The sequence below is a fragment of the Neolamprologus multifasciatus genome, chromosome 5, assembly GCF_963576455.1.
Source record: "Neolamprologus multifasciatus chromosome 5, fNeoMul1.2, whole genome shotgun sequence".
NCBI lineage: Eukaryota > Metazoa > Chordata > Actinopteri > Cichliformes > Cichlidae > Neolamprologus > Neolamprologus multifasciatus.
In genome coordinates, this window is record NC_140443.1 from 5,090,823 (window position 1) to 5,235,001 (window position 144,179).

At 40.8% G+C, this 144,179-nt stretch overlaps 4 protein-coding genes and 1 long non-coding RNA gene across 9 annotated transcripts in view; 2 read left to right on the top strand and 3 right to left on the bottom strand.

Annotated features, from left to right (window-relative positions):
- Positions 1–2,417: 2,417 nt before the first annotated feature.
- On the top strand, positions 2,418–77,924 carry LOC146517889 (serine hydroxymethyltransferase, mitochondrial-like). Of its 3 annotated transcripts, none has more exons than XM_085159521.1 (14): positions 2,418–2,436; positions 2,832–2,929; positions 10,133–10,324; positions 12,579–12,652; positions 15,925–16,128; positions 16,573–16,654; positions 21,020–21,142; positions 27,401–27,540; positions 27,663–27,825; positions 28,033–28,132; positions 30,103–30,258; positions 30,883–30,990; positions 31,248–31,592; positions 31,749–32,736. In XM_085159521.1, exons 2-13 carry the CDS (start codon positions 2,897–2,899, stop codon positions 31,373–31,375), a joined length of 1,503 nt encoding a protein of 500 aa, XP_085015647.1. In that variant the 5' UTR covers positions 2,418–2,436; positions 2,832–2,896; the 3' UTR covers positions 31,376–31,592; positions 31,749–32,736. The 3 variants fall into 3 exon arrangements, with proteins under 3 accessions (XP_085015647.1, XP_085015649.1, XP_085015648.1); XM_085159522.1 differs by lacking the exon at positions 2,418–2,436 and adding an exon at positions 35,444–46,450 and having other exon boundaries at positions 2,675–2,929; positions 31,749–35,150; XM_085159523.1 differs by lacking the exons at positions 2,418–2,436; positions 30,103–30,258; positions 30,883–30,990; positions 31,248–31,592; positions 31,749–32,736 and adding exons at positions 35,444–35,525; positions 66,729–77,924 and having other exon boundaries at positions 2,633–2,929.
- On the bottom strand, positions 46,862–57,841 carry LOC146517890 (cytochrome c oxidase subunit FA4). The gene is made up of 4 exons (XM_085159530.1): positions 57,655–57,841; positions 51,967–52,052; positions 49,492–49,555; positions 46,862–47,052 (listed from the first exon to the last, which is right to left on the bottom strand). The coding sequence occupies exons 1-4, from the start codon at positions 57,694–57,696 to the stop codon at positions 46,996–46,998; spliced, it is 249 nt and encodes an 82-aa protein (XP_085015656.1). The 5' UTR covers positions 57,697–57,841; the 3' UTR covers positions 46,862–46,995.
- Positions 77,925–95,022: 17,098 nt separating the features above from the next.
- mims2 (mitochondrial inner membrane scaffold 2) lies at positions 95,023–109,103 on the bottom strand. The gene is made up of 3 exons (XM_085159528.1): positions 108,421–109,103; positions 98,511–98,704; positions 95,023–95,863 (listed from the first exon to the last, which is right to left on the bottom strand). Exons 1-3 carry the CDS (start codon positions 108,922–108,924, stop codon positions 95,647–95,649), a joined length of 915 nt encoding a protein of 304 aa, XP_085015654.1. The 5' UTR covers positions 108,925–109,103; the 3' UTR covers positions 95,023–95,646.
- Positions 109,104–119,893: 10,790 nt separating this feature from the next.
- The window catches only part of ppp1r16b (protein phosphatase 1, regulatory subunit 16B), a 108,092-nt gene continuing 83,806 nt past the window's right edge, over positions 119,894–144,179 (bottom strand). For all 3 annotated transcript variants that reach the window (XM_085159517.1, XM_085159518.1, XM_085159519.1), the window contains exons 4-11: positions 143,290–143,435; positions 141,115–141,218; positions 131,360–131,484; positions 122,524–122,649; positions 122,342–122,417; positions 122,056–122,185; positions 121,608–121,755; positions 119,894–121,013 (exon numbers count right to left, since the gene is read on the bottom strand). In XM_085159517.1, the coding sequence (XP_085015643.1) occupies positions 120,540–121,013; positions 121,608–121,755; positions 122,056–122,185; positions 122,342–122,417; positions 122,524–122,649; positions 131,360–131,484; positions 141,115–141,218; positions 143,290–143,435 (1,329 nt within the window). In that variant the 3' untranslated portion in view covers positions 119,894–120,539. The remainder of the gene's footprint in view (positions 121,014–121,607; positions 121,756–122,055; positions 122,186–122,341; positions 122,418–122,523; positions 122,650–131,359; positions 131,485–141,114; positions 141,219–143,289; positions 143,436–144,179) is intronic.
- Positions 120,943–127,663, top strand: LOC146517893 (uncharacterized). The gene is made up of 2 exons (XR_014874094.1): positions 120,943–121,048; positions 122,145–127,663. It is a non-coding gene; the product is annotated as an uncharacterized LOC146517893 (long non-coding RNA).

Here is a 144,179-nt window from a genome sequence, read left to right on the forward strand (position 1 = left end):
TTTTTCATATTATGTTTTGCATTTTACTATATTAAATTATATGCTTATTGTGCTTGTTTATATTCATAGTAGGGCTGCATGATTTCGCATAAAATGAGAATCACGATTTTTTTGCTTAGAATTGAGATCACGATTCTCTCACGATTTTCTTTTCCAATATAAATATTTCTTGCATTTATTAACTGCACATCAACTTCAATATGCATTGAAATAACTGCAATATGAAAAGGGGGAGAAACACTGCATTGCACACTGCTAGCACGGGGCAGCCACAGAAACGCAAAGCAGGAGATGAAGCATCGCTGAATATGTTTCCAAACCAACTTCATTCTAAGCCAAAGACTAGAAAATATGGTGAAGCATATCTGCCCTTTGGTTTCACCTGCACAAGTGCCGAGGTAGGTCTCCCTGCAGAATTGGTTTTCTCTTGGTCGGGAGCAGCACTGGGCTCTTCAAATCACGGACAAACAGTATCCCACATTCTTGATTTTTAGTTCAAACACTTGTTGTAATGACTAACTACTCCTGACATTTTAGAGAAGTTAGCTCTTTATACAGTAAAGTTACAGCGGGATACAAATAATATCAGGCTGGTCCTGCCACGATTTGTTCCCCCTGTCTAAATCACGGACTAACAGTATCCCACAGTTGTTTATGTTTTTGAACCCATTTTGCACAGAGAGACATTTTTTGAAAATGCATTGGGGCGATCGTGGCTCAAGAGGTGGGAGTTCACCTTGTAATCGGAAGGTTGCCGGTTTGAGCCCCGGCTTGGACAGTCTCGGTCGTTGTGTCCTTGGGCAAGACACTTCACCCGTTGCCTACTGGTGGTGGTGGTCAGAGGGCCCGGTGGCGCCAGTGTCCGGCACCCTCGGTGCGCCTGCTTGCTGCTGAATTCAAAGTAAACTTTATTGTCATCTCCGCTACATAAGTCCAGTACATAGAGAGACGAGACGACGAGGCTCCAGTTACAGCAGTGCAAGTAAACCAACAATAAATATAAGAAGAGTAAGAAAATAAATATACACTTTAGGACCAGGAGTAAAGGGATCAATAACAATTTAAAATTTACAGTTTGATGATTTAAAGTCTCACACACGACCTGTCGAAAGGGGAGGGGCTTCCAAATAGAGCACATTTCATTCATAATGTTGTAAATCCAAGCCCATTATGGATTCATGATTTGAATCCTGGGTTGTGTGAAATCCCAGAAATGCACCTTAGACAAAGTGAATCTGTGAACTAAGGTGTAGGTGTGTTAGGTTATTTTGTGGTGATCCTCGGGTTGGGGGATTTGTGTTCATACTGGAGTGCAAAATTAAAACCAATGGAAGATGGACAAGAAAAGTTCAAAGCCATCAGGTCCTCAGTTTAGAAAAAAGAGAAAAGAAGAGGAGGAGAAACGAGCAAAAGATACAGGTAAGCAGATGTGTGATTGGATAATGGCAGGTCATCCTGAAACAATCAGAATCAGAATCAGAAAACTTTATTAATCCCTAAGGAAATTATGTGCGTTACAGTTGCTCCAAGAAGAAATGGTAAAAAAAAAGCAACAGTAACAGACTAAACTCCAAACAATACATTATGTTACAGATTTTAATATTAATTAGTCATTGTCAGTTGTTGATTTGTCCTGTTCTCATTGTATGACGAATTATGATGGCTGTTTGGTAGCTGTTTGCATAGTATGCAAACAGCTACCAAACAGCCATCTTTTCTTTGCAAGCTCCTTTGACCATACTATGCATACTCTCTCTCTCTTCATATGTGTGTGTGTACAACAGCTTTATGTTAATGTACAATCCTTAATATGTTTTGTCTGTGTGTGTGTGGGGGGGGGGGGGGGGGCGCCAGAGGGAGTGTTCGCCCAGGGCGCCAAACAGGCTAGGACCGGCACTGGGTGTGAAATAAACCGAAATGGAGCAAAATAAGGGTGTGTGTGGTTGGAGGATGTGTTTGTGCGTGTGCGCGTGCACGCGCAGGAGGGGGGGGGGGGGGGTGCGAACATTTTTCATGTAAAACAAAGGGGGCCCAGCAAAAAAAGTTTGGGAACCACTGGTCTAGGGTGTTAATCATTTTCCTAAATCCCTCGTTTTGAACAGTGTTGATGGGAGCCTTCGGTCAGGTGATAAGTAACAGCCTCCGTAATTTCTTTGTGCCTGCGGAAGTTCGACGGGTATGGAGAAGCGCTGTATAAGGTTCCCGTTATTGATGTTTGGGTGGTTGACCGGGACGGATTTTCTCCTGATGTCACTCCTGTCACTTTCTTGGCCTTTACAGCTGTCATCTCTCTCGTGCTCTCCTTTGTTTTTTCCCTGCCAGCTGCCTTCTGTATCACGTGGTATAAGCCTCCGCCCTTGTCATTTGTTGAGTCATTTGTTGTTTGAAGAGTGAGCGCTTGTTTTTCATGCAGCTTATGTCCCGGAACAAAATGCGGTACATACGTCATCTTTTTTCTTTTTTTTTTTAATCGTTGTCATTTCGAAATGAGTATGAATTGAGATTGCAATTTTCTAACGATTAATTGTGCAGCCCTAATTCATAGGTTGTGTTCAATGTTTTTTCTGTTGTAATTTGACATTAATTAAGGCATCTTATCTTATCTTATCTTATCTTATCTTATCTTATCTTATCTGATTATTAAATAATTACTTCATGCTTTAGGAGCTGCACTGTAATGCGACCGCGCACTCTGGGCACTTCTGTATATGAGCACTGTAGACACACAGTTAGTTTTTGTGTTTTCTTCACAACAGTGCGCCTACATTTCCCATCGAACCCTTCGATAGGATGAAAGTGACTACCCTTTTTGTTTTGTTTTTTTCAACCAGCCCTTCGTTTCTGTCAGGGCTGTGTGCGCTGCTGTGCTGCTTCCTCGTCTGGTCTACCTGGAAATATGCGGCTATTCGCTCTGAGACAGCTCACACGGGTAACTGTAATATATTTCTGTGCTATTTTGCCCTGGGGTAATGTTTCTTACTGCTGCTTAAGTAAAGTGTACTGTTTATATTTAATAAATAGAAATGCTCAGCAATAAACCGCTAGCTGTTTTCTTTCTGCCCTTTATGCACTGCATTCATGGAAACTTGAGGCTGCCAGTGGTTAAGTTAGGTGAATGCAGCTGGGACCACGTGATGATGCCACAGCGACTGCCACAGCTTACAAGCATATAAAGTGAATTCATTATTATTATTTTAGTCTAAATTAATAATGGTTGCACAAGAACCTTCATTAAAGATAACATGATATTCAGTGCAAATACTTGGAACCGGGATGTGTTATCATGCTGCGTGTTATACTTGTATTTGTATGTTTTTGTGCTAGCGCGCTAGCTTGACAGATGATCACTTTGTAAAAAAAAAAAAAAGGACTGGATGAAATCATACTGAACTGTGTACTGTGTACCTTTGGATTAATACATACTCTTATAAAGTAAGTATATAAAGTAAGTATATAAAACAAGTGAGGTTTTAAAAATGAAAAAAGAAGGACAACAACTCATTAGGAAGTCAAACTTTGTTGCAAACCAGATTTGGCTTTGTTTTTATTTATTCTGGAGTATTAGATTCATATCAGCATGCTTTAAAAATGAAAAAACAAAAAAACCCCAACCAAAACACATAAAGTTTGTGTGGGAAGTCGGAACTGTTGGGACCTAACAATTATATCTATGCATGAAAAACGATCTCTCATATAAGTTACGCTCTAATGACCGAGCTTTGTAAACTTTTGTTCGCATGGTATCTTGGCCTGCTGGAAAAAGTGGAGAAGAAGTGGCATGGTTAGGTTGGAGTCAGGTACAGTTTAATGCAAATGCAGTTAATGTAAGTACAGTCTTAGATTATTTAGTCTGATAATAAATAACTGTAAATATTTTAGATGTTTATTGATTGCCATTCCTGCTGACAAAGGGTTTATGAAGTCAAGTAAAGCCCTGATTCTGAAGTATTAGGATGCCAAAAAATACCAAAGAGTGTCTGATTGTGTGATAGGAGTTGCATGACATGTGAGGAGTTGCCTGTGGATTGTTTAACAACATTCTTCACCAGTTAATTTACAAGGAAACAAAGCTACAGCTGCTGTTGGCTGTAAATGTTCGTTCCGATTAGAAAACTCGTGATCTAAAGTACAGTTGGATTATTGAAGAATGTGTTTAACAATTTCAAATGGCTCTTAAATGCATGCAGTAATTTTGCAGGCAAACATCTTCCATTAGATTGTGCTAAATCCTAATATTTAGTTACTTTTGGATTAGTCGGTTATTCTAATTTCTTCTCCCCTGCCTCCTAGGCACCAGGACCACTCCTATTACTTCCTATCACGTCTCCCCCAGACATAAAAGAGGATGTTACCCGGGTTCGCACATTGGCATCAAACCTTGTTTCTGGGTATAATAAGGAGAGGCACACTCCAGGTTGAGCTTTTAAAAAAACACACACAACATTTTCCCAAATTTAAATGATCGCATCTTTGAAAGAGCAACCTGTGAATGACAGATATGGAATTTCAATTTTGTAATTAACATTATTTTCAGATTTGATTTTCATCAGTTCAGGTTTTGCAAAGTGAGACGTGAGGTGTAGAGACAATAATAAGATTGTTTGTAAAAACATTGGAGAGTGCTGCTGTTCGCACAGACTGTAGAGTGGATCGTGTACATCAAACCTTTTTTTATAACCAATGGTTTTTGTGAGAGCTAGAGGTCATGTTGAGCTAAACGTAGCTCAAACATCTAAACTTTTTGGGTTTGCTTTTCTGAACACTTGAAAATCTTTAGTTGTCAGTAAGGAATGTGGCCTCCTACAGATTTACTGATATGGCCGAAGGCCTTTAACATCTCGACCAGTAGGAAGGTCATCCTATCAGTGATGTAACCAAGAAACTGACATCAATTTACCAAAAGAAACTTTAAGAAAAAACATTCTTTGTAAACTCTAGAGATATTTGTGTGGGAAAATCCCATTGGATCAGCAGTTTCTGAAACACTCAGACCAGCCCATCTGGCACCAACAACCAAGCCAAGCTCAAAGTCATTTAAATCATCTTTCTGCCTCGTTCTGATGCTCAGTTTGAACTTCAGCATGTTGTGTTGATTGTAAATGGTAAATGGCCTGTATTTGTATAGCGCTTTACTTAGTCCCTAAGGACCCCAAAGCGCTTTACACTACATTCACACACACATTCACACACTGGTGATGGCAAGCTACATTGTAGCCACAGCTGCCCTGGGGCGCACTGACTCCCATTCACTAAACATATATGTTTAGTCAGGTCTACTACAATTGCAAGACAATTTATTGTTTTTATTGTGAATTAAATGAAGAAAACATTTTAAAGTCGACATTCTCTCCTTGTAATTTCGGTAGGATCACAACTAGTGCATAGCTTTTCATTTTGATAGATTTACATTAATCAGATTACGTTGTTGGACAGGATTAGCTGCATTGATAAGGTCCAAAGTAGCTTTTAGCTGTCCAAAAATGATTCAAAAGATTTAAAAGCTAGGATGACTTGAACAAAAACATATTTCACACTGTAGCCCTGATAGAGTTTATGAGCGGGATTTCAGAGGACGAAAGGTTTTGAGCCAGCCTTGAACCCAAAAGTGTTAGCATCCACAGCATGTGTCTGAAGCACTAGGAAACCATCTTTATGAAGTGCAGTGCAAAGATTACAGCATAAATGTGCCGTTCCACTGCCTACGCCTCCTGAAGATAGCCTTTGTTGCCAGCATCGCTTAAGTCTCTGATTGTCACCCTGACAATCCTTTGATCCGAATGGAGTGTAGTCGTCTTGACTGTGCCTCCGTCCCTTTACGCCTCCTCACCCCGTCCAGATTTTAGTCTAGATTTCCAGTCTAGTGTCATCCAGAGTGTATCACAGGGCAATTTGTAATGGGCAGCCCTGCTATTAGTCAGTGACAGAGGAAGAGGCAACGCTGTGTCAAACTGACGGATGCTGCTGCGCTGTTGACACTTTCTTCTCTGCAACCTTAAATATCTGTTGTGTTCTTCTGTAGGCTCTCCCAGGACTGCAGCCATCGATTAGTTTAGTGATCGAGGATCGATTATTCTCTGAGTTAATTACATGATCGAATAAGAAATACTTCTGTTTTGTTAATGAGCTATAGTAAATATTAAGAAAAGGGAAAAAAAAGACAGCTCTTTTGGAAATGAACTGCATACAGCATGTGGCCTAAAAAAGCTAAACACTGTCACTGAAGTTATATATTTTAAATAAAATATTTCCTAAATGCATAAATAACTTATCATAAGTACAGTAATGTCCTAAAATGTACTAAAAATGTACTAAAATGAGGCTTACATACAACCTGAACTAAGAGGTCAAATAAAATAACTTTATCCTGTCTTTTTGGAAGACTTCCTTACAGTAGTCAGAGGCAAAGCAAAGAGTTCTGACAGTGCTGTATTTCTTTGATGATGTACATAGATTTTTTTTTTTTTAATTTTTTGGGGGGGGGGGGGTTGTGCGTGTGTCCGATTTATTAAATGTTGTGATGAATAAAGGCGTAGGTGTGGTTTTAAGCCTTTAGAGGAACAAGCTGTAGCTTGAATGAAGTGAGGAAAAGCATTGTCTGAGGTTGGCACGATGCTTCGATGCAACGTTTCCTGCTGCGGACAGGAGACACTCTGATGGTGTCGATTTTACTAATTCATGTTTATAATTATTCAGCGTCAAACAGCACTGGGTCAGTGACTTCTGCTAGCTTATGTATATTTTTACTGGCCTGCGGGTTGAAAAAAGGTTTTATTTTTATATTTTGAAATATTAATATAATTCAATCAATATAAAAGCAAAATAATGTTACTAAAGCTTTGAAATAAATATGATCTAGGACATCCCATGCCCCCCTTTAGACTCACCCCTGCTCGCTGCATGTATCACTGCAATAGAAAAATGGGATGGATAGATAGTTATTCCAACACCAACACAAGGATATCAGATCGTGCGCACAGTGATCAGTTCTTATTTAGTGTTTGGTTTGTGCAAAAACTACTGCTTAGTTGTCCCCGCCGCCTTTGTCCTCCTGTTTCCCCTCCGCCTTCCCTCCAGCGAGGAGTTAAACAGTTTGATGGCGTGTGGGACAAAGGTTTTTAAGTCTGTTGGTCCCAGACTTGGGGAGAAGCAACCTGTCGCTGAGCAGACTTCTCTGGTTATTAGTAACCAACATTGTCCATAATGGTTTGCAGTTTTTTGCTGAGGTGGATAGGAGCAGCTACAAAAACTTTTTTTCAACATATTGGATCTTGTAAAACAGGTTGTTCGATGCAGGACTCCTCCCTGGGTTTTTAATAGAAATGCTTTTAACGGAAATTACAGTATCGGGTTCTGCTACTCAGTACAGCTCCGCCTCTTTGTTCTTCAACGTGTGTGTGTGTGTGTGGACAGACTCTACATTAAACTACAACAGCGTCATCTTCACTGTTGTGTTATCAGTTTTTTGTTGGAAAACCCAGGGCAAAAAATTTGCGTTGAGGATTTTTTTTTTTTAATAATCGAGTTATTTGAGTTACTCGAATCGTTGCAACCTACTTTCACCACTCTAATCCCATGTGTGTGTGTGTTTGTGTGTTAGTGTGTGTTTTTCTGGGTTGATTGTTGTTTGGTATAGCTGCTGATGGACAGCAGTCATCTGTAAAATTGACTCTCCTCGGGAGCTGCTTCAGGAAACGGGCAAAAACAATACAGAAGTAGGATTAATGAAAGGATTTTCTTCCCTCCCTTTTCTTCTGTTTCGCAATTGTACTTTGAGCACAGATGTTTGACAGGGAAGGCAGAATGCCAACAATTACCTTATCATTGTCACGCAGATGTAGTGCATCTGTGACTCTGCCATTATTTTGTGCTCAGCGCCCAGGTTGACGCGGCCTATCCCGCCCCTTTTCTCACAGCAGAGTTTTCATCAAGTTCACCTTCAAACGACAGCGTAATCTGTCGCCTAAAAATAGTCCCGCTGTGACATATTTGGTGCTTGTATCTTGGCTCTCGCTTCTCTTGGATCAGTTTGTTTTGTGTTTATTAATTAATCTCCCGTAATGATCAAGGCTGAGAAATGAAGCAGGGGAAAGAGAGAGAAACACAACAGGGAGTAACCTGTCTTTTGGCTGTTTAAGCTCAGAGCTTTCCCATTTGGACACTGAAATTCACGATGACGAGAGGAACTAACAAAAATGCCACACAAATGTTACTTGGTTGAGAGTGCTTAGCGGCGCAGGGTGACAGGATAGTGCGAGGAAAGGATGAAGGTGAAGAGGAGAAAGGAGAGGCAGCCTTGTCTGTTTTTCAGTCTCCAGTAACCCTGTAGCCACTCAGTTTGGGTTTTTTCTGCCACTGCGTTTCCTGGCGTTGGTGTGCCACAGTCGAAAAAGAGACAGCAAAGGACATTTCCCGTCAAGGTTTAATGACCCGTGTGATTTTTTTTGGCGAGAAATGTGTCCTCAGAGGCAGCTCGACCTGTCTCCCAGGCCCCGTCTTTTCCAGGATCCTGGGGAGGGAAATCTTCACCATCATAAATGCTACTGGTGACAGAAGGCCAGGGTAGAGACTATTAGAAATCAGTCATTAGTGTGCCAGTTGGCTCCCCTGGCGTGTCACCGTTGTCTCTTTTGTCACACTGGGGAGCAGAGGAAGAAGTAGACAACCACAATAAAGGTGATAAACTATCTTTAGGGTATTTTATTTAATGTTTTTAAAGAGTGTATTGAATTATACTATAGCTAGACCTTTTTATGTTGTAGAGATTATTTAGAATGAGAATATATATATACATATCTATCTTAAAGCCTGTGAAAAACAACACTGGTAAATGTTATAAAGCCATTTCAAATGATTAAAAAGCCAAACTTAATTCACACTGCATGGAATAAGCATAATTACACGTTTTTCATATGGGTGTCCTTAAAGAGTCCTAAGTATTGTGTTAATTGCTTTTTAATGGTGCTATTAAAGGGAGGCTGTCCCTCACGCCCCAGCACACCTGTACAGATGATAACTATAGGTTTGCAGTGGGGCGATTGATCTCAGCACACAGTCATCATCATCATATTGCTGATTAAATGAAGAGAATGAGCCAATTGGTTTTGAGTGCAATCAACCTGTCAACATTTTATTTAACCTTACAACTCTCCCACACAGTGCTTCTTTTTTGATTGAGAGTTATAATGTCAATCCACTTAAATAGAACACAAACCTTTTTTTGTGTGTATTCAGAGGTTTTCTGATGGTCCGTGTCGTTGGTGCGTCATACTAACAAAGAAAAGTGGGATCAGGATTCACTTTAGAAAAGAGCCAGTGAAAATTGTATGGAGTCTGCACTCTCACACGATCAAGCATTGCAGCAGAGGAAGAACTCGCCAGCCCCAGTCCAGATTAGATAAGCAGGAAGTGCTGAATCTGTTCTCTATATGCCTCCTTCTGGTACACTGAGGCTGTAAAAGTCGGTCCCAGTTTATAGAAGTGCTGATAGAGGCATAATTGAACAACCATGCTGATTATTGATATCACGAAAACACGCCAGCTTCTAATTATACCAGGCTGCATTAGAGTGTAAGGGAAGCGCAGTAGTTGAAAGGAGGCAAATGTCTCCTTTTTGTACAGGAAAAATTAGGATGACACTTTAAATATATGAAATGATCAAATAAAGACTTTAGAGAATTGATGTTCTTTGTAATAGGACAGCTAGCAGCAACGTGGTGACCAAAACCTGACAAATGTCCATGAAAATTCAGCAACTTTAGGAGATGACAGCGACTTTAACTGCACCATGATCTGTGGCTACCAAGTCAAACTAATTTGATTTCTCAACTTTGAGATGATAAGCTTTCAGCAGACTACAAAAAGAACGACATGATTAGGTGGGAAATATACAAAAGTTTTACCTGGAAATCCAATAAAACCATCTGTTAGCTGCAGGATGATGGACACACATGCACACTCTCACACTCTGGTAACTCATGTTAGTCCTTATGACCCAGTTTGGTGCAATGACACAGTTTTAGAAAACATTTCTACTGTAACTGCGATATCTGTGTAAAGCTGACAAACTCTACATCAAACCTTTTCCTTTCTGTATTTTCTTTCCTCATATTCCCAACTCGTCTTCCACCCACAGCCGCTGTGCCAGCGAGTCCCTGCTTGTCTCAGTGCACGTGCCCACCAGTCTCACGCTGCCACCCGTGCAGTGGATGAAGATCGTCCTTGGACGGGTCAGGAGAGTCTGGCTCAGGATGACCCCGAGATGTGGAATCTGTTGCAGAATGAGAAGGACAGGCAGTGCCGTGGTTTGGAGCTCATTGCAGCTGAGGTACTAGGAGCCAGATTAAGTGGCGCAAAATAGCATGTGAGCGCAATCTCCAAATTTCGCTTGTGGTTGCAGTTAGTTTTCCAATCATAGACATGAGTTGAGCATTCAACATCAGCGCAACTGGCAGTAAATTGCATGTGGCAAACATTAGTAAATCAGTTTGTTCTCTGAGAAAGGAACTCTCAGAAATGTAAATGCAGCAGGGTCAGTCGCAAAAATCTCTGAGTTCCCATCTCGTACACACTGTACTCTCTTTGTAAATATGAAAGAATTTTTGTATACTAAAACCCAGTTTGAACTGGTGCAACTTGCTAGTAAACCTATATAGAAACCTACATTGAAAGTCAGAATACGTCAGCGCACACCTTTTATGTTAATGGTTTTGTTTCCTCTCGTCATTTTGATCGAAGCGGATGGTTATTTGAAATATATAAGCCATGATTACCACCTTAAAACACTCAGTTGAGAACAGGCGCTTGAATTTTTCCCAGTCCTTTAAAACTGTTGTCATGGAGTTGTAAGGCGACAGACTCACTTGTTTAAAAACAAAAACTATTTTTAAAAGGGTTTAGTCAGTCAGACACTCGTTCCACTTTTTTGTATTGATTCTTCCTTTTTTTAAGCAAAGGTGGTCAATGTAAGCAGTTATTCAGTGTCTCAGAGAGCTGATCGCCTCTCTCTGACATGTTAGCAGTGCAACTGTCTGAGAATAACTAATCCCCTCTCATTAATGAATGAATGCGCCGACCTTGGGATATTTATTCTAGTTATTGTACATGTTACTGCTGGCTGGAAAAGTGAGGGAAAAGCCTTTGAGGTCTTGTGATAGATGTGCACACCAAATCCAACACATGATCGTGGGTATAGCATTTGAAATTCACACTCTGCCAAATTATTTATTCTTGAATCCTCTTGCTGTCTGCATTAATGTTGTATACCTCTAAATGTTCTGTTTTAAATATTTCCATTGGCCTTTGAGGCTTCTAAAACTGAACTTTTGTCTCACACATACAGCTCATAAACTGATGTCATGATCTCTGACAGGAATAAATTCATATCAAGCTTCCTGTTAATTCATTATTCACTCACTGAGGAACTGCCCACAGTAGACTGGAAGTCATTCAAACTCAACTTCTTTAATAGTATAAACACTTATAAGAAACTCTGCATGTTGTAAGCGAGACTAGCTCAGTTATCAGAAAGATTCGGGCAGCTCTTTGTTTTCATTCCAAGGCTGGATGGTGTGAAACGAAACATTTTACTATTCAGAAGAGCAGACGAGGTTTTATCTTCTGCTGTTCCTTCTCTCTCCTCCTGTTTCTTCTTCGCCACAGTAGTTGTTCAGTGGAGTATGTCAGCCCCCTCTCAACACAAAGCCTGACCACTCTAGTGTGAGATAAAGCTGATGTCTTCATTCTGCCTCCTCCCCAGCTCACTCTGCAAGTCACATCACAGTACAGCTCAGACAGACATTCCTCCGATGAGGACACGTACAGTTTTGCACACACACACACACTGACAGTAAGAAGCAAATGCGTTTCCTCTCTAATATATGCACAGTAGTTGGCATGACAGACGGATGCAGTAGAAAGCTGTTACTGGAGCTGTTATCTGCCTTGATCTCCTCTTGGCTCACAGGTGAAGCATTTGCATAACAACACACCCCGACCACCACCCCACTCAGAGAGGCAGCATTCAGACTATATTTGTCTGTGTTCATTTTATGTCAGATGCTGTTACTGACCAGTGTGACGATATACAAAAGAGTTATGCTACACAGCCGGGGCTGCATCGCTCAGATTTTAAGATTTTGGTTAAGCTCTACTGTATTTCAGTAATTGCATATTTTTAAAAAAAGGCAAAGGAATGCATCTACTGACATCATCAGTCAATGAGTCCAGCCAATAAATTTCATCTTGAGCAAACTGAAAAGATACAAAGGAAACAGCTTTTTTTCCTCTAACAATAATGACTAAAATTTGTTTCTCAGTGCGTCTCAACGATCTCGATGTAATTCAGCATGTGCAGAAACATTTACTGCATTATCTTGTATCCTCCAGCTGCAAGGGGATAATCATTGGAAAGTGCAGAGTGTTAGTCTATGGAAGTCCAGAGGTTCAATACTGTAATGATTGCCTCTTGCCGGAGGGGGATTTCTCACTATCACTTAACAGACTTTAATTTGCTGTCCTTGTCCCTTCTGTCTACTCGTGCCATTGATCTGAGTGTGTCCGCCTGTGTGTTCTCATTGCAGAATTTCTGCAGCCGAGCAGCTCAGGAAGTTCTCGGCTCCTGTCTTACCAACAAATATTCCCGCAACCGTGTCAAGTAAGTTTTTATTCAGCCACGCCTCTGTTTGTTTTCACTATTAATATTATGTGCTTGAGGATATTTGTTACAGACATGCACAAATACACACCGATCTATACCGTGTAGTCTTGTTTGCCCGTGATAGTAATTTCTTACCAGGTACATAATCCACAGCTTCTGCCTTTCCAAAGAAAATTCCTGAGGGGTTACATTTGACGAATTTAGTGCCGGGCTGATAGTTGCATGTCTTCTATTTTCAGTTGAGTTCTGTTATTTCCTTCAGATAAGTCGCATTTATCAGCAGCAACCAGAAAGATGACGTGTTTAGAAATTCATCTCATTTGATGCCTTTGATTCCTGGAATACAATCCTACCACAAATCTCTCTCCCACTGCCTGTGTTTTTAATTTTTGTCCCCCCCCCCTCCCGACATCCCACTCATCTGTTGTTTTTTTTCTCCCACTTTTAATGTAATGTAACAAAAGGATGATCTCATTGAATGAGTGGTTTGTAAAGTAGCCATCTGTTGCACCTTCATCTGTAATTCCACTGAAAAGGTTTGATTTTCACCGGAGATGCCTCAGATCTGCTGTGGCAGTTTTGGGTCTAGGTTGGTGTAGATCTTTCTTGACTAAAATTACTGTTCGTGGAAAATGTGTGAAAATATGTTAAAGGGGCCGTAGTCTAAACAGTTTTACAGCGATGTACCAAATGACTAGGGATGGGTATCGTTTAGGTTTTATCCGATACAGGTACCAAACCGGTACTTTTGAAACGGTGCCGGTGCTTAAACGGTGCTCAAACCGGTGCTTAAAGAATGGAGAACACAAAATTGGTCCAAAAACCTCTCATGTTCAGCTGTTTTTTTGTAAAAAGACAACAATGTTAGCCTTTTCTGCAGCTAGAGGGCATATATGGTATCACTCTTGGCTGGAAGCAGTGCTTAAACAATGGAAAAAACACAAACTTTGTCCAAAAACCTCTCGTGTTTAACTGTTTTCCACTTTTTCTTTGGTCGTTTTAGCCTTTTTGGCCAGGGTGAAGGGAGTATCTGCCATCAAACAAGAAGACAGCCGCATGTAACTGCAACGGTGTTTGCTAGTTCACCTTACATGCATTAATGTAATAACGTGGTTAGCCTACTCAATGTAAATTACACACGAACAACATTAAGCTACTCACGCAGAGAAGAACGGCTGCTGCTGCATCATCATCCTCATCATTTCTGCTACACTGGCAGGGCTAGGGGCCAGGACTCTAATCTTCGGGTTTTTGGGGGATGTTGCAAACTCCGGGTCCGATAACAGGCACCACACCCACAGTAGATGCGCTCGGTGTGAGGTCTTGCAGCAAGCTATCAAATACGGCGCATTTTTCGGCTTTAAAAAAAACGCTATGCGTCGCCAGGTGTTTCATCAGATTTGAGGTGTTACTTCATTTGACAGTATCACAGTATCACCTTAAAGCACTTGTTGCAGGCTGCTGAGTTTGCATCTTTTGCTATGAAGTACAGCCAGACTTTTGACCGCTTCGCCTTGGGCATTTTAATCTGTAGCTCTGCTCTAAAAGAACGTACGTACCTGGACCCGCCTACTATCCTAGGAAACGTAAAATGATTGGCTAGAATTCAAAGTGTATGACATCTCAGGGAAAAAAAAGCACAGAAAAAAAGCACCGAAATGTGCGCTGCTTTTCGGTCTGGTTACTACCGTTTATGTCAGAACTGGTGCCATCATGGCACCGGATACCGGTACCCATCCCTACAAATGACAATGCAAAATTAGTGCTTTACTTAGAGGGTTTGCTTGTACTGATGACTCTAGACTATGGAGAACATTTGTGTCCATAATGTACACCTGTCATAGTGTTGGTTTTTACCAATATGTTCTACCTGCTCAATCCCAAGCAACAGACAAATAGATAGCAAGTAGCTGATTGCTGTTGGCTATATAGGCAGTTCCCATCAGGGGCTGGCTGTAACAAAAATAGATTTAATAGACTGAACAGACTGGTATAGCTAATCTGATGAATGATAATTTCAGTTTGTATTTGCATGGAATGCAGTTAACGTTCACCACACTGGCTTGTCCGTTGTGTTCACGGCATTGTTCTGCTGGCCAAAATGAAGCATCTCTGGTTTAAGGGACCAACCAGATAGTGAATACAGATGAAGCATGTCATGCATGTGAACACAGCTTGCACTTAGTTCTTTTCCAGAGATAGGCAGTAACGCGTTACTGTAATCCGATTACTTTTTTCAAGTAACGAGTAAAGTAAGGGATTACTATTGCAAAAACGGTAATTAGATTACAGTTACTTTCCCATAGGAACGCTGCGTTACTAAAACCGTGATTTTTTGACGTAAGCAAGTGCGACGTTCGTGACAACAGCTGTGTGCAGATCAACAATGGATCATATATCGAGTGCGGGAGAGAGTATGAGCGTGCAGCGTTTAAAGCGTGGAAGTACTGACCTTATTGAGTTTGAGTCCATAAAAAGTGACAAAAACATTAGTGTCCGTTGTGCGTGGGAAGAAAACTTCTTTTTACAGCGAAAAAAAACCCTAAACTTCTAAGCAAGCACCGAGTAGCTACGACGTAATGGGAAACTCACAGAGAAACTCGCGGATTCTTCCACTGACCGCTGCAGCACACCTGCACCAGGGTAAACCTCCGCCTACCCCACTCCTGCTTTACAGGTGAAAATAGAGCAACAGGACCGCTAGTCTTTGATTTTTATTTATTTTCTGCTGTGTTTTACTTGCATCTATTTGAAAGAGTGAGTGTAAACACACACACAAAAAAAATTTATGTGCTGGAATGTGCAGAAAATAGGTTTAAATATTAAACAAATTTCTTCCAGTCAGAGAATGTTGCATATAATTAAATTTTTGCTTGATGCATAAAGTTAAAAGATTAAAACTGATAAAACAAGTTTTAAAAAGAGACTTTTCCATTTGATTACATTTTGTATGATGATTATGCAGAAAAAGTAGAATTGAGCTGAAAGATCTATCACTTTATCACCTATTCAGGTTGTAAATCGTGTTTTTAAAAAGTAACTAAGTAACTAAGTAATTAATTACTTTTGAAAATAAGTAATCAGTAAAGTAACGGGATTACTTTTTGGGGGAAGTAATCAGTAATTAGTTACTGATTACTTTTTTCAAGTAACTTGACCAACACTGTTCTTTTCCCATCCTCAAGCACTCGTCTTTGTACCAGGAAGTCACAATGACATACCAATAGTACACGGACATTAGATGAATTGAAACAAATTTTCCATCACAGGTCTCATGGTGGTGGAGGAGGAGTGGTTGAGCAAGTTGAGCTGCTCTGTCAGAAGCGAGCTCTGGAGGCCTTTGACCTGGATCCAGCTCTGTGGGGCGTCAACGTCGAACCGTACTCTGGCTCTCCTGCCAACTTTGCCACTTTCACCGCTGTACTCAATCCCCACGATCGTATCATGGGCCTGGACGTATCTGATGGTGGACAGTTAGTATTCACTGTTGCTGTACTTGTTTTTTCTTCATCCACACACTTTTAAAGCCACCCAAGTTGTTGGTCAACTGTAGTGTGTTACTGCCCTTTTTTAGTTTGCTAAAAATCTGATATTCACATTGAATAAAATTTTGTGAAAAGGTTTACAAACAGAGTCTTTGAGCTTCCATTCCATATGGAAAAGATATATAAATCTTATAAAGTTTTTATCTGTCTTGTATGAAACTTGTATGAAAAGCATACAAGAGTGAAAACACATATAAGATCCCTTGAAAAATTATATAATGAAACTTGTATGTTTTGTATACTTACTAAAAATATATATGAAAGTAATGAGAAAGTGGCCACTTTCATGAGTAAATCATATATGTTTTTACTATTTCTTTTCCATATGGGATGTTTTATTGTTTATGTATATATTGTTTTTTCTCTCTCCAGTCTGTCTCACGGCTACATGTCTGATGTGAAAAGAGTCTCTGCAACCTCAATCTATTTTGAGACAATGCCTTACAAGCTAAATGTAAGTAGAAAAGCTTTCTACTAATATCTACTGACACCTGTTGATTAGGGCTGTTTATAGGATGATACATATTGGATATGAAAACATCGTTTCATATTATGCTATCGTTTGTTTTGTGGTGTCGCAAAATAAGCTGTTTACGGCAATATTTTTTCATCGTTTTGATGGTCACTGTATTGGCGATTTAAAATAACCACTATGGACGGACAAGCGACTGTTTTTATGCGTACTTTCGTTAGCAACGGTAAAATCATCGTGTGGTTCCGCCATCTGCTTGTTTATTTTCTACATAAACCTTTCACAATAAAGCTCAAGATCCCGTTGAGACTTTTCAAAATACACGGAAATGATATACATTATTCTCAAACATCAAATTTCAGAATATGCGTCAAACAAATGACCTGAAATAAAAACATAAGGTAACTATAAATGGTGCTTACAGTCACCACGTGGATGCGGGCACAGAGAATGCCAGCATGGCCAGTGAAGATGAGGCAGAACCAGGTAGCTCCAAACAGAAGGACCAGTCAAAACAAATCGAGGACCTTATTCCTAAACGAGGGGCTCTGTAGCGTGGACAGGGTTTGGTTATGAAAAGTCTGACACGGACCAGAAAACACAGAGCAGGCAAACCTCTTCAACCACCTACGCAAGAATCACGTGAAAGTATGGAGAGAGTTAATAGATGAGAAGCCATCAGGTGTTCAAAATACACCTTAGACTCAAACATTAGAACAGGCTTTTCCCCACAGCACACCGTGTAATAAATACAAAGAAAATGACAGCCAGTACAAGTTATGTCTAAAAATGTATAGTTTAATGCAGTGGTTCCCAAACTTTTTTTGCTGGGCCCCCCTTGTTTTACAAGAAAAATGTTCTTAAATGAAAAATGTTCGCTCCATTGCGGTTTATTTCACACCTCAAACATTTAGTAAACAATTAAGCAAATACATGTAATCTGCAATAAATTAAGGTAGTAATAAAATAAACGTATAATTCTTTCACGCTACGTCCACACCTACACGGGTATTTTTGAAAACGCAGCTGTTTCGTCCACACGTAAACGGCGTTTCGAATCACCGAAAACTGCGATTTTTTTAAAACTCCTTTTTTGCGTTTACGTGTGGACAAGGAATACAGAGTTCGTCACGCAACGTCAAAGGTATGTGCCTTTTTCATGTCACGCTGTGCGCACGTTATTGTTTACATGAGATGAATTGCAGAATGGCAGATAGAGGCAAAATACTGTTAATCTGACTATCTGCAGGTTTACACGCTTACATACACGCAGTTACTGTCCCTCCATTTAGAAAGACAGAGGCGTCACCGTGTGATTATTTTACGTGTAGTTTTTTTTTTCATGTGTAATAATATTCAACATTGCTATCAATACATTTTTCAAAAAATGCCTCTCTGTGCAAAATGGGTTCAAAAACATAAACAACTGTGGGATACTGTTTGTCCGGGATTTGAACAGCCCAGAACTGCTCCCGACACAGGGAAAAACAAGTCTGCAGGGGAGACCTACCTCGGCACTTGTGCAGGTGAAGCCAAAGGGCAGATATGCTTCACCATATTTTCTAGTCTTTGGCTTAGAATGAAGTTGGTTTGGAAACATATTCAGCGATGCTTCACCTCCTGCTTTGCGTTTCTGTGGGCGCCCCGTGCTAGCAGTATCCAAGCGTTTTGTTTCCCCCCCTCCCCCCTTTTTATTCTGCCCCCCCCCCCCTGCAATGGCCTCACACTTTGGGAAGGTCTGGTTTAACGCATCAGTCAAAACACTCGACTCCAGGTACACGACGTCCAGCTGAGAACACTTCTCACAAGTCGAGTTCCCCGAGATTCACAGAAAATGCACTATTTTGTGATATATATCGTTATTGGGATAAGAAATATCATATCGGGATATGAGATTTTGGTCATATCGCACAGCCCTACTATTTATACCAGTGTAGAACGATTCGCTTTTTGGGGGTAGAGTATGAAAACTGGGAGATATACTGATGTATTTTTGATGTCTTACGAATGTCAGTGTGAGAAGTCTTCCAAAAGCCAATAAGCCAGCAAATGTTAAGACAGTCAAGCTTTCAGTATGTTAGAGTAAGATGTAAACACATTGCACAAGGCCGACACACGCAGCTTTTTTGCTAGGAGTTCTTATAATAGAATTTAAACTTAAAATAATAATGTAATAAGTAGGGATGCACCGATACCGATACTGGTATCGGGTATCGGGGCCGATACTGTAAAATGTGTGTGTACTCATACTCGTAAAAGTTAACCGATACCATGAACCGATACCAACTTATTTCATTAATCAGAGGGTGGCTTGTCATTTCTGTTGTAGTTTTTTAGATTGACCACTAGGGGGCCAATTATTATTTTATTTATTATTTATTTTATAATTTTTTATATTTTATTATTTATTTAATAATAATTATTTTTGTTTGTTTGTTTACAATATGGACACGCAATGCAATAATTTAAAAGTTGAATTTATTCGCAAACCTAATTTGTATTTATTTTATTCCAAACAGAAGTGTTTATTTATTATTCTGAAAGCTCGAGACAGTGCCAATAGTTCAGTGATATTTTGTAAAATTACAATGTGGACACTCTGCAATAATTTAACAGAAGTGCTTATTTTTCACTTGAAATTTTTTTGTGGTCATTTTTATTAAGATTTTATTTTTTATCGGCAGGGAATATGATAAAACCTGTTGTCCAGTTCATTCTATTTGTGTGTGTGTGTGTGTGTGGTAGAAGTATCGTTTTTTGTACTCTGTATTGGCAAGAACTCAGATCCAAGTATCGGTATCGTATCGGTTTGAAAAAATTGGTATCGTTGCATCCCTAGTAATAATGACTACTGCCACATTACAGTAAATGTACACAGAGCAATAAGCCATGTCTTATGTTGCTGTCATAATATTGGCAGTTATGCTGACACTGTTGGTCAGCTTGTGTTCATCAAATGTGAACACCTGGAATAACTAAACTATATTTGAATCTTTTTACAGTGTTACTCTTTTTGTTTAAAATTAGTAACTTATTCATTGAAAGAAACACAAAACAAGAGCAAGAAATGTAAAGACAATAATAGCCTTTTGGAAAATCCTGTTTGTTTCCCTGCCCCAGAGAGAAGAAGGCAGTGTGGCTGGGGATTTAGTGTCTAACTTCACAAAACTTAAACGTAACAGTCACTTGCTGGCAGCTGTTTGCTGACACAGGGCAGTTCGCAAGTTTATAGTCAATATTCGGCGACCATGTAGTCTCACTGCTATACTTGTAACACATTCAAAGTATTTTCCACCTGCACCAGCATCTGTTAAGTTAGGTTGCATCAGATTTAACAAGTGATTTTTTTAAAATTAACATAAAATTATGATGACTCGACTATATTTAGTGTAGAACATTTTATTTCTGGGGTCATAGTTGCAGTATTGGTAGCAGCTGATGGATGGTCATGAGAGTCTGTGTGTCCAGACCTGCTGATGTATGGGCAAGCAGGACCCCTCTGTGAGAAAGATAATGGGAAATCGACAAGCTGGCCAGCACTACTGGCTCTGTCTTCACAATGAGCAGGTTGATGGAGTGAGGAGGCATCCATAGATGTGCTCTGGAGATGGGAGATTATCAGGCTGTCTAAATAAAGCTTTCCTTCCTCCTTTTCTCTCTTCTTTTTCTTGTCTCTGTCTGCCTTATTCACCATTGTTTTTGTCCCTCACTTTGTTTTTTGGCTGCATTTTGGTGTCTTTCACTGCTTCTCTTTTCTGACGCTTAAAGGTGGACTAGAGGGGCAAAACTTCACTATGAGGCATCAGACATATCGGTAACTGGACAGGGTGAGCCTGGCTCCATTTCATGTGACTTCAAATTGCATTTACTGGAAAAAATGGATTGTCTAATGTGTTTCTTACATTGTTCATTTTAATAAAAGGGGGCAGAGAGAGTCTCGAAACCAACCTGAATCTGTTCAGGTTCATTGCACCAGCATAGCAGGTCCCTGAAAGGTTAAATTAGGATAAGTAGTGGTGCATTACTGCAATTGCTCCATCTTCTTCCATGATATGATAGGTGTAAATGCCTCCTTTAGATAAATTCCTTCCCCTTTTAAGGTAGCCAAAGTACTTCAAATACAGCAGCTTCGAATGAGCTTCAAATGGAAAAAATCTCTCTTCCGCGTAGATATGTTTGCTCTTGATACTCAGATATCTGACAGTTTTTTGATCTTTACATACTCCTTTTTTCTCCTGACCCTTACATTCCCTCTAATATTCTCACATTCTTCTTCCACTTTCTCTTTATTCTTTCACGCTCTTCCTTTATCTTCTCCGTTTCCTCAATCTGTCTCCCTTTCTGCAGATTGCAACAGGACTTATAGACTACGACCAGATGGAGATGACGGCCAAGCTGTTCCGGCCCAAGCTCATCGTCGCTGGCACCAGTGCCTATGCCCGGCTCATTGACTATGCCCGCATCAAGAAGGTGCACGGAGAACTCTCTGCATTCACAGCTCACCCCGTGTTCACCCCGTCTTTTTCCGTTCTTTGCCTTGTAAAGCCAAACACACCAGCTTCCCATACCGACAGGTCACATCTCGCCAGTTACTTCAAACCGCGTCTTTGCTAATTTCGTCCGACAGAAATGGAGACTCGTCTGCTCTAAATAAAGAGCATTCACTTTGAAGCGTCAACATTTTCCAAACTCGAACTAATTTCAGGGTCATTACACACTTTACACACAGCTGCTTTCTTCTTCTGTTGACTACTCAACTCACACTGAGTCACGAGTACTCAGTAGCAACTTTTAACCACACACTTCACTGTTCTCTTTGACGGTGCACAAGAGGCCCCTTTATCTGTTTTGTCATACCCACCCGCTGATTCACTTCATTCACTCCATGACTGTTTCCCTTTGTTGCAGAGCTCCACTTTAGCTAGTACCATCAGATGGAGTGTCCCACCATTACAGAGCTGTGTTTTTATTAAGCACCATAACTACTTTGCCACTAGGCCTGAAGAGGGGCCATATTTTCCCCCTGGCATGTCTCTGTGCAACTGTTCTCTGTTTTATGGCCGAATCTGTTAGGCAGACTTCACATTTTTAGGCGGGGGTGAGCTACCTAGATTGTAGAGTTGTTCATTTTTTGTGTGTGTGTGTTTTTATTTTTCTTTTACTATCGGTATTCATCAACTGCCGCGCTTCACCCTCTTGTGTTCTTTACCCTCTTTCCTTTTAATCTAATAAACGTGCAGATCCAGTTCAGATATGAGAGGAAGAGAGATTGTCACGATAATGCATATTAATTGGAGCACTAAAAAGATTGTTTACTGCTCTGATCATTCGCCAGCGAGTCATTTGCATGTTAGCGAGCTATTTATTGTTTGTGCCTTTTTCAATAAATGCTGGCAAGAGACAGCAAGGATTTATTGAATTGCGTTATAATATTTCAGGCCTCTGAAGACTGCTGAAGGATGTAATTACACCAGCTCTCATTTGAAATGTCTTTCCTTAGAGAACATGGGTACCGTTAACAGATGGAGTTAGTCCTCAAATCTTAACTGTGGGGGGGTAAATGTAAATGTAGTGCCAAAACATTGTATCTGAAAAACATTTTATATGCATACACAATGTAATTTATCGATATTTGAGCAGTGTCAAAAACTCACTAAAGCTGAAGTGCTAAGTTTGAGCTTTATCGGGGCTTAGGTGTCTTCATTAAATCACTTATTTTTGGAAAAGACGTAACCGCCTGGCAGAGTCCACGGTGAGTTTAGGGGTCATATTTAATATGTCTGCAGTAAAGTCCAACTGAGCACTGTGAGCAGAGAACTTTACAGATGGCAGAGATCAGTAGGAATTTAAAAATATTAAATGAAAGGCGCTGCAGTGAGCTTATCATAAGAGCAAATCATAAGTGTTTACAATTTTTAAACACGGTGAGCGCTGATTTGTTCCAAGACATAAAAAGTAAACCCCAGGAAGACAGCCCCACCCACCCCCCCCCCCCCAAAAAAAAAGAAAGATTGCGCTGAGCAACAGAAGCTAGTGGAACAGAGGCTTGTCCAGATGGGACATCATAGCTTCGGCTCTCTTTTGAACTTTTTTTCTGAACTCAGTACTGTGTCACCTTAAAGCAGGAGACGGTGTCTAAGAAAGGCCGAAAACCTTACACTGCAAATCTAATCCAGATGGAAAAGAGAAGGTATTTTCACCTCATAGTTTTCGGGCTAATCCTGGAGGCTCAGTGATTTTAATTTAAAGCTTTTGTAAAGCACAGGGAACTGCACCCGATTCAGAATACTTTATTAATCCCTAAGGAAATTGTCTTAAAAAAGGACTTGGATAGTTAGCTATAGATGATTTTCTCAGTATTATTGTAGGGTCTTTGCCTAATAAGGCAAGGGGTTTTTGTAACTTCAAAACAATGAAGGTACGTACTACAAGAAAAGGCTTTTGTGTTTCTGTTCATGGAGTGAAACTGTGAAACAGTCTGAATATGGAATTAAAGCAACGTCCAAACATAAAACTGTTCAAAAAGAGTTATAAAAATATGATCTTCTCGAACTATAAAGAAAAGGAAAATATTTAAATTAAGTGAATGTCTCTATTTAAAAAGAAAACAAAAAAAAAAACTCATGATGTGATATTATAGTATATAGTATATCAGAAATCTGTTCACTGTTTTTATTACAAATTATATCAGTAAGGAAGCTGACTAAATATTAACTGATAATTTATGGCAAAGGGGTGGGATTAAATAAGTGTTTACTTCTTCCCACTCCCTTTCAACATGTAAATTAATAAATTTTTTTGTATGTAATTTGTACAGTATTTTTTTTTCTAAATGTACTTGTATATTGTTCACATGTTGAAATAAATTACCAATCAATCAATCAATCAATCAATCAATCAATAATATAAAAATTCAAGATTCAAAGCGTTTATTGTCGTGTACAAAGTAAGCATTTCTCTGTACAATGAAATTCTTTCTCTGCTGTCCACAAACTGATGCCAGTTAATATGTACAATAGATCTAGAACAGATAAAACACAAATAGTATAAATAAATAAATGGAGACAAAAAATTCAAGTATTAAATAGATTTGTGTGCATTGAGGCCACTGGTTTAATTTGGGGCTGTATAAATAAAACTGAATGGAATTTCACATTTTTGTTAGTTTTCGTTGTAAACATTTCACCCATTAAAGTATAAAAAGTCAAAGTTCAATTTTGAAAATGTAAAATCCATGGATGAAACTTTACAGTCAGTTCGACCATTCAGACATTTTAAACAGCAAATCGCCAAAACTGTTTTCAGTAAGCTGTTCTTCGTTCATCCATTTCAATCTAATCTAATAAATAGATCAAATTAAAAAGAAAATTAAATACAGAAAATAATACACAAGCTTCTTCATAGATACCAAACCGTATGTGAAGGTTATTTTTGAGACTGGTAGAACTTTATTTTTTATTTAGCCTGGTGTTTGCTGGGTCGTTACTTCTACAGACCTCGGTTTGATTTTTGAGCATGTCCTTCATTTTTTTTTGTTAGGTTGAAATTTAATATTTTGATTTATTCTTTAGACTCTTTAAACTCTTATATTGTGCAAGAGTCTTGAGTGCCCCATAATTTCTCTAAATTTTGCATAAGACAGGCCAGATCTTCACCTAGTTTTCTTTTATGAAGGTGTTTCAAAGTTGTGCTTTGGACATTGGCTGTGTTTGAACGTTGTTTCAAACTAAATTATTGGACCAGTTTTAACTTCATAGATGTGCGTGGGTGTGTAACATATCAGCTGTGAGCCAGTGAGACTGGCAGCTCCAGATAAAAAAGAGAAACTGGAGGCTGCTGTAGCTAGGCTAAACAAAATGTCAGCAGTGTGGACCGGAACAGCCAACTTTAACTCAGGTTTTGGAAAAGCGATGAAAAATGTCAAGAGAAAATTCACGGGCAGTTAAAATAACAGAGGCTCTGACTCATTTTATCGCTCTGGAACCAGCCAATGCCGGTCGTGGAAAACATAGGATTGCACCGTCTTCTCAGCATACTCGAGCTGCGATATGAAATTCCCAACCGCCCACACATCAGGGAGATAATGGTGCCAAAACTTTCTGAAGAGGTAAAGACAAGTAGTGTGTGCGCGATGTCAGTCCTTGGTTTAACGGCACAGTGTACTGATGATCCAGGGCAGATGGGGAGTTCGTTCATCAATGCCAAATACTTTCGTTGTTTTGTTTGTTTGTTTACAATATGGACACTCTGCAACAATTTAAAAGTTTATTTTATTCTCAAACCTAATTTGTATCTATTTTATTCCAAACAGAAGTGTTTATTTATTATTCTGAAAGCTCGAAACAGTGCCAATAGTTCAGTGATATTTTGTTAAATTACAATGTGGAGACTCTGCAATAATTTAACAGAAGTGCTTATTTTTCACTTGAAATTTTTTTGTGGTCATTTTTATTAAGGTATTATTTATTATCGGCAGGGAATATAATAAAACCTGTCTTCCAATTCATTGCATTTGTGTGTGTGTGTGTGTGTGTGTGGTAGAAGTATCGGTATCAGTAACTCACTGAAAAGCCTTCAGTTAATCCAAAATGCTGCAGCAAGAGTCCTGACAGGGACTAGAAAGAGAGAGCAGATTTCTCCTGTTTTGGCTTCCCTTCATTGGCTTCCTGTTAAATCCAGAATTGAATTCAAAATCCTGCTCCTCACATACAAGGTCTTAAATAATCAGGCCCCATCTTATCTTAATGACCATGTAGTACCATATCACCCTATTAGAGCACTTCGCTCTCGCTCTGCAGGCCTACTTGTTGTTCCTAGAGTATTTAAAAGTAGAATGGGAGGGAGAGCCTTCAGTTTTCAGGCCCCTCTTCTGTGGAACCAGCTTCCAGTTTGGATTCAGGAGACAGACACTATCTCTACTTTTAAGATTAGGCTTAAAACCTTCCTTTTTGCTAAAGCATATAGTTAGGGCTGGACCAGGTGACCCTGAATCCTCCCTTAGTTATGCTGCAATAGATGTAGGCTGCCGGGGGATTCCCATGATGCATTGAGTTTTTCCTTTCCAGTCACCTTTCTCACTCACTATGTATTAACAGACCTCTCTGTATTGAATCGTATCTGTTATTAATCTCTGTTTCTCTTCCACAGCATGTCTTTATCCTGTCTTCCTTCTCTCACCCCAACCGGTCGCAGCAGATGGCCCCGCCCCTCCCTGAGCCTGGTTCTGCCGGAGGTTTCTTCCTGTTAAAAGGGAGTTTTTCCTTCCCACTGTCGCCAAAGTGCTTGCTCATAGGGGGTCATATGATTGTTGGGCTTTTCTCTGTATCTATGAAGCGCCTTGAGGCGACATTTGTTGTGATTTGGCGCTATATAAATAAAATTGAATTGAATTGAATTGAATATCGATTTTTGTACTCTGTATCGGCAAGTACTCAGATCCAAGTATCGGTATCGTATCGGTTTGAAAAAATTGGTATCGTTGTATCCCTAGTTGTATGTGTAGAAAGCTGTAATGTATCGACTTCAATTAGAACTGCGCCCCCTGGTTGATGCACAAGACATTACCACTGGTTTTCATAAATGCTGCTTGGGGGCGTTAACATTCCTGGCAGCGGGGAATATCATTGCAGTCACGGATTAATTGGTCAGGAATCCACTCGGTATCCATCATAGTCCTGTCAGCAATGAGGATGCTATTTTAAGTGGCTGTATCTAAATGGTAAATGGACTGGTCCTTCTATAGCGCTTTTCTACTCTGAGCACTCAAAGCACTTTACACAACTTGTTCATTCACACCCTTTCACACAAGCACTTTTTCTAAGCTGTTACTAAGTGCTTCCTTTATAACATTCACACACGCATTCATACACCAATGGAGTATTCATACTCTGATCGGAGAAAACATGGAGGTTAGTATCTTCCCAACTGGAGCAGACCTGGGATCGAACCACCAACCTTCCGGTTAGTAGGTAAAACTTTATTAGGTAAAACTTTGTTAATTTTGTTATTTTCACAGTAGAGGGTGTGCAAATATTAAGGGTATAACTATTGCACTGTGTACTGTGTATTAGATGGAGGAGTTGTACAGTGAGACTGACTCCCTGTGTCTTTCAGTGGTGCATTTGGGTGATCTTAGTCTCTCACTTAACACTGCTCCTGTGACTGGTCAGCACAGATGAGTGGGCGGGAGGTATTGCCCAGCATTGTCCTTACTTTCAACAAAATTCGGCTCTCCGACACCACCTTAAAGGAGTCCAGCTCCATCGCCACAACATTATTGTCCTTTCAGATCAGTTTATTGAATTTGTTGGCATCTGCGACCCTCAACCTGCTGCCCCGCCATGCAACAGCATAGAGGATGGCAGCGGCCACAACAGACTCGTAGAAAATCCTGAGCATTTCTGACAAATCTTCAAAGAAGTCAGCCGCCTCAGAAAATACAGACGACTCTGGCCCTTCTTGTAGAGCGCAGTGGTGTTTTTAACCCAGTCCAGTTTATTGTCGGTGTGTACTCTCAGGTATTTATAGTCCTCCACAATGTCCACATCGACCTCCAGTATTGAAACAGGGGTCACATGTTCCCTGATCCTCATAAAGTCCACAATCAATTCTTTGGTCTTTGTCATATTGATCTTGTATTGAAAAAAACTGGAACTTTCCTGCCACATGTGTATACATGTTTGTCTTAATTTTATAACTGTTCCCTCATCCTGCCTCTTTTTCTTCCAGCTGTGCACCAACGTCAATGCCTACCTGCTTGCTGACATGGCTCATATTAGTGGCCTGGTGGCAGCCAAAGCCATCCCCTCGCCCTTTGAACATGCTGACCTGGTCACCTCCACCACGCACAAGTCCCTCCGTGGAGCAAGGTAAGGTCAAACTGTAAGAGACACGAGTGGGAACAAAAATCAAATTACTGAGAAGCAAACCTGGTTTGGTTTTTAGAGAATAGTAAAAGTGCTTCATCAGTAAAAGATTCTGTTCTGTCCAGGGCTGGTCTCATCTTCTATCGGAAGGGTGTTCGCTCAGTTGACAAAAAGGGAAAGGAAATCATGTACGACCTCGAGGACAGGGTCAACTTTTCCGTCTTCCCCTCCCTGCAGGGTGGACCTCACAACCATGCCATTGGTGCTGTAGCAGTGGCACTCAGACAGGTCTGCACAACCTTAAGAACATGTTGCATAAACTTCAGTCAGCAGAGGGGAAGTAATCTGTTCTGTCACAAGATGCATATAACATTAGTTTTTGTTACTAAAGCTTTAGACATGATGCAGTTACATCATACAGTTTCTTGATGTCTGTATCTATTTTTGATAGCCAAATGATAAACTTACTGTATGGTTTTGGTTCTGTGTGTCCAGGCACAGTCTCCCCTGTTTAAGGAGTATATTGACCAGGTGCTAAAGAATGCCAAGGCTATGGCTGCAGCTCTTCTCAGCAAAGGCTACACTTTGGTATCAGGTAATCTAGTGTGCACTTCTTTACTCAGCACAGAGCATTTAACACTGAAAATTCACATAAAATGTCCTGTAACAAAATGCAAATTACACAGCAAGAAAAAAAGCACAAATCCATTTAAATTCATGATGTGCAAATAGGCTAATGTCGCCGCGCCTGCCTTGTCAGTCAAGAAAATAAAATCAGATGAAAGTGGTCACTTTGCGGTTGTGAGCAAATGCTTGGATCTTGTACTGAATCCAATACGCTGGCCTCAGCTGTTTTTTGATGTATAGCCTTCAATTGATACTCTAAAAATACAGACTTGTCCTGTGCTTACTCTGCAGTGTGTACATACACCCTTCTTTAATCTCTTAGTAAATGTTTTAGCCAAATAACTGGAAAGAGTGGAAGACCGTACCAGTAAAACACATATTCAGTGCTTTTACAAAGCCAAACTATCACAGAAAGACAAACTATCACAGAGACTAATAATATCTTATCTTATAACGTTTGGATGACTCTTAAAATCTCTGTAAACTGGAACTTAATTATGTCTGTGAAGGTTCTCAGTCATCCAGGTCATCGTAGTCAAAGGAGCTTGCAAAGAAAAGCGTCTGGACTTCTTTAAGTTGCTTGAAGACTAGTTCTAAGGTCAAATGGTGGAGAGTCCCAGATATAAACCTAGTGGGAGTGTCCCCCCACAGAGGGACAAAAGGACCCCCTGATGATCCTCTAATCGCCTGAGCCAAGGTGTGGAACTGGGTGTGGGTCCCAATCCCAATCCCAATCCCACACCCAGTTCCACACCTTGGCTCAGGCGATCTAATTACTAGGAGGTACACTGTACAACTACCTTCCATAGTCTCAGCTAATGGAGAGCGTCATTACCAAAGTGGGAGGAGGCCTAAAATGTTCTTGTTGTCTAATTAGCAGCATTCTTCAGACATAATGTGTGCTTAAGAAAACAAACAAGCAAAAAAAAGGCCCACGCTTGGCCTGTGATTTACTCTATCCCATTAATCTCCTCACTGTCATTCTCTTTGGGGGTGATTTTTGAGATTTATGTTGTAGAGTTCTCTATTTTAATGGTCAGCCATCTTGAAAATTGAACTCTGTACATTATGAACTTGTAAGTGATAATTCCAGAGTAGTAGAATTACACACAGTTGCACATGGGCTACTCTGATAGATTTTCATAATGTTTGACTATTAAATGAAGTGCTGTGGAGAGCTGCCTTTGTGTAGTTGATGTAGGGAGCACCACGATAAAAAAGCATCAGTATAAAAGTCATCTTGTCCATAACCAACAAATTTGTGAACTAATGAGCAAATCCTGCAGCCCAGGCAAGGTAAACTAGCTGACAGGTTGTGTAATGACTTATCCATGTTTTTAAAGAAAGCAACATTATCAGGTACTTCCATTGATACTCTGAACACATAAGTATCCACTCATTTCCTAAATAACAGCAATTTAGTGAGTCATCACTTAAAAAAGAAGAAAGAAAACAAAAAACTGCCTCACACAGTCATCCAGCAGCTCGGATTATTGTGGGTTTTTTGGTTTATTATGTCTAGAATAAAGATATTTAGAATACCTTTGGTGGTTGTCACTATTATTGGTTAGACTTTTACGTGTCTTGCTTAAAAAAGTGCATTTTGACGGCCTGTATTCCAGGAACATGTGCATTTACTCTTGTGGAAGCTAACGGGGATCCAAATAAATGATCTATTTGTCTCCTTCACACTTAAATCTTATTAAATGAACAAAATCTAATTTGGCTTTTTTTATTTCAGCGTTGTGAAATGTATAAATAGCATGAATCAGATAAGCACATAAAAGAGGAGAAGATGTCAAGCAGTACTCCTTCTTAAGCTAAATCTAATATCTGTATTTCATACGTTGGTGTGACAAGGTGCTGTGATCAAAAGCTTCACAGCGAGGTTCGTGTGTCTACAAAACAACATGCTTCTGTCCTCGTTAAAAATTCCAGGTGGGACCGACACCCACCTGGTCCTTGTGGACCTGCGGCCCAAGGGTGTTGACGGGGCTCGGACTGAGAGCTTACTTGAGCTTGCGTCAATCTCCACCAATAAGAATGCCTGCCCTGGAGACCAGAGCTCCCTGACACCTGGTGGCCTCAGACTAGGTAAGAAGTAGCTTCACATCACACTGTGTTTGGCTGAACACACACCAGGGGTGTTGTGAAACCATGCACTTCCCTGTATATTCATTTTAAATGTTAAAAGAAACTGATCAGTTGTTCAGCAATGTTATAAAGTTTTTTTTGTCAGATTTATTTTACATTCACCACCTTCAATTAATCTGTGTTGCTTTTTTAAAAATGTAGTTCTGCATATGGAAATTAGTCAGCCACAAATTAAGCCACAAGCACCGAGCTGTTCATGATTAATTAAACTTGTTTGGCTTTTTAATCATCTTCCAGGAAGTTCAAGAGCTTCTCATCTACACTCCTTCATTTTTAGCATTATCTTAAGGCAATATTTCTTACCTGTAATCCAATGCACTGCACTTATTACTTTCTCTTTTGTCCTGCACCGTGGCAACCATTAGTATTTGTGTCGTCTAATCTGTATAGATTAATTACTGACCTATTAAGAAGCTCCAAGTCTATACTATTTTTAAAAACTATATGGCCAAATTAGCAGAAAAAAAGCAAGAACAAGAATTTAAAAAACGTAAAACTGGAAAAGCACAAAAGGAAGTATATAGTTTAGTCTATTTCAACCTGAGTGATGTGTTCTTCTGTCAGGTGCTCCAGCCCTGACCTCGAGACAGTTCAAAGAAGCTGACTTTGTGCAAGTTGTCGAGTTCTTGGATGAGGGTTTGAAGATTGCCTTGGATGTCAAGAAAAAGACGGGTGAGCCTGCTGTGAGGAGGGGGGCAGATTAATTAAGCTCAGTGGATGCCTAAAACATGTTGAAATTCTTTTTTCCAAAGCACAGTTTGAAACTGTTCATTATTAACTGTAATAGCATTAGTGAATTTATAAAGTCAAATATAGTGCACGCTCTTTAAAATTGCTGCATGAGAGAAGACAAAATGCCCAGTGGTATTGAAACAGAGGAAGCTAAGAATAAACATCTGAGCATTTCTCTTTTCTGTTGTTGTTTGCAGGAAAGCTCCAGGACTTCAAGAACTTCCTTCTTCAGGACCCAGAAACGGTGGCTCGCATCGCAGATCTGCGCCACCGTGTTGAAGCTTTTGCCAGGCCCTTTCCCATGCCAGGGTTCTCCGACCATTAGCCCATCCACTGTGGACTCACGGGTCTATCACAGCCAGATGGCAGAGAGCCGGCAGGGCAAAAGTGTGGATGGAGTGAAATGTGGCCGGAGCCTGTGAACTGAAATGGCTTCAATTCACTTTTTCAATCATATACGGGAAACAATTTTTATACTGCTTTGCAGTCACGAGTCGGTCATCAATTCCATTTTGAGTTAAAGAAACAATCAGATGTGACATGTCTGTGAAGGTTCTCAGTCATCCAGGTCATCGTAGTCAAAGGAGCTTGCAAAGAAAAGCGTCCGAACTGAAGAAGCCTCTCGGATGAGAGGTGAAACGTCTTCAAGTAACTTAAAGAAGTCCAGACGCTTTTCTTTGCAAAATCAGATGTGACAGATTTTTTAGAGCAGAGCAAAATATTTTCTATTGTGTGTGTGTGAAGATTTTCTTCTTCATATCATTTTGTAATAAAAGTGTGGGTGAAAGAAATAATTAGCAAAAGTCGGTGTCAGTGTCTGTGATCTCAATAAAAAAGAAAAATCATACTGGATATGTTTACTCATGGTCACCTACTAACCGGAAGGTTGGTGTTTCGATCCCTATCTGCTCCAGTGTGCATGCCAAATATCTCTCTATCAGAGTATGAATGCGTGTGAATGTTAAATAGAAAGAGCATAGAAAAAAAGTGCTTGTGCGAAGTGCTATATAAGATCCAGTCAGTTTACCATTTACCCTTTAATGTGTGTACCTGCTCTCATCACTGAAAAGCACAAGGCTAGTGACAATTCTGGTATTCTATGGCGAATGCTAAAAGGTGCCAGGTAATACGCACAGGGCCCACTGGAGGATGTCAGGCCCCAGCCACCTTCATGAAGTCTGTTTCTTAATCTTTGGTCAGAGACATTCACACTAGTGGCCTGCTGGAGGCCCTTTCTGTTCTCATGTGCTCATTCTGCTCCTCCACAGTGCACATGGTTTCAACAAATGCGAATAAACTGTCTAAATCCCAACTCAGTCAAAACATATTTTACTATAGTGTTCATAAGTCTCTGATTTTTTTTAACTGACAACTGCTGGTTTGAACCAAACTTTTTCATGTTTGTCTTAATTTTAGTAGTGCCATTAGAATGGCACTACTAATGGCACTAATGAGTGGCTCTAATGGCACTCTAATTCAGGGGCAGGGATAGCTCAGTAGGGTCGGCGGTTCAATTCAATTCAGTTCAATTCCCCTGAACAGCCATCCTGAGGTACCCTTGAGCAAGGTACTGTCCCTACACACTACTCCCCGGGCGCCCAATGGCTGCCCACTGCTTCACTGAGTGAATGGGTTAAATGCAGAGAGGAATTTCCCCACGGGGATCAATAAAGTGCACTTTCTTCTTCTTTCTTTCTTCTAATAAACCCCAGTAATGAAAGTATGGTCTGTGTTGTGTAATTCTGTTATATTGTTATGTTTAACGTATTTGCAGAAGATTAAAACAGAAATCTTAAGCTTTGAAAAGCTAATTTAGTCAAAATATATAGAAAAATGTGAATGTATGCATCTATTTGATATTGACATAACATTGTTGGTGGCATTTACCTGGCAGAGTTTGCAGATGAACGTTTCCTAAACAGTACAGATTCTAAGTTTCTACAGCTCCACTTACATGCATACTCATATAATATCATTTGAATTTTTTAATTTCATTCTACCTCATTTCTGGTTTTTAAGAAGAAAACTTTTTACAAACCGTTTTACAAAAAAAGTGTTGGTTTACAAAATAAGTATGAAAAAGTTTTTCCTTATAACATTTTTTTGCAGTTTGGTTGGTTTTCCACAAGTCAGCCTCTTACACTCACTGGCCATTTGGTTGGTACACCTCACAGTAATATTTCCTCAGGAGAAACCATAAATTAAAAACTCATCTCATTTAATATGTGCATCTGTTCACTTGTTTTTTTGCCCCTGAAAGCTACGCTTATTTCAATCTCATAGCAAGGTGTCTCTGAAGGTGTGGCCGTCTCACCTTAACACTGATTGGAGCAGGGTGACTTGAGAGGCCGCCACCTTTTTTTCTGGTGGTTTGCACTTGCCCATTGTAGATAACATTCATGTCTTTGACAGTAAACTAAGGGAAACCAAGACAGCGAGGCAAGCTGCCACTGGCCCTGCTTTCACAGCTCTGAGATCAGTTACGATCTGCGCTTCCTTGCAAGCTCCAGCTAGCATTAGCAAGTAAATGAGTTTCTGTGATTTATCATTGTACCAGATAGGTTTACTCCTGTTAACCATCCTTGGTCAACATGTTGACCATGATATAGAGAAGAGTTTGAAAAAGTTGTACTTCATTGTCAGTACATTAACAATCGAAACTCAGAGAACTGCCGTTCACTGGATATTAGGGCTGGGCGATATGGCCTAAAATCTATATCACGGTATAATTTGAAGCACGTGCGGTCACGATATATATCGTGATATATTCTTTTCTAATGTAAAACGTATTTTCCACACTATAAGGCACACTTAAAATCTTTTAATTTTCACAAAAATCGTGAGTGTGCCTTATGTATAAATTCTGGTTGTGCTTACTGACCTGGAACCGATTTTTGGCATGCAGAAATCTGTTAAAAAATGTTTTAGTACAACTTTGGTAAGCAGCACTGCTTGATGGATTGTCAGAGCATTACGGCTGCTGTGGTGAGGTGCTTCGCAGTAATCAGGGTCCAAAACTCCTTCGAATTCAGGTCCCAAAGTCAAACAAACACTGAGAGTTAAAAACGGTCTAAGTTCTTTCGTCTTTAATAAAATCATCAGCGTTGCTGCTTTACCAGGTGCAACAATTAAGTTTAACATCCATGAAAACAGAAGTTATTAAATTTAACGGAGTTACAAGTTAACAGGAAGTTAGCTCGCTAGTTTCCACCTAAACATGACATACCATGTTCTGACTGAGAGATTTTTGAAACTAATTAAAACGTACAGCTCTGCTACCACTTCCAACATAAATGAAGACAGAAAACTAAACAGCAGTGGGGTTTGCAGGGTTAATGAAGTTGGACTACCTGGTATATAATGTTGTGCTACGTGATTGCTAGCAACACAGCTATGTTAGCATAACATTAGCACAGTGAAGCTGGAGGATGAACGCTAACTTTTTTCCACTCGATAGAAGTTAACATGAGGGATTCTGGTGGTCAGGGACAAATGCAATCACATAGCAGGATGCTATACACGGGCCAAACTTCAGTCAGGAGAACAACTGAGATTATTCATCCACAATACGAGGTTAGTTATTAATATACTGCAACAATATGGGAATAGAAAGCTGCGAGAAAATTCAACATTAATGAATCAATGTTACAGAAGTGGAGGAAGCGCAGTTTTTGGCTTTCCCCATATTTCAAAAGTGCTTAATCTCTTTGCTGTGACTGTCGCCCGACATGATTTGCAGAATGGTTTTAGCCGCTGCGATGCTTTCGACCAAAACAGGCGCAGCTTGATGACATCATCAACATGCGCTATCGCGATAGAGCGATATAGTCAAAATCTCTATCGTTGGCCAAATTTATATCGTTTCTACCGTACATGGTTTATATCGCCCACCCCTACTGGATATATTTCTTTTAAATCCCAGATATGGTTGTGTTAGAAAATCTGAGTAGATCAGTTGTTCCCAAAACACTCAGTCCGGCCCTTCTGGAACAAACAACCACATTCAGAGTCAGCTTGGTCAGAACGCCAGCAGATTATCTTGACCATGTCAACGTGCCTAAATACAATAGTTGCTGCCAAGAAAATGTTTGCACTAGCAGGTGAGTCTATCATAGTGGCTGGAAAATGTACTGCAATTTGCTAAAAGAACATTTTTAGAGCTGGTTCCTTCATGTGGCACACTGCCCGTGCCTCAATGCTCTTTTTTATACTTAAATTGTTATGCCCCGCCCACTGTTCGGCTGTTCTCTTACCTGCTGACTGCTTAACAGTGGGTGTGAATACCTGGCACTCATTTACCATGAAAGTAAGCAAACTTGCTAAAAGTTGTTTTTTGTTTTATAATAGTTACTTTCATAAGCATAAATACTTTTCCTTTGCTCGCTTCCAATAGGAAGAGTTGCACCGGACAACTCACGCCTTTCCCACTCTACGAAAAAGGTTCATCTGCTAATGTCAGTTGGCTGCATCCACAGGTAGGTTTTTGTTTGCTGCTTGTGCTAATATGTCCAACAGAGGCTGAAGGCTTCTCTCTATTTACTGTTACTGCCTTATATTGTAACATGTAACCACTGCATGCAATAGAATCCATCAATTTTTTAAAACGTTTGCATGAGGTTGTTTTCTCTTGCTGAGCTGTTTGTATGAGATACCAGTTAGCTAATTTGCATAAAGTAGAATGGCATTTGGGACTATTTTTGTGCCAGTGTTGGGCTGAGTTGTTTAGCATTTCCCTGTAGAGAGGGTGCTGTTGTTTTGGAGGTTTCCTATAGGCTTGCTGTCAGTGTCAGAAAATATTGGCATAGAAAAGTGAATATTAAATGCAAACATTCACATATTTCACTTAATTTCAGGAGTCGGACAAGAAAAAATATTTCAGTGGAACCAGTGTTCATTCAGCCTTTGCCACTGTCCACTGTTAGGTTACCAGCTGTTTTGTGTTGATTATTCATGTCATATCTATGAAGACATTTTTATTGTCATTTTAATTAAATTAATAAGAACACCTGTGGCAGTGTTTAGATGTGTCTGAATCTTTTCGGAGCTGTGGACTGCTCCTTGTGCAGCGAGTCATCACAGACCATTTGACCTCAGCAGGATTTACAGAGATGTATTAAAGCTGGCGCCGGGATTGTATTTTTGTGGAGGAGTCTTTTGTTTGCGTGAACATGTGTTGTGCCAGGTTCCTGCTTGCAGGACTGATCAAGTCAGAGTCCCTGATATTTCAGCTATGCATGTTATGTGATGTGTAGATATGCATATTAAATCTGTGGATTTACATGTCTGAGTATGAGGTGGCACATTCAAGTTGGTTTCAATGCGTAACAAGAAACACTTCTTTAAATTCATCCATGTAAACTGTGTTATGGTTTCTGGGTCTTGAACCCAAGGCTTTGTGTTTCTCTGTGGATTTAGTGAATCCTTGTGGTTTTGAGGATCACTTGTTTTAATTTCGCTCTTTTGCAGTTTTAGTCAGGCTTCTATATTTCTTTGCCATTTATTATATCCTCTGTTTGTATTCTAGTTTATCTTTTTGGTTATGCAATATTTAGTTATCATCTTTTGTGATCCCTTTCTGTGTTCCAGAAAGGGTTCTGTCTGGCCTCTCTGTCTCCTGTTTGCATGGTTGTCTGGTTTCCTCTTTCATTCTGTTTCTTCTATCTGGTCACTGTGCTTGTTTATCACCTGTATCAATTTCACAAGTCTTAGTCTGGGTCTCAGTGTATGTGTTAGTTCCTGTTTTATTTTGATAGTGTTTCATGTGCTTCGTTCTGAGTTTTACCTTCTCTGTTTAGTGGATTGACTTGATTTGTTACAGCTGTGTTCCCTGATGCCCCCCCCACCCCACCCCCACCCCCAAAAATTACCTGGTGTGTATTTATTTTAGAAGTCTCTGCTGTTCTTCCCATGGTAGTGTATTCCATTGCCCTGTTTTTCTCTAAGTTAATTCCTTGTTCCTCAGATGCTTTTGGTTTTGTTTTCCTTTGGAATACCAACACAAAAATGGTAAAAAAAATGGCCTGTATTTGTGTAGCGCTTTTAGTAGTGCCTAAGGACCCCAAAGCGCTTTACACATCCAGTCATCCACCCATTTACACACACATTCACACACTGGTAATGGCAAGCTACGTTGTCGCCACAGCCACCCTGGGGTGCACTGACAGAGGCGAGGCTGCCGGACACTGGCGCCACCGGGCCCTCTGACCACCACCAGTAGGCAACGGGTGAAGTGTCTTGCCCAACACAACGACCGAGACTGTCCAAGCCGGGGCTCAAACCGGCAACCTTCCAATTAAAAGGCGAACTCCCAACTCTTGAGCCACGATTGGCCCACAAAAACTGTGATCTTGTTGAATCGTGCATTAGGATCCACACTACTGAACCATGATAAAATAGAATTTATTAAGGGTACATTTATGTCATATTTTTTCTTCACTTTGAATTTAAACGATAACAGCTTATGTGCATTGTTGAATATGTAAGTTAAATATGTAAGTTAAAGAATTTGAAATGTTTTTTGTTGGAAAATCTGAACTTTTTTTTGTGTATCAGCCAGCCACGACAATAAAACCAGTGAGAGGTGAAATAAGTAGCATTGATTATTTTGTGATAACGACATGTCTTTAGAGGTGGGATAATGAATAAAGCTTTGTTTGGGTTTTTTCAGTCTAAGATGGCTGCAAGAGACTCTGGGTTTGCCGTTCAGGTGGGGAACCAATTTTCCTGGCATTTATGCTGATACATGTTCATGTTGTTCTTCACAAGTCTTGGCAAGTCTATGCCATGCCAGCGAGTTATTTTTGAAGCAGAAAGCTGACCTGCCAAATATTAGGCAGGTGCTTTTAACAAGCAGACTGATTTGTAGGAATCATGAAAAGCAAATTGCGCCTGTACCTTATAGTAATGTACTGTCAGTTTCTAGTGCTCAGAGTAGAAAAGCAGTATAGAAACATTGTGTCTACAGGAGCTGCTCCACCATGGAAGCCCATGACACAAAGCTCAGAGTACAGAGGTTTTGTGTTGAGGTTAACGCTAGACGTTTGGGGGTCTGCAGTTAATGAGACAGCAGAGCGTTGGTCACTTTTGTCGGAGTACTCAGAAAACCTTAATCTGCCAATTTATGGGGTCTCGAATTCAATGAGTGACAGTAATTCATACCTGCAGTTATAAATATATTCAGGTATAGTTTGGGATTATTAATTTTGTCGGTATGCACTCAGGTGGTCTCCATTCTGTGGTCGTGGTATTTTTCTTCTATGAGTTTGTTATTACTTAATGCCTACAAAGCAGAGGTTACCTGCTGTGCAATACAGCTACATAAAGAGTGATGTGTTTGACTACTGACACCAGTAACTATTCTTCTGCAACCAAAATTTAACTCAGTTTTACATCAGAAAATACTGAAAACAACACTGCACACCTGCATAGTAGGCTTTGGAAACTGCTTTACACATGCACACGCACACACACACACGCACACGCAAACAACTTGGTGAGAAACCTTTCAGTCAGCACTAATGGTTCCGTCCTTAAAAGAAAGTATTTGTTTTTTGTTGGACGTCTTATGTAACGCAGCTTGCTCTTAATCCCTTGCAGGAGTTACCACAATATTTTCATTGTTCCATTCTGTAGAAGCACAGCAGATGAGTTATACTCGTCTGCTGTTTTACCAGCAGAACAGATCATAAAATCACTCTGTAAAAGGAATGGGTTCACAAGCAAGAAAAAGTGCAATGAAAAAGTACTCTTCAGTTGTAATTGTCATAATCGTACACAGTATTACCCATCTGGTACATTTCCTCATAATGTCGGTCATATATCATAGCCTTAAAACTCCCTCTGATCTGCCCTCTGCTGTAAAAACAGAAGCATACACACACACCGAGACACACATACATATACACACACACGCACACAGTTTAAAATGAAAGGATGATAAAATTTAATTCCCTTGGTAGCTGATCTGACAATAAATCATGTCCTTTTAATGAGGAGAGGGATAAATGACAGTGTCAGCAATTAATTAGAAATGCATCTTCAGCCTGTCATGTCTGTGGGGCTGTGTGTGTGTGCGTGCATGCGTGTGTTTGTGTGTGTGTGTGAGAGAGAGAGACGGTATGAGTGTGCCTCACAGTATGCACGAATGTACCTTTGTCACTTCAACACCTGTCATGATTAAACCTGGCAGAAGTTGATACGACCATAAAATGATCTAAATATAAACAGGAGGAGCTGTCTGTCTGTCTGGATGTAACCATGTTACAAGTCATATTTATACATCCAAGCCACACTAATGCGTTGTAATTATTCCACGAGTGCTTCTCATAGTGTCAGTGGCATCACATCAGAGCACATGGATGATGCTGGTCTGTACAGTAATCCTAATCCGGCTCCTAATCCTTTCATGCTACCTCAAATGCTGCTGCTGCTAGTGCTGATAATCATAGTCAAACGTGACCCTTTATCGAATCCCCTGCACCAACAATGCACAACCTAACAATACTAAAAAACAATGTCCTGCATAGCAGGGAGTTTATAATCTTTCTACCAGCTGTACCTAACAAACATGAAACACAGATTTAGACATGAGTGGAAAAAACCTGCAGTCATATCAGACACACCTTTTTAAAGTAACCTGTGGCAACTTTTTTTGATCAGTGCTACGAGTAACAATTACAAGAGAATCATAGCTACAGGTCATGTCTGCTTTTTTTCTTCTTCTTTTGTGGTTTTTTATTTTTTATTTTTTTATTTTAATTTTTTTTTTTTACAGGTGGCATCATATCAACCAGCTCCTGCTCCACTGAGTCCTTCTCTGCTATTTTCCTGATCTCTTATAAAGAGATAAACTTACAAAGTTTGCTGTTTCAGTGATAGTTGTATATCATATTATATCACTTCAAACAGAGGTGATCCAGTAATGCTGCACTAATGAATTAGACTAACTATTCACTTTAGCTAAAGTTATTAAGTTAGCTAAAGAGTTGGGATGCTGTGTAAGACATAAATAAAGCTAAAATACAAAGGTTTGGACACCGTTTTGCATGTTTCCCTACTGTAGGGGTCTCTGCAAGCATACAGGGCTCTGACAGGGTACAAGATGACAATTTTGGAATTCTACTAGAAACAGTCGATCATATTTGTTTGTCAAAGCTGAATCCAGGGCAAACTACGCTAAATTAGCGTTTTTAGCTAATAGCTACAATAACCATAAAAGTTACTGTACGGCTATCATTTGTTAACATGACGCTTGTTCTTATACATGTAATACATTTATTACCAACCTGAGAGTTTATCCGCTGGTCATTCGACATGACGAATGACTTCTGAAGTCTTAATTCAGCTCAAGACGCTGTAGATTCCCGTCAGTAACACTTTCGGTCCGCTAGTAAAACGTAGTTCTATTAATCTACGCGCATTACTCTTGAACCGGATGTAAGTCCCAAAAAACTGAATTTTGGAACTGAAACTGAATGGTGAGAAGTGAATCTGAAATTATTCGAAAGCTAAATTTTTAAAGGATGAAATACAGTTTCAAAGCAAATGAATTCACCTTCTAAAGGTATGTCATTGAAGTGTTTTAGGCCAAACTGTGACTTTAGGATCTGTGGTCTGTCCCCACAATATCCTGTGTGTGTATATTTTGTCTCATGTTTCCCTTGCCCTTTGCCGCATGGTCCCCAATCCCCGGGCCTCGGACCGGTACCGGTCCGTGAGTCGTTTGGTACCGGGACGCGAGAGTTGAGGCTCAGGTGTGAAATGTATGGTTTTTATCGGTTTTCAGCGTTATTTTGTTATCGTTTTTATCGTTAACTCAGTTTTCCTGGGTCTTTTCACGTGTGTTATGAATAAATCTTCTTTTTTTCGGTACCGGTACTAGTTTTATTTTGTTGTATTTATCCGCGACACCTTAAAGGCCGGTCCGTGAAAATATTGTCGTGCATAAACCAGTCCGTGGCGCAAAAAAGGTTGGGGACCGCTGCTCTAGGCTGCGTCGCTCTTGCCCAGTTCTCTGTGAGTTCCAGGTTCCCTTGTGTGAACCTAGTTCATAAGTTCCTACTTCCTGCCTTTTGTAATATGTATTTTGGACTTGGCTAAATTATATATGCACTTGTACTATGGTGACCCTGAGAGGCTAAATGTACTGCAATATACAGTAAGCAAAAAACAATGGAAGCAAAAACGCAACAGAAATAGAAAACCCCCACAAAAGTTAAAGAACCTTCCGCTTCTTTTAAGCGTGTCTCAGTGCAATCCTTTGAATTTTTTTGATTTTTGTCACTTCCACACTGGTCCATCACATTATTGTGTCCGTAGAAGCACTCCTGTTGTGTTTTGTGAGCCTTTTTTCTACTTTTCTAATTTCGTTGTTTTATTCAGCATCTTTTGTGTATTTTGATTTGCTAGTGCGTTCTTAATTTGCAGTCTGTTTGACCTCTCAGGTCTACCATAAAGTAACAGTCTTTTGCTGCAGAAATAATAAAACACCACAAGAGATGAAATGCATTTACTATAATTTTATTTCACTATCTTACTGTACATCAAAGCATCAAGATCAACGAAATCAGAGATGGTCACGCTGTAAGCATGTGGTCAATTGACACTGAATGACCCTGATGACAATACAGTGAGTGCACTGAATTGGTGCTCTATTAATTAAGAGTAAAACTGTGTTATTTATTTTTTTCAGAAAACGGATACAAAGGATCAGTTGAGCTAGTCTAAAAAGCAAGGCAGAGAGTTATTATCTATGACTTCCTCTTCATGTAACGTCTGTTCGTGTATCGGTGTAGGCAGTGAGTGCTCTCTAAGTGAGCCAGTTACACTTAATTTACACACACATTTTCTCCTTTTTACCTTGACATTAAATAAACAAGTATTTTCCCACACCTGCAGCAGGGAGCCAGTAATTGAAACCTGTTTTTGTTTTTGTTTTCACCCTTACTGCAGTGGAAGCTGTTCTCATTCCTAAAGCAAAGAGGGATTCAAGGAGCCAGACTGCCAATGCAGCATAATTCTTTGTCCTGCTTTTCACACAGTGGGAGCTATTCCCATACACCACATTATAAAGTTGCTGCTGGCATATTCAGAGTTTCATATAGGGCGGATGTTACCTGTGCATTGTTGTATTTTTGGTGGGATGTACCATTTTCTGCTTTTTCTTTTCAGCTTTGTTCACAAGCAGCTCGACTGTGTTGCGGTTTTGTGATGTTATAAAGGTCAGCTCTGCACACTTCTCAATAACGCATCATTGTAGGCGATGTTCTTATAACATATGAAAGACTGGAATACAAAATCATGTGTATATATCACCAGCTGATGCGTGTGAATAAAATGCTTAAAGGTTTAACTGTATTGGTTCCTTTACATTAAAATAAAATCCTGTTTTTGTTGATTTTTACAGGGAAGGCTTTCTTTGCCTTTAGACAAAATTATTTCAAAACATTGTGTCTCTATAAACACTTACAGTTTATTTAATAATACTCGATCTTACTGGCATTGTTTTGTGAAGTTAATAAATACAACTTCTTTCACCGAGACTTCTATTTACTGATGATAGTCATATGAAAACTCAGTATAGGCTCTATAAAAACTCTGTATAAATTGATCAGTCACAACATTAAAGTCAATGACACCTGGAAATAAACATTCAGTTCTTGAAGTGGATCTTCATCTGTATCTGTGCAGCTCTGATTAGAGCGATCAGAACATCTTATTGAGGTTTCAAGTGGTGTTTTTTGTTTGCATGTGGGTAGGGCTGGGCAATATGGCCTAAAATCCATATTGCAATATAATTTGAAGCATGTGCAGTAACAATATATATTGCGATATATTCTTTTCTTCTGTAAACCGTATTTTTCACACTATAAGGCGCACTTAAAATTCTTTAATTTTCTCAAAAATCGACAGTGCACCTTATAATGTGGTGCACCTTATGCTAAAAAAATCTGTCAAATCTTTTAGTACAACTTTGGTAAGCTACGAATGGCTGCACCGCTTGATGGAGTTTCGGAGTATTATGGCTACCGTAGTCAGGAGCCTCGGGAAGTAATCTGGGTCTAAAACTCCATTTGCTTCAGCTCCCAAAGCCTAACGAACACTGTGGCATCACTGAGAGTTAAAAACTGTCTAAATTCTTTAATCTTTAATAAAATGGTCAGCTTTGCTGCTTTACCAGGTGTAACAATTAAGTTTAACATCCAGGCATCCGAAGTTAGCAGGAAGTTAGCTTGCTAGCTTCCACCTAAACATGATATAGCATGTTCTGACTGAGAGATTTCTGAAAAAATTAAAACAGCTAACATCCAACTGCAGGTGCATATGACCGACGTCGCGACGGTCTTCCAAAACAGGCGCAGCTTGATGACACCATCAACATGCGCTATCACGGTAGAGTGGTATTGTCTAAATCTCTACCGTTGGCCAAATTCATATCATTTGTACCGTATACCATTTACACTGCCCACCCCTACATGTGGGTAGTACCTACCAAAAGTAAAATGGCAGAAGAGAGGACATCCTATAAGCCAACAACAGAGTCATGGGTTGACAACAGTCCAACAAACCTGTTGCACCTTGGTGCGTATGAGAATGTCCATGCTGACCCTTGTCCAGCATCAGAGCTGTACCATGCGGGATTGCAAGAATGTGGTGGGATTAAGCATATTTTCACATTTTACGAGGACTGCTGGGTGGAGACCTAAAGTACTGAGATTTGTTAGAGGTTGTTGAAGTGGCTCCTTTTTAGGTCCTAAATTGTCATCAGAGGCTGTTATGAGGCTCTTACTCTCAGACATGCCTGGGTTTGATTGTTGTTGTGCACACTGGGGAACAAAAACGGATGGTATTGCTATAATAATGATATTATTACATAACAATTATGCTGGTATGATTGCAGACGATATCATACTTGTTATAAAGTTGGATGCATTCGAATATTGGTAAAGATCTCTGCTATAAAAAGGTCTGTCAGTAGTTAAATTTAATAAAAATCGGAATTACGTAACCCATTTCATTTTAATCGAATTTATATCCTCTTTCTATTCACCTTTTGGCCATTTAGAAACTAAAAAAAGTAGAAATGCAGCATTTAAACTGACAACCTGTTCCTTTATGAAAGGTCATGAGGGAGAGGCGTTAAAGACGAACATTGGTTTTCTCTTTGATTTTTACACCACTCCAGCTCTGGGAGAAAACATGAAAGGCCTCTCTATCTCTGCTAGATCAGTGGATCTGCCCAGGGCCTCGCAAAAACTGCCACATTACCCTCCACCACCACCACCGATGCCTCCTGTTTTGCGGCATGTCCTATTTACTTATTTATTTGTCCCTTCTCCACCCACAACTTACTTCTTATCTCAACCATTAAAATTAATCCTCTTCTAAAAATATCTGCTTGGAGACGATGTAATCGAGGAGGAGATGGTCTTCATAAGTCTCTCTCATTCTGCTTCGCTGATGAGAGCTCTCACATCAACTTATGTGATGGAAAAGCAGCACTACCTGTGTTTTTGAAGCAGAGATCTTAATCACATGCTGCCATAGTTCATTGCCTTCTGAAGTCTGATTGGGGCTGCATGTCTGCATTTTTGTTTGCAGTTATGGAAAAGGATTGCCTGGGTTTGTTGACACGGAGTTTTGAAGCCGTATGAATATACTAATTCAGCTCTATGGTCCTCCTTAAATAGCAGTGTTGCCTTGACTTCCGTTGAGTTTAGAAAATAGCTAAAAAGCAGTCAAGGAAAGCGTATTATTAGACTACGAGAGCTTAAAAATGATATTTGTGAAGGAACAGGGTGCAGGTGATGTTTTTGAAAAGTCATATTTGAAGTAAATAAGGAGGGAGGGAATGGCATCAGAATAGATTATAAATGGAAGCTTTTACTCCTAATTAGTAAGTTGTTTCATAGTGAGCTGCTCTCGCCTCTGTGTGTTAGTTTTATATTACCGCAAAGAGGCAGTGCAATCACGGCAACCTGTGAAGCTGTTCAGGTTGGGTAATAACTGTCCCCCCTGTGTGTGTCTGTGTGTGTGACCTTGCGATTATGCCCCAGTGTGATACTTTGGCCCAGCTGATTACCTGTCAGCAGGTTTTGTGCATTTGACACAAACACACACACACACACACACAATACCCAGCAACAGACAATACCCACAGGGCAGGTCACCACATTGTTGGAGAAAGCATATTACTGTTTAAAAGCTGCACACACACAGACACACTCACATAAATGGACCCATGCAGGGTCTGAAACATAGATTGTCTATTAAGCAGTGTATTAGAAGAACCCAGGGGTCTGTCATTGAGACAGGTTGTGTGCCATTAGAGCGGGATTTTATGTTGTCAGGTGGCCAGTGATACTGAGCGAGGGCGCGCGCACATGTAGACTCACACAGACACAAAACATTCATCATTCAATGAACTCTCCAAGAGGGGAGAATTGTGCCAGCAGGAGACATATTTGTAGAAACGACTGCTTCTGAGTGTCCTTTTCCTGCTCCATACCTTGAGAAAAAAAAAGTGGTTTTGGTCTTTAACAGACACGCAGTGATCAAACAGTTTTTTGTCTTTGGACGGCATCTTTCTGGGACAGAAACTTGGTTTAGGAGCTCAGTAACCCACACAAACATTAGTCTCTCATAATTGATTCTATTTCTGTCCTCTTTATCTGCAACTTCATTTCTCAGCATGTGTCCATGTGTGGCTTACTTATTCAATCAGCTGCAGATTTGTGAAGTGATGAGCCTAATATTATTTTTTGTCTGGAAGTTGTTGTTTTTTTTTGTTTTTTTTATAGAATATGAAAAAGTTCAATAGAAAAGTCAGCTATAAATATTAGAAGCGTATAGTCTATGTAACAATTTTACAAACCATTTAATTAACGCCAACAGCGTGAGTGGAATTCTGTGTTAAAATTTTCCTATATGCGGATGCTGTTTTTAAAATTTTCTGCTTAATAACTAAATAACTAACCCTGGACGTCTCCTCCTGCTGGCCACTAGAAAGGATGCAGGTTTAGGGCACTCGTGTCCACTGTTTCTTGTTTTTTCCATCTACTTTTGGCTCCATTGTTTCTCATCTATGAAACCCTGGTGCATAATAAAGTGTATCTTAAATTGTTTATCTGTTTACTATTATTATTATTATTTATTATTATTGTTATAAATAATTCTTGTTGCCATCATAAGATCTTTGTTTGACAGAAGCTCCCTATTGACGTTATTTGCGTGTGTGTGTGTTTTAAGTAGTAGGAAGTTGCTGATCCTGTGTTTTTTGGTGTGTTATTCCATTTCATGATGTGAAATACATCTGCATAAACACAATAAGCATGATGCAAAGCACTTGGTAGAAAAGAAGATAACAGCTTGGCATTATGTTATTTTATTTTATATCACATCATTGAGTTAGTGTGTTAGAAAGGTTAGAAGGCATGAAACACACACTTGCTTAATTGTTTATGTCTTAAGCATGTTTATGTTGTAATGCAGAGTAGGGTGAAAAGTCTTGAAGCTGCACATATCAACATTGCAAATGTTGATATGTGCAGCTTTAAGAAAATAGGCTGGATCACTTCCAGCCAGAGAGATGAATTTCAGAGTAAGACCCTGACCTTTGACCTCCTAGTTAAAGTGCCTTTACAAGAAAGAAAAATGATCAAACTATCACAGTTTGATTTATGCTTATTATTTAAGCCGTTTAAGAATAAAAAACTTAATGTTTATTTAAATTCCACTGAAAGATTTTTTTAAATGCTGTGTATGTCAGTTGGATAAACCAACACTTTTTATGACAACACTAAAAATCCAGTCATCTGTCTCATGTGATCTTTATTTATTTTTGTTCACAGTGTATATTAGAGAGCATCAGTAAGAAGTTTCACATCAGTGAGATAACAGCAGGAGGTCCTGCTAAACTTGGTGCCCCTGGAGTTGCCTGGAGGACCTTTAGAAGTCAGGTCCCTCTTTCTTCAGGTTCTTGTAGTCTGTGTTGATGGCCACAAACTGCGGAAGGAAGGAGGAATACATTTAAATCTGTTTTGCTTAAATTAAATTCATCAGTGTCGTCTTTAGGATAGCATTTTACAAAAAAAGAGGGGGATATAAAAACCAAAAAAAGCCTAGAACTTCTCGCCCTCTAGTATAAACAAACACTACCATGTACTGTGACCTCTGTCTATTTTATTTTTCTTATATTTTCATCCCACTGATGCTTTTAGGACAACAGTTTGCTGTAGGGGTTGGCAGATTATTGCCCTGGCTAAATCATTTTGCTTTAAGTTTTTAAGCCGAGTTCCACATAAAATAAATCAACTTAAAGGCATGGTTCTTTGAGAGGTGGGTATATCACAGCCAATCTGTGCTCTTGAGAAACATGTCTCTCCATTCCACTGTCCAATCAGTGTGCTGTGTAACCACTGAGCACTGCAGGTTACTTCACAGATAAGCTCTGTGAAGCAGTTCTGGTGAGTGATCAGAACATTGGTTCAAGGGAAAGGTAGCGGATACGTTTGTGTTGTTTTGATTTTTTCTTTTAATTAAGGGTGTGAAACTCCCTTGACTTTCATTCATGGGCTACATGCACCCCAACGCTGTCATTGTTTGGATTTTGCTTCTACTTTCGACTGCTTCCTTTAGGGTTTGCTACAGTGAAGCATCTGCCTCCATCTCACAACATCTTTAGCATCCTCCTCTGTCACACCAATCCTCTGCTCTTCCTTACATCCATGAATCTTCAATCTTCTCTGTGGTCTTTCTTTTTCTCCTGACTCGAAGCTCCGTCTTCAGTATCCTTTGTCTAATATGCCCCCCATCACCTCTCTGAATGTTCAAACCATCTCAGCCTTGCCTCTCTAATTTTTGTCTCCAAACCACTCATCCTGTCCCTCTGATGTGCTCACGTCTAATCTTGTCAAACCTCCCATCTCCAGTTTGGTCTCCTGTCTCTTTGTTAGTTCCTCCATCTCCATCGCCAAACCTTGCCTTTCACTTCTGCTGTCCTTCTGTATCAAATCCCAGCCTTATGCTCTTTTCCACCCACTCCACGCCATCTGCACTCTCTTCTTCACCTCTCGTCTGCTGTCCCTTGCTTTGGATGGTTGACCACAGGTATTTAAACTCATGCACCTTCACTACCTCTGCTCCTTGCATTTTCAGTGTTACACCTGTTTCCTTCTCATTCTCACACATATTCTATCTTGCATCTTCCGACTTTAATTCCTCTTGTTTCCAGAGCATACCTCCATGTCTCCAGACTCTCTTCCAGCTGCTCCCTACCCTCACTACAATCGTGAGGTCATCTGTAAACATCATAGTTCATCGGAACTCCGACCTGACCTCATTTGTCAACCTTTCCATCACCACTGCAAACAAAAATGAGCTAAGAGCCAGTACCTGATGTAATCCCACCCCCTAATTCCTGATGTGAAGCCATCTGTCACTACCACATATCTCACCACTATCTTTCTTTGCTCATACACATCTCTGCACAGCCTTTTTGTCTGCATGATCTTGCAAACATGGCTAATGTAGCATAAGAAAACTATAAAATAGACTTTGCAGTGAGACTTTTTCCTCAGATAAAATAAACAGTTCTGGCAACATAATCCATTCTTAACAACTTCGTCCAGAATAAAAAAGTTTGCAGTTTTAACTATAAATACCAATAAAATTTTGTGTTGTTCACTGCAAATTGATTTAAATTCCAAATATCAGTTATCATTCTCTGGATTATTAACTGCTACTGGCGTTGGCCCTGATAAAACTAATCGGTCGACCCTTATTTTGCATATGCCATGGATAATAAATACTGTGCGAGTGCATGTGTGTGTCCTGCACGCTTCTCAGGCCTCCAGCCGTGAAATCACTGGCAGTGATTATTTTCTCCACATGTATTTTTCTTGATTGGTCTGCCACTAAAACCCTCACCTCCCCCCTCGTCCCTTCCCTCCTTCTCACTTCACCCTCCTCATTATGATCATTGTTTGGACTTCAGTAGAATTTCGATGCGAGACCTTTGCCTTCCTATCGAGAATTAAACATGCCATGTCCTGACCTTTTGTCTGCAGGGACTTTCATTCCACTAGCGTGCAACGCAGCCTTCAAGCCCCAAGAAAACACTCTTTTCTCTGAAAAATATCATCCAAATGTTCTTTAGTGGGTCCTGTCAAGTGGCTATTTTTCTGCTTTATTTTGGGTCAGTTTTGTTTATATTTGTATTAGTTTGTCTGGAGCTCTGGCCTTGTTCAGAGGTAAGGCAAATTATTACCAACCACTAAAAGCTCCTGGTTCCATCTGCTTTAATTTGTTTTTGAGAGACACTTAAGCTGATGACAAATGTGAGATTTTCAGTGAATGAGTGAAACAATGCCATTATTGTCTAGATTACTATTCTGGCATGCTTGGTGCAAAGGTGGTCTTGCTGTGTTATGGGATTATAGTCACCTTGTATTGGTAGGTTGGGTCGAGCTTGCTCCAGGGCTCCGGGTTGTTGTTCTTATCCCAGAGGCTGCAAATGTGCAGAGATTCATGGCATGCAGGATAAAGAGGAGCAGGGCAAAGGAAAACAAAGACAGAACATAAGCATAAAGCAAGGCAGGTACAGAGAAAAAGACTTAAACAAGGGTAACAGACCACGATGCAACAAATAACAAGGGAAAGAAAGAGAGCAACAGAAGGACGGAGACAAAAGAAGATAAATATGTGGATGCCGAATGGAGACAGAAGTTGGGGGGAGAAGAGAGAGTGATTATGAGATAAGGTGAACTCATCCCAGTGACTTGGCAGTTCTCCTCTGTTCATTAACCAAAGTCTGGATTTCACAGCACTCCTCTGTGACTGTCCATCCCTCCTCCTCCTCCTCCCCTCCGGCAACACGTCACACCGCCAAAGCACAAACAAAGAGACAGAGAGACTGATGGCAGAGAAAGCATATCTGCCCTCCTCGCTTTCCATTACCACCAACAGTAGTGTCTGCAGCTGGTGATGAGGTCAGGCTTTATGGCTGACCCTCAGAACAAGTGGGTTTGTGTAGCTCAAAGTAGGACACGAGCAGTGAACATTTACTGTATGTGAGCGGTCACCGAGTTCAGTGCGGTTAGTGCAGTTCTAAAACGTGACGGTTTAATGCTGCTACCTGATTAAATTGTCTTATTCTTAGTGTTTACACTTTGTTTTGATACTCGTATTGAAATCAGTGCATACTTACAGTTCTGTGGGAGTGTTTTCAGCACCACTTGGCGAAATATCCTTTTGGTTTTTAAAGTTGGAAATAAACACAAGCCATCCAGCAAACAGGCATTAACCATGCAAAGTCGGTGCTTAAGAGCTTGCTTTTTAGCAAATGCTCTTTTGTATTCAGCTGAGAGAGTTTGTAGTCTTGATTAAGGTAATTTCAGACAATTTTGTTCAATCACTTCAAGTTCTAAGATACTTTAAACCTGCATGGATAGCATGTTTGAACATGTGTGGCTGGATTTTAATGATGCTGAAGTGAGAACTTCCGTTTTGTTTAATAGGCCATGTTGTGTCGTGAACTCTGCTTTGGATTATTGTCGTGTAGAAGCTTTTACTGGATCGGTGGAGGCTTGAGTGAATTAAGTCCTTTTATCTTGAAAGTTTAATTGTCTAAGGCTCATGTTGGAAGGAACTGAGCAGTTAGAGTTGAATTTGGGTCTTTTGTGGCTGTGACTAAGTGAAAGAATAAGAACTCTGGTCTTTGAACTTTGTTAATTTAGAGGCTGCATGAGGAGGGGCTCTTTAGGTCTGTTGGCCTACAGGTTTCATAGTTGTTAAAACCAAAGCAATTCCAAGTTTGACCAGCTCTCCAATGGTTGCAAGCTGATGGTGACTAGTTGGAAAAGTCAAAACTCCAACAACACTGGTCGTATGTAGAACAACTGTTTTACCTGACCAACAGATGGCTTGTGTCCTTCATCAGGCTTGAAGATGACTCTGATCCTGATATTTTAATCCACTATTATAGTGTTTCCTCTGTGACACAAATTATTTGTTTTATTTGTCTACCCTTCAGACACTGATTTTTGTAATGATCATGTGGGATTTATTTGATTTTGGACTGTGAAAATTAAAAGCATGAAGACATTGTCAATCGTAGTTTGGCTTCAACAAGTAGCTGAGACGGGAGTAAATTTCAGCTACTGAATCGATTGTCATGAAATTTGGAGAAGCATATGCAAAGATGGTACCTGCTTTTTTTCTTCTACTGTACCATTCTGCTGAGTAACTGCTCATCAAATACATTTCATTGCGATGTTGACCTGCTAACTTGCATATGACAAATAAAACTGAAAACTGCAAATGTTGTTTCTGATCTTTTATCACTTTATTTCAAATTGTGATATGGAACATTGGCTTTGGTAGAAGATGGAGTCTGACTGACTATGTCGCAGTAATTTGGACCTAATTTTCAGATCCTTGGTGTTTAAGAACCTCTCTGTTGTTATCGCCACAATTTTTACCAATTTTTGAATACTTAGCTGACTGAATTATTCTCGACCGTTTTAGGAGTCTTACCAAATCCATAATGACTTTAAGAGAGTTCAGCAGCAGAAAGTAGTAGCGAATTAACATTTAAAGAGAAGCAGGAGTTAAATTTGGTTCTTTTTACTTTAGAAATTAACACATCTATACAAGTGACATTGGGGTTCAGAGGTGATAGCATTTTATGTATTCCATCCACTTGCTGACTCCAAATCTTTCCGATTTTATGTTTTAAAATAGAGTATGTCATGTCAGCAGAGACCAGATCAAAACTGGGACCAGCTATTAAAACCAAACCATCCAGGCAGTTTGATATCAAGCTTTAATCAGCCAACGTTTCAAAACCTGTCAACTCACACTAGCAATAGCAAAGTGGAAGAATCCTACGGTGTGCAGACAAACAATACGAAAACTTACGTGACATGCGGCCCTCTTGCCAGACGGATCAGGTAGAGAGTGGCCCCTGTGATGCCCAGAGTCATGAAGAAAAATTGAGGGATTAACTGTGGGAAGGACAGTAGAGGAGAGGAGGGTTGCATTAGTCCCAGAGCACAGAGACAGAAGGTGGTAAACAAACACATTCCATCAAGTGGTTGGCTGTGATATGTACCATGAACATACGCTCGTGTGAAATACACACACATATACTGGTAGTTGTTATTCCTGTTTTTCCTCTCCCTGCCCTCCTCCATATGCATGAGACCCAGGCCATGTGTGAGGCAGCTCACTGTCAGCCTGGGTTGAACGGGCAAGGACGCAGTGGAAGAGAGAGCTGCTGCGTCTCTGTGTGCCAGCCTCTCCTCCTATAACGCTCTACCTGTCACAGTGAGCGACAGAAACACAAACACACACTGAGGCGGAGGCACACCTAACGCATACACTCACACAAATATGCACAAAAATGAGCTTACACACCCAGTGGGTGCTCTCAGACGCACAGTCATGAATGTGTTTATGCAGACACATTTATCTGATATCCTGAGAGGTGATGATGATGGGATTTAAGAATTTAAAAGGTACATTAAGGGAAGGGGAGGGAAATGTGATGTCATCCTAAACACCCAAAGCTTAGGTGTGACAATCCCTTCACCATGGCGCATCTATTTATCAACACTACATAGGCATAAATTTCCTAATATTACTGTGTGATACTGTGTATACAAGATGAAGAGGGAGAGTCACACCACTGGCGAACAGCTGTTCGCAGCCCACACAGATCTAGTCAAGCTGTAGAGAGATGACAGTTTGATCAGGTTGAACTGAAGGATGTCTCTGCTCAGCTGTATCTCGACATCTGTCTTCTGTCTGATTGCGTTGCCACTTGCCTTGTTGTTGATTAGGAGAAAGTCTGGTGATGATAAAACTTTGATATTTTCTACCTTAAAGCATAGACTATATGATAGATAGACTTGGGAAGTTATTGCAGAAGTGCCTTTAAAAGGGCTTCAGTTACAGATTTGACAGTTCTGGTTTCAAAATGAAGTGCAGTTGTATAAAAGTCTGAGAAAACGAATCCAGTGCTGACTCGATTTGTGATCTCAGTAAAGACTTTCATGGTTTCAGGTACTAGATTTAAGTTTTAAATCCAAATATCAGTAGAATTGATACCAAAGCCAGCAGCCGGTATCGTATTGATATTTTCTTACTATCCTGCAAGTCCGGTATGTATCTCACAGAACTGTAAGAAATAAATCTTTTTGAAATGAAAAACTATACGTAGAGCAGGGCGATATGACCAAAAATATTTATCACGATATACATTTGAAAATTTGTGATAACGATATAACTGACGATATAATTGACACAAGACAAAATACTTTACAACTCCACAACTTTATTAGTGCAAAAAAACCTTCACTTAAACAAGCAGCTGTTTTTTATCTGCATTAAAGTTATATAAAAATTTAACAGTGCAAATGCAAATTCCTTGTTGGCAGTTTAACCAAAAGGCATTTCCAGTGGAAATTAGCCGGCATATCCTCAGCATGACCATGTATAATATCCACAAAACTTAAAAAGAGGTTATACACACACAGTACGGTAACATTATGTTGAAGCACAGTACGTATCACTCCGCGAGGCTCCTGCCTACAATAGCCATTGTTGTGCCAAAAAGTGATTGTCTGCCAAAAACTGATTTCCAATGTTTCTGTGTATTTTTTATGTGTAATATCTTTACGTATGTTCATAAATACACTTCGGTGAACAGGGTTTACAAAGGGGTCATATAGAGAATTAAAAAATTATCCGTTTTTCAAGTATCTTTACAACTCTGTGTTATTGTACCTACATTGTAACCAATTTGGTCCTTTATCCCCACTTAAAATATTTTTACAGAACTATTGTAATATTTGCTGCCATTTCTGCTGTCCTCTTGGCCAGCTTACTCTTACAAAAGACATTTTTAATGTTAATTAGACTTTTTTTTAACGGCATAAATAAAGGTTATATAAAAGTCGCTGCCAAAAACTGATTGCGGCTTCTACCTTGTTACACGAATGTTGTTTGTGGCTCAAGATGACTTTATGTCATCCATAAGCGATGCATTTGACATATGTTTCACATATTATAGCCCAACAAGTTACTTATAGCAGTTTCAATACAAGCAATCAGTTTTTGGCAAATACCAGAAATCACTTTTTGGCAGACAATGACTTTTTGGCACAACACCGTAATGCTCCGACAATCCATCAAGCGGTGCGGCTTCGTAGCTTAGCAAAGTCGTACTAAAACATTTTGACAGATTTTCGAGCGCCGTGTACATAAAATCGTTTCGAGGTCAGTAAACACAACCAGAATTCATACATAAGGCACACGGGATTATAAGAGGCTCTGTCGATTTTCAGAAAAATCAAAGGATTGGTTTTTAAGTGTGACTCATTTTCAAAAAAACACGGTAATAACGACAACCCGCTAGCATGCGCTACCAAAAATAGTGCTTTGTTGTGTATCTGACGGACGAAAGTTAAACCAGTTCCACACCACTGAAGTTGCAGCATTTTTACAAACCAGTTCTGGTTCATCCGTTTCATTCAACGATCCGCTTTCGCCTTTCTCATTCTCTGTCGCCGGCACGCATTTTCCGCCATGTGCGTATGAAAACAAAGGCACTGCTAATGCGCGTTTTACCCATATTCTATCGCGATATTTTATTTTCTTATCGTTGCCAGACATTATCATACCGTGAACAGTATGATATGGCCCAGCCCTAACTATACCTATGCACTATGAAAAATGTCACAAAAAATAGATATTTTGTGTTGACTGTCACGCCTATTTTGTTTACAGCCTATAGAACATTTAAAGAACAGAAGACAGCCAAAAAAAAAGTTTTAAAATACATGAAAAGCTGAAAGATGTGTTTTGTTGTATCAACTAATTATTGCAGAAAGCAAAATTCACAGTGATTTAGTGGTTATTAAAGTGTGTTCAGCATTTGAAAATTGATGATGATTCCTCTCATAAATCATGACACACTGCTCTCCCCTACATAAGCTGCCTTTATAGTTTAACAGTAGGGATGGGTATCGTTTAGGTTTTATCCGATACCGGTGCCAAACCGGTACTTTTGAAACGGTGCCGGTGCTTAAACGGTGCCCAAACCGGTGCTTAAAGACTGGAAAACACAAAATTGGTCCAAAAACCTCTCATGTTCAGCTGTTTTTTTGTAAAAAGATAACAATGTTAGTCTTTTCTGCAGGTATAGGGCATATATGGTATCACTCTGGGCTGGAAGCAGTGCTTAAACAATGGAAAAAACACAAACTTTGTCCAAAAACCTCTCATGTTTAGCTGTTTTCCACTTTTTCTTCGGTCATTTTAGCCTTTTTGGCCAGGGTGAAGGGAGTATCTGACATCAAACAAGAAGACAGCCGCATGTAGCTATGATGGTGTTTGCTAGTTCACGTTACATGCATTAATTTAATAACGCGGTTAGCCTACTCAACGTAAATTACACACGAACAACATTAAGCTACTCACGCAGAGAAGAACGGCTGCTGCTGCCATCATCATTTCTGCTACACTGGCAGGGCTAGGTTCATCGGATTTAAAGTGTGACCTCCTTTGACAGTATCAGCTTAAAGCACTTGTTGCAGGCTGCTGAGTTTGCATCTTTTGCTGTGAAGTACAGCCAGACTTTTGACCGCTTTGCCTTGGGCATTTTTAATCTGTAGCTCTGCTCTAAAAGAACGTACGTACCTGGACCCGCCTACTATCCTCGAAACGTAAAATGATTGGCTAGAATCTAAAGTGTATCATTCCATACCAGTTGGTGGCGGTAATGCACCTTTCAGTTGTTTGCCAACCGCCAATAGAAATGTAAGGAAGAAGAAAGTGTATCACAGCTCAGGAAAAAAAAGCACCGAAATAAAGCACCGAAATGCGCGCTGCTTTTCGGTCTGGTTACTACCGTTTATGTCAGAACCGGTGCCATCATGGCACCGGATACCGGTACCCATCCCTATTTAACAGTATTGGTGTCATTAAAAATCAGGAGTGACATCACCGTGGCTACGCTCTCGTTTTCATTCAGAGCGTTTTATAGACTTTTGGTCCTCATGTCCATGAGTCAAAATGAAGTTTGAATAGTTTTGCAGCCAGCAGTTAGTTAATACAAATGGTAATCTGCAGATTATTTTCCTGCTTGTGTTATTAATATTTTCTTAATTAATGTTAAATATCACCCAGAATCCAAGGTGCCAATTAACCAAATATCATAATAATTAGGAAATTATGCACTAACATGAAACTACTCGTCTGCATGCGTTATCAATTAAGATTAAATGATTTCTCACCTTTCTTTATTATCCGTGTTAACATGTTGTCAAATGTGTTTCATCTTAATTATCTCCATATTTCTTGTTTGATCATCAATAGCCTGAAACCTAAAGATGCTGATTTGCATTTGTAAGCTAACAAGCTGAAACCAGTAAGTATTTCCAGTTTTGTTTTTTTTTTAATCACAACTGAGCATCAGTAGGATTGTAGTCAGTTTTCATCAACTCATCAACTAAAACAGACTTTTTCTTTGTGTATCCAGCACATGTTGTCTTACTCGTGTACTGCACAGTGTGCCCACGCTGCATGTTTTTTGTTTGCTTTTTCTCCAAGTAAGATCTCGATGAACTTGGCATAACCTTGAAAAAAGGTTCACGTTGTGCGCTGCACACACACTGTATCTTACTGCCGATGCCTCGCTTAGATCATCACTGAAGCGGCAGCACATATAAACACAAACAAAGCAGGTCAGCTTTGATCGCTGACACTCAAACAAACACCAAGAAAATAATGAAGACTGTCGTGTGCCGGGAGCTGTCCAATCCCCGGGTGCTGATCTCTTCATGTCGAGCCACGCAGCAGAGGGTTTCACCTTTCACCATCAGCCTGACCGATATAGGAAATGTTTTATGCTCGCTGGGGTTCGATACTGACGCTGCCCTTATTACTTTTCTGGTGCACTGCCAAGCCAACAGCGTCAATCCTCAAATTTGGGTCAGCCCAGCACAGCTTTGAAGCAGAAAAAAAGACCGCTTCTGTGTCTTTCTTCTGCTTTCATTTTATTATGTTGGTAAAGCAAATTAAGATGCCAGCGTAATTATACACTGCCACAGTACTTGTTTCAAACAAGTTGATCAGGAAAGGAGTTATAATTGTTGTAACAAAAGAATCCAGACTTTAAGGTCCACTTATTAGTTTTCTGAAGCTTTCTGTAATCTCTGAGCTGTCATCGTGAAATTGAAAGGGACTCGGTTACTAATTAATAACATTAGTATGTCTTGTAGACAGTATTTTACGGCATTTTTAAGACATAAGTTGTAGTTGCAAATTGGTATTCTAGTGCCACGCTTTAAGCTGCACAGTAACATATTGCTCTCAGCGGCGTCGAGGCAGCGTTGCACATTATTCATGCCATTTATACGGCTGGCTTCAAATGTATCTTCTTCTATCATTCTTCACTGTCATGTTTTCAGTTTTGTGTCTCTTTTTCAGTGACTTGCAGTTTAGAAGTGCAACTGTTAGCAAACACCAGTCTAAAATTACAGTCAGCTGTTTAGGCCTTGTTTATAAATCTCTGACTATATGAAAGATAAATGAACGACCTACCCCTGGATGTTTCTTCGCATGTTGAAACATGGTTTTAATCATCTTTATAAGTCTTCCACAAACAAATCCACCAAAAAAAAAAAAGAAAAATTGACAGTTAAGGGCTGATGAAGATATCCATATAAGAGACTCTCTATCTCTGCAGATTATTACAAAGAGGTGCTTGCTAGCTTAAGTACAGTATGTTGGCCAGTGTGGCGAAACCTGTTGCCAGTCTATCCCGTCTCTCCACCCCCCCACCCCCCACTCGCCCTCGTGTTGGATAAATGAGAGGGTCAGAGGCGAGTGGGAGGAGGGGAGCAGAGCGGGAGAGACAGTCCTAATCCACATAATGACATCTGTTGAGGACACTGTATGTTTCCACTGAGGCTCACTGAGTACTCTGTGTCCTAAAGTGTTTTGTTGTACAACAACAAAACTGCAGATTCTGAACACTTTTTTTTTTTTTTTGATGCAACAGATAGAGACATTTACCCAGACATTTCCTCCTGAAGGTGCAGCAGTAGTGTTGCTATAATAGATTCATGTTTAGACAGCACACCAACAATACAGCCATTGTGCTGGCTAGTTTCACAATATATTGTCATTTCTGAAATGATGAGCCACTATTTTTATGGGTAGCCGTTACTCTTAAACTGTAAAATCATCCCTCAGTGGCCATAAAATTGTGCTGCTTTTGCAGAGCACCTTGTTCTGTGCGAAGAGGAGAGAAGAAACGGCAGAATCCAACATGTCCCTCGGGTCGAGACCTTTGTCCCGGACATGATAATGGCAATTGATTAGTCAGCGATGCAGCACTTGCAGACCTTACAGGTTTCTTAACAGCATTTTCCGACCTAATTTAATTAACATCAAAATGCTGTGCACTGCAAAATGTACAGGTCATTACAATTACCTACTTAAGGAGCTATTTATCATGCGATACAGCAAAGTGGTTGCATTTAAGCCACATTAGTGTCATTATTACAATGCCAGACTAATATGTTGGTCAGTGTATCTACCACTATGGTACATAAAGAAGCATCTCAGCACTGTTTTATGTCAGTTCTAACTTAGACCACCCTCATGAGGTTGGTTTGAGATGTCCAGATAATAAATTTTTAGATTTCAGTGAAATTTGATAGAAACAGTCATAATTGATTTACTTTGAAATAGAGTTTCTGGTCAACACAGAATTGAAAGGACAAGCATGAGTTTTTGTTCAGATGTTAACAGTAGGCCTGGATACACATTAGTTCATTTAGGCCTAAAAGGTAGCTTTCCAAAACACAGGTTAATTGCTGGTTACTAAAACCTGGACTACGGAGTCTTGGACTTAAAACCACCTGTGGTAAATGGTAAATGGACTGATTCTTATATAGCGCTTTTCTACTCTCTCGGAGCACTCAAAGCGCTCTATACAACATGCCACATTCACCCAATCACACCCATTCTCACAAGCACTTTATCTATACTTAGTGCTATTTAACTACATTCACACACATTCATACTCCGATGGATGCATCGGAGAGCAACTTGGGGTTAGTATTTTGCCCAAGGATACTTGACATGCAGACTGGAGGAGCCAAGGATCGAACCACCAACCTTCCGATCAGTAGGTGACCTGCTCTACCTCCTGAGCTACAGCCACCCCTGTGCTAATCTAAGGCTATGTCCACACGTACACGGGTATTTTTGAAAACGGAGATTTTCCGTTTTCGTATTAAAAAATAATCCCGTCCACACGTAAAGGCAGAAATGAAGGAAAACGCTGCTAGGAACATGCCAAAGCAGCAGGTGGCGCTATATTCCTAACCGTGTAGAAATGTTGGCCAATCAGAAGTCTAGAAGCCTCGGTGGGAAAAAGTAAACAAAGTTGGGGCATAGAAGCAGAACCGAGTCGTATGTGTGGAGGGACAGTAACTGTGTGTGTATATGTAAGCATTTAATTAACAGTAACAGTATTGTAGAAATTCATTTCCCCGAAACAATAACGTGGCGCACACTGTGACGTCAAAAAAGGCGCACACCTTTGATGCTGCGTTTTCTGCGTTTTCTCCGTTTTTCTCGTAAATGCAAAAACTGAGTTTTAGAAAATATCCACCCTGGCCGGAGTTTTTAGAAATCTCCGTTTTCAGTGACCGAAAACGCCGTTTACGTGTGGACGAAAGGTGCAAACGCATAGAAAAATCTGCGTTTTCAAAAATACCCGGGTACGTGTGGACATAGCCTGAATGAGCTGGACTGAGGTTGGATAGCGTTACACTCTAAAAGCTTAAAACCATTTGGAACAGAAAAGGCAATGAAAACGATGGCAGCGGATAAGAGACTGCTCTGAAAAAACTGTAGAAATCTATAGAATCTATGGGAAGAATTCATTGATTTCAGGTAACATTTGTTGGCTTCTTCTTGTTACTTTTTTGTGAAATCACTGAGATGACATGATGGTAGAGGTCCTGCACATATGTTGAGAAAGAATATAACAATGAATTTAAAAAAAAAACTGCTGCTGATTTATGAAGAGTCTAAAACTGATGAAGGACCTACAAATAAAGACAGAGAATCAGCAGCCTTGAAGAACATAACAGATGATGATGATCAGATCAGGCATCATACGCACTTACACTAAGTATATGAAAACTTTCAACTTTGAAAATAGAAAAAGAAAATGCAAACTTTCAGTTGCTTCTGTGTCATCTGATATGAAATGTGTTCTACTTTTAGCTAATTCTAAGAAATCATCTCTGTATGCAACTCATTAATACATCTGGATTATCAGACTGCTGCCGCGGGAGCTCGGCATCCACACTGCTGAAGGTAAAACAGCTGTTGTGATAACGACAATGCAGCATCTTTAACGAATAAGAACTCATTTAATCAAGTTGCATAAAAATGTCAGGAAGAATTTGTCATTAATATAGTTCAAGGTATTATAATACACTGAAATCCTTTTACAACTCAGCTCTGATAGGCCAGCGAAGGCTAGCTGAGGACTTTTCCTTTCTGAACCATTTTTGAAATCACAGCCGTTTAGTATAAGAAAATGAATTTTACTTCTAATAAAATTATACTTTAAGTCATACTGTGTTTATATCAAATCGGTCGCACATTATTCCCAATCTGTAGTCCCTTAGAGTTGCATTAATTTGAACTATTCTCTGAACAGATTTGAAGTCCAATATCAACACAGGAACCTTGCAGAAACAGTCTTTACTTGTAGAGTGGTGAAAGGAAACGGGACGCAGCTCGTGGTGATGAATGATCCTCATTTTGTATGTCAGCAAAGCTTCTCCATATGAAATGGTATCAAGAGAATTATTGGATACCTGTTATATTATAAAATGCATCTTTGGTGTTTTTCTATGAGCTCTGTGTGAAATTCTTAGTTTTCTTTTTTAGGTTTTTTTTTCAGGCTGCTAAGTTTTGCTATTTCAATAGAAACGGGGGGACGTGTAAGTTAACTTATTGATCTTCTTTGACAAATGTCGTTAATCTAAAATTAAACTTAACTCCTGGAGGTTTAATTTAGTCCTGGAGTAGCTCCAATTCTTCTTCAGGAAATCTGTTTAAATAATCCAGGACTAGGTTAAGTCTAGGTAACGGATGTCCAACATAAGGCCTGGGGGCCAGAATCGGCCTGCAGTGTAGAGAAACTGAGACTTTCTGTTTAAATTCTTTTTTTCTTCTCTTTCTGATATTAAAATATCTCAGGAATTAAATGTTTAGTTAAATGTCTTTATACTGACAGAAAGGGCAGCTTTACTGGTCCAGCCCTCTTATGATACTACTTCAAGCCACAACTAAGAAAGCTGGTTTAAGTGGCTTCTGATTTAACACCAGTCGTGGAAACCACCCCATCATTTATTTATTTTTCTTACTCAAGTCCAAGTACTCAAATTGAGCTCGATGGGCCCTGTGTCTCAAAATTAGCTGAATGCTTGCAGCATTGAAGGTTTTCTGAGCATTGGAAAACTGAGCTTTGTTGCTCTTTTAATTAACCTATAGTATAAATATTATAGCTGCCGTACTTCACCAGCCACAGGGTTGTTCACCTGTCTTTTCACCTATTCTATTTATGTGAATGGGATTTATCTTGAGGGGAATTTCTTCAAATGTATATATTTGGTGGACATGGGTCAGGGTAACTGAGACCTCAAAGCCATCCTGATTTTCTTTCTTATTTATATTATGTCTGAGACAAACATCCACTTGGACTCAAGGCTGGCCTGATGATAATTTGGTGTTTTTTCTGTTCATTATTCAATGCAATAACTCAAGAACAGAATGAGAGTTGGAACCTGGTTGGAGGAAGCATACAGATGTTATTCTAGTTTTAATTCCTCCTGAAATTCTGTATCGGTGCATCTAAAAGAAACAAGGATAACAGATCCTTCCATCCACGTGTCACGGCTCGGCTTGGACGCTGCATAATTTGCCCCCATTTCCTGAACTTTTAACGTGTTTACTGCATCAAAGTTGTGAAATATCTGGGATTGATTTATGCTCTTGTGCTTTCGTCCTGGAGTCTTGTGAGTCACCCTAAGTTGTTTTACCTGATGCTTGTCAGTGGAAAAGAATGCTATTTCTGTATACCACATGACAAAGGTAATGGGTGCAATTTTTCACCCAGCAAGGATAGAGAGATTGATGAAGGTTGATGGGGAAGGAAAGGTGTTGAACAAAAAGAGGTTGGGGGGGAAAATGAGATGCATTAAGACGAAAGAGGTGAGAGAAAAAGTCAATACATACTCCCCCTCCCTTATCAGTCTCTTCCATTGTTCCCCCTAACAGATTGCAAGCCGAGTGTTTATAATAAGAGGCAGACTGCAATATCCAAATGTTTCTCACTGGTGATATGTAGCTAAGAGAAAGGGTGGCTTTTAATGAGATTTTCTTTGTAAGAATGGATACAGTGGGATGGGTTTGTCTCCAGTTTTGACCCTGCACAATGCTGGATGTGAATCTTGTGTCTGTATTTCTAGAAAAATGGCAAAAAGAAAAATTTATTTTTGTAGAGAAAAATACTGGTACATAACCATAAAGTTCTTCATAACATCTGCTGTCTATTTGTTGCAAAAATAAAAGGTTAAAGTCCCAGTCATAGAAGACCAGAGGTGTGGGTAATCATGTGGCAACCAATCATCACGAGGGAAAAATATGTATTTCTTCACCAGTTGGCAAGTGGTTGCTGAAAGACGATGGAAGCTCCTGTGTATTTTCCATGGAAGAGTCCAACTTTTCTGCAGCAACTGAGCTGTAGGGACTGTGAAAAGTGCAACACAAACTGGAAATGGAGAATTTTACCTTCAAAGCGAAAGTTGGAACTTTTTCTTTGAAAGCAAACGTTTTTTTGTTTGTTTGTTTGCTTTTTAAATGAGAAATCTCCAAGCGACCATAGCAAGGCGAACACAGTACGCTCTTTGCAACCTGGCAATGGACTGTGATCTCTAAGAATCGCATCCCTATCAGTCAGGGAATGTACTCTTTTTTTTTTTTTTTCCTCATGATTAGCGGTTGCCATATGGGTGCTGATTGTTCTTGCTCATGTGGCTGAGGCCCGAGATGTAAATCTACAGGATGCCCACCCACTACACTCAAATCACAAGGTGCCACTCCTCCATGTGTGGTGAGATAGATGTTAGACTGTCTTTTGTGCAGTATGTGCAGTAGATATAGATCTACACTCGCTGGCTGGCCACGACATTAAAAACACTGACAGGTTAAGTGAAAAACATGAATCATTTCATGTTATTTTGACACAAACCGCCAAACTTCAACATAGCTGCACACTGACAGTAACTGCAGATAATCCCCCAGCGAGATAATGCTTTGCACCGTATCGCACCATCAGCTTAGGGTTGGAGGAACCTGAGCAAAAAGTCCAAGACACTGACCCAGCCTACAAACTCCCATTGCCTAAAGGATTAACTAAAAACACCACGCTAAGCTTCTTTGGAGTAAAGGGGTCCTACACAACATTAACCAGATGGTTATAATGTTGTTGTCGAGTATGTGAATATTAAAACAAGTATATATGTGCAATCAGTGTTGGGGAGTAACGGAATACATGTACCGCCGTTACGTATTTAAAATACAAAATATGACTAACTGTATTCCGTTACAGTTACCGTTTAAAACGGTGGTATTTAGAATACAGTTACTTTGTTGAAATAAATGGATTACACGGCGGTACTTCCCTGTTTCATATTGTGGCGGGTCAGGACTGTTTGGGTTTTGTTTGACAGCTACGTTCTGTTGTTCCAGGCGGCAGCGTTACGGTTGCCATGGTTACAGGGCGACGCTCTCTTTCTGCATGTTTCCTGGGTGAGAGAGCGCAGTTGTTGTTGTGCTAAGCTAATAGGCAGAATGCTACAGGTATAGCTCTAAAGAATGTAGCATCATGGGCAGTGTAGTCCGTGCTGCAGGGAGAATGGACTGCCGTACACGTTATGTGTCTGTGAGTGAGGGAGGGAGAAAAAGGAAAAATACGAGCTGTCATCGAGCAAAAACGGGAGCTGGAAGCATGTAAATATAATAATAACCACCGCAGCCGAGAAGAGAGCCTGACGAGCCCAGTTGTAAGTAAGCTATTAAGACTCGACTGTACACCGTGTTCGTGTTTTCCTCCAAAAATAATAAGTTCCGTTGGAGCAGCCTTTCAACGCCTCTCTCTGTCTCTGCTAGCAAAGTTGACCCAGACAACAAAGTAAAGCTCATTGAGTAACGTAACGGAATACGTTACAGAATACATTTTCGGCTACAAGCCCGACATGAACCCACCGTATTAGCCAGAGGTCCCTTTACTACGGTTCAGAGCCGCGGACCTTCAGTAACAGTAATAAATCACAGCAATAGTACATTCATGTAGTTGTAAACAGCATGATAATATATTAAGTAATCCAAAGTATTCAGAATACGTTACTCTCATTGAGTAACGTAATGGAATACGTTACAGAATACATTTTGGGGCATGTATTCTGTATTCTGTAATGGAATACATTTTAAAAGTAACCTTCCCAACACTGTGTGCAATCAGTCTGGTTAGATATGAACCTGGAGCAAAAATGAAGCCATGCATCTTTTCAAATTTGAAGTGGAACATCTACAATGTCAAAAACAAATAAAAAAGAAAGTTTGTCATGTAATAAATTGTCCCATCATTTTACAGATGGTTTAATACATTTGGAAACTCACTGCTTTTCTCAGTGCTTTGCTCTCTCCACTGCTGCCTCTCACAAACAAACACACTTGGAGAAATACACACCACACTGCAGTAAGGTCATGTAACTTGACGGATGCTCGAAATCCACCTCGTGACCTGGCACACACTCAGAACCCCTATAAATTTTCAACATGTTTTCCTTTCATTTCTCTGAGAGTAGAGGGCAGTCATGAGTCACAAGTGTGACACATTCAGGGAACTCGCGAGCCTTTTCCAAACTATAAGCCTGAACATGTACAAATAAGTGGCGACCCGTACATGTGATCCCTGCAGGATAGTGTCCGAATAATAGATGGCTGTGTTAGTGATTCCTCTCCTGTGATTGTAGCACATTATTGAACAGAGATTGACTGTGACACTGTTTATTTAAAAATTTGACCCATTTCCAGTACTGCGATGCCGCTATTGAATTTTACACATAGGAAAGTGAGGCAGACGCTCTTCTCTAATGCATATAATTTACATTGAATGCACTCTGTGATAATAATGTTAGCTTTCTAGTGTCATTTTGCAACTCTTTTCCCCTTAAAGCTCTCTCATGAATAATTGTAATTAACAGTGACTTTTTCCTGCTGTAATTTCTAAGGGTAAATATTCCTGACACTTTAGATTTTCAGCATAGTGCAGTGTCACATAGTTGTGTGAATCCCAAAAGAGAATTTCTGTTCTTTTCCACACTACAACAACACAAAGACATGATGCACCGTAAGATGCTTTATGTTCCGGTGTCATATCTGGGGAAATTAAATTGGATATCAATCAAGAATGTTTGGCTGTCAGAATCATGCACCTAATCCTGTGTGCTTAGATAAAACATAATATGCACGTCAAATATTACTTGTTATGGGGGCTAAGGATTACAGTTTTTTTGTCGGGGGGGTCTTTCAGAAAAACCTGTAAAATCTATGTCTGTGAAGGTTCTCAGTCATCCAGGTCATCGTAGTCAAAGGCGCTTGCAAAGAAAAGCGTCTGGACTTCTTTTCTCCAAGCATGACATCCCGGTGCATTTCAGACCCAGCAACATGCTCAGACAAAAACTGGTTCACCCGAAAGACAAAACTCCAAAACACAGACTTAACGATGTGGTGTATGCCGTACAGTGCAGCGAGGAATGCCCAGACCTCTACATCGGAGAGACCAAACAGCCACTTCACAAGCGCATGGCACAACACAGAAGAGCCACCTCCACAGGACAAGACTCAGCTGTCCATCTGCATCTTAAGGATAAAGGTCACTCTTTCGAGGATGCCAATGTTCACATTTTGGACAGAGAGGACAGATGGTTTGAAAGAGGAGTGAAGGAAGCATCTATGTCCACTGTGAGCGACCATCTTTGAACAGAGGCGGTGGTTTACGACACCAACTCTCTGCCATCTCTAATCCAGTTTTGAGTTCCCTTCCCAGACGCCTTAACGCCCACTCACATCCTGGGACATCTGACCTCAGGAATTCGCATGATAAGGTGGGGCCAGGTTTCACAACAAGCTCACCCGAAACTCTGGCTGATTGGGACCCACACCCAGTTCCACACCTTGGCTCAGGCGATTAGAGGATCATCAGGGGGTCCTTTTGTCCCTCTGTGGGGGGAAACTCCCACTAGGTTTATATCTGGGACTCTCCACCATTTGACCTTAGAACTGAAGAAGCTTCTCGGATGAGAGGTGAAACGTCTTCAAGTAACTAAAAGAAGTCCAGATGCTTTTCTTTGCAAGCTCCTTTGACCTGAAAAATCTGTATTTGTTGGGTTTGAGGATCTACTACGCTGAAAAAGTAGCTCGGTTATGTCAAACACAGGCAACTGAATATATTTTCTAAAAACACAAAACTGTTTTTGATTAACATTATTTTTGTTTGCTTTTTCTTTTTTATTCAGGTTCAGTAAGAAGTCACTGACATTCAGATCTTGACGGGTGCATCTCTGCATACTGCACACCAATGGATATGTAAAGCTCCCCGTGGCAGTTTAACATGTTGGAGTACTGTGAGTTTCTGCAGTGGGATTACCAAGGAAACAAAGGTAAACATAAAGAACAGAGCCAAACAGCTGAGACTTCCAACAGAGGTGGAGGGTGTGGTGATGGCGGCTTGAGTTCAAGCTGGACGCATGTCTGCATTTTGTAGTTTTTCTTACTCTTGGTGCAGTGTTTAGGACTGTGTTTGGACTCTGCTGCTCTATAATTGTCTGGTACTCCTGTTTCTTTCCACTATCCAAATCCATCATTTCTCTTCTGCTTATCCAATTTGGGATCGGGGGTTGGGGGGCTGGAGCCTAGCTATGTTGTTAAGTTAGTTATTCAGTAATTCAAAATTAATCATATGTATAAATTTTAGAGTGAATTTGAGGGTTAATTAGTTTCTCTGTTTTAGGGCTGCAATAAACTACAGTGTTTCTAACTCCATGATAGTTTGAACAGGTAGTGGTCAGCAGTCATTTGGCAGCCCGGGGAAAAATGTGCATTCTGCAACTGGTTTCAGAGTGGTTGTGGGAGGTTACAGGCAGCTGCTAGCATGACACTGGTCACAAAGAGGCATGCAATGCTGCACCAAAAAACTAGGTTACTGGGTTACCACAGTCACCTTTATTTTACATACAGTTTGCATGTCGTCCATGCAAACTGTTTGGTGCAACACCTTTTTTTTTCTTCACCTGGCCATTATCAAAACCTCTATAGTCAGAGAAAACACAGTTTTCCCAAATGACCTGTGGTTGCCAGGCAATCGTTGACCAGTCTATAGGTCTTTGTGACTGAGGCTTAACCCAGTTCATATCACTGCTGTTTGTCTCAGGTTGGGATATTATACTTTTGGGATATTATGTATCAGTAATTAAAATTTTGTTATGGACTCACTGGTCAGCAGTTAAGTAATAAAAATATTACAGTACAGGAATGTCAAAACAACTGCTGAAAGTTTCAAATGGTGCTGGTTCATTTCATTTAAACTCATTTGTTTACTATGAGGGATTCTGTTAATTGACTTTGCATCTGAAATATGAGCAAATTTTGGATTAATTGAGGGGAAGTTAATCAGCAGCTCAGAGTTTTGACTGTTGGACAAATGACAGTCTGTTCTGGGGTGCTGGTTTAGTGCAGTGGGTGAGGCGGTGGCCGTGTGCTGTATGGCGAGAATGCACCGGTCCGATGGACGGCAGGGTAAGGAGGAGACGGCAGAGGTAAGCGGAAGTGACAGTCAAGGTAAGCGACTAATGTTGTAACTGACGTCAGACGCCGGAGATTTTGGCGGAAAATTAAAGCAAATGGTAGTTTAGATTTGAACAAATTTCTTTAAGCTTCAGTATTACCAAATACACTTATCAATTGTCTCATAACTAACTAATTGTCTAAATTATCTCCAACACCCTGGAGAACAACGGGGAGAGTTTAGAGGCTCTCCAAGATTATATTGATCAGTGCTTTCAGGATCTCGTGATGAAGAAGGCCCAGAGTGCAGCTTCCCCGGCCAAATCTGAGACGCCGTCGTCGAAAAGACAACGCCCGGCAGATTCCCCCGGCACAACATCGCCAGCTGGCAAAGATATTGCCGACATACTGGAGTCAATCGACAAGCGATTGTCCAGTTTCGACGCAAGGCTGTCCCTGGTGGAGATTCTTCACCGGGAATTTAAATGCTTGCGAGAATCCCTGCAGCAAGTGGAAACGCTCGCTGCTGAAAATGCCACGCTAAGGGAGTCGGTGAAATCTCTCACAGAAAATGTTACCCAGCTCAATAGAGAAAATAAAAAAATAAAAGAAACGGTTATTGATCTACAAGCTCGTAGCATGCGTGATAATCTAGTATTTTCTGGTATTCCAGAAGCCGCTGGAGAGGACGCGGAGACCACGGTAAAAAGCTTCATCAAAACCCACCTGAAGCTGCCGGAGGACACGGTGAAGAACATCGTCTTCGATAGGGTGCATCGCCTCGGCCCCATTCGGGCTACGGCCAGGAGACCACGTCCTATCGTGGCCAAATTTGGCCACTTCAAACAAAAGCAACATGTGAAAAGCCGCGGCAGGGAATTAAAAGGAACGGACTTCAGCGTGAACGATCAGTTCCCCAAAGAGATCCTGGAACGACGCAGGGTCCTCTTCCCAATTCGACGCGGCTTCATCCAGAAAGGCTCCCGCGCTGTCATCGCTGTGGACCGGCTGTACGTGGACGGACAGCTCCACCGCGACCCCAACATCACTCCGTGGCTGTATTAACTTCAGACCAGATAAGAATCCGCTACACCCTTTCCCTATCCACTCACACTAACTTGGATTAACATTTGTTTAACTTACCGGTATCAAATCGCATCTTAAGTGTGATTTCATAGCAGTATTAACACCGTCACTCTCCGTCAGTGATTTAATTGGAATGTTTACGTTTTCTTTTCTCTGTTCTCGTTTTTTTTTTTTTTTTTTTTTTTTCCCTCTCTTTTCCCCCTCTTGTTTTTATGCTGCTCACCCTCGTCCTTGGTTTCTTTCTTTTTTTCTTTCACTGCTTCGATCACCTGCTTCCACACTCATCCACAAACAACATCATTTATTTCGACATTTACTCACTGCACGATCACGCACAGTCATGCGCTCAACGGCAGCACATTTACATCAGTCAGACAGCGCACACAGACCTACAGGATACACACACTTAAGCCAAGCATACTCATATTAGTAAATATGCAAACACATAGTCAGACTCGGGGAGCATCTCGCCACACATTTTTTCTCTCTCTCCCTCTCCTTATTTATGAACAAGTGATGTATTCTCTCCACCTGTCTAAGCGACACACACAGAGTACACCCCTAGTTATGCACAGACATCTATGGGTGCACTAAGATTCGTTACATGGAATGTAAATGGAGCTGGCTCCAGAGAAAAGAGGTTAAAAATATTTAACCAACTCAAAAAACTACAGGCAGATGTTGTCCTTTTACAAGAGACCCACAGACCTCTTAGAGGTTCGAATGAACTTAAAACACCTGAGTTTCCTAATGTGTTCTCAGCCTGTTATAATTCTAGACAAAGGGGAGTAGCAATTTTAATCCATAAAAAAATTAATTTCACAGTACTCAATACAGTTATAGATCCAGAGGGCAGATTCTTAATCATTAAACTATCTATACTTGATAAAAAGCTATGTATTGTAAGTGTATATGGTCCAAATGTTGATGATCCCTCATTCTTTCACGGTTTTTTCAGTGCACTCTCTGAACACTTAGATGGCACACTTGTGCTTGGAGGCGACCTCAACCTTGGACTGAATGAAGAAATGGATAGGCTCAATACAGCAGGAACTCAGCGTAATTGGCAGTCCACAAATATAATCAAACAGTATATGAGCGACTTTGGTCTTTGCGATGCATGGCGCTCCCTTCACCCCACCAGTAAGGAATATACTTTTTTTTCACATGTTTATCACTCCTACTCTCGTCTAGATTATTTTTTGGTCAGCAGCTCACTGCTGAGTGACGTTTCAGACACTGAGATTCACCCTATAGTTGTCAGCGATCATGCTCCTGTATCTTTAACACTAATGCACAAGAATAATACTATGCCAAGTAAAAACTGGAGATTTAATACATCACTGCTTAAAGATGAAGACTTTATTAAATATTTTAAAAAAGAGTGGACTTCATATTTAGACTTTAATGACACTCCCGGAACATCAGCTTCTGTTTTATGGGAAGCAGGGAAAGCTGTGATGAGAGGTAAAATAATTTCTTTCTCATCACATAAAAAGAAAAAAGAAAACAAAAATATTCAGGAATTAGAAAAAAACATCAAATCACTAGAAGAAGCCTACGCGTCCCACCAAGATCAGAAAACACTGAACAAAATACGCAAAACAAAACTAGAATTAAATGAGATAATTGATAGAAAAACAAAATTCTTAGTACAAAGACTACGCTTACAAAATTATGAACATAGTAATAAATCCGGTCAATTTCTAGCAAACCAGTTAAAAATAAATAAAGAAAAAACAACTATATGTGCTGTTCAAGATTCATCTGGGAACACAATATATGAACCGAAACAAATAAACAACATTTTCAGGGATTTCTATAAAACGTTGTATTCACCACAAATAAACCCATCTAAAAAGGAAATTGATCAATTTTTAGACAACATAACTCTCCCAAAATTATTAGACTCTCAAGCAATGGCACTGGATTCGCCACTGACATCAGGTGAACTCCAGGAAGCCCTGATAAATATGTCCAATAATAAGGCTCCAGGTCCAGACGGCTTTCCTGCAGAATTCTACAAAGAATTCTGGACGATTCTAGCACCAGTTTTTTACAGAACGTTGTTAGAAATCAAAGAAAAGGGCAGACTTCCATCAAATATGAATTCTGCAAACATTAATCTCCTGCTAAAACCAGGCAAAGACCCTGTATATCCCTCAAGCTATCGTCCAATATCCCTTATTAATGTAGACCTCAAAATAATCTGCAAAGCTCTCTCGAAGAGACTAGAGAAAATAACCCCCCTCTTAATTCATCCTGACCAAACTGGTTTCATAAAAGGTAGGCACTCATCAACAAATACACGTAGATTACTTAATTTGATAGACTACTCATACAGTAAAAACCTTGAAACTACAATATTTTCCTTAGATGCAGAAAAAGCGTTTGACAGAGTTAACTGGAAATTTCTATTTGCAACTTTACACAAATTTGGTTTTGGATCTTCTTTCATCAACTGGTTAAAAATATTATATAATTCCTCAACAGCTTGTGTCAGAACAAATGACCAGACATTCTCCAGCTTATGTCTCCTGAGGGGCACCAGGCAGGGATGCCCACTCTCCCCTTCACTGTTTGCAATTTTTATCGAACCACTAGCAGCAGCAATTAGACAGAATTCAGCAATTAAGGGCATAAAATGCAAGAACGTAGAACATAAAATCAGCCTTTATGCTGATGATGTGTTACTCTTTCTCCAAAATTCACAAACCAATATCTCTGGGGTGATTGAATTGATAAACTCTTTTGCAAGAATATCAGATTACTCAATTAACTGGTCAAAATCTACAGTCCTTCCTATTAATTGTTGCTTCCATAATTCCTCTTCTACTCCACTGCAATCGGGAAATATAAAATATTTAGGTATTAATATTTCTCCCAAGCTTGCAGATCTAACTAAATTAAACCATACCCCACTTTTAAAGAAAGTAGAAGGTGATCTGGCTAGATGGAAATGTCTACCCATATCACTCATGGGAAGGGTTGCTGCTATAAAAATGATGGTATTACCAAAAATAAATTATTTATTCTCAATGATCCCAACTAAACCGCCGCAAGATTGGTTCAGATCTCTAGATTCATATATGTCCAAATTCCTTTGGAAAAATAAGCCCCCACGTATAAGCTTAAAAACACTACAAAAGACCAAGGATAAAGGAGGATTAGAACTACCTAACTTTCAGCACTACTTCTTAGCCAACAGGCTTCAGTTTATCTCAGGATGGCTAAAACATACCCTCTTAGATGAACCTTGGCTAGATGTAGAACAAGCACTTTGCAATAATCTAGAGATTTCAGATCTACCATTTATCAGCTCAAACATCCAACGACATGAATGCTTCAAAAGCATCAACATCAGCTCTTCTCTGACAGCATGGTGGGAGTTTCTGAAGTTGACAGAGTCTTCATTAATCCCATGCAAACGTACACCTATCTGGAACAACCCTGACATATTACAAAACAATAATATGATAAACTTTTCAGATTGGAATGGTAAAGGAATCAAATATGTAGAACATATACTAGAAGGAACAGAATTTATTTCATTTGACAGACTAGTTACACAATATGGGATCAACAAGAAAAGATTTTTAGAATATCAACAAATTAAATCCATAATAAAAAAGAAATTTAAACTGGGTCAAGTTGAACTACAAACACCACCAAGTGTGGTTCAATTTTTTACTCTTAAAACCCCCAAATTACTATCCAAAATATACAGAATGCTTTCTAAAACAGATGAATCAATATCACTTCCTATTGCAAAATGGGAAGCGGATTTATCAGTTAACTTAGACCAAAACTTCTGGTCTCAGATTTGCTTAAAAACCTTTCATCTAATCAGAAATCCCAGTCTTCAATTAATTCAATACAAAATACTACATAGAGTGCACTATACAGGTCATCGGATGTTCAAGATGGGCTTTGCATCTACCAACAACTGCTCACACTGCCAAACCAATTCACCGGACAATTATATCCACGCTCTTTGGTTCTGTCCACCAGTTCAGAAGTTTTGGCGCGAGATATGTGAAGACTTATCAAAGTGTCTGAAATGTAACATTCCAACTTCCCCCTTAGTGTGTTTGTTGGGCAGCTTAGATAATGTCACTTCAGAAAAGAATATAGCCCATATGGTTTTCACTGCCCTATGCATAGCCAAGAAAACAGTCCTCATGAACTGGAAAAATAAAAACAATCTTAATTCTAACCAATATAGAAATTATCTATTAGATTACATTACTCTTGATACAGCCTCTGCCACCACATCAGATCAATCGCTCTGGGCTCCTCTGATCAGCTCCATCACCTAGTGGGGGTGGGGGGTCATATTTTGGTCTCGCCTTCACTGTTGTGATTGGTGTGGGGGTAGGGTCGGGCTTAGGGCGTCGGGGGGTTCCCCGGGAGCATCTTCCTTGGGGGGCTCAACTCGGGGTAGCGGTCATGGCCAATTAGGGGCTCTGTTGGCTCTTAGGTGACGGCTTCCTCGTGGCTACGTGCAGCGGGGCTAGGGGAGGGTCTGTGCTGACGGACGGGGGTTACTGACCTGGTAGCCTGGCTGCCCCTGGGTGGGTCCGGGACGGGCGTGAGGTTCTGGGGGCGCTCCGGCTCTGGCCTGGGGCCCTGGCCGGGCCTCGGGGGCCTGGGTCCTGGTTGGTGTGTTGCCGGGGTTGTGGGCCGGTGGGTATATGGGGGCCCGCCACTGGCGCGGGGTGCCGCCGGTGCGCCGAGCCACCTGGGGGGCTCTTCAACTGGTGGGGGGGGGGTTGTTACATCTTGCAGGAGCTTTCCTCTCTCAGGAACTCTCTCTGCAAGAGGGGGAGATACAGGAGAGGTGGAGGAAGATCTCAGCCTGGGCGTCTATTGTCTTATGTAGTCTGGAAGATGAGTGGATGATGGGGTGGGTGCAGTTTTCTCTGTTGTGGGGTTGGGTGGACTGCCCCGGGCTCTGTGGGGCCGGGCGGCGCCGCTGCACTGGGCCCCGGTTCGGATGGGCCTGGGCCCCCCTTCCCTGGCGGGTCGCGGAGTATGGGGGTGCCTACTGGGGTCAGCGGGGGAGCTGGCCCCAGGGAGGGGTCACTTGCCCCTCCCTTCCTTCCCTCCCCATCTCCAGCTGCCTCCCTCTTCCCGCTCCACCACAACCACCCACACATGCAGGGCCTTGGAGTAGGGGTGTGTCACCAGGGTGCAGAGGAGGTAACCCCCCCCCTCTGTCCCCTTCTGGCTGCCTCTGCCTCAATTTTATCCCGCAACTTAGACATTCACATTACTCACACTCTCATTACACATACATATAGGATCTTGGGGGTGGGCACGCTACACGGAATCCCAATTACCATCAGGGTGTACACCTCACCCCCGGCGTCGTTGCCCACCTCTCAATTTTAAATACACGTAGACATTGAGGGCTAGCAGGAGGGACTATGCGCTTACCTGCTGCTCTCTGGCAGGTAGCTCCATGCCCTCCTGGGTTTTAAATGCACCTTAGAACACACATACATCAACACTACAATGAGCGGGTGGAGGGAGGTTAGGAGTCTTCTCTCACCCTCGTTCTCTGCTTTCTGCTGGAGCAGGGGGGCTAGGAGGAGGAGTTGGCCGTCCGACTGGGATCCGGAATGTGGGGCCTCCCTGCTGCTGCGGAGTCGGGGCGGTCTGCTTCTCCCCACCGCAGGGAAAAGGGTAACACAACCTGGGTCTGGGTGCAGTTCCCCCCTCCAGGGGCAAGGGTACCTAGACCCGGTTCGTAGAGTACGCTTGGGGAGTGTGATTGTGTGTACAGCGTCTCTTTATGTCTGTCTCCACATTGGTTGAGTGTGGAGTAAGTGCATATGAGAGCATGAGGGTGGGAATGGATGTTTGTATCTGTGTGTGCCTGTATGTCTGTGTCTATATGTCAGGTTGGGTATCAGATGCCACCTCTCTGAGGACAGCTCAGGCCCTCCAAGGTTTGGAGGCCTATCTCCCCCCACCACTTCCCCTGCTGGGGGCGGACTCCCTCAGACATCGGTGCGTTGGTGGTTCTTTGTGTCCGGGGGTGGGCGTCCGGGTACACACCGGCTCACTCCTTGGCGGCTGCTTATCGGGGCCTGGAGCCTGGGGCTCGCTTGGGCCACTTCGGAGGTGGGGTGCCCCCGGCCTCTCAGCCTGGGGCTCGGTCACTCAGGCACAGCTGGCTGCCGGCGGAGCTCACGGGCACGTCACTGCAGCCCCCCCTGGCTTCTGCTCCGTGGCTGCTGGGTGACCCCTCATCTGGGACTCTCCTCAGCTCTTTCTGGGACGGTGGCACGGCTGCCCCTCTGTTGGTCTTCCTTGGTCTCTTGTGTTCTGGGGGCCTCTGGATGTCTGGAGTTTTGATCTCCTCCATACCTGCTTCATGCCCTGGAGGACGGGGCAGTGGCCCCCCACACCCTCTAGCAGATCATTACATGAGGGAACCTTTTAAGAAAACAAGCGCGTCCATGCTCACAGGTGTACACACGGGTGATCACACACACAAACTACACCCTTTTTGGCTCCTACCTCAATGCACACTGTGCTGTCGATCTTACGTGCTGCACAATAATGTTTAATATTTAGTATTTACTGTCATATTCCCATATATCATTGTGATGTGGTTTATTGTATTACTCTCGTTTTCTTCTGCTTGTTTTCTTTTTTCTTTCTCAACAGGTGATCCAGGTGATCGATATATGTATTTTTTTTTTTCTGCTTATTCTGTTGGTTTTTGTTTTTTGCCCTTCTCCCCCGTCCCTCTTCTCAACTGTTTTTCTTTCCCTCTTTCTTTCTCCCTTTTCTTTCCCCCAGTCAAGTCTGTCCCGTATTCTGCAAGTGAAAATAAAATAAAGAATAAAAGGTGAATCAAATGGACCATTACGGCAAAGCTGGGATGGTCAATTTGGTAAAGAAAATCCGTTGGGCATCTTTCTTCGCCTTTAGACAATAATTCTGATGGCAAAAGAGCCAAACGGGACAGGCAAAAAAAAAAAAAAAAAAAAAAAAAAAAAAGAGAATGCACCGGTCCAGGCTCGAGGACCGACCCAGAGAGAGGGGACCTTCGACTTTCCCCTCTCTCGAAATTCTTTGTTGTCTATCTACACTTATTGTCCAATAAAGCCAGAAGCAAAAAATCTTTTGGGGTAAACACCAGCATTGCTTAGAAACCAGAGAGGCTTCAGTTCCAGTCACTTTAACATGTGACCTATCTCCACATGTTGACTGAAATCCAACTTATGACTTTTATTGAAGCTGTAACTATAACAGCATGATCTTTGCTTCCATACAGAGAGATGAACTTATTTTTTCTTTTTAGTGAAGTCTTGGCCAAGAATTACAAAGCAGAAGATAAGTGGGGAGTACGACATCTGCAGGGAATTATCCATCTGCGAGTGATCTCATTTCAATTTCTAACAGTCAGTGCACATGTAAGAAAGTCATAGTTAGACTGGGGCCATCGTTATTTGTGATTTCTCCGAGCAGAAGGTGGAAGAGAGAGTTCTTCTTAAAGCAGAAGGCATTTCGGCTAATAGCCGTGTGTGAATGTAAGCATGAAAAACAACACAATCTGTTTCCAAGTTTTTCAGGAGGCATAAAATATACAAGCCACTGCCACTGACAAATTGTTTTCAGTACACTGTATAGCACAGCAGGCATGTGCGTGCACACGCGTACACACATCTTGCAACTTAAGAGGCACATCCACAGAAATTACGGGAATTTGTGTTGCCATGGTATGGTGGAGAGCTCGTTTTTAATATTAAGCGGCAGGAATTTTAAACCCTCAACTATAAGCAGCACCCCTCTCCTCCTCCCCCAATCCTTACCACTGAGGTTTGGATGGTGGTCACGACTTTGTGTGCCCAAACTGAGTCCCTCGAGTTCTGCAATTGCTTTGATGCATTTTTCAAAAGGGCTGTGACATGAATGCCAAAAACACATAGCTTCCCATTCCTCCATACAGCACACAGTATCCTCACTGTTTCTCCTTTGTCACGTTTTCTTTGCTGTACCAGAATCCTTGTAATAATAATAGTTCTGCAGAGACCACCATACTGTACTATACTCTACCTCCCCACAACCAGCTGACAGGCTATTGGCAATGGTGAAGTCCTGTTTGGTACACTTTGGAATAACCCCCCCCCCCCCTCCTCCCTTTTTCTTTGCTTTCTTACTCTTGATTTTAGATGTTTATCCAAATCCATCCAAAAAATGCATTTGAAATACCTGCATACTGTTCATTTTATTAACATTAATGTGTCTGATACTTCTAAGCAGTAGAATCTATTTAAAATTGCATTGATCATTAACTTATTATTTGCAGTTAATTAATCAAGAGACGAAACTGCTGCATAAAGCATATCTGGATTAATTATCTTTATGTAGCTTACAAATCCTGCTCTTAAAGCAATTTTTAAAAAAAATAAATAAAAAAGACTAATTATTCTACCTGCACAGGACTGACCTGGCTCCAGACCTCTGAATGTCGGCTCATATCTCAGATTAAAAAAGCTCTGGTGTGTGCACACCTCGTGATGCTGATTTTCTGCTTACTCAAAAAACAGATCAAGTGTTTAAGAAATATAAAAATATAACAAATAAATAAATCACACATTTCTAATAGGGGGGGTTGCATGTTATTTCTATTTCGATGACATAATAACATTTACAGCTTGTGTAAGAACAATCTACAGCCTTCAGGACCTTCTAAAAGAAAAGGGAGAGTTCACTGCCCCTTCCACACAACGCTACTGAGGCATGTCAAACAAAATAGCAACACAGCTTTCAGAGCTTTGGCAAAGGTGGGGCATCCACCCCAGGGGTCTTACCTTTTTTTTTAACCACCTTTATCACTCTGCCACAGTGATAGGGCAGATAGGCAGGGTGTCAGAGAGTGTCACTGGGGTTCAGGAGAACACCGAAGAAGGTTTCCCCCCTAACCATGTCTTCTGTGGAGGTCAGCAGCATTCACTCCCCACTTTATAGCGTTTGGGCAGGAAGGACTGCTCGTTATGAGTCACCAGACAGTTTGCCAAAATCACTTCAAGGCTAACTGAAAGCTGAACTCCACCTTTACCTGAGTCTTTGCTTCAGTTACTGCCAGTACCTGGTAAGATTACTTCCTTAGCCTAATGGCTTCCTTCACATCTTGTGTCCATCATTTGGGTCTTGGGTTGCCGCCACAACAGGCACCTTATGGAAGCAGATTGGTGCCAGCAGAACAAGCGCGGGTAGATGAGGTACTTGTTTGTCCCCCAAACTACAGACACAGAGCAAGGGTGATACAAATATACCCACTTATTCCTCTTACTTAGGGTATCTACAATGTGGGATACACTCCAGCCTCTTTCCAGGAGAGTGGTTGAGCTGTATGTTAAGGTGCATGCACTTGCTCTTCAGGCTCCTTCCCCAACAAAAAAGGTGACATTCAAAGCCTAAAGAACCAGTTTCGTCTGCCAGGATTGATCCAACAAAAGCCCCGAAATCAGACAGGTAACACAGCCCTTTAGTCTCGTCTTTACTGGAGTCTTCTGAATCCCACTTTGTCTGGCCCCTCACCAGGAAACACTTTGCAATGAGAGACCCTACCGGGGCTAATGCCCTGGACAACATAGCTGCTGGGATCACTCAGGCGTACAAACCCCTCCACCACAATAATGTGGCGATGAATGAAAGGAAGGAAAAAGTGTCAGATGTGTCCTCACTTCCCTTGTTCTATTTACACTTCCAAAGAGATGTTTGTAACATTTATTTTGATAAATTTTGCTTTAGCTTGCAGTTTCGTCAACAGCATGTGTTTAACTCTTATTTTGAGGGTGTTAAGGCAAAAACACCTGAATCAGAGGTGAAGAAGGAGGAAAAAGCAAAAGAAATATGTGACTTTACTGCCAAATACTCTCAAAATGTTGAAGATATGCAGTACTAACAAATGCAGCAGTTTCTCTATTTCATGTGATTGATAAGACTAAAGTTTTTTTTCTTTTTTCCTCTACTGCAGATTCAACATAAAGCACGTTTAGCGTGTCTAGTTTTTGTCAGAGGGGAAAACTCTCCACTAGCATTATGGATTGACTGAAGCGTCATAAATTCTGCCAAATAGCCTAATATCATAATATTAGAGGCAACGTCATATATGAATATGAGAGGAATAATAGCTTTCCCTCCTTCTGTCTGCAGGTCTTGATGAAAACCTAATTTTATTGCCACAATCATAATGGAATTATCTCCAGGTGTGATGAGGGCATTTAATGAAATCATTACAAAGGATTACTTGCTCTTTTTCACGGGCTTATTAAAAGTGCCTTTGTGATAGGAGGCTGGGTGAGAGAGAGGCTGGATTTTTTTTCCTTCTCCACTCTGACTGATTGCATGTTTGTCAGTCTGGCAGTCACACCATTTGTGGCTGGCATAAAAGCCTGCAGGGAGCCACAAGATCTGATTGGGAATCTTGGGGAAAAGCAAAAGCGGGAAAAAAGGAAAAAGGGGGAGGAAATACATCGGCTTCTGCAGTGTTGTATTGATGTGTTTGAACCATAGGGCTCTCATTTTCATGCCCTCAAAGCACACATAAAAATGGTTTTTCAATAAACGCTACACTTTGATGCATAGTTTATCTGTTGAGGCTATAATAAAGGAGTTTCTTTCTCTCTCTTCCTCTCTGTCCTTGTATTTATGTGAATCCTCCTTTCTTTTCCTTCTCCCTTTCTGACTGTCCTACTTCCTCCTTTCTCCCACTCTCTGTCTAACCAGTCATGTGACTTCACTTCTGAAGTATTGAACTGTATTTAACCTACCTAGTAAATCCTTTTCCTACATCCCCTGAAGGGAGACGTACACTATGGATGTTAAGTTTAATGAGCAGCACAGGAAAATCACAGTAGTATTGCCATCTATAATTCTCTTTGATTGAAGCTTGAATTGTAAAATCAATGTCTTCTTGTCCCGTGTTTACTTGTAGTTAATATTTCTTTGTATGACAAAGCAACTTTGTTTCTTTCCTCATCAACAAGCGGTCGCCTGGAGATCTGCCATACATCAGTGTTTGATGGAAAGCACACCTCAGATTATTTTTCTTTATTGTTGTTATCAGCATTGCTTTTATGTCCATTCTTCTAAAGTGGCATCTCACGGTATTTTCTTTATGTTGGTTCATCTTCTCTTCTTTGCTTAGGATAGATGCATGCAGGATAAATTAAAGTGCAATTTTGAGTAGGGATGGGTATCGAAAACCGGTTCTTGTTGAGAACCGGTTCCCACTGTTTCAATTCCTTGGAATTGTTTGCCATTTTTGCAAACGATTCCCTTATCGATTCCAGTCGCCCCGAATGACGTCACCACGTTGCGGAGCGTCATTTACCTGGCAGGAAACACGGCGCGTAAGCGGCTCAAACGCTCAAAACTTTGGTTATACTTTACGAGAACGGATGACAACAGGGCAACTTGCAATACTTGTAAAGTAGATATTTCATTTAAGGAAGGAAACACTACGAATATGCAAAAGCATTTGCTCACAAAACACGCGATAACCTTAAATAAATGTCGTGTTTTTAATTCCGCTCCGGACTCGTGAATCTCAACCCAGCAGCAGCGGTAACGTTTGCACGTCCTCTCCCGTTAATGCGGCAGGTAAATAATCAACTAACAGTGCATATTATGTTAGCGCGATCTGCCTTATTACAAAACCTGCCATTACTGTGCGTTTAGGTGACCATGATGAGAGAGAGAGACAGAGTCTGGCTCAGATGCTGGCAGTTCTTGCTACAGTCTACCGGTAGCGTCTCCTTTCAGGCCAGGATAGACGAATGTCACCGAGCAGTGACTAAGTTTGTGGTCAAAGGTTTGCACCCATTTGCCACAGCAGATGATTTTCAGTAAGTGAATGTGTTTAATTGTAGGCAGGGACATTACTGGATATTCTTGTGTAATTGCTACTGAATAATTTATGTTATACTTTGTTATTGCTACAGAAGAATATTTATTTTATTATTTTACATTTACAATTTTTTTTTTCCTGGGGGCCCAGTGACATCCCATTGAAGAGCTGTAGGCTGTGGATCTCTTAAGATCTCACTGTTGGGTTTGTAAGGCCATGTTACTCCTAAATTTCTATCTTGTTCAAAGAGAAGATATAAAACAAAGTTCTAAGCTATTAGACCTTAGTGTTCTCCTTTTTTTTAAAAAAGAATCGATAGGAGAATCGATAAAGAATCGAATCGTTAAACAGAATCGAAAATGGAATCGGAATCGTGAAAATCTTATCAATACCCATCCCTAATTTTGAGTTACTTGCACTTGAGTGTATGAGAAATGTTCATGCCACTTAATATTTGCACCTCACACGTTTATCAAACACCGACCCTCTGATTAGCAGATGACCTGCTCTACCTCATGAGTTACAACCACCCCAAAAAGCATAGTTAAGGTTAATTGAAAAAACAATTATTTTCAATACCATTAAAAATATACAACCCTTGCCTGTTAGATCAAAGTACAGAATTTGTCGTGCACAGCACTGCCACCAGAGGTCAGTCATGGGATTGCCAAGGACAGAAGCGTATAGAGCTATGGCTTGCAATCAAAGGTTCAAATTCCAATAACGATATGTATGATAATATAGATAAATCAAATGAATTAATAGTTTATATAATAGCCAAATGGAATGGACACTTTCTTATATGTTATTAGTTTTCTTCTTTTAATTTGGAACTTCTGGGGGAAAATTAGAATGTAAAAATAAAAAATAGTAATTATAAATCATTAAACATTTTTAATGATTACAGGCCCAACGCAAAACATTGCTACAAGGGGGAAAATAATTGACCCCCTGCCAAATTTGTAAGTTCGTTCATTTCTTTGTAAGTGAGCAATGTCTAATTTTTATGGTAGTTTCATTTTAATGTAGAGAGACAGAATATCAAACAAAAAAACACATTACATAAAAGTTATACATTGATTTGCATGTTATTGATTGGTGAAGTCGTCCTGTTGACGCCATTAAATCCCACAGTGAAATGCCAACTGTCCAAGTAGTGACAGCATATTTCAAAAGGCTGATTCTGTTCTGACTGCATGTTTTCTTTCTTGGACATTAATTTCATCATCATTAAAAGAAAACTCACAGCTCATTGTTAGTCAGTGGTGCTATTTTCAGTCATTATAAAAGTATCCTGTTTATAAGGTTGGGGAAACCTGCAGTCAGCTAAGACTGAAGAAGTCGCCTGACCTGAGCTGATGAGGGACGAAACATTTCTCCCAATCCCACAGCCAGATGAACAGAATCGACATTCTGGGATTTCCTTACCTGGAATATTGAGCATGCGTCAAGTATAGTAACATAGTGACAACATTTTAAAAAAATATTTTTTTTCATAATCAGCACTTTTACTTAATGTTTACGTGTGTGTGTGTGTGTGTGTGTGTGTCCTGTTATATTCTGAAGTAAACAGTCATGACTGATGGATGTCATTGTAATTTCGTGCTAATTTCGGGGTGTGGTCTGCGGTGCAGCTGCAGGGTAGGCGGATGCACCTGAGTGGCATCCCCAATCACGCCTCACCAGCTTAAAACCAATGAACTGGGTCTTGGTGGTGGTGGTGGTGCATGGGTGGCTGTGAGCTGGAAAGCTGCAGCCGTGAGTATTGTTGTGAACAGCAACCTTGATAAAGAAAAGTGTTAACGAGTCCTGAAAAGCGCTGAGATGTGGTCGGACCTGGTGTGCATCGTTTACAGATTTATATTTGAACTGTTATTTTTCCAGAGTTGAATGATTATACAGCATACATATTAAAGCCACACAAGGTTGTGGATATTTGACCGCTCTTCCTCGCAGAATTGATAAAGGTTATTTAAATTGCCTGGTTTCCTGGCAGACACCCAACCTTTAACCACTGTTCAAAAAATTTTAAATAGAGTTGAGGTTTGCTGGGCTTTGTGAAAGTCTGGGTCTTCTTCCAGACGTTGGCAAAGAGGTAACACATCTGAAAAACTTACACTAAAACTAAACTTACTTACACTAAAGATCCTGTTTAGAAATGGCTCTAAAAGACCTTCCCAACTTGTTCTGAGTATTGGATAATCCAGTGTCATCAAACAAACTCATGTTATGCCGGTAAAGAGAAACTACCAGCTGTAGTCACTCAGGATCTCTCAGATGACCTTGTGAAGTTAAAATTAATTTAAACCATGTGTAGAATATTCACCTATTAAAAGTTTGAGTATATTCAGCCTTCACGTACACTTTAGAGCCTGTGTGGATTAAGGAAAGTCCAAAATAAATTCGAACTTGTGCACCTAGTTTTTTGCACCCATAATGCAAAAAAAAAAAAAAACCTAAAGAAACCACATTAAACATGAGAAAAAGATGCTCACAAAGCAGGAGATGGATATCCAACGTTATCACAGCATTTCCAAGTGTCAAGAACTGAACTTAGATGTATTATCAGGAAATTCAGAGAGAGCCACAAAGACCAAGCCTTGCAGAGATAGGTACTGTTAAAGAAAGCAATCAACGCAGCACAGGAATGGACTGTGAGGTTGCAGACCAAGAAAAACTCCACTTCTGCAGAAGAGACACCTTCAGGTCAGACTGAAGTATGCCAAGGACAACCTAGAAAAACATTATGCATTCTGGAACCTTTTTGATCACATGAGACAAAACTAGGGCTGTTTGGCCACAAAAATGCTGTGGCCAAAGAGGGAGAAGCCTACAACCCAAAAAAATCAGTGTCCCCAAAATGAAACATGGTGGTGGGAGATGCTTCAATGCATCTGGAACAGGGACACTCGTCAAGGGGGAAGGAATCATGATAAAAGGAGGATATGTAAATATTCTGGCAGAAATCCTCAAGTAGTCAGCAACAAAACTGTGTCTGGTCTTTGTCTTCCGACATGACAGTGACCCAAAACATACTTTGCTCCTGGTGAAGAACTACATCCACAAGACCAAAGTGAACATTATTGACTGGTCTCCACAAAGCCCTGACTCCAACCTCCTTGAAAGTCTGTGAGGTTAACTGAAAACCAAGGTCCATGCTTGAGCGCTTGAGAGAGTCACCAAAGAAGAATGGGCTGGAAGTTGTCAGGATGTTATTGTAGTAAATGGTAAATGGCCTGTATTTATATAGCGCTTTACTAGTCCCTAAGGACCCCAAAGCGCTTTACATATCCAGTCATCCACCCATTCACACACTGGTGATGGCAAGCTACATTGTAGCCACAGCCACCCTGGGGCGCACTGACAGAGGCGAGGCTGCCGGACACTGGCACCACCGGGCCCTCTGACCACCACCAGTAGGCAACGGGTGAAGTGTCTTGCCCAAGGACACAACGACTGAGACTGTCCAAGCCGGGGCTCGAACCGGCAACCTTCCGATTACAAGGCGAACTCCCAACTCTTGAGCCACGATCGCCACAATCGCCCCATAGTAGTAGTAGTAGTAATACTACTAATAATTATACATTTTATTTATAGGTGCCTTCCAAGACCCTCAAGGTCACCTTACATTGGTACAACCAAATAAAATCCTAAGGTAGATTATAAAATTTAAAAAACGCGCAAAAGCTAATGATTAGCTATGAGCTAATAAGGGAAAAATTAGACTAAGACCAAGTCATAATGAAGGGTATGGTTATATAATTGACTATTAGCATCAGCAGACCTAATAACTTATAATTTTTTCCTTATGTATATGATACAGAATATGAATATATCTCTTAAATAAACTGTCCCTTTCATCCGACAGAAAAATATATTTAACTACTCACGGCCCCCAAGAATATTTTCAATTTTAAGTGACTTGAGGGTAACTCGGCGGGCTGCTGAGTGTGTGCAACCACTTCAGCAAACGCCAAGGGTGAACGATGGGCACGTTCACAGCTGTTGTCAAGCTAAGATGAATGACTCCGCCTTACTGCTCAGGAATAATACTTAAAACAGAAAATGAAACCAAGTCGTGAATAAATGAATTAAACATTTGTGTTTTGCCTGGTCAGCGCTGATTCCAGTTAGTTGAAGGAAGAAGGGAAGAAGAACAGTGAGCAGTAGTGCTGTAGTGGCAAGAAATCAAGCACTCAGCAGCTCCGCAATACCCCATTAGTCTTCATTTTCAGTAGGACATGCAACAGGGCCCTTACGTCTTAAAGAACAAACGAAAATTTATTGGGCTGACCAGTTTGGGCTAATTGAAAGAAATTGTCTGTCTGCTTGCTTTCCATTAGGATTGTAGTGGGTGGTGGGTTGGGGCGGGGTGATGATTTGGGGGCCTGAGCTTGTTGCCCTCTGCTCGTCAGCCCGGCCTGGTTTCCTGTTAATGGTTTGATCCATGAGCGCCCTCCACTGAGCAGACAGTCTGAGCTGTGGGAATCATTTAAGGAGGAATCATTTAGGGAGGATTTATGAGATGCATTCTTTATGAAGTGTGTACAGGCAAACACACTTCGATCCGTAATGGCGGCTCGGTAATGGTATACGACACTGTGCCTGCACTCGCTGAAGTTTTGCTTCGCTCCTCTCCCAGAGTGCAAACAAAAGTGATCATGACTGATTATCTCTGCTCTATGAGTCTGAAATATTCTTTTTGGTGATGCACAATTTTTCTCTCTTGATATCTGAAGGTCACATGTTTAGTTTCTATCATATGTCAATGAGTTTTTGAGCAAAACATAAGCGTGTCTGATGATGCGGCTAGTTTGAATAATATTTGAATTAATCTCTTTAATAAAGGCATTTACTGTCGCTCTGTCTTCCATCTGTCATCCTGGTGTCCTCTTACAGACATTACAGTCTATAATTTATCCTAAAACGTTCATCCTATTTTTATACTGTGGGATTATTCTGCTGAATTACGATTAACATTTTAATCTCCATCTCTCCTGCTGATTCCAATAGAGCGACACTCACCACATTTTGAAGCGCTGTAGTAGAACTGGACCTAACACAAACACAGTTTTTTGCGAGAGTTTTTAAATCTAATAAATAATCCTATTAAACTAATTAATGCAATAATTTCTGCAGTTTTGCAATCCCATAGCTAAATCGGAATATAATGAACTATGTATAGTATTAAGCACTTTGCAAACCCAAATTTGCAAAAAACAAAAAGTCCATCCATCCCCTTCCGCTTATCCGGGGCCGGGTCACAGGGGCAGCAGCCTAAGCAGAGAATCCCAGGCCCCAGTCACCTCCTCCAGCTTATCAAGGTGTTCCCAGGCCAGCCAAGAGATATAATCTCTCGTGTGTCCTGGTCTGCCCTGGGGCCTCCTTCTGGTGAGACATGCCTGGAACCCATCACCTAGAAGGCACCCAGGAGGCATCCTTGTCAGTAGCCTGAACCACCTTAACTGGCTCCTTTCGATGTGGAGGACCAGTGGCTCTGCTCTGAGCCCCTCCTGGATCCTATCTCTAAGGGAGAAGCCAGCCAACCTTGAGAGGAAGCTTATTTCCGCGACTTGTATTCGCAGTCTCGTTCTTTCAGTCACTACCCAAAGCTGTGGCCATAGGTGAGGGTAAAGACGTAGATTGACCAGTAAATTGAGAGCTTTGCTTTTACACTCAGCTCTCTCTTCACCACAACAGATGACTACAGCATCCACATCACTGCAGCTGCAGCACCAATCCATCTGACGATCTTCTGCTATCTTCTACACTCACCTCAAGATACTTGAACTCCTTCACTTAGGGCATGAACTCATCCCTGACCCAGAGGCCACCACCTGATGAAGCCAACAGAACCACATCATCTCTGAGACTACCGAAGTGGAAGCCTTCTGCAACTTGGCTATGCCTAGAAATTCTGTCCATAAATATGAACAGAATATTGACAAAGGGCAGCATTGGCAGAGTCCAGCACCCACCAGGAATAAGTCTGTGTTTTGCTGGCTTGTGGATCAAGTTCTTGTAATGGTTGTATAAGGATCAAATGGTCTGTAGCAACGGGCCAGATACCCTGTACTCCCAAAAGCACCTCCCACAGAATAGTCAGAGGGACACAGTTGAGTGCCATTTTTTCAAAGTCCAAAAAACACTTGTAGACTGGTTGGGTAAACTCCCATGCACCCTCAAGTATCTCAGCGAGGGTAAAGAGCTGGTCCAGTCTTCCGTGACGGGGACAAAAACCACATTGTTCCTCCTGAATCCAAGATTCAAATAATGGACACACTCTATTTTCCAGCACCCTGGCGTAGACTTTCCCAGGGAGGCTGAGGAGTGTGATCACCCTGATGTGTATGTGATCACTGTTAAGAGGTGAGGTTGAGACGGTAAACTGTTCAGAGAAATAAGAAAGATGTCGTTTTTAGTTAGATTAGAAGTTAGATTAATTTTAGATTTCAAAAAGCATAATTGCTAAAAAAAAAAAAAAAAAAAGAAAGAAAAAAAGACTTATTGCAGAAGGAGATGAGGAGGAAATATCTTACTTGTTTTATGTTCACATACAGCAACCTAAGGGACGTGAAGTGAAATAAAAAGACACACAGCACATGCATTCATCCAAATGATATGCACTGAGACCTGTTGTGATTTGATGGTTGGAGATGGTGACACTAACAAAAACAGGACGCTGAGTTGGAAAATATTATTAAATAATATTGCTGCGAGGCAAGAAAAGAAAAGAGGAAGACCACAGAGTGGAGGACATGCAGAGGGTTGGTGTGACAGAAGAGGATGTATAAGGATAGGGTGAGATGAAGGAAGAAGATCTGCTGGGGTTTACCCCTAAAAGGAAAAGAAGACTTACTCTACTGGATATAATTACTTTATATTTTCCAACAATTAGCACAAGTTGGAGCTTTTGTGGTGTGTTATTTACTGAAATGTACTTACTTTACAGGGCTCAAGAATTGGGCGTTCGTCTTGTAATCGGAAGGTTGCCGGTTCGAGCCCCGGCTCCGACAGTCTGGGTTGTTGTGTCCTTGGACAAGACACTTCACCCGTTGCCTACTGGTGGTGGTCAGAGGGCCCGGTGGCGCCAGTGTCCGGCAGCCTCGCCTCTGTCAGTGCGCCCCAGGGCGGCTGTGGCTACAATGTAGCTGCCATCACCAGTGTGTGAATGTGTGGATGACTGTGTATAGTGTAAAGCGCTTTGGGGTCCTTAGGACCAAGTAAAGCGCTATACAAATACAGACCATTTACCATTTTACTTTATGTCCCACTGACCTGAATTCATCAAGAGAAAGTCTTTAGTAAAAGTCTACAAAGACATTATTGTCCACTTCTCTGTTATCTTAGATTATCATAAGATTTTTGATGAAAAGGACATTAGCAGATGTAAAAGTTTAATCTGCCATCGAAGTTTTTCCCTGCAAAATAGGCGCATGCATTTTACTCCTTAGACTTCCTCTACACACAGTATGTTTAATGTTATTTAATAGGGGGTTAAAATGACAACAATTGTTGCCGATGGGATTAAATGGGTTTTAAGTCATAAGCTTCGGAGGCAACAAATCTATTCAGAAAAAAATGAATGCACGGTAAATCTAAAGTATATTAAGTATTTAAAGTGTGGATAATACATGTTACATAGGGATACCTCTGGTATCACTATGGACTGGGACACACATGAAGTTGCATGCATTGAGATAATAGAACTCTTTTATTCAGATAAATGCAGCAGTGGACGGTGATCATCAATCGTACACTCCCACTAATCTCAGATGCACCCAAAGTCATCTTTACGGATGGGTACCAGTATCCGGGGCCATGATGGCACCGGTTCTGACATAATCGGTAGTAACCAGACCGAAAAGCAGCGCACATTTCGGTGCTTTATTTTGGTGCTTTTTTTCCTGAGCTGTGATACACTTTAGATTCTAGCCAATCATTTTACGTTTCCGAGGATAGTAGGCGGGTCCAGGTACGTACGTTCTTTTAGAGCAGAGCTACAGATTAAAAACGCCCAAGGCGAAGCGGTCAAAAGTGTGGCTGTACTTCACAGCAAAATATGCAAACTCAGCAGCTGCAACAAGTGCTTTAAGGTGATACTGTGATACTGTGCAAAGGAGGTAACACCTCGAATCTGATGAAACACCTGGCGACGTATAGCATTTTGTTAAAAGCCGAGAAATGCGCCGTATTTGATAGCTTGCTGCGAGACCTCACACCGAGCACATCTACTGCGGGTGTGGTTCCTGTTATCGGTCCCGGAGTTAGCAACATCCCCCAAAAACCCGAAGAGTAGAGTCCTGGCCCCTAGCCCTGCCAGTGTAGCAGAAATGATGAGGATGATGATGGCAGCAGCCGTTCTTCTCTGCGTGAGTAGTTTAATGTTGTTCGTGTGTAATTTACGTTGAGTAGGCTAACCATGTTATTACATTAATGCATGTAAGGTGAACTAGCAAACATCATCATAGCTACATGCGGCTGTCTTCTTGTTTGATGGCAGATACTCCCTTCACCCTGGACAAAAAGGCTAAAATGACCAAAGAAAAAGTGGAAAACAGTTAAACATGAGAGGTTTTTGGACAAAGTTTGTTTTTTTCCATTGATTAAGCACTGCTTCCAGCCAAGAGTGATACCATATATGTCCCATAGCTGCAGAAAAGGCTAACATTGTTATCTTTTTACAAAAAACCAGCTGAACATGAGAGGTTTTTGGACCAATTTTGTGGGGTTTTTTTTCCATTGATTAAGCACTGCTTCCAGCCAAGAGTGATACCATATATGCCCCATAGCTGCAGAAAAGGCTAACATTGTTATATTTTTACAAAAAAACAGCTGAACATGAGAGTTTTTTGGACCAATTTTGTGTTCTTCATTCTTTAAGCAGCGGCACCGTTTCAAAAGTACCGGTTTGGCACCGGTATCAGATAAAACCTAAACGATACCCATCCCTAGTCATCTTGTTCTGTCATTTTGTTCATTCGGTCTGTTGTGAATCCGCCACACACTTGCTGCAGCCCACGTTTTTATGGAAAAGGGAGCTGTGGTGTTAATTGGACCCGAGAAAGGATGAAGAATCACTGTGTCATTAGGTGTCTCTGTAAACGGCATCTAGTACTCTGAAGTGTGCCATTAACACAGCTCAGACTGGCTGACCCCGCTGCCTGTTAGCACACTGCCTGTCACTTGTCTAAGTTACAGTTACCGACAGTCAAAAGCATAATCCACAGCTGCCAAAAATACTTTAACAACTTATGCCTGCTGCCCGCCTCCTCTCCCTCCACCTCTCTGTCACAGGTTAGATAAACTGCCTCTCAGTCTCCATCCCCCCCTCTCTGTGCGTTCGATTATAATTGCTCGCATTTAGCAGCTGAGCTTCTGAATCCGGAGGAGCAACGAGAACGAGAGGGAGGCGGAGCGCACACACCAAATAAATGTGCACATCTCTGGTGGAAGCTGACTGGCACCGGTGTTTAAAATAATAAGATGCAGCTGTTGATAGTAGCAACTGTCTCCAGGTTTACTTCCCTGTGGCCTCTGTGGCAGCAGAGGAGCGGTGATGAAGGCAGACAGCTGACAGGTGCTCCAGGATGGTGCTGCCATCAGGTGCATCTGCTAAACTTAACTCCGAGACAGGAGAGGAGAGACGGAGAGAGGGGAGGGGAAAAAGAGGGCAAACGAAAAAGGGGAGCGTGAGGAGTGGGGAAGAAAGAGAGGAGTGGCCAAAAAAAAGAAGGTTAAAAGAGGGAGAAGAAGAGCAGCGAGTAGGCGAGGAGAAAAGAATAAGTGTGTTTGTGTATGCAGTGTGTGTGTTTGTATGATTGCATGCTCCTTGAAACCTCATGCCAGCCCTCTCTGTAAAGAAATTCATAGGATGCCTTTGAACCTGTGATTCTGACAGAGCAGGTGCCTCTCCGTCTAGACGCCAACACTGCGAAGGGGTAACGAGTACACTGAACAGGTCAGGAGTTGGGGAGACAGTGGAGGGAAGGTAATAAGGAGCGATAATGAGCAAGTGAAGAAAATGATGGAGAGGAAACTGTGAAATAAAAATAAGAATTAAATAAAAGATGCAAAAGGGAAGAAAAGTCAGCTTGTCAGGAAGTGAGCTTAAGAGTGTGCGTGTGTGTGCATTCATGAGAGACAGAATATGCACTTTGCCATATGTTTATATATAACTGCATGCATCAGCACTTTGCAGCTACTACACAAACGCAGGCACGCCTCCCAACTGTTGTCGAAGAGCAGCTCGGGTACACAAACGTAATGGATTCACTCTTTGTGCTGCGGTGACAGTGGCACTGACGGTGAATCTGACTTTAATAAAAGGTGCAGCGGGCACAAGTCAGGAGCCGAGGCAGGGATACGAACCCCTTGAACCTCTCCTGCAGAGGGAGGGGGGCCCTTCATCAAAGCCGAGGCCAAGCACAGATGAAGTGTTCGCTCGTATCACGACTCAGTTCTGGGCCGAGCAAAAGGTGACACGGAGCGTAACCAAGGACCTAATCTTCAAGCTCCTCTTTCTCTCATACATGTCTCGTGTCCACACACACACACACATATATACAAATGCACAGGAGTGAGGAAGAAGAGGAAGCTGACAGAGCCCAGTGCCTCACAGGTAGCCAGACAGAGTGGCTGGAAGCGCTGTCACCAATTTGTTCCTAGCCATAGGGGACATGCAGGGGATGGAGAGGCGATGGCAGCTCCCTGTCCTCATCATGGCTAATGAGGCCTCGACTTCTCCTTCTTCCTCTGTGTGTATCTGTGTGTGTGAGATCAGTTTGTAGAAGTTTGTGTCAGAGTGCTGCCAAAGCTCCTATTCCTGAAAAACCGAGGTTGATATCTGGCACAGACCACTGTGCACTCTTAGTTCTCCTTATACAACTCTCCTGGCTGAATTATTTACCGGGCCAAGAAACACACACGGAAAAGATGAGGTCTTGTTCAAGGCAGCTACCATTCAATACATTGCTGCTCTTCAGGGACACCGCACCAGCTGAGGCTTGCTTGCTGTGCTGGCTGACCCATCAAACCTTTAAGGAAGGCGAGTGGAGGGAGACGGGTCCAGACCCGCTGTGATAAAACAGAGCCGGGAATAACGAGTTCTTATCAGGAGAAAAATTGGTCAGTGTGTGATTGACCTAACCCCTTAAGAAACACGTAGCACACCGTAAAGACTGCTGCATTCAAAGATTTTGCAGTTATGAAAACATTTTGACCTTTTTCTCACTGACTTTTGACACCAATGTGCAGCATTTTGTGGCATCTTATCTGCGATCAGCACGAGAGGGACGCTGCTTCGTGGTGATATAGTGCTGGGAACTATGTTAAAGACTTTAAGAGTGCAAACTGAGAACAGTCGGGTGTAGCGCTGTATTTGTAGTTCAGGAGCTCCCCAGTGTGGCTGAAACAAGAAGTGCAAAAATTGCAACATTTTCTCTTTCTCTTAGCTTTAAAAACAAATGCAGTTAAATAAGAGTTAACAGGTAAATATGAAGATGCTACTTAATATTTTCTGCACTCATCTATTTTCTGCAGCATACCTTATAATTTGTTTTAAATGTTTCCTTTTAGAAACTTTATCATTACGAAATACTTTGCTTCTACTGGAACCTTCAATAATCTCTATAAAGTCTCTAAATCTTTAAAAATAAACAGACTTTTTGTGCAGGTAATTTTCTGGTTTCTGTTTGAAGTCCTGCAGTAGTCCAGTCGTGTTTGAGCAAGCTCGTGCTGAATGGCAGATAAACAGGAGAGCGAAAGAGGGATTACATTTAAGAATGTGGTCTCAAAACAATCATTAGCAATACAACAAATATGTAATGACGCTCCTCTTCATTCATTAGATGATCAGGCTTCACACACTCATGCAAAGAGATTTGTCATGTTTCAATGACTGAAGTTTTCTGTAGGCGTTTCCCTGTAAGTAGCTTTGTAGCTGGTACTGCAGAAGGTCTGCTCTAGGAACACAAATATAGATTAGTATGGAAAGTTCGGTTTGACCAACAATTCAATTCAATTCAATTCAATTTTATTTATATAGCGCCAAATCACAACAAAAGTCGCCTCAAGGCGCTTCATAGATACAGAGAAAAACCCAACAATCATATGACCCCCTATGAGCAAGCACTTTGGCGACAGTGGGAAGGAAAAACTCCCTTTTAACAGGAAGAAACCTCCGGCAGAACCAGGCTCAGGGAGGGGCGGCCATCTGCTGCGACCGGTTGGGGTGAGAATGTGTGGGGTGTGAACAGAATACAATACTTTTAGCTTTTACCTGGGAAAATGTTTAGAAACATTAAAAGTGCAAGATTGTGTTTCTTACCTGTGTGTTGTCTCCCTGAGGCTGTTAGGCCGACAGAGCCCCCGGGCATGCTGACCATCTTTTAAAGGTTCCAAGTGTAAATGAGGATGTTTTGGAATAAGAACATCGTTTTATGTTATAGATCGTTGACCATGTGAGGAGATATTTATTTAAGTCTGTATTTGTTTAATGTTAAAGATTATTAGGCAAGCGATGTGCTAACTTTACTAGTTTAGTATTTAATATTTAACCATACGATGGTCTGGCAAAGACGTCAGTTTGTACTTTTACTTCTCGGTGTCTCTTCACCCTCTATTCATTGGCCCGCCTCTTTCTCCTTCCATAGAGCACCGCTGAATTTTGAAGATTCTGACCTTGGTGTGTTGCCTAAGTACTCTTGAGACACTTGGTAGCAGTGTAGAAAAGCTGCAGCTGGAACTGTCTCACCTGTGGACATCATTGTTTTGGTTTTTTTGTGCTCTTCGATGTTGGTGAGTAATGGATGATCTGCACCTCATCTCTCTAACCATGAATTACTGCGTCAGTGTGGTGTGGCATGGAGGCGATCAGGCACGATCTGATATCCTCGTGTTGGTGTTGTTCCCAAATCATCATACTAAAGGTTGATCCGGGATCAACATTGCAAGTGACCAATCAGAATGTTGTGATGTCATACTTTTGCAACTTCGGGAAAAAACGGCGTAAAACAAAAAAACTGTACTTAAGCTGCGAGAAACCGCCTTTGTCCGCCGATCAACGGACCCTAACCCTAACCCTGACCCTTTAATAAACGCTAAGCAGAATTGATATTGTCCTTGCAACATTGGAATTTCATAAATGCACGAATGGGTTGGTGCGCAAAAGAATAACGTCACAATAATGTGATTGGTCACTTGCAATGTTGAACCTGGAACAACATTTTCATGATGATCTGGGAACAACACCAACACGAGGATATCAGATCATCCGGCGATCAGTGCTTGGGGGGTTTTGAAGCCCAAGTTTCTTCACAGGACCCTTCAGCTTCAGAGTGAGTTTTCCTTTGTTTGGGAACAACATCTTCCTCATCTTCCTTTTGACGATACTCCCAAGAGTCTCTGTGGGGTTCAGGTCAGGTGAGTGGGCAGACACAACAATAGATGATCAGCAAACTATTTTGAAGACCATCACCATCAGAAGACGTGGAAGCGCAGATCATCACAGATGGAGACACTGGACTTAAAACATCTTGAATTCTGGGACCTTGATTTCCAAATTACAAAACAGCTCTAATAAAATGAGTTATTAATCAAAAGTGTTCATAATTACAAAGGGATTAGATTTGAACATCAGCAAAGCCAGTGAGACATGCGAGACTCATCCGAGGGTAAAGGTGGTGTACAAGGAGCTGTCTCCTGGCAGATTGAGCTCAAACTTTGTGTTATTATTGTTATTACTTTTTACAATTGGTACTCTGGTTTTTGCATTGCTTCCTGTTGGTCAATCCAGTCCAGCATCCCTCATGGCATTCTTGTGAACAGCAAACCATGGCATGGCACGGGAAGAAAACAACTTTCAGTGCTGGAAATTTCACATTAGGGCTCTAAATAAGAAAGCAACTGTAAATCAGAGGTTATATAATCAAACTGCACTCAGTAGCACTACAGTTCTCTCTGCTCATTGTTCTGTTTAAATCTGAACAGAGCTGCCAAAGGATATGGTAAGATGATATGTGTGAAGGTGATGTATTGTTCAACAACAACACCAAACAAGCTAAATATAAAAGAGAAATTCTCTTTAATTAAATACTGAAATCAGGAAAAACAAATGATTCAACATTCTTCATCCAAAGTTTGCAATGAGCTTCACTCATATTAGTGACGTTGCAGTTACTGCTTCTGTTCTTGTATTTGGGGGAAAACTGTAAGAAAGGAAAAAAAGAACAAAGCCTCCAGAAAGATTGAAGGGATCGGAAATGGATGCCAAGAGAGAGAGAAGGCAAACGGCAAAACGTAAGAGGAGGACTAAAAAGTAAGGTGAGAAGAAAGGTAAAGATGAGCAGAGAGGGTTGCAAGCAGAACACCAGAACATGGCCGAGTCAGCTGCTGGAGAACGGTGCAGGAGAGATTAGCTTAATCTGACAGTTTAATTAAAAAAAATAACACAATCCCTGTTCACTCTTCTGATTTCAAATAAATATTTGATACATTTAAGTCCTTATGTTTGATGAGCCAAAGACTTCAAACCACAGTAAAGCATTTGATCTGTTATAGCGATAAATGATGAGGGAACCCGAATTCACAAATGTGAAGGCGTTTCAGTTTGAAGCCGGATGAATAAAGATTTACAGGCATTAGGCCATTAAAGATGCTTGTTACTCAATGAGGCAGCAGAGGAGGGGCCATCAGGGTGCAGGTGTGGGAGGTTTGAAGAGTCCAGTCTTTCTGAAGTAGCGCACAATTAGAGGCACGGACACCAGAGTGATGCTGATGCGAACGGGAGCGAAGAGCTTGTGAATGGCGTAGGCCAGGACGAATGTGCTGGTTCCGGCGGCCATCTTGGACTGAACGAACGCCTCGCTGAAGCCCAGTTTGCACAATATGGCAGTCATGTCGATCCCACTGGGAACACAAATAACAGGAAATCTGTAAGTTGGGACCAGAAGGTGTTTGTGTGTATATACACAGTTAGGTCCACAGTACTCTTTATGTGTGCCTCTGCAAAACACTACAAATGGATTTTAAATCAGTCCCGCATCCCTCCCACCGTGTCGCAGCAATGGCTGCCTCTCCCTGAGTCTGCTTCTGTCAGAGGTTTCTTCTTGTTGAAAGGGAGTTTTTCCTTCCCACTGTCACCAAGAGCTTGCTTGTAGTTTTTTTGCTTTTTCTCTGTTTGTTTTGTTCCTGTCTTTACATCACAATATAAAGCGCCTCGATGCGACAGGTGCTGTGATTTGGTGCTATATAAATAAAATTGAAAATGATTGAACCAATTAGACTTTAAGCTTTAATATTGTGATTTTTACCAAAATATTGCATTAACTGTTTAAGTATTAAGCCATTTTTTTTATACACAGTCCCACATTTTGGGGGTTCAAAAACTACTTTAACCTTTAATTCCAAAATCATCCACTTTAGTTGTCTTTTATGGTTGCAGGACTTTCAGTGTTGCTGGCCGTTGCATTGTTTCTATTTAAGAATGCACGATTGTTGATTTGATCAATCTAATATTTTGGCTCTGTCTGAGAGGTTTACTTAGATTTTGATTATGTGAGTAGCTACCAAATGCAATTTAACAGTATTTAAATTAATAGCCTATATATTAGTTGATAGCTATCGAATAGTGCACCATGGACAATGGAGGAACAAGCTCTCTATGAAAGCGGGCTATGAAACTGCTCGTCAGCAAATTGTCCAATTACTTTTGACCATTTCAAAATAAGAAGCAGCCCCACAATTAAAGGGTTTGTACGTCAATCACACATCTTGATTGTTTGATTTGTGCACAGAGGCAAAATACAGAGAAATGTGTCTTTGTTCAAATGCGTCCAAAAACTTTTTAATCATATGAGTGAAAATAGTCCACTACACACACCCCAGTATATTGGGCCATGCAGCACATTTGCATTATCGTCATGAATCCTTTAAATATAGAAAGAATGACGTGATTTATGTGATTGATTTTTCAATGTAAAAATGAATTAAAATATAATTAAATACATAAATAAAAACTATATTAGGATTTTCTGCTGCAGCATTAGTGAATTAGCATAGACCAGAAATAATATGATGTAACATCTTTTTAAAACTGGTTTCCTCATTGCCTGTTGCATAAAGTTGTAATTCATCTTGATCTCCACTAGGGGGGACTGTTTACAATAGAGAATTTATTGTTTTTGTTTTTTTAACTTCACGTCTTCTTAACTTGAAGCTATTAGCACATGACGTCTGATCTGCCTTTAAAAGGCTACACGCACCACTGCCTTCATGAGAAAAGTTTTGATATAGTTTTGCAATTTTGACCTGACCTACTTTGGGAAGCAAATATGCAAAGAATGTGCCAACACGAGTCAGTCATTACAGCACACAGTCACCACACTATTAAACTTTGAAAGTTTGAGTCAGCTATATATAGTGATCTGTCTGCACTCTGTGCTCAGCACACAGCCCTGTATTAGCACAACACATGCCTGAGCGCTGTGGCTGCACAGTGATAATGCACAACAGTTGCAGAGTCGTTTTTCAGTTCAAGGGTCATTATCAGCTACAGAAGGAAATCTCCAAGCTCTCAGATTATATCTGTCAGGCCTCTCTGATATTCGTGCCTCTGGCATCTGGCCAGACAGAAAATTGTTGAGCTGATAAATGGGTGTGTTGTGCTGTTTGACTTTTAGCCGTCTATGACCATCAACAGACAGAACGCAAGGACTTTATATTTCGCAAGTCTCACAACAACAAATCCTTGAGAGATGAGTAAATTAAACTTGAGCATGAATTTGTCTGCATCCAGGGCCAATGTAATAAGGCTGACTGTCTATACTTTGCTATTGTCTCGTGAATTGGTCTCATTTACTGCCAATCTATGTTCCTCATTGCAAAAGCACATAAAAAAAACTGTTTTCGCTTCAGTTAATGATTTCCTACATTGTCCCAAATGGCTGCGAGAGGGATTCAGAAAATGTGGTATTCAGCTGTGGATCAATGGGGACTGTTGTTTCACAGTCAATAGAAAGCAGAAAATCCTCTAGTATAAAGACTTCTCCATAAATCTGATTAGTGTTTGGTGCATCTACAAAGACTCTATTCTTTGAGGACCCATTACTGTCGAGCAATGAAACACGATGTTCATTTTTTTTGCCCCACATCAGATTTTAGTGTCGCTACTACATGACATTGTTACATTTTTGTGATTAATTGTTGGGAATTGTTTTTTGGAGAAATATCAAAACTGTCTCTGCCTTTTCTTTAGAATAGTAAATATCTTTTAGACTCTAAAAGATGGCTGTAATTGGATACTTTCATCATAGATTGAAACATAGTAGCTTTAGTAGCTCCCTTTGCTTAGGCATCAGTAAGAAGGGAAAAACAGATCACTTTAAATGTGTTGAGGTATTCTTTGTAGATTTTCTCAAAGGTGTAAAACTGTTTTAAGTATATGAGGTGACTTAAACTTCCACTTGTAAGTCAATTTTATCAGTCTTTGACCTCATCTCTGTAAATCTTAAATGTAAACACCAATGCCTCGTGCAGTGACCGGACGTTTTGTTACCTGGATACTAGCATGTAGAACATTCCCAGAGACATGAGAGAGATCCCGATGTGAAAGGAAACTCCCACTGCTCCATATTCCTTGAAGACTTTCTTAAGCTGCTGGGTTTTGTTGGGTTTCCCTCCCTCTGGCTCTCTGTCCTCCAGGCTCTTCTCTGATGACGTAGTAGAAGCCTCCTTTAAAGTCTGAACATCCTGTACAAAAACATGAGACACACAAAATGAGACGGAAGGATGGACTCGGATACCGTCTCTGTTGCTATAGGAAGCAACAACAAAGACGGTGGCTGCAAGGCAAAAAAGAGAAGACGTTCGCCATGAATTAAAATGAAGTTATTTCATTTTCCATTCAAATCAACTGCAGATCACTTTGATATGAGTATTATGACATCAAACACAACAAAGCCAAAGAGCACAATCACTGGCAACACATGGAACTGTGGAATTGACTAGTGCTGTGGAGCCATACACAGTATCTGCAGATAACTGAACTTTACTAAACAGGTGTGTAAAAGTTTGGAAGCCGAATCCATAAAAACAAAAAGAAAAGAAAGAAGAACACAATACAACTACACAACATCACCTCCATCTTTCCACCATTACTGTTGTGCTGTCAGCACGTTTAACTTGTGTATGTAATTACAGAGTAATGTTGCTTAGCTGGTTAGCTACCGGGAGCTGTGGTTGTAGTGCCTGGTTTTAACATGCTGGTCTTATTGCAACGTTCAAAGCATCCAGGTGAAAGGTTACTGTAAATACATCAAAATTACTTTCCTTAGTGAGCCTGAACTCTGCGCAAACAGTCGTATCTTGGAAATGATGTTGAAATGCCATATTTGTTTTGTTAGGACGGATATAGAAACGAAAGTGCTATCATAATGTGGAGCGAGCTGGTCAAACAAAGACGATTTTTATGACCCTCCTATTCAAGGAGCAGCCGAGTCAGCTGATTAAACACAGGCTGCTGCGTCTGCGTTAAGTGAATCACATTATCACTCTCCCTCTCACACACTTAATGTCAGTCACTTTGTGCTACACAAAGAGCCTCTCACACACGTCGGCCTGCGTTTGTGAGCCCAGACACGCACCACTCCAAGATGAACAAGCGCCAGACACAGTCCAGCTGCCCGACACGTAACAGGGAGCAGGCAGGTCACTCAGTGTGTGTGAAGCAGATTAGTAAACTGCAACACACAATAACGACATTCAGGCCACAGCGGACGGCAGACTGCAGCAGAGCAGCGACGGCGGACACTTGAGAACGCCTGCATTTGGAAACAGTATGTAAATAAACAACCCTCCATCTGGCCTTATGGCTAAGGCCGTAACGGTTTCATATCAGTAAGAGCTTCAACAGATGGTCAAAAAGAAACAAGTTTCTTGTTGTGAAATAAGTTTTCAACCTTTATTTTGAATTAATGTTTAAGTACATTATTTGAATCTATAGAAAAAAGCTTTCTTTAAAAAAAAAAAAAATTAAAATAAAGTAGTTTTCAGCTTTTAGTAAACGGATTGTGTGAATGTGTTTACTGAACACGAATGAACTCACTTACACACCTGAGAAATGGTTCAGTTTACTGAAATCTTAAGCCAGTGAAATCAAAGCACAAAAGCCCAGAATATGCACAACACTGTCACCAGTGCTACCACCGAGGCCCGGCTGGTTGCGAGCATCTCTGAGCTGTTGCTGCAGCTTTGCATATCCATAAGAGCACAGTGTTCTTGGTGGATATCTGATGGAACAGAAATCCAGAGAATGCCTTAAACTGTATTTGCGCCATTCTTGTGGCAGCTCCCCAACCTGCAGTCGTTTGAGGACTATGCCCGAGCCCACACTGCAAGAGTGGCCCGGGCCTTTCTGGATCAGGAGTATATCCAGACACTTCGCTGAACAGCATATAGTCCCAGACATGCTGCAATGACACGTTCATCAGATGCAGCCACAAACCATGACCACTGCACTCTGTCAGCATTGGAGTGCAACTCCTCCACAACAGATACAGGCACTGGTGCAGTCCATGTGGAGATGGTTTACCAGAGCAGTGTTTCCCAACCTTTTAGAGCCATGGCACTTATTTCACATTAGAAAAATCACACAGCACACCACCAAACAATGTCACAAAAAGCATATTGTTAATTTTCCCCACACACCAGGCATAGTGGAATTAGTTCGGATTGTCCCCAGTATGCCTTGTTTGCTTTCTTCTGACTACTACTCATGCTACGTCCTTCAACTGGGTCAGAATTTTCTCCAGGACCCAGGTCAGACTTACTACTTTTTCCTTTTCAAATATTTATCTACCAAATATTTATTGCTGCAGTGTCTCACTCACTCACCCATTTAATTATAGCAGGTAGTTGTACTGCTCTCTAGTGGAAGTGGAAGAGAATGTAATTATCTTTCCCGTTACTCACGCTGATCGCTTAGAGCAGCGGTCCCCAACCACCGGGCTACGAACCGGTAGTGGTCCATGAGTCATTTGGTACCAGGCCGCAAGAGTTGAGGCTCGGGTGTGAAATTTATGGTTTTCAAGGTTTTGAATGGTTTTTTTATTGTTATTTTCTTATAGTTTTTATTGTTAACACAGTTTCCCTGGGTCTTTGATGAATAAATCAATAAATCTTTTTATATTTTTGGTACCGGTTCTGGTTTTATTTTGTTGTATTTATCCGCGACAAAAGGCTGGTCCGTGCAAACTGACATAAACTGGTCCGTAGCGCAAAAAAGGTTGGGAACCGCTGGCTTAGAGTACTAATCGGGTGGAACCAGATAATCTTCCACGGCACACCTATGTGCCGCGGCACAGTGGTTGGGAAACACTGTTCTAGAGGAAGCCATACCTTATATTAAACATCTTATATATGCGTATATTACAGTATTGGTTTGTTTCATTTACAGCCGTCGTCATATCGAAACATCAGGACTCAAAACTGAAACCTGCATGAAATTAGAAATCAACGACCAAGTTGTCCATTTAATCAGAAACATAAAAACACAATCCTCTGAGCATGGCACGCTTTTTCCACTTTCGACTATTTGTTCAGACATGTAATGATACAGGTGTGTTTACACTGAGAATCTGTGTCAACCTACTTTTCTCTCCACACAGAAAACTCATGAGGCTTTAATAACATTGATAGAACGGATTTGAGTAAAACTAAAATAATAAAAATAAGTGTCTTGTTTGCTGTAACAGTTACAAATAATTCCATGTAAAAGCATTTTGGTCTTTAGAACTACTTACTGCGTTACTATGAGCCCTGTACATTATCCAGAATGCTATACTGTAAGTTCAAGTAGTATACTAAAATTATCAGTCATCTGAATGCATTTGTCTGAGTGACAGCACTGCTCCACAAAACAAAGACAAGAGTTGCGTAAAGGCTGGGACTCCTTGTTGGAATAATAAAGAACAGCTGACTTTCCCAGCTTTAACGTTTTTAAAAAGGCACACCCTGAAGCCAAAAGCTGTCTAAGAAACTATTATGACTGTTGCACACCCTGTTATCATAATGCATACATTATTAAAAAAATATCTTTTAATTTAAAGTATTTTCTCCCTATTTATACTGGACTAAATGGGAGATTAAATGGAGCAGCTTAGCATTAGATGACTTGGGGCTATTGTGACCAGTGGTTACTCAAATATCTTCTCTGCTGAAGAGGAAACTTGATCTTCCTCTGGAGGAACACACACACACAAACAACAGGAAATACCTCCCGGGTGCATTCAGCTATTTTTTCACCAAGTTCAAAAAAAGACTGCTTATTGTGCCACTACGCTTGACGTGTTTATGTAGCTAGCTGTCCAGCTAGCAGCTAAGCAACAATCTACAGTAAATCCTGCAGGGACGTGGATGTGTGTGCTTTTATATGAAGTTTGAATGGTCTTTGAGACATCTGCAAATGTGACATGTTCGGTTGTTTTTAACAATTAGGACCGTTAGAGGCAACGGAAGGCCATTCATTGCTATGTGTGACATTTAGCCTTTACATACAGTAACTTCCATTCATGTCCCTTTCTGCTTTTTAGGCTGCATTGAGACTACGCTTGCAGACTCTCTTTGTGGGTTTTAGTCAGCCACTTAATCAAGAAGGCAGTAACAATGGTGAAGAAGGGAAGATGAGGGGAAAAACAGGCTTATCTTTTCTCTTGGCTACAATTTGTCTTGCTAAATTTTGGCCCAAGCTCCTGGATGAAGCCACACTCTTGGCAATACATTCACCGGGCTGCCAACAATGGACAATGGCAGAGTCCGGGGTGGGTGAGGGAGCAGGCCTTTGCTTTTCAGAGGCGAGAAAGGCCAAGCTAAAAGTAAAGGAAGGCAACGCTGTGGGAGGGTCATGTGAGCAAGCAGCTAAAGGGAGTTGTGCCAGGGAGGGTGTATAGGAGGGGAACAGTGGGACTGCTGTGTCTGATAACAGCTTTTCAGAGGCATGAAAACACATGTGACATGCAAGCAAGGACAAAGACACACTCACATGCAATGCACAGGGGCTGTCAGATTCTCACAACACGATTATTGTGGCCATAAAAACTGACGAATACTACACTGCCACAATTTCTATGGAAATGATTTAATACATACTGAAAATGCCATCATTGAAATGTATCTTTAGCTTGCATCTCGTCTCACATTAGCAAGTGCGTCTGTGACCATAACTGTGCAAAACTTTGGCTGGGTCAAAACAGTCAATCAATATATCACATCGGTTCCTTTAGACCAGTGGTTCCCAAAATTTTTTTGCTGGGCCCCCTTTGTTTTACAAGAAAAATGTTCGCGCTAACACGCACGCGCACAAACACATCCTCCAACCACACACACCCTTATTTTGCTCCATTTCGGTTTATTTCACACCTCAAACATTCAGTAAACAATTAAGCAAATACAAGTAATCTGCAATAAATTACAGGTAGTAATAAAATAAACTTATAATTCTTTTACGCTACGTCCACACCTACACGAGTATTTTTGACAACGCAGCTGTTTTGTCCACACGTAAACGGCGTTTCGAATCACCGAAAAATGGAGATTTTTTAAAACTCATTTTTTGCGTTTACCTGTGGATGAGAAATACAGCGTTCGTTCAAAGGTATGTGCCTTTTTCCACGTCACGCTGTGCTCCACGTTATTGTTTACATGAGATGAATTGCAGAATGGCAGATAGAGACAAAATACCGTTTCTGTTAATCTGACTGTTTTTACAGGCTTACATACACACGCAGTTACTGTCCCTCTATTTAGAAAGGCAGAGGCGTCACCGTGTAATTATTTTAAGTGTAGTTGTTTTTTTTCCTGTGTAATAATATTCAACATTGCTATCAATAAAAATGGTAAATGGCCTGTATTTGTATAGCGCTTTTCTAGTCCCTAAGGACCCCAAAGCGCTTTACACAACCTGTCATTCACCCATTCACACACTGGTGATGGCAGCTACATTGTAGCCACAGCCGCCCTGCGCACTGACAGAGGCGAGGCTGCCGGACACTGGTGCCACTGGGCCCTCTGACCACCACCAGTAGGCAACGGGTGAAGTGTCTTGCCCAAGGACACAACGACCGAGACTGTCCAAGCCGGGGCTCAAACCGGCAACCTTCCGATTACAAGGTGAACTCCCAACTCTTGAGCCACGATCGCCCCAATGCATTTTCAAAGAATGTTTCTCTGTGCAAAATGGGTTCAAAAACATAAACAACTGTGGGATACTGTTAGTCCGTGATTTAGACAGGGGGAACAAATCGTGGCAGGACCAGCCTGATATTATTTGTATCCCACTGTAACTTTACTGTATAAAGAGCTAACTTCTCATCATCATAGGGGGTCATATGATTGTTGGGCTTTTCTCTGTATCTATGAAGCGCCTTGAGGCGACATTTGTTGTGATTTGGCGCTATATAAATAAAATTGAATTGAATTGAACTTCTCTAAAATGTCAGGAGTAGTTAGTCATTACAACAAGTGTTTGTGAACTAAAAATCAAGAATCTGGGATACTGTTTGTCCTTGTTTGAAGAGCCCAGCGAAAACCAATTCTGCAGGGAGACCTACCTCGGTACTTGTGCAGGTGAAGCCAAAGGGCAGATATGCTTCACCATATTTTCTAGTCTTTGGCTTAGAATGAAGTTGGTTTGGAAACATATTCAGCGATGCTTCATCTCCTGCTTTGCGTTTCTGTGGCTGCCCCGTGCTAGCAGTGTCCAATGCAGTGTTTCTCCCCCTTTTCATATTGCGCCCCCCCTGCAATGGCTCTGCGCCCCCCCCCAGGGGGCGGGCCCCACACTTTGGGAAGGTCTGCTTTAGGTAATTGATAGGCTATTTTATTACAACACTCTAAAGGGGACCGTCCCTGCTTTGTGACTCGTTTTGATGCTTACGAAGTAAATGAAGGAGGGTTAAAGAGAAAGGAAGCCACCTAAATCGCAGTCAAAGAGAGAAAACTCAAAGACAAAGTGGAAAAGCAAATCAGTGAGCTGGCTTTATACACTGTATTGCCAAAAATATTCACACCCATCCAAATCATTGAATCCAGGTGTCCCAATCAATTCCTTAGCTCCAGGTGTAGAAGACTCATGAAGCATCTACTCATGCAGACTGCTTCTACAAACATTTGTATAAGGATCTCACGATCTGGTGATGTTGTGCCATGGTACCGTGATAGCATGCCACCTGTGCAAGTCCAGTTGTGAGAGTTCCTTACTATTAAATATTCCACAGTCAACTGTTAGTGGTATTATAACGGAGTGGAAATGATGGGGAATGTTGGGAACATTAGCAACTTGGCTGCAACGTGGTAAAAATCACAGAGTGGGGTCAGCAGGTGCACAGCGATCGCCAACTTTCTTCAGAGTCGTTTGCTCCAGACTTCATTTGGCCTTCAGATTAGCTCAAGAACAGAGTGTAGCGAGCTTCATGGTCGACCAGCTGCATCCAAGCCTTACATCACCAAGCATGGTGCAAAGCATTGGATAAAGTAGTGTAAAACACACCATCACCATGTTTTCTGGAGGTGACGAAACACACCTCTCCGTCTGGCAATCCAATGGACGAGTCTGGGTTTGATGGTTGCTAGGAGACCAGTACTTGTCTGAGTGCATTGTGCCAAGTGTAAAGTTTGGTGGAAAGGGGATTATGGAGTGGGCTTGTTTTTCAGGAGTTGGGCTCGGCCCCTTAGCTCCAGTGAAAGGAACTCTTAATGCTTCAGAAAAGCAAGACTTTTTGGACAATTTCATGCTCCCAACTTTGTGTGAACAGTTTGGGGATGACCCCCCCCCGGCCGATGTTCCAACATGACTGCGCACCAGTGCATAAATCAAGGTCCCTAAAGACATGGCTGAATGGGTTTGCTGTAGAAGAACTTGACTGGCCTTAACCCGACAGAACACCTTTGGGGTGAATTAGAGCAGAGACTGCAAGCCAGGACTACCAGCATCGGTGTCTGGCTGACTCACAATTCTTTTTTCCAATTTTATTTAGTTTTATTTGTATAGCCCCAAATCACAATAAAAGTTGCCTCACAAATGCACTTCCGGAAGAATTCTTTCTGCCTTTTGAGGGTTATTTTTCCTCCCTGTTCCACAGATATTGTTCAATATCATAGATTTTAACAATGCAATGTATCAAGTATTGTATTGCAAAATCACTGTATCGCAATACTATCTTCTACTAGAAGTAGTATCTTTAGTACTAAAATAATTAGCCCTGACAAAATTGGATTGGGAGTCACAGAATGACTCGCTTACTCATGCAAAAGCCTACAAAAGACGATTATGATATTAACGTGGACATTATCAACATAATAACCTTACTTCATCTTTTGGATGTGACACTTTAAAACAACATCACTAAAACCATACATACCATACAGCAGGAGAGAAACAGCAAAACAGGAACTCTCTCTCATTAGAGACTGAAGTAGAACCCAGAAAGTGCCTGCCAGGTGTCCTTGAAACAAAGTTACACTCAAGCAGGTTCCTGTAGGTGTGTGTGTTTCATTTAACCATCCTTGTTTAATTTATGGTTTCATTTAGGGAACTCCAGTTTATACAGCCGCTTACATGTCTTAGGGAGCTGTTAAGAGATATATTCTAAAACACTTCTTCAGCAGAGAATCAGAGAGGAGAAACACACAGATTTTCTTGCTAGCAAGGGCAGCCTCCAGAGCTCACACACCAAGAGTGAGGCTCCAAGATTCGCACTGAGGACTGCCCCGGTCTTTATTTATATACTTCAGTGGGCGTGTGTGTGTGTGTGACCCCATAAACGACTTCCATTTACCTGCTGGTCTGGAAAATCCAACAGTTCATCTATATGTAAAAAGGCACTTAGACCTTCCCTATGCTCCTAGGATGTGGGGGTGCATGCCAGAACACCCTAGAAAGTACACAACGTTGTTACAGACCTCCTGGGATGGGACATTCTTTCAATATGCCACCAACTATATACTTCTAAACACAAATGATTACATGCAGTATTCTACCATATGCAAACTTATATCATTAAAAGATTATACTGACTACTAAGTACAATTTTCCATTGACAGGAGCGTTGCTTTAAATGTGAAATGACTTGACTCCACAGAGAGCTACATGAAAAATGATCATCGATGCAGGGTTCCCAAAGCCCTGTAGTCCATTCCTGTTAGTCTGCTATCATTTTTCCACCCATGAAAGCCTGTTTACTGCTGAGTTGCATTGTGGGTAATAGGTATCAGATTTTGAAAAACATCAGGCTCTGGCTCTGAGAGCCTATTTCTGAGTTAAAGGAAAAACAGTATTAAACGCTGCATCAAATCTAATCCCTTTCTCTCAACCTGAATCCGATTCTTCTGCTTCACAAAATAAAACAGTGTGGTGCTGTTGCTAATAAAGCGTTCATATTTTGAGTTTTATGAGAATGTAAGTGCATACCAATCAGAAGATGATTTGTAAGTGAACAAAGATCTACACCATATATCAAGTGGACACGACATCCTTTAAGGATTTTATTCTCTTTGTGTACTCATCTCAAAATTTCAGATCAAACTGAATGCCATTCTCATCCCATGTAAGGGTAACGTTGCAACCTGGTTATTTCCCTTATCCATTTGTCAGCCTCAACTAACTGTTTAAGCTTTTAAACTAAAAAGTCAAAGAGAAGAAAAAACATAATTCAAATCTGTCCAAAAACAAATTCTCATATATGAGAACCTTAAACTGATAAATGATTCTTTATCAGGACAGATCCTTGCATGCGTTTGTTTGCTGCTCTTCTAACAAACTGATGAGATGTTGAACAAGGTAAAAAGCAAGACAGCATGTACTTGAGATCTTGGCATGCTCACTGTAGCACTGTAGGTGTGTCCATGTGCTACTGAGTCACCTAAAAATGATGGTAATGTAATCCAGCGTGACCTGTTACACAGCGCACGGTAATAACCTGATCTGTGCCCACACACCTTCAGCTCTTTTAGCATCACGGATGCTGACTCACACAACCACCCACCGAGAGCACGTGCAAGGCGAAGTTTAAAAGTGCTCCGATGTTTGCTGAGAGTGACTCAGCGCCACTCGCACACCGTGGGAGCACGCTCGCTGTTGACACTGCAAAGTGTGATCCAACGTGCTCTGAAAATGACACATGTGCTGCTTCGAGTACAGGTTTGTCGAAGTCTTGTCAATTATACATGCACCACCGTGGATTCACTGCAAAGGCAGGCGGCCCACGTAGCTGTGCGCGTCGTGTAGTGTTGTATAACAAGCAGGCTCGCTCACATGAGGGCTGTTATGCAAAAAGACAAGCAGCTCGTCTGCTGTTTTGCATAATTCATAAACATGTTTTGATTCTGTTGCTTGCGGGTGATAGAGGCCCGGACGGCGTGCTCACCGGTTGATCTCTAAAACGTGCTGTGCTCGTGTTAAAGGTTGAAATTACCCCTTTGTCGTCGTCAGTCTGCTCCTCGTTCTTCTTAGTGGCAGCCTGTGTGGATGAAGATCTGCTCTGCATGGTCCTGGTGGAGCAGCAGCGACTGGAAACGTCCCAGTTACCCGTAAACAAAACATTACCCGCCGGGTCCCCCCTGCTGTTTGGGCGCCCGTGTGTGAAAACCAGCGGCTGCCTGAGGATTGTACATTCAGCGCCTTCACGGCGCACAGCTACAGCGGCCACCCGGTCCAAATGCGCCCAGTCCGTGCTGGTTACAAACGTAGACGATGTGTCCCAGTTCTGGATGAGTTCCGGGTGCTGTTTACCCAGGTGCACGGAGGGCAGATAGACACGCCTGACGGACGCGCGGAAAAACCGGTGTCGCTGAAACGAGTAGTCCGTGCGCAGCGTCAAAGTAACATCCTTCAGCCTGCTTGCTTTGGCTCGCAGCAGAGACGAACCCGGTGACTTGAAAGCCAGATCCAGAGCCGCTGCTGTGCGACACAAAAGCATTATCGACGGCACTCACAAGAGCTCAGTGTCTCCAAAAAACCAAAGCAGCAACAACAAAAAAAACCCCTAAATAATTATTTTTTAAAATAACCTCATAAAGCGACTCGGTTGTGCCGGGCAACTAATTACGGGCATAAGCAGCTGTAAACATGCTGCCCTGTGCCCTCCTGTATCCCTCCGGTCCTCTTGTTGACCGATTATCAGCAACAGCCAATGAGGGCTCACGCGCAACCGCAGATAGTAAAGCCTGAAGTGAAGGGAGGGGGTACTTAAAGGTATAACCGTGCTGATTCATGTAATTGAGTCGTACGACTTCAAAGGCTGACGTGCGTGTGTGTTTGTTTTAAATTCAGGTTACTGAAACTGAAACTTTTAATTATTTATAGAATTTAGTTCAGTTTTTTGCGAGGCCTGAAACTGTTTTAAATACATGGGTGAAATTAAAAATATATATATATATATTATAACGAAACATTTATTTCGTTCTCTGGAACAACGTGAACACACATTGTTAATAGGAATGGGACTTACATACTCCCATAAAAAAACACTGTTCTCGTATAAAATCAAGTGGAAATTGAAAGATATCAATAAAAAATGTTTCACATTTTAATGGAATCCATTAAACCAAACATGATCAGCTCCAGGTGATGTGAATGCAATTGTGTGTACATATGGAGACAACATTATTTCTGAAAATATATTTGAAACATTCAGGAATAAAATAACCAGGAAGAAATATATTGTTTTTAAAACTTACAATCTAATGTAATCTCACATTAAAACCATAAAGTCTTCCTTTATAAGCTTACACACTTTGACACTCAAGTTTTTCTTGGAAGTCCTTACTATAAAAGTGTTCACTAAATTGTGTACTAGACCTCTGTGCTAAAACAGAAAACTATCATGTCCTAATAACAGCAGCTATAGTGGCAGAACAGTTTGATTACAATTCAGCTGTAACCCTCTCAGTATGCTCTGTCAGATAACCCACCTGGCAGAAACTACACTCGTTATTATTGTTTAAACTTATCTGAGATCAGCGGTGTCATGTTAGAGAGAGATAAGGCTGTAGCCAAAGGGCAGCAGAATGAAGAGATGACAGGAAATGTAAATGTTAAAGCTACAGCAGGTAGAAATCTAGAAAACAAAGCCTGAATTTTCTCCACCTCTGCACATATACTGTATATAAAATAGTCCTTTAGTTAATTAGACCTTCATTCTTATGAATACCAGCAGGGGGTGAATCTTCTAGTTGCAAAGAGAAGTTAGACTCTACAGACGACTGAGAAAATTACCTGACTTCTCACTTGATCTACAACCTCAGTAAACATTTTCCTGATGAGTCTAGGCTCCCAACAGTTACTTTAAAGTCTTCTTTTAGTTTTTGAAGTATGGATACATTAAGATTGTGAACATTAATAACATTAACTGGTATCACCACCAAATGGACACTCGGTAATAGTCAGGTCCACCCCTCGCTTATGACGTCTGCTCCAAAACCCAAGGTGGACATGACCAAAATTGCCAATAGTGAGCGGGCTTCTTTCTTCCTATGAGAGTCACGTTCATCTCCCCTTGTTCAAAGTCGTGTTTAATCCATTGCACTACAGCATTTCGCCTCTTTCCTGTTTGTATCAGTCTTCATTATACATGCTTACATACTTACATTATAAAACACACTCTTCTCTGTTTTAAAATTGCACGTAAATGTCAACAACAGTACAAAAACAGATGTCAATAAGGAAGTGGCAAAAACGACCAGATCAGAAACTAAAGCCGCTTTAGTTTTAAAATGTAAATCATACTTCCTTAAATATTCCAGTGTTATCAGAGAATGCTGATGTATGCACTCAATATTTAGTCATGTGCTGAATACTCTATGGTAATGAGGGGAATGTATTCTGCTGACTTGCACCATTTTCTAAAAGAAGTAAACTGTGTCGTTACACCTTCACACAGTGAACGGCAGATATAGACACGTGAGAGAGAGTGGGAGGAAAGATAAAGAGGGTGGGATGCTGGCAGGAAATCCTGAAAAAAAAATGACAGTGAAGCTGTGACGGCTTTAACCTTTTCTAAGCACAACCACAAACTCGACACGTGGGCTGAGTTTAAAATGGCAATTAAGTTTAAAATCGAAGTCACGGTTGTGTTTTTGGTCCTATATCCTTTTAGCACCTAAGAATAAATAAGACAGTGCTGAATATTTGCCTCCCACAGACAGCGTTAACTCAAGCTTCCTCTAGTTAAATGGAAAAAAACTGCTCTGAACTTCTATTAATACATGAAATTATCTATTTTTACATCCACGGAGCTCAAGTTGACGTGAAAATTTTGCTTTGTAGTTTTAGGTCAGAAGACATTCAAGTTTAATGCATGATTACATTTTAAATGGTCGTACATTAAGTTCTAACTGGTCCTTACATACAGATTAGTTGGAACTAAATATTTATACTAATTAAGTGCAAGGTGTAACTGTGTAGCTAATTAAAAACATTAGCTTTAAATGATGTGCATCACACATTAAACAGAACATGGTCTACACAACCTGAAACCTGATAAATGTTGTTTAAGCCTAAATTTAACAGAACCTTTGTGAACACTGGTATTTACCTAATATCTACTGTTTGTGGCAAATTTGAAATTCTTCATTCTAATTGGAAGAATGAAGTGGAAGATTTATTTGGCTGAATACATTATCTTGGATAAAATGGCCTTAAATATCTCAAAAAACCTAAGAAGGATAACTTAGTTTTGGGGTAAACTGTTCATGGCGGATTAATCCAGAATATAAAGCATAAAGGTAATCCATACAGTGTTGGGGAGTAACGGAATACATGTACCGCCGTTACGTATTTAAAATACAAAATATGAGTAACTGTATTCCGTTACAGTTACCGTTTAAAAAGGTGGTATTTAGAATACAGTTACTTTGTTGAAATAAATGGATTACACGGCGGTACTTCCCTGTTTCATATTGTGGCGGGTCAGGACTGTTTGGGTTTTGTTTGACAGCTACGTTCTGTTGTTCCAGGCGGCAGCGTTACGGTTGCCATGGTTACAGGGTGACGCTCTCTCTCTCTCTCTCTCTGTGTTTCCTGGGTGAGAGAGGCCTTTTTGTTGGTGTTGTGCTAAGCTAATAGGCAGAATGCTACAGGTATAGCTCTAAAGAATGTAGCATCATGGGCAGTGTAGTCCGTGCTGCAGGGAGAATGGACTGCCATACACGTTATGTGTCTGTGAGCGAGGGAGGGAGAAAAAGGAAAAGTACGAGCTGTCATCGAGCAAAAACGGGAGCTGGAAGCATGTAAATATAATAATAACCACTGCAGCCAAGAAGAGAGCCTGACGAGCCCAGTTGTAAGTAAGCTATTAAGACTGTACACTGTGTTCGTGTTTTCCTCTGAAACAATAAGTTCCGTTGGAGCAGCCTTTCAACGCCTCTCTCTGTCTCTGCTAGCAAAGTTGACCCAGACAACAAAGTAAAGCTAGTTTTCGGCTACGAGCCCACGAACCCACCGTATTAGCCAGAGGTCCCTTTACTACGGTTCGGAGCCGCGGACCTTCAGTAACAGCAATAAATCACAGCAATAGTACATTCATGTAGTTGTAAACAGCATGATAATATATTAAGTAATCCAAAGTATTCAGAATACGTTACTCTCATTGAGTAAAGTAACGGAATACGTTACAGAATACATTTTGGGGCATGTATTCTGTAATCTGTAATGGAATACATTTTAAAAGTAACCTTCCCAACACTGTGTATATATATGTATACATATATATAATACGTATGTATGTGTACAGGTTTACTATTTGGAGTAACCTGAAAAGTGACAGTTGCACCTGACTTTCACTTTTAAATAAATTTAGCTGCTTTTTAATTTGGCGGTTTTCCTACTCTGAAAGTCAGTGGTTTGTTCAACTTTCAAGGTTATTCATCTTGTTTAAGGTCACAATGTTACAAGTGTGACCTCGATTCCAATACAAAGCACGCTTTGAGCTGCACTTGCATGCTGCTTGCACGGGATAAACAACACTGAAGTATTTGTAGGATGTATATTTACTTTGAGTGTTGCATATATTCACTGTTTTGCTTTTTTAGTAGACCAGTGTTCCCTTTTCCAATGAGTAAAAAAAAAGAGCTGTGGTTTAGTCATAGCTTCTAGGTTGGTGTGGCTTCTGCTTTTATACTATCTGTATGTTACCAAATACTCTCTGCAATTTCATAATCACTTATCTGCAGATGGATCTGATTGCTTTCATGACCGAGCCAACTGAAGCCGTAGCAAACACGAATCTTCACTCATCATTACATAGAGTGCTTTCCACTGGTTCAAATTATTTTGACTTTGAGTCGTTTATTTAACTGCAGATGAAAGTGTTGCCTGTTCTTTAAATTCTGGGCAACAGGACTGAGGCTGAGTCCAACATCAAAGGTTGGACATATCCACCAACGCCTGTCCAGCACTGGGTCATTGGCTCTCTGTTGGCAGACACTTCCAGTTAAAGGAAGGAAATGTTGCTGCGCATTGAAAGACTTTGGAAACCAGTAAGTCAGGTTTATTGAAACAAAGCGTGAGGTTTTGGACACTGCAGCATTTCCTCAAGTTAATGTTTAAATTATATGATGCCTTCTCTGCTGTTGGTGTGTTTCGTGACATGGAATCAATATTGATAGGATTTTATTGGTAAAATGCCATTATTCATTCTGCTTGTTTGATTCTTTATTAAATCCGTTAATGACACCTCACGCCAAAATAAAGAGGCTTCAAAGGTTTTCAGCATAATCAGCATAAATAGATATCTGCATGCGAAACTGCAGTATCTGTAGGCAGGGGATAAAAATTTGGTACCTGAAACTTTCTGGTTTCCATTTGTAGTGTGTGCTTTACGAAGTAGTTCAGATTAGCATGCATGTAAAGTCTGTGTAAAGAGCAAAACAGCGGTTGCATAAGCCAAAAGTCAATCTCAAACCCACTGTTTATTCTCTTTGTTGCCTATGCAAGAAAAGGAAAGTTTTGAGTGACACAAAGTGATATTCAGGGATTTATTCATTCACGGACTTGGTGAATTTGTGTGTGTTGACATGAAGATTGAGCTAAATGCTAATTCAATAGCTGGGACTGTGTCCTCGTTTAGGTTTGATAGTGTTTCTAGTAGATGACGGCAGACGGCTTGAGCATGAATTGAGGCTGCGGTTTGTGGAAGGCCTCAGACATGGCAGCTCCCAGACCGGGCAGCTCACATCTACTAATGAGAAGTGGGGCTGCCACAAACGATTATTTTGATAGTCGACTAGTCACTGATTATTTTTGCGATTAGTCAGATTGTTTCGGTGGAGTTTAATAAACTCAGCCGTCTGCTCCTTGCTATCTAAAATATAACGGGACACTGGAGTATATTCTCGAGCATCTCATACTTCTGATAATCAGCTGTCTGCTTGACATTTATTCAGCTGTGTAAAAACTATAACTTTAATCTCAGCCAAACCAATTTACTCAGGAACAAATAAAATACTGAAAAAAGCCAAACAGTAACATTTTAAGTTATCTAAGTGACTTCTAAATCATGTTTAACCTGAGTAGCGAAAGACGGCGGTGGGTTTGAAAACGATTTGCCGGGAGTCCGGTGTGCTCACGGCTCTAGTGAGCCTTGCCCCCGGTTAGCTATCGAGCTAGTGGGTAACAGACGTCTCCGAAAACGTTGGAGCGCTTTTGAAAATATGTGGTGTCTTGATAAACTGAGCAGATGTTTGAAGTTTACACAGCTACATTCCCGCTTGAAAATATGTTAAACGTTTATTTTGTGACCCAGAAAGAATAATAAGAGTAATATTAAAACTAACTAGCTGCCGCCATTGTTGGAAACTGAGCTGAGCTGCGCTATGAATTCTGGGACAGAGCTACTTCTTCTTCTTCTTCGGGGTTTAACGGCAGCTGGCATCCTTGTACATGCAGTGCTGCCATCTTCTGCTTCAGTCCGTTATTACACTCTTAAATCCTACTACTTATTCCTGCGTCTTTTGGGATCTTACAAAGCTTCAAAGGACACATCGACTATTAAATTAGTCGTCGACGATTTTGATCGTTTAGTTGTTTGTTTAGTTTGGTGAACTCTGATCGCGGAGGAGGAATTTGCTGTCAAAACAAACAAACGGAGATTTCGTTACAGTCAGATGCCCTCAGAGTAAAATGAAAGTGTAAGATTTCATGGCAGCTCATCCAAAGGTTCGCATGTCAGCACATGCCAGCATCCTTGGTGTGCCAGAAGAAAAGTCATCTGGATTCCTTGAATATCACTTGATCATTTCAAGGCAGTCCATTTCATGGTCAAGCATCTAAGCAATCAATAAGGTCTTATGTAGAGCCCAGTTTCATCACTCAGAACCGCTTTATATGATCATTAAAGTGATACTTCAGTACTGAAATGCTGCATCATGCTTGAAAATGAGTTGCTGCCTTCGATTGGACTGTGTGTAAATATCTCGGCCTGTTATCTATCAACATTGCTGACACAGAATGGCATCCACTTATTGACTTAGACACTTTAAATTCAGGTCAGATAACCCACTGAAGCCCTGTTAGGTCCAATGGACCCTGGGAATAAGAAGAGGTTCTGACCCAGTAAGCCGTCTCTCCGTCCATCCATTCTTTTTGTGCAGCTCTTCTATCAGTCTTGGCTGGACGCTCAGTAGCTATGGCGTCCTCCCAGTGGAGGCCCATTTTAAAGCTGTCATCCACCCTTCCTTTGCATACTTTTTCTCCTTTTAGTGCAAAATCCTCTTCATTGGTCCCATGGACTATTCAGCTCCTGCCACTGGTTCATTTTCTTGCTTTATGGACCACATTCCTGCTTGGTTCCCAGTGCTTTTTATCAGCATCCTCCATTTATGTGGCCAGCCGAGTGGTCAGTATGTGTCTGTATGCTCTTTCTGGAACCGATCCACTTTGCCCTCCACAGTGAAGAGGACTGAAGGACCTGGACCACAGCCAGCTGGCCTCCAGTTAGTACAGCCAGGGCACAATAGCAAAGCCAGGCAACACAGAGGAGGCCAATGTTGTCCAAATCATGTGTTTTCCAGCACCATTGTCCTCGCCTCCGTCTATATGCCTTAGACATAGTGACTGTGCCCAAATCAAAGAATGATTTCTGCAAACATTTGCTTAGCACACTTAAAGGACTGTAAGATGACTTAAATGTTTGCACTGATTGGCCTTCTCAGCGGCTCATGGAGTGAAAAACAAACTATTAGTACAAACACTACATAATTTGCCTAGTTTAGGAGCATGTTTGTATGTTAATGTAATAGTTTATACACTCACCAGCCACTTTATTAGTTACACTATGCTGGTACCTGCTTGGGCCCTCTTCACACAGTTGCTGCAGATTTGTCGGCTGCACATTAATGATGCGACTCATGTTCCATCACATCTCAAAGTGCTCTACTGGATTGAGATCCGGTGACAGCATCGTGTTCAAGAAGCTAGTTTGAGATGATGAGAGCTTTGTGACATGCCGTTCCATCTTGCTGGATGCAGTCATCAGCAGATGATGGATGTGCTGTGGTCATAAAGGGATGGACACGGTCAACAATAATATTCAGACTGTGGCATTTTAAAGATGCTCATTCGATACTAGGGGGACAAGATGCATCACACCACCTCAGCAGCCTGAACTGCTGATACAAGGCAGGATGGATCCATCTGAATTTAAATCACTGTTGCATTCCCCTCTGACCTTTGACACACAGCATTTTCACCCAGAAACCTCTTGCTCACTGGATATTTTTACTTTTTCATATCCTTCACTGAAAGCCTAGAGATGGTTGCGTGGGAAAATCCTAGTAGATCAGCAGTTTCTGAAATTAGTCAGATCAGCCTGTTTGGCAACAAAAACCAAGCCACTTTCATAGTGACTTGTGTACTTCCCCATTCTGATGCTTGGTTTAAACATCAGAAGGTCATCCAGACCATGTCTACATGCCTAAAGTTATTACTGTATGAGTAGCTGATTACATATATAATGGCAATGTGTACATAATAAAGTGGCCGGTTGGAGTACTCATAACAGGAAGCATCTAGGCTAGGTAACAACTGCTGCTCTAAATAAACTGGTGAACCTAAAGCCAGTGAATGAGAGGAAGTGCAAAAACAAAGGAAAGAAAATCCTTGAAGGAGGGAGCTGAACTCAGGCCAAGACCCTGACAGCTGTGAGATGAAGGACGGCACAGTCTCTGCTGGTCTAAGAACAGAAAGTCGCTGCAGATGTCAAAATACAGCAGACATCCAGAGACGACTGGAACCAGATTTTAAAGAAAATAATGGAGCTTTTGGTGTTTAGTGACCAGTTCAACTGTACATTATACATCTCTATATGAACTATTTATTATAGCTCTCTTTTTTGACATCTATCCAAAACCTATTTACCCATTTTCAATGGTTGTGATTACAGTGATTAAAACAGAAAACGAAAAATGTTTCTACTCATGTCCACAGGCTGCAGGAAATCTGAACTCAAACTGTAACAGTATAAGAGCTGAACAGATTCAGATTCACCATGTAAAGTTCTCAAAATATACATTTTATTCAAAATATGTTAATGTAACCATCAATATATTCCAGTAATTACAAAATCAGTAGTTTTGTCTTCATAATTTGATCCTTAAACACAAGCCTGGATCTGTGTGTGTGATCACAAGTAACTTTTGAAACAGGCTACTGTCCCTTTCTGCGTCATACTGAGCAGTCGGTACTTTCCTTGAACAAATTCCTGTTCAGTTTGATTGAATTTAATTAATAAGGAAACAGGGTTGAACTTTTTTTTAAATCAACTTGTTTGCAGCTACCCGAAGTAAGCTGCCTCATAACAAGATGACGTCGCTGTACCTAAAATAAGGGAAATGGCAAACTGTTTGACTTCATTTTTACTTCCTCAAGTTGAGGTGAAAAACAAACTGACCATTGCAGAAAAATCATGCACTAAAGTTCCATCATTCAGTTTTAAATGCACCACAGACACTGGCGTCTTAACACTCAGCGATATCTGGGTATGCGCTCGACTCTGCAGACATTTTGGACTCCTGGGACTACTTGAGGGTCTACTTAATCGCACAGTTCCCCCCTTTGTACAACCAAATGCCTGCTAACACTATTCACCCAAATGGTTAACTGTAGTTTCCTATATGTTCATCAACAGTAACAACACAGACATGTAAATGCAAAAACATGGGAACATAACAGGGGGAGTACTGATACAAACATATTTACAAACCTGTCTGTACAAATACTCGAACGCTGTACAGTTGCTGTGGTGAGGAAGAAGGGTGATGGCGTGGCATTACAGGTAATCACATTTTCAAAGAAGTCGGCCATCAGAAAGCTTCCCGCCAAACTAAATTATTTTCAACTCATGGAAGACTCTTTGGCACAAACACATTTAAAGGAGCTGTTAAATTTAAGGAATAGTTTCGCATTCCCGGGTGTAGCCTGACTGGCTTCCTTGCTGCAGTTTTGATGACAAGGTTGATACTAAACTCCTTCTTAGTCTCGACAAATAGAAACTACTTGCCTTAACTTACCATGAAAACAAAGAGAAACATCTTGCTCTGAGAAGAAAACAAGGTCTCACTAATGTTTTTCGCTTTTTCCTGCCATGTCAAGGCAGGAAAAAGTCGCCTGCAGTGTTAATGGCTTTATTGCATTTAGGTAAGCCTGCTCACGACACACTGTGGTTCGCGGTTCTCCATGTGCTTGTTTTAAACTAAGACAAGTGTCACTGTGAGCGCACCAGCTATCATCTAATGATGTGGCAATGACCAGTTTTTGAAGACTTTCAATGTAGCTAGTAAAAATCCAGACAACTGATATCAGAGTCGAGATTTCCTGTTACGCAAGTCTGTCATTTACAATCTGACAATCCTGCAGAGATTTAAAAAAGTCTTCAAACAATAGCTCATTGTTTTGCCACTGCATTCGCGTCAGTGCATTCCTTCTTTGCTCTCAGACCCTTTGCTTGCTGAGGTGCAAACTGCTCAATATTTCTCTATTTGCTATCAGACTACAACAACGTCTGATAGCAAAAATCAGAGTCTGGGTGTTTATATGCTGACTGCTGACTCTAGCTCCTCTCATCAACTGTTTCTAAAATGATGAAATATTCATTTAATTCAGCAGACAAACCACTACATGTAGTACTGGGGGGGGGCATGAACCATTACCTGATATAACAGCCTGGGCTCGCTACATACCAAAGATACTGAGGCCTCAAGCATTCTTCTGAAAACTCATTTTTCATTTACAGTAATCGTTACATAACATACAGTTTCAGTTTAGAAGACAAATACAGTGACTCGGGGGAAGTAAAGCCACACAATGGCCACCAGGAACAAAACAAAAACAAAACATAAACAAATAACACTGTTATTTGTAGTGACATATTCATGAATCCATCCAGTACGATGGCTTGGGTTTTTTTTAATTACACATACATAACGCAGACAGTAACCCTCATTTCATTTGAACCGTTCTTCCATGTCAGAAGGTGCTCAGCTGGGGAGATTCGCCTCCCCCCCACCGACTCACGCACACTCTCCACACGCCATCCAAATAATAAATACACTCGACTTTAGAAACCATGTTTTTTCTTTGTTTTTTTGTTTTTTTCTTTACAATTTACATTTCATAAATAAAACATGTACAGTAATTTTCAACCATGTTTGCTTAAATTATCTATACGAGTGAGCACAAAGTGAATAATGCATAAAACAAAGCACGACCTGTCAGTTTAGGTTCCACGTGAGAGGACGGTGAGGTGACGCATAGTTGAGGGAATATAGTGACCGTTTCAAACACTAGTGCAGTACTTTTACTTCCTTACGGTTATCTCTCGCTGTAGAAGTACACTTCATGAGTATTTTAACACTGTTGTATGGCATTCCTTTCCCTTACTTTTTCAGGCAGCATGTCAACACGGAAAGAGATGTCACAGATCTCCTTTTGCCACGTTTTGCATTTTCTCATGTGTTGTACCACTACAACAACACGGTGTATTACAATATATCAGCACCCTTCCAGGATGACTGTCCTGCTTGTTTGAACATGACAAGAATGTGCCACATGTGGTTTGATAACAAGATTAGTTTATCCTGGAAGAAATGCTGTTCTAATGAAATGACACCAATCTGTTTGTGGGGTAACAGACAAAGTTTCTTCCATGTGTGAAAGTAGAGGATTCAGTACCTTGCGATCTTCTCTCCTAATTCTAAATTTATGTCCAAAAACACTCCCCATCCTCTCTGATTTTTAACAGGGAGAGCGGGACTTCTTGTGTCTTTACATTTGTTGTGTAAAGAGACTCCATGTATGAAAGGAATTTCCTCCACTTCTCAGCTGCACTTTAAAGGAGTTACGAGACTGGGAGGTGAAAGGAAATGTTTTCATACTTTAATCGGGACGCCTGTCTTGGAGACATTTTTGAACCGGGAGTGGTGAAGGATGTTCAAAGACTTTCCTTCTTTCTTCTCCTCCCTTCTACAGAGCCTTCCTTGCTTCCCTCCTCTCAGTGCAAACACTTCCTGTTCTGGTAACAGTCACATGACCACGCACCAACTATGACACGCAGCAGCAGGTCCGCACCTTCGGCTGCTCCTCCTCCATAGGCTGCTTGAATTTGAGCAGGGGTGGGTCGCCGCTGGCTGGGGTATAATATACGGCGTTGCCATTGGAGGAGACCAGCGGCATGCGAGGATCCTCAGAGGTGGTTTTGGCATCGGTGAAGGAGTCTGTGGAGCCGTTACCAAGGTGACCGTTGAACAAGGGGTGGTTCAAGAGCTTGGCAGCGGCTCGCTGCTTTTTCAGCTCCGACAGAGTCTGAGGGCGCTCTTTTGGCCAGGCTTCCTCCTGGGACGGCTGGGTGGTGACAACCCCACCCTTACTGGACGTCGGTGTGCTGCCGTTGGAGGGAGGCGGAGGTGGCATGGATGTTGTCGTGGAGATTAGGCCGTTCTGCTTGCTGTTGCCTTCTTTGAGGATGGTGGGTAGGTTGGACTTGTCGGGCAGCTCCACAGCGACAACAGGCTTGACCTGCAAGACATCAATAAGGATTACTTTAATCCTCTGTAAGACTTTCTTTTAGCTTATTAAATACACAAAGGCCTGACTGTGCAGGGCAGATCAGCAAACTTTGATCTGCTGCCGAGGCTTACCAAGTTCAAATGAAATAAGATGTAAAGCCAATTTATTTGCTTCATTATAGAGAAAATCTCCAAACTGTTCAGAGTTATTTTGTGCCAGCAACATTTCTCTGAATGACATCTGATAATCTGCAGATAATGTGTGTAAAAAGTTGAGGTTACAATAAGCAGCAGCGGCACAAGAGTCTACTGATAATGGAAGACAGTATTTCAGTTTGTTTCTGTTGTGGGTTTCCTGTTGTGTGATTGCTCCTGGGTGCTGGAGGAAGTCCTCTGTCTGATTCATTCAAATGTGACATTTCGGCTTCTGAGTGGGAAGAATCATCTTTCTACCTATGCTTAAAAATATCTCACACACACATTATCATCTGACAGCGTGTGTGTGAGGGGGCGGTAAATTCCACCAAGCCACCCGCCACCCACCCAAAAAACCAAAGTTAGAACTGCATAGAGCTATTTATGTAATCCTTAAAAATAGTCTCACGTTAACTACTTGGCTATTCTCCTGATCAGACTCCTTTTCTTTCTCGTCCTCGTCTTCCTTTTCTTTCCTCCACACGATGGCCTCGGTCTCGTACTCTTTACGACACAGGTTGTGTCTGTCCGACAAACTGGCTCGCCGCACCACTTTTCTGTGAACACGAGTGGAATTCCCAGTAAGAAAAAGCAGCTAGAAAAATAACAGCTTACCATATATGGTATTTTTACACATGAAAGTTAAAGAGCAGAAGAACTTATACACACGCTAAACTGACAGCTTCATTGTGTCAGACATTATCTCAATATATCAGCGGAGACTCCTATCAACTATTCTCCTATTAAATGTAAATACAGCTGTAAGTATACAGAACAGATGTTTTGTCTGTTTTCTAATTTCTCCAAATAACAAAGCCTGCAGTAGCCACGCTACACCAACAGATGTCAGCACATACCCACGACTGCCTGCACTGGACGTTCGCCTGCACAGCGAGGTCTTGTGCTTGAGCTGTGACTTCATGATAATGTCGTGTTTGTGTTTCAGGTCCAGCAGGATGGCTCTGAACTCCTCGTCCTCACACAGATCTTAAAGCAACATGAGTAAAAGGGACACTGTTAGTAATGCTTAACATAAAAGTGAACACTTGGAAATCAGACCCTGCTGAGACGATACTTTTCTTCCCCTGAACTCATTACCAGGTGCACCGGACAAGTGAGTGCTACAGTATACTGTAAACATACCAATTGGAGTCTCCTCCAGGAAGGTCTTGGCATTGAGACTGGCTCCGTGAGACACCAGCAGCTCTGCCACATGCATCTAAAGCAGCAGCAACAACAACGGTGGAAGCAATTTGTATTAATGGTTCCAGAAACCTTTGTGTGTGCCTGAGGCTCTTATCTCTTTCCTGTTGTGTTTTCCTTACCTGACCCCAGCACGCTGCAGCATGAAGAGGCTGCCATCCATCTGAATCTCTGAGGTCCACACGAGCCCCCCCCTCCAGCAGCAGCTCTGCAGCCTGCGCGTAGCCATTTGCTGCTGCGATGTGTAGCTGCAACAACAGAGAAGGGAATAGAGATTGTTTTCCCCCAGTGCTCAGGATTTACTGTTTGCATGCAAAAAAAAAAGTGAAATTCATACTAAAGTGGCAATGAACATGCCAAAGAACGTTATATAGTGGTAACTTACAATTGCTTACTATGTGAGACAGTACACCTGCAAAGATCTACAAATAAAGTATTTCTTTGCTTCTAAGTTTAAAGATGTCAGTTTATTACTGTGCATCTTCTAATATTATGTTAAATTAGATGCAGATTATTGTGGTCAATTCAAGGTCCTGATCAAATTAGGCTGAGCCTGCCTCCATGAAACAACCTAATCTGTTAATGTTAAGATATTAATTCTTGTCCCAGCCTCATAAAACTAGCCTGGAACATGTCATCACTCAGAGGAAATTTGCAATCTTGCCCGAGAGACCTACCCAACATACTGTAAAGAAAAAAAAACGAACTGAAACTAATTTACCAAACAACGAAACCTAAAACCTGAAACTAAACTGAAAACAAACATGATTAAAGTAACCCACGCAAACATGGGAACAACATGCACACGCCACACAGAACGGCTCTAACCAGTTGGTGGAGTCAAACTCCACTGCACCACCGTGCTCCCCAATAATAAAAACAATGTTTAATAATAAAGTAAACAGGTCGTTTCAAAAGTTCTAATCAATAAAAGTCTCAACAGACTGAAGGGCTCTGTCCCAGAAGTCTTTTCATCTTGCGAGGAACAACTAACAAATTCAGAGCCTGTCATCGAAGATTGTGAGCCTCAGTGTGATTAGTGTGAAGCTGGGATAAATAATTTGAAGCCTGGCTATTTACTGGGACCCGTGTAAAAATTAATGTGAGCTCGCTAACTAGAATATTTTAATAGCAACATTTTGTTAAAAAGAACTTTTTTATTGCTTAGAGGCATAAAACAGATGATTTATCTATAAAAGGGCTTCACAGCAACCTAAGCACAATAACACACAAGCATCAACAATTTTCTCCAGTTCAGCAAAGGAGACCATCTATCGTAATTTAGAAATCTTCTTTAAATAAAAGGTAACAGGAACAAGAAATACATTTTACAGGTGAATCAAAGCCCAGATTATAATCAGACATCCCGAACTCTGAACCTAAAGAAGCAAAAGGTTCAGGAGGAGCTATTATTGTGTTCTCAGTTGACGTTTAGAAGAAGGTAACGGCTAAACGGACATTAATGTGGGTTAAACAGTGGTCCAGGGTTGACAGCCTATTCAGCTGGTGAGGCTTAAAATACATATGCAGCTTAATGTCAATGGCATAGAAATGTTAGAAAAGGATGAATGATGGCAGATGAAGAAACAACATAGAAAAATAATAAGGGACCCAGAACTGAACCTTGTGGAACTCCACAGGTTAAGGAAGCGATGTTAGAGTTCGTCCTAACAGAGACGGTCCTATTAGATACATAAGAAGAAAACCAATCTAACAAAGAGCCAGAGATCAGATGAGAAAAGAGAAATAATGAAAAAATGCAAAGTATAATTACTCTGACAGAATCATCAAGTTTTTACACCAAGTCTTTTTCAGCTTATAAGAAATAGCAACTAACTAATGACCTAATTCAGCTCCACTTTATACATTTAAAAGAGAAGCAGCAGAATATTTGAGTGTCTCAGAGTAGAATATGCTTTCAACAACCTCAAAATGTGTTTTAGGAGGAAACAAAAGCAAAAATCTTTTTTCATTTTGCTTTTTTAAAATCACCAAACTGAAAAATGTTATTTTCAGTTTTTATTGGATCCTCCTTTGAATATTTGCCTTTCCTGGCCTTCAAATTACTGAATGCCTGAAAAATAAAAATATAACATGATGGCAGTTTTGCCCTTTCATTCCGCCAATTTCTAAGGCCCCACACAAACTGTGGCTGTGAGGTTGAACAATAACAAACTGGTATAAAATATGTTTATTGCAGCAGGGAAGTTGGCAAGTGGTGTGACATTCATGAAAGTCTGGTTTGCAGCTTCAAGTGTCACTTACAGGAACTGTACTTAATGTTGTTTGCCTCTTTTGGGGAGACCGCAGAAGTAGGTTATGTTTGGGATAACAGAACAGAGCTTTTAAAAAAGCACCATCTATTCACCAGTCTATCTTTTGGAAAATGCCATCAGCATTCCAGAAGACCGAATATCGAATCCCAGCGTTCCTTTATAGGCATCTAAAGGCTGTGAGACACGCAGAATTAGCTAAAGGAAACAAGCTAAAGTTGTCTAACATGCCATAAAAATACAACTAAGGAACACATGAATTTAACAGAAAACATCACTGTAACCAATGTACCGGTGCATCCCATCAAAGAGTGTTTACATTGATCAAAACTAAAAGACAGCTTCCTCATTAAGGACAAACTTCCTCATTTAAGTCAGTGTCAGATGAGGCTGAGGACGACAAGTAATAATAGGACAAACCTGAAGCAAATAAAAAGATCATTAGCTTTAGCCAAATGACAAATCTGACCTTTTGGCGGGACTGGACAAAAAGCCGCTGAAAACATCTAAACCCGATCTAATAACAGTCTGTCTCGCTTACTGAGACGTTTCACTCAAAACCAGAAATGTCAACCTCATGCTGACAGTACAGGTTAAGCCGGGGGACCATCAGAGTCTTTGCTGAGATTTTCGTTCCGAACCAAACCGGTGGACCGACACTGGGCAACACAGCCTGTGTCACCGTGCCAAAAGTTTCATAATGTCAGCATACTGTGAGCACTCCAGTTCCTCCCACAGTGCCACCAGCAGCATGTCCTGATTTACCCTTCCACTGGTCAAACGCATGCCGGGACAAGTACTCTCTTGTCTTCCGTTTTCACCCACAATCTAACGACATGCAGCTAAATGTGTGATTAAAGGACTGAAATAACCTCCATCGCCGTATCTTAACTTAACAATGCGTTTCACTTGTTATTTCCAGTCTGAAATGCTTTGTGTACATGTGAAACTTCACTCGCCTCACACATTCTCCTTCACAAGGCTAAAACTATAGCTTTCTTAAAAATAAACAAAACCTGAGATGACAGTAATTGAAAAGAGAGGACTTCAATAATAGACCCATAAGTTAGGAGGCAGGCAACAACGTGGTGCACTTAAGAAACTGCTCATCTACTGGGATTTCCCCTCACAACTGTCACATAGAATGATCTGTAAAAGTGAAAAGTGAGTTCTCTGAGTGAAAATGACTCATCGATGTGAGAGGTCAGAGGAGAATGGCTAGACTCCCTCGAGGCGATGAAGGCAAGAATAACTGAATTAAGCACTCATTGCAACCAAGGTATGCAGAAGATCACCTCTGAACACTCTGGTCCAGTTTGCACACCAAAACTGGACAAAAGCAAATTGGGAAAAACATCCACTGGTCTGATGAGTCTCTGCTGCAACATTGCGATGTTAGGGCCAGAATTTAAGCAACATGAAAGCACTGGCTTCTATTATATAGTAGTACAGTATTATAGTATACAGTTCAGGGTGGTGATGTTGTATTGATATGGGGGATATGTTTTTTGGAACACTCTAGGCCACCCATTACTACCAATTAAGCATCATTTATATGCAGCAGCCTGCCCAAGTATTGCTGCTGACCATATCCATCTCTTTATGACCACAGCATACCCATCTTCTGATGGCTTCCTCCAGCAGGATACAAAGCTCAAACCATCTCAAACTGGTTTCTTAAGCATAACAATGAGCTCACTGTCTTCAAATGGCCTGCACAGTCACCAGACATCAATCCATCCACAACAAACCACAGAGAAACATTTCCAGCTAAATCTACACAAGGAAGAATTAAGGCACTACTAAAGATATAAGGAGGTCCTGCCTAGCACCAGCAAAGCGTACTGTACCTAACAAAGTGTCCAGCGAGTGTATTTTTATATATAAACTTTGTTTTTATGTGTCCTTTGTCAGGTTTATGGCACAGAGCAGCGGTCCCCAACCTTTTTTGCGCCACGGACCGGTTTATGCCTGACAGTATTTTCACGGACCAGCCTTTAAGGTGTCGAGGATAAATACAACAAAATAAAACTAGTACCGGCACTGAAAAATAGAAGATTTATTCATAACACACGTGAAAAGATCCAGGAAAACCAAGTTAACGATAAAAACGATAACAAAATAACGCTGAAAACCGATAAAAACCCTGAAAACCATACATTTCACACCTGAGCCTCTACTCTCGCGGCCCGGTACCGGTCCGAGACCCGGGGATTGGGGACCGCTGGCACAGAGAACAACATGTGACACTTGTTACTTTTCCTTACTTTGTTTACACTTTTTTGCATAAACTTATAACAAAAATAAAAAAATATTTCTCTTCTCAATCTGTCTGAAGTCACAAAGCATACAAATCATTGTGCCTGCACATCAAAACAGGATCATAAAAATGCATTTCACTGGAAAACAAAAGATTAACCTTACATAACTTCCTGTCAATTCAGGGTCTCTTCCTCTCGTCTGTGCCAGGATTTTAATAAGGCATGCTCTAGTTTGCTTCATCGTGCTCGAATGAAGATTAACAGGATGTAGAAAGCAAAGGGACAAGCAGCTCAATCACACAATCTGTAGTAAGACTTTAAAGCTTAACGGGGTTATTTTGGGATACTACTATCCCCTAGCTACTTCCATCCAGTGATCCGTCACTGTGTTTCCCCTGTGTAGCTAAATCCCTAATACATAATAAAGACTTCATTAAGGCATCTGACATTATACGCTCTACTCAGTAAATTATGTGCTAATGATTTTTTTTGTACCGTGCTTGACTTTTATTGCATCACTGTACTAAAGTGCTAAACAAAACAAATTTAGGGACTTATTAGGTACACACTAGGGCTGCCACAAACGATTATTTTGATAGTCCACTAGTCACCGATTATTTTTGCGATTAGTCGACTAATCAGATCATCATCCATTGGACATAAAACGTACAGCTTATTGCATCAGCAGCATCTGCTCTTATATAACTATCATTAGCTTACAGCTTTAAGTGTTTAAGGTATGTGCTAACTAAAAATAAAGACAAGATGATAGTTTATTAAGTTTTAATGGAATTTGCAGATTGTTTCGGTGAAGTTTAATAAACTCCTTGCTATCTAAAATATAACTGGACGCTGGAGTATATTCTTGAGCATCTCACACTTCTGATAATCAGCTTGAGATTTATTCAGCTGTGCAAAAACTATAACTTTGATCTCAGCCAAACCGATTTACTCAGGAACAAATAAAATACTTTAAAAAAGCCAAACAATAAAATTTTTAAGTTATCTAAGTGACTTATATATGTTTAACCTGAGTAGCGAAAGACAGCGGTGGGTTTGAAAAGGATTTGCTGGGAGTCCGGTGTTCTCACGGGCTCTAATGAGCCTTGAACCCCGGTTAGCTATCGAGCTAGTGGGTAACAGACGTCTCCGAAAACGTCGGAGCGCTTTCGAAAATATGTGGTGTCTTGATAAACTGAGCAGATATTTGAGGTTTACACAGCTACATTCTCGCCTGAAAATATGTTAAACGTTTATTTTGTGACCCAGAAAGAATAATAAGAGTAATATTAAAACTAACTAGCTGCCGCCATTGTTGGAAACTGAGCTGAGCTGCGCTATGCAGTGTTGCCAACTCCTCAGTAAGGAAAATCGCTATTGGCTGTCCTAAAAGTCGCTAGAAGTCGCTAAATGACGTCATCGCCTCAACGGCAGCTGGCATCCTTGTACATGCAGTGCTGCCATCTTCTGCTTCAGTCCGTTATTACACTCTTAAATCCTTCTACTTATTCCTGCGTCTTTTGAGATCTTACAAAGCTTCAAATGACGCGTCGACTATTAAATCAGTCGTCGACGATTTTGATAGTCGAAGTAATCGTGACTAGTCGACTAATCGTGGCAGCCCTAGTACACACAATCCTCGCGTACCTTTGCACTATGCAGCAAAGCATAAAGACATGAGGGCCTTTATTAGTTTTCAGTCTCGTCTACTTAATCGCTCTAATCACACTTATGCATCAAACTTATAAACTTTAGGGGTTGGCATAAAACGCACACAAAAGTCCAACAGGAGCACACATGCTACTGAAAACCAAATATCCAATCTGACCATGTTTTCTTTGATGAAATGCTGCTTTTATGTTTCTTGTCATCTATTCCCGCTTCTCTTAAATGCAATTTTATCATCACTAAAGTTTTACTGTAATCTAACATTTGTTTAAATAATGGCTGCAGGTATACTGAGCATTCATAACTGGAGCACTCAGACCATTTAAAATCATACAGCTGATTTGCCTTTAAAAAATTATAATGAGGCTCTAAATGCCTGATTAGCTTTGGAGGTTTTACGGCCTCACGAGACAGTGTTGCAGAGCACATGATCTTTAAAAGGTGAATCTGCAATAAAGACGGTCCACTGAATATTTACACACCATTTGCTTTTTTTCCCCTCTTTGTTCAGACCTGTGATGCCTGATATTAACGCGAGAGGTATGAATCTCTGCAGCACATCTGGAACCTGGTGGGTAGGATGGTTCATTTCATGTTTAGCTCTCTATCTTATTTTATTTCTAACTGCTTCCTTTTCAAATGCTTTTTCTTCATTTCCTATCATACGTAATATTAAAGAAGATCAAAGTTTCCAGTAATGAGGTCAGTATATATCCAAATAATCCCTATGAGCCAGCAGCTCAGGCTTCACGCAGACTGCTTTAAATGAGCCAATTCAGACAGCTTTTTTCTACTGGCTGTGATGTTAATAAAAACGCATATCCCCAACATGGTCATCTCCGCCCCACAGGTCTATGTGTGAGCCAAGAAGCCCTAAGGGGTGCACTATGGGGGGACAGCAAGCTGTGTTGAGCTTAAAGTCAAGAGTTTTCCAGTGTCATGATGGTGGCTCTGCTCTTTCTGTCTCTGCTAATATTTTATACATACAAACTGTTGAGCCACACTTACTACAGCATGAAAGAAGCACTGCTGAACTTTGGCTACTTTCAGTTTGTGATGCAGAAAATGTGTTTATGTCCTTGGTGCTGATCTGCTGCTGAGCCTCTTTTATAGCTGCTGGAATTACAGCTACAAGGAAAATTGAAGAAAAAGAATAATCCATTAATTACATACTGAATACTCATTCAGTCAATAAAAATAATTTCATTGCTGACTAAACCATGTCTCCTTTATTATGCTTAGGGAGAATCTCAGACCTGAACACAATGAATAATTTTCAGTATTTAAACATGTAAAAGGTTTCCCAGCTCTAATGTACAGTTCATGTTAGAAACAAACAGCAGTATCAACACCGGGCCGAGCATTAAAATACATCATGTATATAATTTTCTCTCATCTTCTTTGCAGCAACACGGTTGCATTTTACTGATATATTTTTTTATGTCCTCTCCATCTTCTGTTCATCTGATAATATTTATGATTAGAGTAGATGATGCTCACTTGAGCCATTTAGCTCTGAAGAGTGAAATGATGTGTAAACACCAACTTTTCCGTGAGCCTGCACTGATTCTGCAGAAGGAGGCTCGGGGTTGGGTTAACAGAGAAAGTTGATCCCGACTCAGGGTTTGGGTTTTGTCAAGCCAGCTTGGCATGTTGAACTTGCTTTGCAGTCTATTCATCTGCTCATCTGCTATGCAGATCTTCTGTTTATATGAGAAACAGAAGAAAGGAGGGGAAGATGAGAGGGAAGCAAACATCTAAACAGAAGAAAGTTGCTTTAAAGTGTGCTACAACATCGTTTTTCTTTCCTCAGACAGTGGATAAACTGAGGCGCTGCACCAAGTCCCTGTGTAAGATGAATCAGATGAATTTTATAAATGTGTATCATCCAAAACTACTCTTGCAGAATCCAAGGGTAGAAATATGGAGCCAGATATGAGCACAATAGGACCACTTTAACAAGCTTACATGGAAAAAAATTGCTTCAGCCCAGAAAATAATATTAAAATCATTTCCTCTTTATTGCACCAAGATTTACTTGCTTAGATAACCCAACAAAAACAGCAAGAAAAGGCTTAAACCCCAATATTAGAAACCTCCGGGTGATTCACCAATGGAAGAAGCCTCCAGAGCGTACAGACAATTAAAGCAGTGATATGGCAACAAACTAACTGCATGGCTGCAATGCATGCATGTGTCCACCCAGCTAATCTTTCCTAATCTTTGAATGTAGCAATCTTAATATCTGCTTTCCCTTTTTTAATAATACAAAAACATTTTGTCTGAAGAGCAAAAGCAGCAGCTGTGGTCCAGATGATATCGCAGTGAAGATTTTAACCGACAATTTCTACCCTCATCTGTGGCAGACTCCTCTAACAGAAGCTACCCGCAGTAACAAAACACTTGTAGCTAATTTAAAGCCACAGTCAATTATATCTCAGACAATGTATTGTGGAGCAGCTACAGAAAGGCAGCTGCATTAGCTGCCTATTAACACCACACAGAGCTTAGCTTTGCCAAATTAGTGCACCATCACTGAGCACATAAATCTGCCACTTTACATCACATTTTACATTCATCTAAGTGTATTTATGCAGTACATGCATCCAATTTTATCATTTTAACCGAGCACATTCTGTTCCACAGAAACAGAATTAAATGTTTACAATATTAAAGCAGCAAGAACTTCAGCGATGTCGTTTTAAACTGAGTTTAGTTGAGATTTTTTAGAAGAAAATCAAAGCAGATAAACTTACCAGAGTAGCTCCCTGAGAGTCCTGCTGGTTGACCTTTTCTCCTTGACTCAGCAGTTCCTGAATGTCTCCTATCATCTTCCTCTCCGTCGACGCTCGCGTCTCGTTGATCATCTCCTGGGTGATGCCTGTCAGTCAAACATGCAGGCAGAGCAGCCAGAGTTAATCGCAGGGGAGTTTGGTCCTGACACTTTTAATATGTAACTGCAGCCCGGGCTGCTGAAATGGCCAGTTTTCGATGTGAGGTGAAACCCACTTGGGTGTGAAACCTCTGAGACACGTACCTGAAAATAAATGTAAAAAGTTAGTAAAGCCTTCTTTAAACTGCAACTGTAACGTCTTCTTTTTATCTAAGGAGGATGTTTTCTGCCAGCGACAGTTTCCACAGTAGGTTGGAAGCAAAGCAGAAATAACTGCTCCTTGTTATACTGGTTTGATAATATTTTAAATACCGTAATTTTCGGGCTATAAGCCGCTACTTTTTGCACAAGCTTTGAACCCTGCGGCTTTTAGTCAGGTGCGGCTTTTCTATGGATTGTCCATGATTTTTGTGATATCGTGAGAGGATTTGTTTTGTTTGTTCCGCTGTTGTACCGCACTACGTTGCCTGGCGGAAGGGCATGTGATCAGACACACAGTATCGGGGTTCAAGAGTGGTATGTTGGTCACATGTCCATCCGCCAGGCAACGTAGTGCCGTACGAAGTAGCGCGAAAAACAAACTTCAAAGTAGCGCTACGCGTTCAGCGGGAGGCGTGGATGATGAGCGGCGATAAACTTGCAAAAAGCAAGTTATGCTCAACTCCACCAGTGGAATCTGACAGCGTGGAAAAGTGTGAAAACATCCATGATCACCAACGGATTTCGAAGGGCTGGACTGCTGCATGATGGAGACACCGCCACGGCCCTTCAGAGGGTGTTCGACTCTGACACTGACAACGAGGATTTGTTTGGTTTTAAAAGTGACAACGAAGGAAAGAAGCGGAGAGTGGATGACGATGCCATCCTGAGCCTGTTCGTTTCCGACACTGGAGAAGAGGACTTTGGTGGTTTTAGTGCAGGAAGAAGAGAAAGATGGTGGTGAACGACTGACTTTTCTTCTTGTTAAAGCCGTGTCACTGCACCTGAGCCTAAAAGGTAGGCCGAATCTATTTTTCTGGTGTGCTGTAGGTTATTGTTATGTACTACATTTGTTACTCGTTTATGAAGCACAGTACATGTTTGGTACTTGTATTTACCGCTACTTGTACATATACCTAAAAAGTTATGCAAATATGTACCTGTAACTTGTTTTTCAAAATATTAATAAAAGGGGTGTGTCTCCAAACAGCCATCTCTTTCCTGACAATTCCCTTTGTGCATATTCTCTTACATATGATAAGTCAACATTGAAACACCTGCTGCTTTTAGTCAGGTGCGGCTAATGTATGTACAAAACAGGATTTCCCCTGATTTTAGCTTGTGCGGCTAATATTCAGGTGCGCTTTGTAGTCCGGGAAATACGGTAAAGGGTATTTGTAATAAAAAAAAAAATAATGCTAGTGTTGAAGGTGAATTTAATCTTCACATAAAAGTTTTTAAAATGCATTTATTTACTCTAAATCAGTGCAGAGCTGCAAACATTTGGACTCGAGCATCTGAAAGTATAAAGTGACCATTTTCTGCAGGTAGCAGAGTAGTTTATTCTCATGCTGGCTGTCCTTCCACGTCCTGGCAAAGAGGTTTGTTTGCAAAGACGGTTTGGCCCAGGTGTTTCTGGATGTCACTTCCCCTCTAAATTCCTCGTTTAATCCATCGTCCTGCTGCCAGGCAGGGCTAAATACTGAGACTGCCACACTTCAGCAAAGAAGTTATCCTCCTTCGACTCAGTAACATTCAGCGTTAATTGAAAGAGGTGTCAGTCAAGACTGTCTCTTGTATTCTTGCAGTGTAACTATCAAAATATGTGAATTAACCTCAGAAGAGATCTGGAGCACAGGGTCAAAATATCTACACAACCAAAGTAAACACGCTGCCCTAATTTAACAAAAAATAAATAAATGGGTAATTGAATTCTCATTCATCCTTAAAATGCTGTTTACGGAGGACACTCCCCTGGATCTGATCCTTCTAACTTAAAATAAATTGTAGAAGCAGTCAGGTCACATGTGACTGCACATTTTCCTTTGTTAGGATTTCAGCCCCGTGACCTTTCTCAGTAATAAATTTGTCACATAAAGCTGACGGCAGTGGCAGTCAGTCATCCACAACTCCTACTGCAATGTCGCTCTTTTGTTTTAGCAGGTGTCCACGCATGTGAAGGTTAACAGTCGTGATGAAGGGAGTTACAAGGGTGGATTGAATTTGCAATCAGAGTCACCTGGAGGGGTTTTAAAGGCTCACGGATCAAGGAAATGACAGCCCCTTTAGTCGATTTAATCCATGCCTCCAGCAAACGTTTTTCTTCTGTGTTTTCTGTTGTTTCTGTCAGAAAACAGTCTCTCAGATACTCGTGTCACAAATTCTACCTCTTTCATATTTTGATTTTGCTGCAGTGATGCGCCACAGCCAGAAAAAAACTCCCCGAAGGATTAAAGGATGTCAAATCTAGAAAATATTCCTCACCATCAAACAAAGGATAGTTCCCCCTGTTTTTAGCCTTTTCAGGAAATGTACACAACTGGCAGTAAATGTGACTACATTAGTTTCAGGTGCTTCAAATACCCTGTTGAGCTATAAAGCTGTATTTAACTAAGTAAACAATATAAATGAGAACAGACAAGAACATCGGGCGTAGTGGAAAAACCAAACCAAACAGTTTGTAGAGGTTGGACAGAAGATCTGGTCAAATATTCACCCAGAACCATTGGCCAGTTGTTCAATGTTTGTGCGTGTGTGTGTGGATGCAGCAGGCTTGTATAAACATACAATACATGAGGACATGATGTCATTCAAGTATACACAAGCAGTTATATTTTTGCACATAAGACAACAGAGTGTCCTTTCTGTCTTAGGGGCTACTTGTTTAAACAGCTCCTAACTGCAGTGTTAAGCAGAAAGGAGCCTAGTAAAGGGTAACCATGCTACCATGGCAGATATCTGGTATGGCTGTCCTATAGCAGTTTCCTCCAATAGCACAGTAATAAAGACAGTGACAGCTGTGATGGCTGCACAGTCTACACTGCACTTAAGGCCACTTGTATCTGTTTTTACTTACATTATGAAAATGTACTTATTCTTAATCTTGTGAAGAATTAATTACTTGGAAATAGGTTTTAGAAATAAGTCACATAATAATGATTTTTTTTGAGCTCCAGTCTTTTTTCTTATTCACTGCTCTTTGTGGATTTGGCCAAATGAATTCCACATGATATAAGCAGATGTTATTCATGCTACATGGCTGATTTCCCATCCCTAGAGACTATAAAACTAGTATAAAATGTAAAATTCAGTGAGTAAGTCTAATCAGCATCATTATTATAAATATAAATTCCTGCTAGGTTTGACGCCACCCAGTAACAGTACCCTAGTACCCACTCCAACATAGTCCATCACTATAAATTTCTATCCCAATACTGCATAATTCAATTCAATTCAGTTTTATTTATACAGCACAAAATCACAACATCAATCGCCTCAAGGTGCTCTATATTGTAAGGTAGACCCTACAATAATACATACAGAAAAACCCAACAGTCATAGGAACCCCTATGAGCAAGCACTTTGGCGACAGTGGGAAGGAAAAACTCCCTTTTAACAGGAAGAAACCTCTGACAGAACCAGGCTCAGGGAGGGGCGGGGCCATCTGCTATGACTGGTTGGGGTGAGAGAAGGAAGACAGGATAAAAGACATGCAAACTAACCTGTTGACCTGCACTAACTGCTTGGTATTTCCACACACCTTTTAATAACACAAAATTAGTATATTTACAGTATTATACTAATACTTAGTATAATTAGTATACTAGGTATAATCAGATATAGTCTAAGGCTACGTCCACACGTACACGGGTATTTTTGAAAACGGAGATTTTCCGTTTTCGTTTTAAAAAATAATCCCGTCCACGCGTAAAGGCAGAAATGAAGGAAAACGTTGCTAGGAACATGCCAAAGCAGCAGGTGGCGCTATATTCCTAACCGTGCAGAAATGTTGGCCAATCAGAAGTCTAGAAGCCTCGGTGGGAAAAAGTAAACAAAGCTGGCGCATAGAAGCAGAACCGAGTGGTATATGTGGAGGGACAGTAACTGTGTGTGTATATGTAAGCATTTAAACACTGCAGAGACAATTAACAGTAACAGTATTGTAGAAATTCATTTCACCGAAACAATAACGTGGCGCACAGTGTGACGTCAAAAAAGGCGCACATCTTTGACGCTGCGTTTTCTCCGTTTTTCTTGTCCACACGTAAATGCAAAAATGGAGTTTTCAAAAATATCCACCCTGGCCAGAGTTTTTAAAAATCTCCGTTTTCAGTGACCAAAAACGCCGTTTACGTGTGGACGAAAGGTGCAAACGCATAGAAAAATCTGCACCATGAACGCATCACAGGGATGAGAAGGGAAAAGGGACGTCTGGAAGGTGTAAGCAGGCTACGGGATGTCATTATTTTCTTATTACTGAGCAGGTACCTCCAGGCCCTCACCGGAAGCAGTGCCAGGCTTCAGCACATTGAATAGTAGTATGCATTAGCCTGCCAATCAGATTTCATTACTCACTAACTGAAGGTGTTGGAACACTTTTCCGGATCATTTGAATTTAACACCTGAACAGAAGAAACAGAGAGCAGGGGCTTGTCCAATGATAGTCTAGCTCTACTATTATGTGGTATTTTTGTGTTTGTTACAGGGGAAGTGAACTGATTTCAGCATCAAAACACAACATCCATGTTCATCAATATTCCACAACCTTAAGCCATTAAGATTTATTGTATTGTTTTACTGGAAGCATGTTCATTTTTGGCTCTTAGAGTGAAACTACTGTGCAGCAGAGTGATTTCACCATGTGCCACCGTAGAAGAGAGAAAAGGTAAGAAGCTATAATTTTGCTGTCTACACAGTACAACCTGAGGAACTAAGACTGCTGCTGCACTGGAATCGTGAGACTTTTTCCTTTCAAATAGCGATGCAGAACAGGCCAACGATATTCAAAATATGCACAAAGTGTTACCATCTTCCCTTCTTTAGTGCATGTGTGGATTTGACTGGGCATTAAAAAAAAATGCATTAAAGGTGTCATGCCCCACTCTATTTTACCCAGATACACAGATCCCCTCCTTATCTCTGCAGCTCATCACAGATGAACTGGGCTCTCCGGGGAAGGATCAAGGAAGCACTGAATCCGTCGATGCTGCATATCAAGTGCTGTGCGTGTGTGCGTGTCTGTGTGTGTGTGTGGAGAGAGGCTGACTGTGTGTGCCCATCCCTGCAGTGTCTCAGGGGAGACAAGTCTTATCCAGCAGTACAGTGCTGAGAACATTACGGGAGCAATTAGCAGCACCACGCTCCTTTTAATCAGCTTAATAATCATTCTTCTCACCTACTGTACCGCTATCTGCTTTCTGCAGCTTGAGAGATCCTATTGTAAGCTGAGAACCTCATTTTCAAGTGTCTGTTTTCCCTCTGAGAGCCCCCGCTCTCCGTCTCTGTGCATTTTCAATAATGCCTCACATCCACACAATGCGGCTTCATGTATCCTGTTTGTACTGTCTTTGAAAAAGATCAAAATTATTAACTGCAAACTTGTTTACGAGTGCAGTAACCGGACTTCTCGAGCTTTAGTTAACCAGGGAAGTATGACTGAGCACCCCTGATGCTCGCCTTCGGCACCCTGCATCTACAGTCTCCTGCTTACTCACACCAGCTCCACACATGCATTTGGCATTTAGCAGTGTGCTGAAGGGCACCTTAACCAACTTAGGAAAATTTCACCTTTTCTTTACTTTTTTTGTTTTTGATAGCACTTGTGAAGCACACCAACCAACAGCCTCGTACTGGTAAACAAGCAGGTGTGAGCATATGAATAAGCAATGACTTTTGTGAGGCAGCGCACTGTCCTGAAACACGTCAGATGTGGAAATAATTTCTATGTTATTCTGTATGAGACTTGAAGAGAAGGATTAGATATGATTCATGTATTACTGAGTTTTTTGTCTTTTTTAAAGATGTTTGTTGAATCTCTAAAGCGGAGGTGAAGTTAACAGTGTTAACAAGATGTTAGAAAGATTAATATGTGTGTACGATCCGGGAGGCAAAGAATACACTTTAAAACTTAGAAGGAAACTGTGCTGCACACTCACTCATTTTAATAAAGTAAGTATGAAGCTACAGCCTGTTAGACTGCTTCTGTACAGGAAAAACAGCATCTTCCATAAAAACAAAATCAATGGAGAAAAAAATCTGCAGTTGAGTCAACAGTCGTGTCATGCTGGCCCCAAAAATCACAGTTCAGTCTTTTCATTGGCTGAGTTTGGTTTTAACACAACCATAGTCAGTTAGGACTAGCCACACATACCTAGGGTCTGACTAAGTCAGTGACTGCCCATGACAAGCAGTTGCTACGTGAAATTGCTTGCAAATAGGTAGGCTGCACTAATTGCTCTGGTCACTAAGATATTGCCATGGTGGCCTGTAGTTTGCGTGGAAGACAAGTGACAGTGAAACTGTGAAAAGCACAACGCAATCTAACTGGGGACTGTTCACCTTCAAAGTAAAAGTAGGACTTTTTAAAATATGTTTTGGATGCAAAGGTAAAGCACCAGTTTTAGGCTATGTTCACACGTACACGGGTATTTTTGAAAACTGAGATTTTCCGTTTTCGTTTTAAAAAATAATCCCGTCCACACGTAAAGGCAGAAATGAAGGAAAACGCTGCTAGGAACATGCCAAAGCAACAGGTGGCGATATATTCCTAACCGTGCAGAAATGTTGGCCAATCAGAAGTCTAGAAGCCTCAGCGGGAAAAAGTAAACAAAGCTGGGGCATAGAAGCAGAACCGAGTCGTATGTGTGGAGGGACAGTAACTATGTGTGTATGTAAGCATTTAAACACTGCAGAGACAATTAACAGTAACAGTATTGTAGAAATTCATTTCACCGAAACAATAATGTGGCGCACACTGTGACGTTAAAAAAGGCGCACACCTTTGACGCTGCGTTTTCTGCGTTTTTCCTCGTCCACACGTAAATGCAAAAGCTGAGTTTTCAAAAATATCCACCCTGGCCGGAGTTTTTAAAATCTCCGTTTTCAGTGACCAAAAACGCCGTTTACGTGTGGACGAAAGGTGCAAACACAAAAAAAAAAAATCTGCGTTTTCAAAAATACCCGGGTACGTGTGGACGTAGCCTTACTTTGAAGGCAAAAAGTCTCTGTTTTGGTTTGCATGACACTTGTTTGCAGACAAGTGAAACTCTTCTATGCAAACCTTGTAATAAGCAACAGGAGCTTTTTGGTATGACAACATGTATCCACCAAACTGCCACAACCACTTGCCACATTTTTCCCAGCAAACCAGGGGTTGCCAGGGGATGCTGACTGGCTTTGAAAGTGTATAATACTGGCATACCAGCTTTGCTAACCAGACATAAGTGGTTAGGACTTAGTAACACTAACCAAGCTAGAAAGCCATAACTAGGGTTAGCCAAAAACCCAACTGTACCCCGTTTCCTGGTTAATAACTACTAATACAACTGGAGGTCTGTGTGACATCTTTGTTTTAGTCTATGGCCCAAAGGCAACACCATTAAACTATGTTGTAATCAGAAAGCAATTAATTTATTTTTTTGCAATCTTTTTAATTGCATTTTGCAAAATGATGTTTGAAATGAGCCACAGTTTTGCAGCCAGTTCTACAATAGGACAGTGAAAACCCCCTGCTGCTCATTTTTGTTGTTTTGTTCCCAGTCGTGAGAACACATGCCAGCTTGAGGATGTAACCATTTACCAGAAAACAACAAAACACTGAGAGCAGCTCGTGTTAAGAAGCTTGATTTTACTCCAGTGTAAATAAATTTGTCTGTTGCTTCGACAGCTTTTGTACGCGTCTTTCTTCACACCGCACAAACAGACAAAAATGCAAACGGCACAAGTTTCCCCCTCCTTCATCACTGATGTGCAGTTATGTCAGCGCTGATCTCCTTGAACTCTCTTTCACTCATGTCGCAGAGACAAACTGTGGCGTCTGCAGCTGTTTACAGTGACACAGCATGAATATACAGTATCCTAATCTGCACCCCGCTGGCACAGGGAGAGAGAACTGTGAATACTTTCAGCTCCTCACAGTGTCAATCATAAAACTGTTACTGACACTACGTGTGATATCAGGTCACAACTCCGGTGCCATCTTCTTCAGCAATCTGTTCTTATGACAAGTAGAGCGTTAAGACTGCCAAAAGCTGCAAGCCGCAAAAGTTAAAATAAAATTAACATCTTCCTTCCTTCTCATCTCTAATTTTTGCTAGACCTGGGCTCTTAAACGACTGCTTTTTATAGCAGTCACACTTAAAAAAGTAACAAAAAATAACAACACAGTCCAAGTGTTAAAGTACAAGGAAGCTGATTAAACTGTGTCTGCCTGCTTTAAAGTCCACACATAACCTGTCACAGTTTTATTCAGACTAAAACAGCAGATCTATACAGCAATACATGAACTTTGCTGTCCAGACAATGACTTTTAGACTGGATACTAGAGGTGGGAATCACCATACAACTCACGATACGATATTATCACAATACTTAACGCACAATACGATATTATTGCAATTTTTAAAAATATTTTGCGATATTCAAATTCTGTACATAAAGGTAAACTTTATCAATATTCATTTTATCTAATATCAAAGTCTCACACTCAGTCTTTCTCTCATTTCAGTTTTATTGTTGACAAACTGAACGGTTTGTATTACAGTCTAGTCCAACTTAACTGAATCAACCATCTGGTACGATTATAGCTATTCTGAACTATGCAGTTTATGAAAACTATGCAGCCCCTTCAGCAACTGAAGAATTTGAAAGTAAATTAAAACAAAATATAATTTTACATTAAAAAGTTTTAAACTTAATTAAAATAAAACATGTCTTAAATTAAAATAAGTAAACTGTCATGTTTATTGCTGCCAAAAAAAAAAGTTAAACACATTTGGACAGTGAAGGAATGTCAGGATTCAAGCTCAGAAAAAGGATCAACATGCTCTGAAGTCCTGTATCGATACATTATTAGCAAACAAAATATCACGATACTACACAGTATCGATTTTTTTCCCCCACCCCTACTGGATACAACTTTAACTTTTCTAACATAAGCTTTAAAGTAAGCTAGCGGTAGGCTGTGTTTTCAATAAGTCTAAGAAGCTGAGGCTGAGTTAGCAAGCTAGCCTCTTCTGGCAAGTCCTCTGATGTTTTGGCAAAATACACAGTTGTCGACTAGGAATGAACAGATGTAATCAGGGAAGGAAATGAACGGGTTGAACTAAGTGAATGTTGTTTTTCCTGGAAATATCTTGTTCACTGTGAGTCTAAAAAGAAAAAGGAAATGTTTTACAAAAACATTGATGGTTAAAAAAACTCACCTGTGCTGGTAAAGTTAAAGTTACATTTAATTGGAATAATCCCAATATAAACGTACTTTGTGTAACATCATTACTCCTGCGCATAACTATGTAATCTCTCAATTATCAGTCTGACAGTCTGCAGACAGACTGAATCTGATTCCAAACTTACTAAAAGATTTTATCATCTGTCTAACCTTCCTGTCAGTAACTTCCCCTTTAAGCATTTATTCTCTACCTCTGTTGGCCATGGCCGTCTCAATGATGTCCAGCGTGGGATCATCTTCGCACAGGTCGTAGGGCATGTTCCCATCGGAGTTGACTGCCAGCAGATCTGCGCCACTGTGGGAAATGAGCGGATGAATATTTCAACAAATCCAATCAGAGTTAATAAATGCTCTGAATGTACAATACGCAGGGCTAACGACTCAATGAGAAAAAGTGTTCAATATATTACATTTCATGGCACCATCTGTGATCCTCAAAAGTTTAAAAATAACCAAAACAACTCAGTCATCAGGGTAACACCGCCCTGTTTTCATGTCCCGACCTACTGTAACACACAAAGATGCTGAAAACTAACAATCTATAACTCAAAGTCTTGGACGGGGATGACAAAACAAATGTGCATTGCACAGCACTAACTGAAGAAGCTAATTAACGTCTTTCAGCCCAGAACAAAAGACACTGCCTCATTCAGCAGTTTTTAGCTTCATCCATGTCACCGCACGGTCGCTTTGACGAGTCCTGCACGTCAACAGATGGCAGCAGTGTGTTTGCGTGTGTGTAAGTCTCTGCATACAGGCTGCAGTTCAACCCGTCATGTTAACGAGAAGAAACAATACCAATGTGTACACGTGCAGTATATTAATTTGCCTGTTTTGTCTCTTTGTGTGTACACGTGTTTCGCTGTTATTGCTTCATTAGGATGCAATTAAAGCCTAATAAACTCAGTCTAATTAAATCCTAATTCAACATGTCCACAATGTGCGAACTCATGAGTCATCTATACTTCTTACACGTATTTGCATCCAGTCAAAGACAGTAACAAGGACATCTTTGCCTATGGGAATTTGGGTCAGTGTTACTGAATTATTAACAACATCTGCATATCAAAGTTGGATAATAATTCAATCTCTGTCATTATTAAACCACTACACATCCTACGGCTGGAAATAATTCAGTATTATCCTTTACTGACCTTCAGTGGGTTTGCTTTATCTTCAAATATTATTATAACACTGATTTTTAGTAGAGGATAGTGTCATTTCCACGATGTTTTTCACTCTTTTTTTGTATAATTTGTCACAGTTGTTAGGTGCATTAGCATTAATTGTTGCTTCTGTTGATTTTGGAACAGAAAAACCTAATCTGTCTGGACAAGAAAAAATCAGGTTCCTCCAAACTGCCTCTGTGGCTCATTGGGGAGAGTAGCTGCAGCTATACCTGTGTATTTGACAGCATGGCAACAATATGCCATGCTATTAAGTTTAGACTATCGTGTAAGCACATGTTTTTGCCTGGGAAACCATCACAGCCATTCATTATACTGCTGGTCAATTTAAACTTTCAACCTAAAGTGGATTCATTATGCTCACGGTTTAAAATAACCATGATTTATCTCATACTGGCCCCTTAGCAAACCTTTTAGCTCCTGTGTCTTTAAGCCAAGTATTCTGATTGGCTGTCCTTTACAAACAGAAGGGCTGAAAAGCAGGTGGGAGGGGCTTCCATATTAAAATCCTCTCTTTATAACATCGTACAAAAAAAAGTTAGAAACAGCGTTTCAAGCCTCCTCGGGAAAATCTGTCCCTTAGCATGAGCCCACTATCACAACAAAATGAACAATAATATGGGAAACCATAGCAGACCCACCCCAAAATCAAATTGTATTGTTTATTCTGTGGCCTGTAGAGCTATTCATACATCTGATGTTCACAGAAATCTTTATATCTTGTCACTATATCATAACTGTAAGCCTCTTCTCACAAACTGCAATAATGCAAGTAAAGTTTAGTAGAAATGAAGCACGTCTTTTAAACTTTATGACTAATAGTTAACAAATTAACTACATTTTGGTGCATTCAGTCTCGAACTGCAACTGTTCGGTTTGTTTATTTTTGTTGTTTTAATGCTGTGACGCACTGATGTCAATATTTACCCAGAACTGACCTGCTGAGCTGAATCCAGCAAAAATCTGGTGTCATATTGTTACAGAGCTACTATTCCTCACTGCATACGTGACCTTTTACAGCCTAAGGCAGTGCCATTACTCAATTTTCCTGAAGCATAACGAGTTAAATATTAGATTTCATAAGAACATATTTAGACTTTCGTGGTGCTGGTCTTTATCTCAGACAAGATAAGGGCTGTGCTGCAGGAAATGATGATGTATCATATCTTTATGACTTACTGTGCGATGAGTATCTTAACAAGTCCTGCGTGGCCACAGGTAGCAGCAGCATGCAGCGGCGTCCACAGTTCGTTGTCCTGAGCGTTAACACTGGCTCCTCGGTCCAACAAGAGCTTCACCATCTCCTCATAGTTGTCTATGCAACACTGTATGGAGAGAAAGAGACAGAGGAAAAGGGAGGGAAGGAAAGCAGGAGGAGGAGAAGATTAGATTTGGTTCAGGTTTTATATGAAATATTTAATAGCCCAGTATTTTCAGGGTTTGAATTTCAGTGTGGGATTGTGGGCACTGCACATAGAGGAAGAGAATGAATGGATGGACCGATGGAAGACACAACAACAGAACAATAAAATATGTGCAGCTCACCACTATCCCCTTGTGGAAAACAGTTAACCCCCAATTTTGAAATATGACTTTAAAGGCATTTAAAGATCTAAAACCTTGGAAAAAGATAGTAAAGAAAATACAAAAAAATATGATGGTTTGTAAAATAAAAAGTGAGGAGGAAAAAAGCTGTGGTGCAGTCAAGGTGTATATTTCAGCATCTTAATCATTCAAGAATGACAACAAAACCATAAATAAGTAAGTATCCATTTGTGAAATCTATATAGTATTTTTATTAGGCTATCCTAGAGTACAAATCTAAGCAACTTTATACACATTCATCCTGACTTCTCAGCCATTGTGTGGGTTTGTTTCCTGGACAAAGGCAGAGGGTCACAGAGTATTTTGCTTGTAAAACTGGGTGTGATTACAGGGTGGAGAGGAAGGAGAATTTTCCATGAAAACCATTCTCCAATCAGACGGCTGTCAGCAGCTGCAATTTGCTCCATCAGAGCTAATTAGTGAGTGTGGCAGTAACTTGTTGTTACTGCCACAGATAACAAAAA

Coding starts and splice junctions, on each gene's coding strand:
- mims2 (XM_085159528.1), bottom strand. CDS start 108,924: ATGCTTTTGTGTCGCACAGCAGCGGCTCTGGATCTGGCTTTCAAGTCA. Junction 98,705..108,420: donor AGACTGACGACGACAAAGGG/GTAATTTCAACC, acceptor GTTTTTGTACAG/GATGTTCAGACTTTAAAGGA. Junction 95,864..98,510: donor TTCTACATGCTAGTATCCAG/GTAACAAAACGT, acceptor TTGTGTTCCCAG/TGGGATCGACATGACTGCCA.
- LOC146517890 (XM_085159530.1), bottom strand. CDS start 57,696: ATGATTAAAACCATGTTTCAACATGCGAAGAAACATCCAGGG. Junction 49,556..51,966: donor GCAAGAGGGCCGCATGTCAC/GTAAGTTTTCGT, acceptor GCACATTTGCAG/CCTCTGGGATAAGAACAACA. Junction 47,053..49,491: donor ACCCAACCTACCAATACAAG/GTGACTATAATC, acceptor TTCCTTCCGCAG/TTTGTGGCCATCAACACAGA.
- LOC146517889 (XM_085159521.1), top strand. CDS start 2,897: ATGCGGCTATTCGCTCTGAGACAGCTCACACGG. Junction 27,541..27,662: donor AAGTCCCTCCGTGGAGCAAG/GTAAGGTCAAAC, acceptor TGTTCTGTCCAG/GGCTGGTCTCATCTTCTATC. Junction 30,991..31,247: donor GGATGTCAAGAAAAAGACGG/GTGAGCCTGCTG, acceptor TGTTGTTTGCAG/GAAAGCTCCAGGACTTCAAG.